The sequence below is a fragment of the Rhopilema esculentum genome, chromosome 16 (assembly GCF_057945365.1).
Source record: "Rhopilema esculentum isolate cy_ngs chromosome 16, ASM5794536v1, whole genome shotgun sequence".
In the NCBI taxonomy this organism is placed as follows: Eukaryota; Metazoa; Cnidaria; class Scyphozoa; order Rhizostomeae; family Rhizostomatidae; genus Rhopilema; species Rhopilema esculentum.
Window position 1 is genome coordinate 6,743,778 of NC_142830.1, and position 138,403 is coordinate 6,882,180.

The 138,403-nt window shown below is 35.8% G+C and overlaps 6 protein-coding genes and 1 long non-coding RNA gene across 10 annotated transcripts; 3 read left to right on the forward strand and 4 right to left on the reverse strand.

The window, feature by feature from the left end:
- Window positions 1-762: 762 nt before the first annotated feature.
- On the reverse strand, window positions 763-43,656 carry LOC135681945 (unconventional myosin-X). Its single transcript, XM_089113211.1, has 58 exons — window positions 43,512-43,656; window positions 41,284-41,382; window positions 40,661-40,819; window positions 39,728-39,915; window positions 39,010-39,135; window positions 38,486-38,610; window positions 38,233-38,246; window positions 37,864-37,948; window positions 37,289-37,392; window positions 36,724-36,853; window positions 36,129-36,394; window positions 35,501-35,601; window positions 34,913-34,979; window positions 34,426-34,518; window positions 34,044-34,112; window positions 33,686-33,768; window positions 33,239-33,344; window positions 32,742-32,822; window positions 32,446-32,570; window positions 32,208-32,325; window positions 31,505-31,666; window positions 31,016-31,075; window positions 30,573-30,685; window positions 29,824-29,884; window positions 29,225-29,365; window positions 28,709-28,749; window positions 27,992-28,103; window positions 26,942-27,065; window positions 26,550-26,626; window positions 26,188-26,246; window positions 25,940-26,050; window positions 25,116-25,211; window positions 21,073-21,166; window positions 20,247-20,299; window positions 19,612-19,697; window positions 17,901-17,960; window positions 16,383-16,431; window positions 15,591-15,677; window positions 15,168-15,223; window positions 14,741-14,838; window positions 13,950-14,009; window positions 13,557-13,677; window positions 13,079-13,182; window positions 12,510-12,554; window positions 11,808-11,956; window positions 11,375-11,455; window positions 10,713-10,752; window positions 9,725-9,811; window positions 8,602-8,738; window positions 7,370-7,493; window positions 6,434-6,546; window positions 5,555-5,660; window positions 4,884-4,920; window positions 4,446-4,546; window positions 3,923-4,009; window positions 3,437-3,546; window positions 3,018-3,102; window positions 763-1,975 (listed from the first exon to the last, which is right to left on the reverse strand). Exons 1-58 carry the CDS (start codon window positions 43,527-43,529, stop codon window positions 1,844-1,846), a joined length of 5,616 nt encoding a protein of 1,871 aa, XP_088969337.1. The 5' UTR covers window positions 43,530-43,656; the 3' UTR covers window positions 763-1,843.
- A 2,125-nt stretch (window positions 43,657-45,781) lies between these two features.
- Window positions 45,782-48,463, forward strand: LOC135682613 (vesicular inhibitory amino acid transporter-like). Its single transcript, XM_065197576.2, has one exon. The coding sequence runs from the start codon at window positions 45,998-46,000 to the stop codon at window positions 47,606-47,608; it is 1,611 nt and encodes a 536-aa protein (XP_065053648.1). The 5' UTR covers window positions 45,782-45,997; the 3' UTR covers window positions 47,609-48,463.
- On the reverse strand, window positions 47,411-56,256 carry LOC135681885 (uncharacterized). The gene is made up of 2 exons (XM_065196522.2): window positions 54,404-56,256; window positions 47,411-52,939 (listed from the first exon to the last, which is right to left on the reverse strand). The coding sequence occupies exons 1-2, from the start codon at window positions 54,480-54,482 to the stop codon at window positions 49,746-49,748; spliced, it is 3,273 nt and encodes a 1,090-aa protein (XP_065052594.2). The 5' UTR covers window positions 54,483-56,256; the 3' UTR covers window positions 47,411-49,745.
- A 145-nt stretch (window positions 56,257-56,401) lies between these two features.
- On the reverse strand, window positions 56,402-88,405 carry LOC135681886 (cullin-2). The gene is made up of 26 exons (XM_065196523.2): window positions 88,247-88,405; window positions 83,342-83,561; window positions 82,859-82,961; window positions 82,111-82,205; window positions 76,677-76,779; window positions 75,583-75,665; window positions 70,090-70,148; window positions 69,711-69,748; window positions 68,331-68,441; window positions 67,600-67,762; window positions 66,910-67,034; window positions 66,285-66,392; window positions 65,441-65,503; window positions 64,826-64,909; window positions 64,472-64,516; window positions 63,988-64,074; window positions 63,298-63,444; window positions 62,025-62,102; window positions 61,381-61,447; window positions 60,814-60,919; window positions 59,328-59,424; window positions 58,768-58,869; window positions 58,294-58,347; window positions 57,927-57,989; window positions 57,414-57,464; window positions 56,402-56,596 (listed from the first exon to the last, which is right to left on the reverse strand). Exons 2-26 carry the CDS (start codon window positions 83,482-83,484, stop codon window positions 56,516-56,518), a joined length of 2,256 nt encoding a protein of 751 aa, XP_065052595.1. The 5' UTR covers window positions 83,485-83,561; window positions 88,247-88,405; the 3' UTR covers window positions 56,402-56,515.
- On the forward strand, window positions 78,490-110,622 carry LOC135681887 (beta-lactamase-like protein 2). Of its 4 annotated transcripts, none has more exons than XM_065196527.2 (12): window positions 78,490-78,756; window positions 99,174-99,472; window positions 100,231-100,362; window positions 100,487-100,627; window positions 101,444-101,565; window positions 102,497-102,649; window positions 103,366-103,497; window positions 104,507-104,621; window positions 105,500-105,575; window positions 106,911-107,063; window positions 108,090-108,208; window positions 109,177-110,622. In XM_065196527.2, the coding sequence occupies exons 1-12, from the start codon at window positions 78,735-78,737 to the stop codon at window positions 109,510-109,512; spliced, it is 1,800 nt and encodes a 599-aa protein (XP_065052599.2). In that variant the 5' UTR covers window positions 78,490-78,734; the 3' UTR covers window positions 109,513-110,622. The 4 variants fall into 4 exon arrangements, with proteins under 4 accessions (XP_065052599.2, XP_065052596.2, XP_065052597.2 ...); XM_065196524.2 differs by lacking the exon at window positions 78,490-78,756 and adding an exon at window positions 92,354-92,737; XM_065196525.2 differs by lacking the exon at window positions 78,490-78,756 and adding an exon at window positions 95,764-96,011.
- A 1,909-nt stretch (window positions 110,623-112,531) lies between these two features.
- LOC148958252 (uncharacterized) lies at window positions 112,532-119,043 on the reverse strand. Its single transcript, XR_016144700.1, has 2 exons — window positions 118,450-119,043; window positions 112,532-113,740 (listed from the first exon to the last, which is right to left on the reverse strand). It is a non-coding gene; the product is annotated as an uncharacterized LOC148958252 (long non-coding RNA).
- Window positions 119,044-124,793: 5,750 nt separating this feature from the next.
- LOC135682490 (uncharacterized) lies at window positions 124,794-133,599 on the forward strand. Its single transcript, XM_065197404.2, has 5 exons — window positions 124,794-124,981; window positions 127,877-128,153; window positions 129,327-129,427; window positions 129,746-130,100; window positions 131,273-133,599. Exons 2-5 carry the CDS (start codon window positions 127,896-127,898, stop codon window positions 131,999-132,001), a joined length of 1,443 nt encoding a protein of 480 aa, XP_065053476.2. The 5' UTR covers window positions 124,794-124,981; window positions 127,877-127,895; the 3' UTR covers window positions 132,002-133,599.
- The last annotated feature ends 4,804 nt before the right edge of the window (window positions 133,600-138,403 follow it).

Here is a 138,403-nt window from a genome sequence, read left to right on the forward strand (position 1 = left end):
TATCGAATGATTTCTGGGTTATGAATATATTTCTGATTAATTTTCTGTTGTTAGTTTCTTCTGTTGACAACTGCACTCCTACCAAACCAGGAACCACTCCAACTCTCCTCTCAAGCATTCAATTTTTAGTACAGCATTAAGGTGCTAGATTTGAACAGAGCATGCTTCTTGGCTGCGAGTATCAAACGGCGATTGAATATGAACACTTACTGATTGGGGGTTTTCAGTTCACCTCAACATTGGTGTTGAAACAATATAGATATCCATTCTATAATTTTCGAAGAAAGATTCGTCCCATATTAAAGTTGAAATACAATTTGAGGCTACTCCGGGTTTGACTTATTTAATTTAACACAAATCTAGTAGAATTCAGTTAACTTATCCAAATCAACCATGATTCACTTGTCGATTGAGTAATTCATCAAGGCTCTACCACTCTTCATATCACCAAAAATGAGATCGATTGGAGTGGAAGGGCTTCAAAAATCGTTAAAATCACTGAAAAAAAATTTCTTTCAAATTTAGACTTATCGTTATCAAGGTGCTTAGTCTGTTCAAGCTTGATAAATGTAATTCAATTAACTTGAAGCATTGATTTTCAGGAAAATGAACAAAACAAAAAATATGGTTATAGTCAATTGTAACAGGCAAGTGTCATTCAAAACGTTATTCCATTGATCTAAACAAGCTGCAGAACAGAAAGGTCGATCAAGGGAAAAACTGTAAGTGACGAGGAGATTAATAACAATAAAAAGGTAATGATGGGGAATTTAAGTTTAATTTCTTTAGGTCAAGAAAATACAAAACTACACTCAACATGATACATACTCCACTAGGGAATTTCTATAAAAATAAGCAAAATCCTGATATCAATGAAAATACAATAGAAATATCTTAGAAGTCAAAAGGATCACTAAGGCAACTTTTCTGTTGGTGACTCGAGTATCTTCCAATTTAATCATAAGATACAAAGAAATCTTATACAGTGTGACGACATAATTACTTGGAATCCATTATGTGCACGTGATTGGAAATAAAGGATCTCTGGGGAAAATCTGAATTACAATAAGCACGGAATAAGGAATCTCTTTGTGATACCGTGATATGAAATATATAACTCTTTATGACTATTTTGATCTAGTGAATAAGGATCTTATGGCCACCGGTCTAAGAAAGAGTATCCCGTGCAGCTGCCGATCGTGCAGAGTATCCAGACGAACTATCTCTATAACCAGGGAGTCAAACCTCTACTAAAGAGACTTTATTACCAGGGAACATAAAACAGTTGTAGCAAATTTTTCAACCAGCTTTCACCGCCACAGAAAAACTTAATTTGACAAGAAATTAATCTTTGTTGCCAGTGCAATCTAAAGTCACGCATTCCTAATTTGATCAAGAAAGCTAAGCCTGATAGGTTTGAGATCTTGGAAAATTAATGCCAATGTCATCAAATAGTCTGGTAACGTAACCAAATATTTTCTATAATATCCAACGATAATTTGGGATTCGTAAATAAAAAGTATCCACATATTGACGACCAATATCATACATTAATATATAACATTAATAAACAACTCATATGCTTAATAAAAACACAATTATAAAGTTATCCTGTTTTGCAATTCTAGGCATTACACTAAGGCATTTCGTCATACGTGGAGAATTAAAGGTTTATCACAGTCTGTTTTATCTTTTGGTTATTGATACGGTATTAGTGAATGATTTAGTTCTTTTCTTCAAGTGCGTTTTCTCTTACTCCAAACTAAAAACATGTCACTTGCTCATTTGCTTATCAACGTGATCATGTGATTACTTTCTACCGTGACTCTATTCATAATCATAGTCAAGTAGGACTTTGCGGCGGACTTTCGTCTTTAATCGTTTTAAGGCTCTGTCGTAACACTTGGCTCTTCCGTCGTGCATTTCTCACAATTTCGTTGATATAAGCTTTCATTAGCTTGGCTACCTCTATGACCTATAAAGAAAAAATGCCACTACATTAGTTGCATGAAAACTTTAATGGGAAATACAGATAGATTTATAATAATGTGTGCATATTAGTTAAAATGCATGGAATCACGATTCTAAAGACAACAATATCTATAGACAAATTATTTAGATGCCTACGAATGATAAATCTCTGAAAATGGCAAAGTCGGGCAAAGTTGGGTGCTTTAGCGGGGAGCTACAGCCAGAGCCGCAGAGAGGATTTATGGGCCCCGGGTTGGGTTGAAAGATGAATAGTAAAGCACGCCCAAAGAAGATCCTTCTAGGGGAATGCTCCTCTAGAATTTTAAAAAGGATTGTGGCTAAAATTACTTCTGTTTGCTATTTTATATAATTTGATCATAATTGAAATCTTACCATCAAAATGCATAAAAATGAAAATTTCTTAGAAATTCTTAAATTCTTAAAACGGAAAACGTATAATTTGTTAACAAAACTCGACATGTTGTTGTAAATAGATTCGCTTGCCATTATGTAAATCTGTATGACGTACAATACCAGCAAATTCAGCCATTCCTTATCCCCTCTTAATCAACATTGGTTTACTACAAAAAGGTATAGGGGATTAGAAAGTACGCTTTTTCTGCTAATTCTATAATATTTTTCCAAATTATAAACATTGTTTAGGGGAAAGGGGGTGCGGAAATAGGAATGTTCGCGCTGCTTGATGGTCGCTTTAAGCTTGAAAAACTGAAGAGTTTTAATTCCAAACCGTTATACGTTCTACCTTCCAAAGCGAACACAGCTCTGTCAAAATGGCACCGAAAAATACACTACATCAACCAGTAAAGTAATTTTCATGAGTTGTGAATCTATCGCTAAACCATAATTCTACATTGTTTTAATAGATAGTTCTTAATCATTGCCAATTTATAGTCTCACAAGCAATGGTATCCATTTGATATTAAATAGCAAGACAACGTTTTCAACTTTCAACGCAACACCCTATATTAAGTGACATACAAAAGCAATATTGGAAAAAGAGAAAAAGTTAGTGTAAATGCACCCACCGCCTCTGTTTCAAATACAATGGGGTCTCTGCCTTCCACAACGATTTTGTATCTATTCGGCTGAGGTGCTCCAAAAGATAATATGCTAAAATATGATAACATGATAATATGAATAATTGCATGTTTTAATAATTGCATGAAGAATTTAAAACATTTGGCTCACGAGAAGAATAACAATCACAATAGGCCCCAGGTATCATCAGAACAAATGTTGTTTAAGACATTGGGGTTGGAGGGAGAATGCAAACATTAGCAAGGTTGACAAAATTTATTCATACAGTAAAAAAACAATAAACAACATCATAAATATTACTCAACTAGTTTTAGTGTCAAAAAATAGGAATTCAAAGAGTTTAGTTTAGTTTAGTCTTCGAAGGGGTTACCGAGGTCACTGAAGATATAAACAAAGGCAAACTCACTCTTCATAACTGTATGACGTCATTGGTCTTGAATCACCTCTCTGGTAAATGGAAACATTTCTAAACCCAACAGAGAGCCATAGCTCAGGCGGCAATGTTGGATCTCGTGTCTAAAAACAAAGCGTTATGCAATCAGATGGTTTAAGATTCCGACTCTACATGAAGCACATACACTACTTGCGACTTAAGGACAGGAAAACACGTTTCCTGTTAAGCTAGCGGAAAAGGAAAAAGCCAAGTGATGTAGCGTATGTCGATAAATCTTGATTGGGAAGGTAGCTGCAACAAAGAACAGTGTTGTGGAATTGAGTATGGGCTGTGTTAAAGGTGAAAAAGAAAGCGTAGACCATTACTGGAATGAACCATGAAGATTTGTGAGACTGTTGTAAGAAAATTTTCCAGTAGACGCAGCACATGATGCCGAACAAATAGGCTTAATACAAAACAGAGAATTGAATGCAATGCAAAAATATGTGGCGTACTTACAGTTACATCAAACATCGTGGCACCAAAACCTGCCCAACCTTTGACTATCTGCATGTATTCCTCTTGCGCCTCCTCAGAGCTAAAACCCTGAAAACAGACATTTCACTACTGATAAAAAGGGTTGCGAAAATAAACACGTTATTGTTTGACATGACTTGCAAGAAAATTTATGGCTTCTTCAAATGATCTCAAATTACCTTTGCTACTGCAGGGAAAAATATAGCAAAATTTAAGGGACACAAAAGTAAATATCTTTTTTCCAAATCTATTTTGGAGTGGTGGAGCATGATGATCATATCTCTTTGAATGAGTATCAGAAACATTTATTTTAAAAGAGCTTGACGATCTAAAAACATTTTCCAAAGCGTTTGCAATCGATCCAAAGAGATTTAAAATTGATTTTGAACTTGATATGAGAAGAAAAATCTTTATTCATTACAAAGCTGCACGCATTTATCACAAAGCTGCACGCAATTATCAACTATACCATTCATATCTAATCAGACTTTGAAGTTAGTCTTACGGTAAGTTTTTTCCAGTTATCAACAATTGAGCCTTTGATGGCAGATAATTCTTCCTCTACATTCACTTTCGGCTCTTCGTTTTCATTTTGATCGGTGTCATCTAGGAAAAAGCAATCCACATCATTGTAAGATTACGTGACATATAAGACTGAAAATGTGGGCCTAGTTGAGTAATTTTGGAAGCCAGATATCTAGAATAATGATGGACAGGGTCCTACAACACAGAGGCCTACTGGAGCAAACCCAAGCTTCCCTTGAGAAATGCTAAACTATTTCAATTTTCTTTTGCCATGACTCTTTAGGTTCGCTGATATCATATTTAGTTAATGATGCAAGAATATTCTTTTGACGTGTTGAAGTCCTTTCAGCATCGCTGATGTAATTCCTTCTTTACTTCCAATAACTTCAAAATGATAAGTTCAGTCAAAACGACTTACTTGAAAAGAGTGGAGACATGACTTTTCTGATTGAGCCCTTAAACAGAAAAAAATCATCAAGTACTAGTTGCAAAGAAAGAAACAAAAACGTTTAGTATAACATGTGTGTCATGTGTGATTACCGTAAATGAGCGGGTTATCATTTTAGCTAAGAGAGAAAAACAAAGTTAAAAGCATGTCGATAAGTTATACTATCGCAAAAACTGAAAGCCACGTATAAAGAGATATCACCCGTCAACTTCTTGTTATGACGTTAAGATATAGCCCACATAAAAATGTTTTGAGGAGAGGAATTCATTGAACAAAAGAAAGCAATCGGACTAGAGTAAATAGAACTTAAGGAGAGAAAGTTGCCCTGCATGGAAATCGATTGGTATTAAATGGTGACAATGGCAACGCAAAAGGGGTGTTTCGTAGATCGGTTTACAAAGGCTGGCGGGTAGATTTGTGCGAATGTTCTGAATATTTTGATCAGTAATCTTTTGATGTACTTTGGAGCAGTGAAATTCTTTATCGATTTAATTGGTTTCATTGAAAAACCCAAAAAAGGAAGAGGACATCTTTCGTTGTCGCGAAAAAGACCTTTCCCAAGAAAAATATTTCATGTTTCAACGCTTGATCATAGAATAAAACTGACAAAAAAATTATATGTTAAAACTCCTTCAGCTTACCTTGAAAGAACCCATTGGCTTTTGCTGTTTAAGAAGTGCTTTTGCTGGTAAAATAGGCTTTGCAATTTTCCCAACAGGGTATACACCAGCTATATCTTTGTCATCTCTAAAATTACCAAACCAAAGAAAGAGCTTCAAATAAAAGTAACCAAAGAATGCTTAACAACCAAAATCTTAAAAGAATCATATGCATGAAAATGAACATGGCATTTTACTCTACTGGACCTCTAATGACTACTTCTGCAAGAAATGTCCCATGACGAAACGCTTGTGTAGTGAGAGAGACCTGAACACACCTTCAAAAGGCATCTAAAAACCTGACCGATATAACCCACGTGTGTTCATCCAAAAGGAAAAGAACCTTCGTAATATCTTACTTGGCTTGGACCAGGCATCGCCGGGGGTGTAAAATAGCACAAAAAAATAATAGGGGAGCTGGAAACAAGCTAGGAGTAACGTGGCTTGTGCGCTAAGCTTTTTTTGGGCGCTTAAAGCAACAGCTGCTTCACGATATAGGACTGCCTTTTTGGAATTTTCCTTTTTGCTGTCCATATCAATCAGTGGATGGATTCTGAGATAATTTCCTAGAATTTAAGTATTTCCTTAGCTGTTGCTCAATTACTCTCAACTCATCCCTACAAAAAACAACGAAGAACATATCCTATACAGCTAACAAGCTCTTTTATAAACTGCAATTTAATCTTTACCTTCCTCTTCACTTCTCGCACACAAAAAGTAATCAATACTTAAGTACATTCTGGATAGAATGTTAAGACAAAATCAACGACAAGACACACAAAGCTAGAAAAAACAACAATAGAACAAACAGATTTTAACCGTCGAATGTTTACTGTTACAAAGTAGAGCAATGTCACTTACATCCATTGACCAATTTGGTAGTCACCATTTGTCCACTGCAGTCGCAGAGCTGCCAGTTTGCAAAGCGTTGTTTCTGGTAACGGGTATTTGCCTCGAACCAAGTTTTCATTGGTCTGTTACAAAACAAAGCAATCAGCATCAGTATAATCACTGAATTCGTACAGTATTTGCATTACAAAAACAACACTCTTCCTCACACTATGCGCAAACACAGGTATTGAACTCTCGAGAAAAGAAAGCCCAGACTCTTCGAAAAGTCTTTGACTAAATTAAGTAGTAAGGAAATTCCATCTAGCATTTTTGGAATCGATCTACATACAAACGAAAAAGCCTCCATTGTGTAGACAAAAGGAGTTCGTTTTCTCTCTTGGACTCCAGTGCTAATTTTTCTTTAGACACGCAGCACTGATTGGTCAACTATACCGGCCTTGGGCTTGCGTTTTTCTGATTGGCCTATTTCGATCCACAACTGGGTATAAATTTTTCATCGTGTTCTTTCGGACCCTTATTCTGACGTTTTAGGCTCTGAGGAGTGTCAGACGAAAAAGCTTTTAGCCAACATGTTGTAAAATGTTTGCTTTCTTCAAAGCCATTTTCAAGTTATGTACCGCCAAACAGCTGCTCACATTTTAGTAAGGAAAATATAAAATTGGCTAGAATAATTAAAATGGGATTATCGAGTCCTATCTATTCCCATTCAAAATACATTTTTAATACTTCCTTCCAATTTCGATTACTGTTTAGTTATACTGCTGCGTAGTTAGTTCCGCACCTTGCGAGTAACTATTTCTACCACTTTCTTGTTGTGCCCCACATCCCAGCTTTGAATTCGAAAATGGGATGACCATCCCTAGAAACTTACTGTTAACAAAAATCGCGTGATCAAGATAAAGTTATATAATATAGTCGGTATAAACCAAAGATTAATAACCCAACCTGTTCAAAAAGGAAAGACCCTTCAACTGAATCCTCTGCTACTTTATCCGGATGCAGAAAGCAGAAAATCTTGAAAAACAGCCTCCATTTGTTTTTTCCTTCTTTGATACCAAGAGATCGATATCTACAAATATATAAACGATTTGTTATTGTACAATTGCAAAAAACAAAATCTGATGATCTTTTTGCAAACATGCTACCTTTACAGTTTCGCAAGGTTTTGATTGCTGTGCAGAAGTGTCAAGGATTTCTTCCATTCAGTTTAGGTATCTGTTATATTTAAACTTGGTATAAAGTATATCAGTGGCAGCACAGCGGTCAAATCTTTGATTGGCTGAGAGCTCTGTTCGCTACCATGTTCTAAGCCAATTAGCACACAGGATTCTCACAACTAAATCGCTTCTAGAATCGCAGCTAGAATTAGGCCCATGATTTGATTGCGCGTGGCATTAGTTTTTCTTCCGATGCAGTAGCATATTCATGTTTAACACAAAATCTCGACATGAAGAGTTACCACTCGAATCAAATTCGAAAATGCTCGCTGCAACGCTAAAATATACCCAGGCCTCTAAACGTCTTGAATAAATTGGTGATGCAAACAACATATTTCCTCTCTCCTCTCCTCTCTCTAGAAATAGTTTCTATTTCTTCTTTTCGTTCATTTTGCATCTTTAAATTGTAGTTGATTTAGTTTTATATGTTGACTGTAAATTACCACAGGGTTGCTATTTATTCCCATGCTCCCTGTGGTATCGTCTGGTAAAATTATGTATGTTTTGTACAAATTTTTTGTTAATAAAAAAATCTCGAAAAACATTTTAGCAAATCTAAAGTTGTTAATATTTGTAATATGTTTGCAAATATGTTGTTACCATATTTGCACAACTATGAGAAATATATGTCAAAATAGACAAAATAGGTTCGGACAAAATGCGGGAGAACAATATTGTCATACGATAGAACACTGATATCTCCTAAGTCCGAACGTGACCTGCACTGACATCAATGGGCTTGTTCATAAACTTCGCAGTAGATAAGCTTTTGAAAATCATTTTTCACAAACGATACAGTAACAAATAACATAGGATAGCTTGGCAGGTAATATGACAGTATGATTAACAGGTAAGATTTATGAGAAAACCAAACAAGATTTCTACCATTGTTTAAAAAACAAATGATAAACTCCTACTCACTTGATGCACCATTAAAACCAAAACGAATCCACGACTAACCTTTCAAACTTTGCTAGGACGTCTGCTAAAATACAGCGATCTTCGATATTTTTCTCGATGGTACCACACTGCTCGAACAAGGCAAACACGCAGTGCTCGTTCGACACCCCAAGTCCTTTACAGAGCCTTTTAACAACCTACAAGCAACAGCAACATTAAAAGAAGTTTACCGATACAGTAAGCAAAAGGGCTGTTTCGGCGCATAAAAATGACAATCTCAAGTTTTATAAAGTTTCATTTCTGCTTTATAAACTATTTCAAAAGCTAATAAGAATGACTGTATCAAGCCGATTCTAGTAGAATCAAATATCATCTTCCAGATGTGTATAGCACATAGCAACACCTGAGAAAGTGACACTGTTGAAAACCTGTGAACACTGACAAAGGGATAAAGTCTTATAGGCCCGAAAAAATCTTCAAAGACAAGAAAGATACGAAATTCATCATGATTGATAAAGGTTACGCCATCAGAAAAGATGTGTTTGTGTTTCTAAAATGTGTTTCAGAAAAAAGGATTGTTAAGCTGTTCAAGTACAAAGTTCTTGAAACAAATCTATTAAAAATGTGCGGAATGAGAACATTGTAAAATTTCGGGAACGACATGTAAAATTTCGGGTGTCATAAAAACTAAAATGTCACAGAAAAATGCTCTCTTTAGAAGTGCCAAAATACTAGAAAACGCCCTACCTATCAAATGCTTGCTTCTATTGCCTTAAAGGCAATCGACAGATATATAAATGGCTTAAGCCAATCAACTATTGGCCAATCAATGAACGTGAGGCTGGCATTACGCTTGTTGATTGGCCAATCGTTGATTGACAGATGGCTTGAATCACTTTAGTATTGTACGACTGCCTTGAATGTCATGTGCTCATCTCGGCATATTGCAAGGGCAGTACATAAAACGTAGAAATGCATACACGAAACAACAGAGGAAGTTCCCTTTCACCGTAGAGTGTTTTTCGCAAGGGTCTCCTGGACACATTTCAAGATGTTAACTGTGTTCCATAAGAGTTTTGTTAAAACTTGTTCATTCGTACAGAGAACAATAAAATAGAATAGACTTACACCTAGAGCTTGAAGTTAGATGGAATATACAGCGGGATGCAAGGGAAGCACTTACCTCTCCAGCTGTGGTTGCAGAATTGACCGTTATCTTACAACTGCCTCCACCGTAACAGTGCACAGTAGCAGACAGCTCACGACGGCCCTGAAAATCGAGGAAGGAAACATGGTTGACTGAGAAAGGCTAGTGGTATGTATGTAATCAGTATTCTTGCAACACTTGCCAATTCTTTTCATACGAGAGATGTATGCAAGATCACTATGAGGGTGTGAGGTGGGATGGGGTGGAGTTGGGTTGGGGTAGGGTTGGGTTTGGGTGGGGGTAACGGTAAAAGTCTCAAATTTGAAACAGCACTTTCACAGCGTCTATGGATCCTACTCAGAAGTTTACTAGATGTTCAACGAATTCTTCGTCATTCTACTCAGTATTCATTATGATACCTGTAGCGAAATTTAAAGTTAGATTCGCAGCGTTATGCTCATTCTCAGCGGAAATTCACGTAGGATGTGGTTTTTTTGTTATTATGATGTTATTATGAGAGCAGTAAATGGTACTGGATTCGCATATGTTAGGCTGTTGGAGGTAAACTTTGGACAAGAGGCCAATATTCCCGTTGTAACTAATACTACTGTTCTTTGCACTTGTCTAATGCTATTTAAAATAATTTTAAATCAAGGCTGGATTTTAAAATATTTCCCCAGTGCAGTAATCCTGATGCACCCAGAAATTTTCTCTTCTTCTGCGCGAAACATCCCTCCCCCTTTAAAACCCTCTTGGACTGGCAGTCTTGACTCCACTTGTCAGAGACTTACAGCCCCAAAGCTGAAGTAACTGTCAGTCGCCTTGACTGGATGAGAGAAAAGTAATTCCTTGAAGACACGACAATATATAAGCAAGTATGCTTCTATTACATGAATATAGAGTTAAAAGTTGATCTGACTATAAACTGTTTAATAAAATTAAAGAAATCTCAAAGGTATTTACAAAGTCTTCTAGTTGAATACTTTTAATAAAATTACGAGTAAAAGCAGTAAAAATTTCTCACCAGTAAAGTAATGATTTCTTCACGCGACGGAGGGAATTCTCTGAAATTTTTCAAAAATAAATTACATATGAACATTGATTCCAAACAATAATCATTGATACAGCTAACACTGTATAATTTAGTGTTCAAGCAGCTGAACAAATTTAAAAAAATAATTGAACTGTACTCTGTGCATAGTAAGGCATCGTACAAGATTGCATGGTATTGCATTGCAGTGGACTATATTGTGTTGTATTGTATTGTACTGATTGTATTTAATTGCATTGTATTGCATAGTATTTTTCTAAATCATTATACTGCATTGTGCGGTATTGTATTTTCTGATTATTGCCATGAACATATTTCCTATGAATCAAACTCTCATTCTTGTAAAAGATTTCTGCTTCAAAGACGTTATTTTGCTTATTGAAATGTTTAGCACTGTTCATCTACCTTACTGTAAAGAAGTCATTTCATAAATTTAAATGATTTGCTTTTCATACACCTAATACTACAACCTTGAAAGTTCTTTGTTTCTTTAAACTTTTTTCTGATCCCGTATTTCGATCAAGAATGTTCCTTACCGTATAAGTAGTAATACAAATCGAAGAAAATGCACGACGAAAGTGTGTTGCATATGAAAGGGTGCCAGAAACGAAACAAATGTTCATGATCATTCTTACCTACTTCTGGTTCTTTTCAAGCTATCAAGAGCAAAAACTGCAAACTTCGTAAACTCAGAATCCGGGAACTTTTCTCGACAACTATTGGAAAAAAGAGAACATTATCTAAGGGTACAACTTGGGTATCTAGATTGACCACTATGCATTTAAGTATGAATTTCATTTGCAAGGGTCTATCGGATATAGGCGTTCAAGTACTTAATGGGAAGCTAACTAGAATGTGAGAGGTGCCACCAATAAAAGTTTGGACGAGGGGATAAAGATTGGGGTAAAAGGGAGGTGGCAAAAAATACTTCAAAAAGACGCGAGCATTAGTTTAAAAGATAACATTTGCAAACTCTAGTTATATATAAAGATGGTATAACGTATAGCCATAGAAAAACACCCATAGCGATGTTTACACGTATGATTCGGCAAGAAAGAGGCCACTCACCGTTTCAGATGAAACCTTAGGTATCTCAAATACTTTCTTGATGGCAGGAACGTGCAGCACATGCAGACGAGGACTTGCACATATCGCAGACTGCTAACCGAGTCAGGATCCTCAATTCCCGTAGTTTGCTTGATAAGGTGACAATATATCTGAGAGACAAAAACTTTATAATCAGGACACAGACGAGAAAAATACCGAAATCTAGCAATGAAAGATACAGCTCGAAAACTTGGTCAAACAAATTTCTTGCACAAACCAAACCTTTAATCAACAAAAAGGTGTTATTCTACTTAACTACGCTACAGCTTAACTTTAACTAAAGGAAAAAAGCAAAATTTTGGAATCGGTATTCATTTGAGCAAAAACGGTACTACAACAGTTAAAATTCACACATCCTGACCATAAAACAATCAAAGTTATCAAACAATAAAAAATCGCCAAAAAACCATAAAAAACTCTAATAAAATCCAGCAACTTTATAATTTTGCAACTATGGATACAGCGTTACCAGAGAACAGGCAAGCACGCAAAGATCAACATCTAAACCCCCCTTTCCCCAATTCAATGTGGGAACAAAAGTAAACTAAAAGTACGGATATCAACATTAAACTTGGATGGGAGAAGGGAAGGGAAATCTCAACACGATCTGCCTAGGATTGTAGTCATAAGAAAAACGTGAAAAAGGAGAGCAAATTGCTTTACCTCGTCTCTGAGAGCTTTCATGTCATGGCAGGTTTGTAAAATCCCCTGAAATAAAAATGATTGGAATTAAAATCAAATATTCATTCCTTAAATATAACTGAAATTTGAAGCTGACGATCTGACCAAAAACAAAGGGGACGAGGCTGAACAACCTAAAACTACTAATGCAGTAATACGAGCTTTAAGTGATAGTATTTCCGAGCTGCTACTAGTTAACTTTATAAATCGGTAGCAGGCAAAACTTGTTGCATTCGATTTTACTTCCAATTACGAACTACTCTAAATAGAAACAATAATTCATATTTATTGCCCAATCTGCGTCTCTGCGATTTGTTGTGACCCTCAGGTTAACCAGGTGACAAGAATAATGGAGGTTATTGTTCGCATAGGTCCGAATAATTTTAACATTCCAGGATTGAATCAAACAATGCAACGTAAAAGACCGTTAATGGGAAAGTGGTAGGGAACAGTATGTAACATTTCGTAGCAGCACGTGATATAGCGTGACAAACGATGTAAATGATGTTACCAGAAAAGACTGGGTTCGAACACCTCAAGAATCTACCTACTTGTGTAACAGCAATAGGATCTGCCACATTTTCCAGCTCTTGCAATGACGTAAAGATTCGAACGGCTTCCTCGTAGTAGGTTCCATAATTTTTGCCCTTGGCTCCTAGCGGTAACACAAGTAATTAGCTTGTAACCATCAGGTTGAGAAAGTAACGCATCATCTACGTTATTCATGAAGAGCAAGAATCAATGGTAACGTAATGCTCTCAATTATGACGTCATCAGTTTAGGATTTACTTATTCTTAAAAAGAACTGCCCGGGTAAATGATCTCAAATTGTCAAAATTGGATATCAAAAAATTGGTTAGGCCTTAATACACAAAAAAACATGCCTTTGAGATTTATTACAACCCCGAATTCTTTCAACGTTCTCCTACCGCTTTTTTTACGCTAAACAAACTGCATCACTGGGAATGCAAAGACACAAGGCAGATGATATTCAGAATGAAGTATGTAGGCGATAAGACAGCAACGTACTTTGAGATTGACAATGACCATACGGTAAAGGCAACAGCGGCATCTTCAAGGGAAGCTTTGTATAGCTCAGGATTGGATTCACTCTGTAAATTCTTTCCAGTAACGTGTCACTGTTTGCATTCTGTAGGTTTCAAAATCTCACATTACTACTTCAAAATAAAAATAAACTAAAGATGGCCTCTTATGTATCTAAAAACATGCAGCCCAGCAAAGATTTTGCTAGGCTCATATTACTTCTATTAGAGATTTCCTACCACATTCTAAAGACATTCCATCCCTGCCTAATATTCAGTCAATGTTACAAAGACATATCTTTTACCAATTATACATTAAAAGGCCTAAGAAGGAACATTTATGTCTGAAAGGATGGCAAAAGATTTTAAAATCACGCACCAAAAGATCACTGATCAATTTGCCAAATGGTGTCTCCTTAGAAGGTTTGTTGTCAATCACCTACATCAAATAGGAAAATGTCATTAAATTAAAGCGCAGACAATAATAGAAAATTAGGAATTAATGCTAAGTCCGGCAGGAGTTGGAGGTCTCAAAAAAATACAGCAATTTAACAACTATTTCCACAAAGCCAAATAAACTCTGACTATTTGGTGCATATAATGTCACAATAAAACAAAAAAAACATTATTTGTGCAAAAATTACAAAAATGCCATTGGACTTTGCTTCTAATTCGACATTGCGGCTTATGGTTGGACAAAAGCATGTTTGATGTTTTTTTCAATTACTCTCCCCTTAAATAACACTATTAATTAGAATACAGAATTTACTTTTTGGTCCTTTCTTTGCTTCTGTATTGGTTTTGATTTTACAATCGATATGAAAGAAACTTCTACATAAATAAAAGTCTTTAAATCCTCCAACAATCAAACAGAAGGCAAGAGCAAATATTCTATTTTATGATCAACACGTAACAAAAATGCTCTCTACATATTTGATATCTAAAAAGGAATTGGTTGTCAAAGTTTTTATGAGCATGGACCGAACTTCTCAATATTGTGGAAATGGAATCACCATCGTCTACAAACAAGGATACAGTCACAAATCAAGCTATGAAATGTTTGCCTAACTACTGTTGCCAAGGAAGAGAACGCGTATTGTCCATTGCAATCCAGCAGAAGGCGACCTTAAGCAACAAAACACTATGCAGTTTTTGAGTATCAAATTTTACCTCTTGGATGGCTGAAACCCATCTGATTGCATCGGCATGTGATCCTGCTGTCAAATTATAAGATCGTTTTCTTCCATTCACAACGAAGTCCCATTGCCCTAGGAAAGACATAAAACAATTAACAGGGGTAAAATTCCAGCGGGTTTAATTGGCCAGAAAGTTTAAACTTAGGGTCTAAGGTTCGAGCCCCTCCCATGACCAAATTGCCATTTAGAGAGAAGCAAGTCCCCAGCCCTTTGTAATTTCAGGCGTAGGAATCATGAGGTGTAGTCACATCGAGAGAAATGACCAGGATCTTGCTTGAAAAGCATAGCTTCTCGGTGTCCTTTAAATTGCCTTAAAAACTTTAGATCTCGTAACAATTAGTAAAGGCAATATGAAAAGCAATGGAAACATCATAAATTAAGTCTTTAGTCCTAAAACCTACCGGCTTCTCGCGCTTTTGGATCGTCCGGCATAGGCGGGAGAACGACAGTGCATAAGCTGAAATGAACAGAGAGTAATCAATTGTGGAGTTTAAAATTGGGAAACAAAACCAATAATGCATGAAGCTCTGTGAATGCAACATATTATGTGCATGATGCTCTTGACAAAATCATATCTACGGGAAAACCTGAAAGGTGTTTTTGATCCAAAATGCACTGGATGGGACAATATTTTTTAAATTGCTGTGTAACAAGAATATCGCTTATATTTCCAGAATACTGCAACTCATTATGATAACCTAATAACAGCTTTCAATAACGCCATGGTAAAAAATTGAAGAAATTTAAGAGAGGTGATAATATATTCCCATAAAAACCAGTATTCTGATAAGGGTCTTTTGGTATGCTATAAAGAACGTGCTTACCTGTTTAAAATTATCGAGCTAAGCTTGGCCGAATTCTTCTCAGGTGACTTGTAGATGTCCAAAGAGTTACTTGTGAGTATAAACCATCTGAAAAAAGAGCGGATGGGAAATGACGTCACACTGGAAGCACAGAGATCAATCGAATTTTAAAGATCGATCAATCGAATTTTCAAGATTGATCGATCGAAATTTTAAGATTGATTGATCGAATTTTCAAGATTGATCGATCGAATTTTCAAGATTCAAAATTTTCAAAATTTTCAAGATTCAGAATTTTCAAAATTTTCAAGATCAAAGAGACCAAAGAGTGTGATTATCTTCACGATTCTTGGACTCTTAGGCTCATAGTAAGAGCATTGGAAGCAAAGAGAAACAAGTCAAGAGCTAACACAAGACGAATGGTCATAACAAAAAATGCCCATACTTTGCACAGGGTATCTGGCATGCAGAAGTGATCAAGACCCCTATATCCACTAATTACAGGAAAACTTTTGGGCGGTCACTTATTACGACTAAGGAGGATAATTTCTCATTATTCTGCTAGCAATACGTAATGCTTCTTATATCTATGAGTTTAAATCGTTTCCAAGGCAATGCACCAACCTTTTTACAAAAAAAACCAATCTAACACAATAAGCATTTTGTTCTCAAAAATTGCAAGACTGCGTAAATAAAGCGGAAACTTTTGCAACATACTGACTAGAGGAACTAATTGCTAATGAGAGTCTTAGGAACTATGAACTATGTCTTTCTTTAAAGAATTCTTGGTGATTAACAAACGTTTGAAAATACCTGTTTTTAGGCCGTGCTCCATCTCCTTGTGTTGTTCGTAACAACCAGCCTGTATAAACGAGTTTGAAAAGGTTTCTATTAGTATTGCAGTAAATTCTATTAGTAGTTTGGTGTATATAACAACCAAACAGTACGTACATTATCTACAATATTTGCGAAGCAGAGTGATACTACATAACAGCTGCAATGTTGATTTGGGTACTTCTAAGGTTTGAGCATGCAGTTGCTCGTACCATCAACAAACAAAACAAACAAACAGACTGTACATCTATCTGCAAACAATTCATAGGGGATACAATTAACTATAACAATACTTTCTACAGCATCGCATGGCGCCAAGAGAATACTTTTTACAGAACTGTACAGCATTTGATAATCTATGCAACGAAGTACGACCATGCTCCTTCGTTCTCACTACACTGTTATAGGACATATCAATCATAAGACCCTTATATCAATTTATTGGTCATCGTAGTTTTTTGTTTCCAAATTGTTTTCCGATGAAAAGGAGACACCAAGTTCTCCTTGTTCACACCGATTTGCTTTAGTTATTAGCGAAATGTTTCCACATGCAGAATTGCTTTTGGCAATGTCTCAAAAAAGATCGACTTTGTTACACACATGTACATAAGGTCTTTCACATAACAGAATCGCTTTCTAGTCCTTTTTATAAAATAGCAACTTTGCCGGAATCATGAAACGTTTCAACCGTTTCCACCCATATTAAACGAGGTTTTACAGATGCAAACTTTATGTTTTGGGAAAAATATCACAAAACGGCGACCGTCAGAATTTTTGACTACTGGAAATACGAACACCACAGCTTTAACACAGTTTTTAGAATAGCTGACAATATTTGTACCGTTTTGAGTTTGTACAGTTAGTAGAATATTGTAATGTACTATAAATGAGGACTTTAATTCATAAATAACTTAGAAAGGCATTTTTGATAACACAATATTTGCCCAAGTGAATAAGATACTAAGCCGAGTTACACTTAGGCCCCTTCCACATAAAATGGGATATTTTGAAAAGGGTTTACTTCACGCCGTTTATGACTTTCGTTCACATGTAGAAACCGTTTTCAGTAAAAAAATATGCCAAAACAACCTCCCTTTCAACACTTAATTCATTTCTTCGTGTGGATAAAGGAATTCTAAATCTTCTTTGCGCAGGTATCCAAACATATTCAGATCTTTAGATATTCATGACGTCATCATATAATTTGAGCATGCGTACACCAGACAGAGGTCTTTTCATAAAGCATTAAAGAGCAAATTGAAAGGTTTAAAAAAATCCGCAAAAGTGCAAACTTGACCTTGGATGCTTAGAAAAAATCACGGAAAAGAAATTAATGCGACATAATTTCTAGATGAGGTCTTAAACCAATTTCAGACGTGATCGACGCACACAAAGAACTGGATGACCTTTTAGATTCGATTTTCATTGGACGCTATTTGACAAAAACCCTTCCTTATAAGGAAAACGAATCGTCGAGTTTTGAATCAAGCATGTTACCTTTTTCAATGGCGATAGTTGCACCTTCTTCCTGTTGCCTTTCTTTAGACTCCTCGACAGCTGCAGGTAAACAGAGATTTTCACTGCTAAATTGAATTTCTAAACAAATCTATGTTGATAATATGTTAAAATTACAGATATGATATGACAATGGATGTTATCTATAAGCCTTTCTTCGCGTTTCTCCAGAATGACTTATAAACTGACAAACTCGACATCATCTGCTTCAGTTTCAAAAGGTTTTCTCCTACCTTGGAAAAAACGGAATGACGTCGGATGGGAACAAAAAATGAGATGCAAAAGCTCACTAGGAAACGTTTTTGTTCGACCTTGCGGACAAATGCAGAATGTTTCCAATCATAAACAAAGGGTTAAAAAAGGTATAAAGTGTAAGATTGTAGGAAAGAATCCAATCATCTTTTCGTCCATTATCTACCCTTACGTTCAAAAAGTATTGGGACACACTTCGAAACTTCGAAGACATCTTATGCAACAAATTTGGAAAGGCTTTTTCAAAATCTTTCTCATTAAAAAAGTACGGCAGCTATTTCCATGAAATTTCCACAAGACATTGTTGATATTTTGAAGCCTTTTATGTACGCCAAGAATAAAAAATATCGACCATAAAATTTCTATAGTCCTCGAGACGAAAACATGGAAGCTCTTGAAATTCAAGAACTGAGTTAAGAGAAGCGCTTACAAATTGCTTTCTACTAAAATAAAGCAATTTCGTGATATTGCATCAATTGTCGGTTGCTCATTGGGTGCAGCTTTTCTGGTGTGTAAAAAGTTTTTCCGTACAAGTACAATAAAAATTTTACTAAGGGTTGGCAGACCGAAGAAGTTTACGAAGCCGAGGAACGAAAGGTCCTTTCTGAGGGTTTTGCGTAGTAATAGATTTGAATCCTTACCAGACATCGTGTTGTCATGTAAAAAGAAGCTAAATAATGGAGCATAAGCAAAAACATGGCTATAAAAGTCATGAAAAATACAAATTTTCCAGCGTTAAAAGAAGAAAATGCTCTCTCAAAGCAAAAATTAATCATCGACGATGAGTAAAATGGCTTCTCCTTGAATGTTATGCAATTTTAAAAGTAGCTTGAATAAATGCAATAATTTAATAAAATTGTAGCATTTTCGTCGACGAAGTAAACTTTTTTTTGAAGCTTAAAAGTTTGATTTTATAATTTCTTTTATAATCTTTTTTGTTATGCAAACGTGAAATTAAAAAGTTGTATTTGTTTGGACAGCTCTAAAATTTTTGGAAGGTCATGTGACATTGCCATTGTTAGGCCATACAGCCCTTCTGCATATTTTGCTGTTATAATCAGGAAAATCGAAAGAATCCTGTGTTTTCTTGGTTATTCTTCATAAGTTGAAGCATTTTGTTAACTTTTTATTCCATTTTGGGGAAACGTAGGCCTAGATTATTTGTAGAAAGACTGCCCAAATCTGAAAAAGTTTCCGTTGCAAAACCGAATCCAACGTAACGCCATAATTCGTTTATCTAATTCGTCCCAATACTTTTTGAACGCAAGTGTAGCAATCCACGTTAAGAACGGCTGCCTGTAATAACTATTAAAAGTGGCTTCCTCCAAGTCAGCAGAAAATGGTAGGATAGGTATACCATTCGTTATCTACGAAACAGTACGGGCAAAATATACTGACGTAACATAAAAACAAAGCTACACATAACTCATTGATCAATTACCTTGCACCCAATCACGAGCTTCTTTTGGTGTATCGGCCATAAAACTGTATACTCTGTTAGCTGTTATGATGTTGAAACAGTCTGGTCTAAAAAACAATTGAACGAATCGTTTATCAACCTTCATCAAGTCGATGATAAATACCAAATTAAACACTGTACATAATTTCAGACCAATTCCCTTTTTAAACTGCGGTTTTGTACTATTATCCGAAAACACGCAAAGACCTCGAAAACAGGCTAAGCGATTTGAACTTGATCTTCGACCTTCGCGTTCTTAGTTATCTGTCCCATCATCTTAAAGGTCAACACAACAATGCACTGTGGAATAATATTTTTCATCGGCTTGGATGAATGAAACTCATTCAAAATCTTTCCTGGGGAGCGTAAGATCTTCAAAGAATTACATCGCTCGATAGATAAAGTTTCTGATGATAAAGGACAATTCTATATCAACAAACAAAAAGTATGTTTGTGCAATTTTGATATTTAGTAAAGACAAATTTTAAAGACTTTAATCTAACATTTTAATTTTTATATGTAAATTGTTAATGTAACAGAAAAAAATATAACTTAAAGGGAAAAAGTAGAAAAAAACCAAAGTACGACTTAAGAATAGGAAAATTTATAATACTTACTTATCAGAGATATCACAATTAACTGACTCGATAATGGCAGTGTCAACGGTGCCCTAAAATAGAATCTTTGTTACAACATAAAGCCACAGGCATCAAAACCGAAAAACTTCATGGAACTTGAATTTGAGAACTCAAGGTCAAATCTTTTATATTCAAGGAAATAGGAGAACGCAACTGTTTTCGTGAGTTCCTGAAAAAGCAACCAAATTTACGCATGCAGTTCTGTATAGGCACTGGTTCGGAAATACGTTTATTCTGTCACTTAACAAGACCTCGACCACAAATAAAGACACTTACAACAACAATAGCTGCCACTTTAAAAATAAACTTGCTTATCAGAGACAATAACAATAACAAAAGTTTTGTTGACAATCATGTTTAGTAGATATTTGAAACAGGTTTAAAAACTGCAAATCTTTTATTGAGTGCCCGGGTGCTCATTAAATTTTCCCACCGAAGGGATGCGATCACCAGCTTTCAAATATTTCTCCAAATCGCAGGGTTACTGAAAGATCAGTTCGATCTAAGATATATTTGATCTAGGTTACTGAAAGATCAGTTCGACCTTATTCTCAATATAAAAAGAAAGGGGCAGTCAAGAGTCGCCCCCCCCCCCAAAGGCCGCCGACGGTTTCCAACCCTTACACATGTAGAGATAATCTCAATGTATATATTAAAGACAAGAGAATCTCAAATGGAAAGACAGTTCATATTTGACCAAACATGGTTTGAAGCAAACTTTAAAATTTTACTTCACAGTGACATATTTACTTGATCAATTTGTAATTAACGTTAATCAAAAACAGTTTTTAAGTTTAGAACGTACCACTGCATTTTTGATATTGGCTGATTCTTCCTTCATCTCCTTGAGCTCCGAGTCACTCGCCCGCTGTACTCTGTTCAGCACACTGAACCACTCACTAGAGAACCAAACCAAATCTACTGTTAAAATCGGGTTTGAATCGTTTTTGTATGTCGGAACACTTCAAAGTTGAGTGGTCATTAAATTTTGCGCATAAGCATGAAATTGATCCATTTGAGGATAAGAACCAGAATTTGATTACAAGAGGCAAGCATATAAAAAGATTTGAAATTCCTTAAAGGTCGAGATATAGTTTCCACACTGTAATCCATTTTAATAACCGAGATCAGCTGATTGTGTTTATAGTGGGGATGACAGGGGTGGGGACAATCATGGCAATTCTGAGCGGAATTTGTTGTGCCAGATACTAGTGTTTGGTATATTGAAAATTGGAAGACTATTTTCTAATCTTTTTGACGTATCATGGAAAGTATTTCTAACAATCTTTTAGTGGTATAAAACTTGAAGTTTTCGGTCTATGTTCTGACGTTTAAACTCTGAAGAGTGTCAGACGAAAAGCTTTAGTTTACTAAATGTTTGCTTCTTTCAAAGCCATTTTGAAAGTATTTCTATGAAATCTCTTCGAGTATCATAGTAAGCAAAATGAAACCTTGATTGTATGGCATACACTGACTTCAAACTTTCGAGAAGAATAAAAATACTTCCTGTTCTTAACTTTGTTACGATATATTCATTATACATGGCATAACACAATTCCTTAACTTTGGTATTATACGTTAGAAGATCATTAACAAGCCTCTGGTTTTGACACAACCCTGGCTTTAATGAAGCAGATTGATCATGTTGCCACAAAATGTTTACAAATTCAACTGCATACTCCTTTGAGATGCTTGTCTTAGCTTGGAAATGTCAAAAACAAATCAGGAAAATATGTTCTGTACAAAATTTAACAAAGGAATCCTCATTACGTTTCAAGGAATTAAGCCACCCTTCTCAAAACAGACCCTGTCATTAGACAGCTTGATCTGGTGGATGCACATGCAGACAGAGACTGTAAACCCCGATGCCACGAAACATTACACTTATCAGTGAGGCGCCTTGAGGTGTGAGAATCTTTTTGACTGAAGAACCTTTAATTAGGAAAACGTCTAGAAGTTTAAAAGGACTACCAACCTGTATTTTCATTTTCAAACGGTCACAAAAAACCAAAGATAGTTTTCTCAAAACGAATTATGCCACACAACTTATCGGTCACTGCGCTGTGAAGATGCCACTAACTGTTGTTTGCTCTATACAGATGATCAACAAACACTAGTAACGTATTACCGCAGTATCTACCACTGGAAAACCGTCGCCATTTTAATCAAGGTCGTCGCCATAATCGTACTCAATTAAATGCCCCCACAAAGTTATTCACTATAAAACTCGATGCTGCTACTACGTACCCAAAGTGCAAGGACTTTTTGAGTTGCCTCGATGTAAGAGGCCACCCCGAGTGCCTGGCAATTAACTACTAATTCATAATAGTTTTGACTGTCTCTCATACATCATAGCGGGTTCAACAAGGACGCTAGCAACGTAAAAATTGCTAAATGTTGTACTTTTGTAAAAAACAGTTCACTTAAATACAGTTTAATGAGCCACACCGTAGTTAAGGCCTGATCCACAAATCGTGGAATATCTGGGATAAAATAATAATTTGCGAAACAAAAAGTGACCTACTCGACTTAAATCCAAGACCATACAATTGTGAAAATAAACCAAAAATGAAATTGTGACGCTGTTCTTCAAACCGCAATCTTCAAAAATAACGGCGATAAAGCCGGCCCTGCATAAACCAACTTGCCGAGAATGAAATACAGCGTTTTCGCTAACAGTGAAAAAATTGTATCTCCACAAATAGATTGCACATGAAAATTCTCTTAGCACGATGCAATGCAGGACGAAATGGATTAATGGACGTAGATTGTCCTGGATTTTTCCAGAAAATATTTTGGATCTGAAGAGTAATCATTGGAATCCTCTGGTATTCAAGGGATAAATATTTGAGCTGCAGGATTTCCAAAGTCCAGGGGTAAACATATGGCTTTCGGGAGTAATTGCGTCTTTATTATGGACCAACAAAATGTCCTCTTTGTGAACAAGAATTTATGTTAACAGGTGAAGAGTCCAACTGAATATATTCACTGGAAATTTACACAAGAGACAAACGAGACAACCTTTTGCCACGTATGGATATGTGAACTTGTAAGGACAATTTTGGCGGCGAGCAAAAACATATGAACCTTAAAACACTTTATGTGAACATAAACTGAGATGGAAATTTTAACAATTTCATAAAACCTCCAGATAAATTTTAGCGTTTATTAGGTATTGGCGGCCATACCAAACTCCAGGGACCAAAACTGGGGCCTGAAGCAGTCAAACCTAATGTACCCAAATTTGACTGAAAGGGTTCGACAAACTCACATACCTCACAAGAATTGTTCGACCCCCACGGAAACACTTTGGGGGAGCGCTGTGTAACTGGTCTGTCAAACTTAAACTTATCTAGCTATTAAACGCTAATACCTGGATCCGTATCTCTTAGTTTAGAATACCGATCACTATATGATTGAGATAAGGCATTAAAATGATTGTATCATAGCCTCTGTTCTATGGCCGCCTCCTTTACGATGAATCTGCCTTCATGTTCTACGAAACTATAGTCCATTGCTGAATCTTGTTAGACCTAGCCGTTTTCAACGAAATAGGGACTTGGCTAAACAAATGACATTAGCTCATGTGCACATATGCCATAACCGGGTAAAATACGTGTTTGACACATTGGCCAGAGCAGTCCAGTTTTTCCGTTTTGGATATGCAACAGATTTCTCTGTGATCTTCGACCTGAGCATGCTTACTGCTGTTCGTTTGGAGCTGCATCAACACTGACCTTGCGCTGATTGGATGACTTAGGAAGTTAAGCGGCTTCTGTCTAACGTGCCTGCGCCTGGGTCATTCGCCACGAGGCTTTGGGTCAATTCACGGAACACAAAGGCGATGCGTGGGCTGTGATTATATGATCAAAATGAAATGGAAAACGTTGCTCCTTCTGGAATCCATCTAGATAACACTTCCAATTAAATAAATGTAAATAGGACGCAAAGCCATGCTTTTCTTAGCAAAGAAAAAAAGAGGCAGTGAACAGCAAATTTAGCGGTTTATGTGATGCATCAAGAAAAGCAGCGATGCAGCAGCCTACTCTATCAGTGGTTTTCGAACTTGCTGCACCCTTTAAATCCTATTGGGTAATTGTCATAGAGCCAGGGGCTGCTCTTCCTCCCCCCTGGCAACACTCATGAATACTGCATAAGAAATATGAAAAGGTACTTTCAATGCCTAGAATGTGGCAGTATAGACTCGTATCACGATAACTAGAAAACAAAACACAGTGTGGCAAAAACACATCCGCCATTCAATGGATTTTCTTTCCTTTTTCGGCATATCTCCCTGAACAAGGGGACTTTGTTTCACTTTCTGCTCTATTTTTCTCTTACTTCTTTTTACAAATAAACTAGACTATGATGAAGCTTCGCCTCTTCTTACAGACGAGGCGAAGTTAGATTTGTGTTGTTCTCCACCATTTAAGACAATAATATATAGTAATTCTTTTTCTAGAATAAAATAGTGTTTCGTGGGGCATTGAGCTTCTAGAACAGTGTCAAAATTGCACCCATGATGAAACTGCAACCGAGACGACCTCAGAAATATTTCCTCTACCTCAGAAATATACCGTAATCAATATTGGCGATGTTACATACAGTTCGTAGGAATTAAAAGTCTTTGCTTGGATCTAAGGCTCTAGGCAAGTTTAAACGAATCTGATTTCTGAAGCTGTAGCAGCCATTCACAATGTTTGGCTATTGAATTCAAAAATATTCCAAAAAGCATTTACAACTTAATATTTATAAACTATCTGTTTACTTGGCTTGCTCCTTATCTCATCAAAATGGTGCTGACAGTGGCAATGGCTTCAAAAATTTAATCACTAAAAACAAACTTACTTCCAGTCTTGGGCATTTTCCGATACAATGTGGTATGTTCTGTCTGGCATGACTATGCTAAATGCATTCTCTCTTTGTCCACTGTCCATAATAGTCCTAATGATAAAAATATTTCAATAATTACTACATTTTCGTCTCAAGAAAGCTAAAATATTTTTGTTTGAAAACAGAACTAAGACCAAAAAGACCAAAAACATTCGGTTCTATTTGGGAAATTATTGGTCAGACACTCGCATTTAAAACAAAATCTCTTACTAATCCATCATTTTTCAGGAATTTCATACTCTGAGCAGTGTCAGACGAAGAAACTTTAAAGCAGCATAACTGCGCTGTTCCGGGCAGCCTTGCAGTGTTGTACCACTAGAAACTCGATGAACCGAGATCTTGAACAGGCAAGTATTTAGAATAGAACGTCCCTTCACAGGCAGCGCACACTGGAATAAAACTTGCACTTTTGCAATGATCACTAGCAAGGGATTCTCTTGCCATGGGAGGAAAAGAGGGTTGAAGCTAATTCGTAGGTATAGGGGGCATCTCAGACAGCGAGCTCGCTGAGGAGCTAGTTATAAAGAATACACCTATACAAAAATCCAGTTTTCATTGAAAAGATCACTGTAACCGAGTAGTAGCTATGTTTATATCCATGTATGATAAAGCAATCACAATTGCTTAAGTTTGCTCCTTAGGTATTGTTACGGCCGTGTATTCTTATTAAAACTCTCCATTTCATTAATATTTTACCAAGTTTTTCTCAGTTGCATGCACGTCATAAACTCCAAATAACTACAAAGAACGTTACAAAATCTGGTGAATAAAATTCTCACTTGCAAAGTCGCAGGTCCAATGTCCCCAATGTTTTTGCGCTGTCTTGATCGGAGTCGTGGTATGTGAGCATCGTATCTTTCAAAACAAACCAGCGCTTCTTCCAGTTGCGCCTTGAAAAAAATTTGAATATGCTTTGGGCTAGTATGTCTTATCTTGACCTTGAAGTAAGCTTAAAATATATCTTCAGTGAATGAAGCGATGGAGGTAGGAAGCGATAAAGCAATGTCGAGGATTTGAGGTCACAAACCTTGATAAGGTTCCGGTACCACCGCCTTTTTTGGTCAACCATCCCATTTTTAAGGCTTTCTACAAGATGAAGAGACAACTCACTTATTCCAGAACTCAGTGAAGCTTTTATAAATGCATATATGTTTTTCAATATATGGAAACCTTTAAAGAAGAAGCCAATGAAAAGAGTAGCACGTTTCGCTGAAAGCTGGAAACTCCCAGGCCTGAAGAATACAGAGAATGGTTCTTATTTGATTTAGTAAGTGACTGTTTCATCACAGGCCAATATTGAATTGAACAATCCTTGCTTCTACAAAGCGAAAGGGCACCATTCTAGTTATACTGAGAATACCCCGGACAATCTAGCATCACCGTCTGTACCTGTTTTCCTCTAAACCACATCAATGTATCATCTTTCAGCACACACCAGTGTTTCTTCCATGTACTCATTAAACCACCTTAAATATAACAACAAACATTGATAACATCTATAACTTTAAATTAGCAACAATTTTGGTAGGAAGTTAAAGAAGCAAAAATTGTGCTAAATTTCAAAAGCATACTTCGACCACAGTTCTCTTGCAGGGAATAAAGGAAATAAAAATTTCAAGAAATTACAAGGAGCTATTGATAAATGTTATGAGAACCCTCGTTTACAAATATATACGGGTGTTTTTTTACGTATCGACTAAAAACCGTTGAATGGCATTTGGAATAACAGCGATCCATGTTATCAAAGGGACATATAGGGCATGACGATTCATCTACAATACCTTGCATCATAAGGTAGCCTTCAATAATCAGATTGTCCATCATAGACATATCTTCAGTTGCCTCTACTTTCAGTGCCTCGTCGTCATAATCCTCGTCTTCATCTATATCACGCATGTCCTCCATCTACGATATAGACACATTCAAAGAATTTTTCACATCGATATAATAAAGATTCCAAAGCATAGAATTAGACACATAAAGATTCGAAAATGGCTTTGAAAAAAGCAAACATTTAGTAAACTAAAGCTTTTCGTCTGACACTCTTCAGGGTTTAAAATGTCAGAACATAGATCGAAAACTCTACGCTAGGAAATATATATACCCAGTTGTGGATCGAAATAGGCCAATCAGAAACACGAGCACATGACTGTATAGGTTGACCAGTCAGTGCCGCTTGCCTTGAGAATGTTACCAATGGAGTCCTAAGGTGAAAAAGGACTCCTTTTGTCTACACAGTAGCGGTTTTTTCGTGCTTATGTAGATAGATTCCAAAATTGCTAGGTGGAACAACGATCGGGCTTTACCAATAATCCGAAACATGTCGCCATTACATAAAGATTCCTTAAATATATTCATGATGGATTGAACTTTGAATTAGTGATTCGATGTCAAGCAATGCGCAATTCTCAGTTAAACTTTTTAGGCACCTATCTCGGGGTTATTTACCTTGCAATCTCCTAGTCACGTTTTCTTAAAATGGTCCATCAGCGTACTTTTACAATTTACAGATCATTTCCTTTCAATGTCTTTGTAGTCCACAAGCATAAACCATTCAATGAGGGTTGGCAAAAAAACATGATGAGAACACCAATAAAAATCTTTTCTAACATCATCATAAAACTTCAAATTATTGTAAAAACCCCCAAAAACAAATTTGGTTAAACAAAAACATTCTTATTCAGAATTCGACCAATATAAAAAAACCCTACAAAATTCTCTATATATGGTTAGTTCGAAATAAATAGAAACGCAATGAAATATATTGAGCCCACAAAAATTCTAGCTATATCAAATATTTTCTTGATGAATAAAAATAAAGGTGATGAAACCTTGAGTTGTTCGTCTAATTCAGCCATTTCCGCTATAGCAGCTTCTTCAGCCTCCTTTTCAAGCCTTTCAGCCTCTGCTTGGTGTAGCCTTTCAAGTTCTTCTTCCTTAAGTCTAAGGAAACAACAAGAACATAAAAATAAAGTAAAAAAATCAAAGGCAAGTGAAAGGTTCTAGATTAAATTACGTGCGGTTAGAAATGTTTTGTATAAATATTTACCCTAAACAATTTCGTGGAAATTGTTTTCTACACAACTTGGTGGCAACCAACAAAAGATCACAAAATTTTTTTCCTATTGAGAAGTTACTACAAAAAAACTACTAATGTTTACACGGTAATAAGGATTACACGAAAAAAACGTTCTTAGATCTTTGAAATGTTTTACGATAATAAAAATAATAATAATCTCTTTATTTACAGTTGGTTTGAGCGATAGTTAATATACATAGATAATTATGTAAAACTTATAAATACCAACTATTTATATACATAAAAAGAAAAAAGGTACAATATTAATCTACCTATTTACATATTTTACAGCTACATTTATCTCCATTCCAGGCATGAATGCTTTTTAAATTTGGATACGTTTTCCACATTTTTTATCGTATCAGGCAAGAGACGATTCAAAATGCTATCAAGAGTCGTACTGTCCTTGAGAAAAATTGGAGAAAAAAAACATTCAAAATCTGTGAAAAACAGAGACAAGTGAACTAACCTGATTTCTTCCTCTGCCTGTCGGATCCGCTCCTCCTCCAACTGCAAGGCAACATAACATAAATGAAATAAAATAACAGGGGTTATTCTTATGTTATTTTTGGGGATAAAATTCTTTCATTTTTCTTAAATTTCTGCATGTACTTCCCTAAAGACAATTAGTAATACCTACATGACAAAAGCGATCCAAATTGTGAATCAAAAATTTAAATATATATTTCCACATGTTTCAGTTTACTAAAACTCAATAACTGAGACAACTAGTTTAGAAAACGAAATCAATAAGGCATAAAAAACCCTCCTTTCTACAAAGTATAGTTCTGTTTACAGCTGAAAATTTGAGGGTCAATAAATTACTCTATACAATCAATTGGCATCAGCACAACGTGGATTGATGGAAGGTAATGCGCTCATTAGGAGGAACTCGAGTAAGCTATTACTTAAAAGAGCGTGGAGGACTTCAATATACAATTAGCTGCTTTTGCATCATTAACTAAGAAATCTATCAACAATATACCTGGCGCATATGTTCTTTTTCATCCAGTCTTCTCTGCTCTTCCAGCTCCCTTGCTTTTGCAAGTGCAGCCAGCCTCTCCTCTTCCTCCAAACGACGTCTAGCTTCTTCAGCTTCTTTCTTCTCGCGCTCTTCTTCCTCTTGCTAAGAAACAAAGAAGGAGCTCATGATAATCAACATAATTTGTACAGACCTGGAGATAGGGCCTCTCCATTAATGGCCTAAAGCGATTATTTTGAGCAAACTAGGAATGAGTAGATGCCCATTAAAACCTGGGCACAGTAAGGATGCACCCCTTTGGCATCAAACACGATGTTCTCAGATTTAATGAAATAGCTTCTAAGTGAAAATACTGAAATCATTTCAAAATTATCGAAAAAGCTATTTTCTCTGTTTTATCATAACAGCGTTTTGAGTATATTCATAAACATCAACATGTATATAATGCCAAAAATCCTTTGAAAATTTACTTTGTTGCTGCTACGACAATGTTTTTTGTTTACAAAACATTTTCTATGAAGCAAGATTCACCATTGTTTGATTCAAAAAATCTTGGACACATTATCAACGCCCTATGCATTAGTAAGCCACAAACAACTTACTTTCTGTCTTAGTTCCTCCAGTTCTTTCATCTTAGCTTCCTGCTCAAGTCGTTCCATTTCCCTAAGGATAAAAGTAAAATTTGTTCAACTGCCTTTCACTTTCGAGCAAAATCGAGTCAATGTTCTGCAGCTAAGATGATAACACTGTTTTAATACTGATCCTTATCGATATCATACATTCAAATGTTATTGTAAATTTCAAATAACACATAGAGCGTTTAATTGAGTTAATCGTCTTTTTTCTAAGTGAATTGTAGCATCTACGTCAGGTCTCTCTCCTTATAATAAAGTTTTTGTAAAGTAATAACTTAAATTCTGCGAAAAATGCATTTATTATTCAAGGTCTCGCAGACAAAAAAAATGAAAACTCGCCAAATTCAGTACTGATACCATTTGAATACAATACAATAAAATACATTAAAATACAATACAATACAATACAATACAATACAATACAATACAATAAAAGAAAGAATAATAAAATTTAAAAAATGAAAAAAGGAAAATAAAAACATTAAAAATATGAGATAAAAGAAATATATATAGAGAAGAATGAAAAAAAACAAATTCAATAAATAAATAGAATAATAAAAATAATGAAATAAATAAAATGCATAGAAATGCAACGAAATAAAGAAGGACTTTGACCATCTTTTGACCCTGAAATAATCTTCATCTTCCAGATTGCCTTCCCAATCACCTCAATAAATACCCGAATATCACCTTTTATAAATACCAACATTACTTACTTTCTACGCTCTTCTTCCTTTCTTTTTTCCTCTTCGCGCCTCCGTTCTTCTTCAAGTCGCTTCTCCTCCAACATTTTCCGATATAGCACCCTAGATTTACGTCCCCGTTCATACTATGAAAAAGGAAATTATACATCGAATGAAGATTACCAACAAAAAGACGACGGTTCAACGAAGTGATAACAAACTGAAGAGGAAAAAGCAAACTTGAACTTGCATTCATTGTTTATAAATCAGATGCCAGGGTAATCTGAACATCGCATATTGCCAATGGTTCACTTTTTGGCCATTAGCATACCCCTTTCAAACAAGTCGTTGAACGAAGATCAAGGGCAGCGTTAGTAAGCATACACAAATCCAACAGATGTTTGGTGTCTAGGCCCTCTGTTGTACTGCACTGTTATAGCTTCTAAATCACCAGTAAAGCTTGCAATGTTTTTTACCTTTTGTATGACAATCGCTGCCTTGCGTTTCTTGATGAATCTTGCACGATACAGATGGCACTAGAATTAAAAGAAAGCATCGCCTGCTAAAGATTTGTCGAATGGAAAAGATTTGTCGAATGGAAAAGACTTTGCATAAAATTGAACAAAAAACTGCAACCAAAATGATGGGACATTTGGCAAAAAGAAAATCAGCGAATACAACGTTGACACTAATCTGGCAAACAAAGTAGCACTGATTCTTATGCAACTTGAATCGAGGGACATCGTTCTAAAAATTGTCTAATCATGACTAATTGGGAAGCTGTTATAGTTTAATAACATGCAAGAAAGAAAAAAAATGTACCTTGAACTTTGAAAGATGGAGAAACACTAGACATGGTAAATGCCTGCTTATCTTAATGGGAAGTAGATTAAATATTCTATTCTGCCCCACAATAAAGTACTCATACATTCTTCGTACACTTAACTAAATACGAAAGCACTTACTTTGTAAACCTTCTGAATCGTTATTATTGCTGCCCTGATTCTCAAATACTTTTTGCGAATGCAATAACTCCATATTCGATTGTTAATAACTTCTGCGACTACTTTCATGCACTTGGTCCTCTCTAACTCAAGCTGACATTCTAGCTGGTCTTTCAAGAAAACCTAAGGAAATAATTTCAATACAAATAAATGTATTAATACAAATCAGTGGCGGCTAGCAGCGGTACTAGTGGTATCGGTCTAGTACCATTTATTTTGGAAGCTCGAAACACCCCTGCGCCACCCTGCCTCTAGCTCGTTCGCTCTGCCATATTTTTTTTTGCTTTACTGGTACCATCTTATTTTCGTGCCAGCCGCCACTGATACAAATACAAATATAATTCAGGGTAGTTGAGATGGGAGGCTTTTAAACAAAAATTTTAATAACATCGAGCCATACTCCAAGCTTGTTACCGCGTGCATCCCCAGTTTGTCGATATTTTGAATCTATTAAGGGCAGTGAGGTCTATAATAACTTAAAGTATGCAGGGGGTTTACAACCCTGAAGGAGTTAGTTATATAATAATACATAATCACGTGCTAAAATTGCTAGTCTTGCCCATGCTACATGCCCGGAATCTTATTTTTCGCATTTATGAAAATGAAATATTTAGCAGCATGTCATTCTAATAATATCATAATTATTAATATTAGAAATTTCAACCTTCGTCTTTCCAAGTTTATGAAGCTCAGCCTTCAAGTCCATCTGTTTAAGAACAAAAATACAAATCTCTTTTGGATCCTGATCAGCTGCAGTTTTCTTGAAGTACAGCGACTTGTACCTATACATAAATAATTGATTTTTAAATAATTTCCATCAACATCAGATTGTTTCCGTAACATTAGGAAAATATATGTTGTAACTGACAGTTGAGTATGAAAAAGTATAAATTGGTACTGGCCTTTTGCTGAAGTCTTGGTATGTTCTTCGAACCGGGAATCCGGCTTTTCTTATTTTCACTGTTTCCAGCATACCGCTATATTTGAGCTGATTTAGGACAAGCTCTGGCTCAAACCGGTTCATCACCTGCAACATTGGAATGTAATCATATTGTGAGTAGAAGAGCGAAACATCAGGATTTCCACAACCCTATGCTACCTAACGTTTGTTTGCTATGAACGGACACTGTGATTTCTGCATTATTCTAGTGCACTTTGGCTATTCACATGAACAAATTATAGTTGACATTTAAAATACCTTTTCACTGTTTGGTTTGATGCATCGAACAAAATAGGGATTCGCTGCATTTAATGACGTCATCAGTGAAAACAAAGAATCCTGAAAAAAAAAACAAAAAATGTCCGTGACGACACATGGAAAAACAAGAAACGCCGGAGATACTTGCAATCAAAATTCATAATAAAGACAAAAGGTTCTTTGAATTAAGAAACGGACTTGTACTATTCGAAAATTGAAACAGATTGCTTTCAACTAAACTTTCACTTTGGGTAACGTCTAAGCAAAAATTGAAGTAGTGTTCACTGGTTGCCCAACCCTTAAAATAAATGCACATAAACAGACAGTGCATTGATATTTGCTGAAAACAGATTAGGTTTCGTAAAGTTTTACAGAACCACAACTGCGTTTGGTCGTTCTCTGACAAAAAATTTGCACCTACTTTTCTAATAAAAATACACGTTCAAAAGCAAGAACTTAACAGACAATTATGAAATAGTAATGAAGTGGAATGTTACCTTAAATTGAGAACTGACAGTTGCTTTTTTTCTTCCCTTTGATCTTGTTCCACCTTCACCTCCAATTACTTTCAATGGCTCGAGGATGTCATAAACAAAATCGGACCTACAAAGACATAACTCAAAGATGAAAATGCATCATTGCACATCAAAAACATTAATTCGTTCATTTAGTAACCCTATTTATCATTCAGCTCAAAGGAATGTTGTGCATACAAGCTACAACTCCGAAATTCACGCTTAATGCAAACATCAGGTAACTAGCTTAAAGTTGTAGTTTTCTCCTTGTCCTCAGCTAACTATCGCCAATTATAGCAAAATAACGTAAACAATTAATGGTTGCGAATACTAATCAGAAAACCAAATTTGTCAGAGAGGCATAAACAACCTTAATTTGAAAAAATTGTCTCATAACAGCTAAAAAACAGGAAGAAAAATTGAATTTACCTGCTTTCTTTAAAAGTGTTCAGCAAATCGTCTCGTAAAGTATCCCGGTTTTTTAAAAGGAAACCCGTGACTTCGTAGAATACCTACAACAGAAATACAGGCACCATTCAAAATAAATTTGACCTTACTTGATAACAGCTACTGCAATAAAGTGCGTAGAACTGTGCGTCCTTTGATGGGAAATCTTTTACAAAACGAATTTGTTTGAAATTTCTCAACTTCTTCGCTATAGCCAAAATCGTAATTCGGGGTTTTTTGAAGAGAAAGTGGTCTTATTACAATAAACTTGATGTCTCTAAATTTAAGTTTTTATCAAAACGTGTAGTGAACTCTTTAGATAGTCCTCAACTCAACGCACCTCTCCAGCATAATGTCTGATTCCAAATCGTCCGTTCATAACACGAGGCTTCACATAGAACAGATTGTCCTAAAAAGAAACTCTGCAGTTTTACACTGACATCTCACACAAATATCAGATTAAATATTGTAACACCATGGTACCAAAAGTCATGTTGTGTAGGGTTTATGATAAGTGGAGTTACCTCTGATGAAGAAGTGTACGAAAAGAAGCACTTTAAATATCATGATAAATATACAGGGAATCAGAGAGCTGCAACGAAACAAACGCAACGAAAGTGATGCAACCAAATTCATCGAAAGAAATACAACTATGGAAACGCAAAAGATGTTTTTCTTCACTAAAACAATGAATAAATAAGACACTGTAAAGAGAAACTCACAGCATGGTTATCGTGAAGCTTACTAAGGAGCGATTTGTCAGTTCCTTTTGGGAAATGACTTTCTTCGTCGATCAAAGACAAAATGCCAAGTTTCTGAAAGAAAAGACAGATAACCATAATTACTTGATATACAAGCTCCATCCAGGTCGATGAAAAAATCAGTAAGATTCTAGTTCCGCGTTTCCTTGCTTGTTAATATACCAGTGTGTAAAGCTGTTTTATAAAGCGATGTTCATTTTGAAAATTTCTGCAGTAAGTCAAAACCTTTCGAAAAATGTGCATCAGATGAAGTGACTGCAAAGAGGAATGATGAGACAAGATATTCTGGGATAAAGCCAACTTAATTTAAAGCATGCTGAACAAATATCAGGTATATTTTATATATTCCCGACACTGATCCTTGAAAAACGATCCCTGAAGTTTCCTTTGCCTACATTAAGTTGGCAAATTATTGCATGTTTCATGAGACCACGTCAATAAAACTTACTCTTTCAACAAGATCAAGGCATTCGCCATTATCATTCCAATCAATATCCACCCATTCTAGTCCTTCGCTAAAATGGGAAAAAGGCATCATATAGTAGACATGAGCGTCGCTTGAAATCATTAATAAAATAACCACAAAATATCTAAAACTTAAAAAAACATTTCGATTAAAAGACTAACTATGGCTAATGCTAATCTCTTAGAAAAAACAGTGGTTTAGGTCCTTACGAATATAAAGTTGAAACGTGGCCTGCATTCAAATTTTCCATTTACAAGGGGGAATTGAGTTACATATTTCACTTAAGGAACCTTTAAAGTTGACGAAAGCAAGGAGAACTTGAGCGAAGTCTTAAAAACAATGCTATTGAAATATCTTAGGATTTCTTTTGATCAAAGGCCCTTAGTTATCGAGCAAATGTGCCTTAAACTGTGTTACACCACTGGAAAAAGGTCATATTTGAAAGTTATGTATTTTAACAAACATTAGGTAATTTCATCCTAATATCTTTCTTTACTGGGTCAAAAATATTCACAGTACATTAAGTCAGCTTGTAAAGACGCCTTCATCTAAAACTGATTTAAAGCATACCGATTATACTCCAGCTGTTCCAAGGAAAATATGTGCTTGTTGAAGTATTCTTGTAGCTTTTCGTTTGCAAAGTTGATGTTGAACTGCTCGAAACGGTTGATCTAGAAAAGTCAACAACAGTCTTAAAGGTCTTTCAAACCTTTAACCAAATAATGACCGCCAGTTACAGAAATCACCCAACGGGTTTACCATGTAGAGCCTTGTTGTCCTTGGACGTTTAACGGATCCAGGTTCGCGGTTCAAACCTTGATCAAACATGTTATAAACACTTGCATGAAATGGGTTGCATCGAATCTATGACAGCAGCCATTAAGGTTGAGCGTTATACCAGCGAATGCTTATGATTAATCACATGCTATACATTTATCACAAATGCTTATGAACGATTCTGTTTAGCGCATCAAACTTAGCGCTCATCAAGTATAATTAATCAACCAAGTATTAGGGTACCTCCTTAAAACAAGTGTAATGTCCTAATATACGATATTTTTGTAGGCTTTGATTATGCTGAATACAGTCTAATGTAGCATTTATGAGGGAAGCATTCGCTGATGAAAACCTAAAAGCTTTCTCGCAGATGGCAGAACTTTACTCAATTTGTAGATTTTAGATGTAGCTACAAACCAACCTTGAAATTTTCGAATCCAAAAATATCAAGCACGCCAATAAAGAGATGATCACTTGTCCCCTTAATGCTCTTGTTTATCATTTTCAACAAATACTTGAAAAGCGCTGAATACAGAGACATGGCGGCCGAATCTCTCGAGTCTGCTGCTTGCTCCACCGTCAAAGGACTGAGGATCTCTTCACCCCTGAGAATCATCGACTTCTGCGTCAAGGAATCGTTGAGTTGGTACGAATCTAGCTGCAGTAGATTAGCTGCATTCTCCAAAACTATTGCGAAAATATTAAGTACTTAAATACCACACGTTTCAGCAAATAAAAGTTTCAAGCATCACTTTTCCTATCTGTTACGCTTAAAATGTAATTACAACTCAAGGCTGTAGATTTGCACATAACGTGCAAGAATATATTGTATAAACTAAATCTGGAAGCCAAGGAACCAATGAATCACCTAATGGATTATCAGTCGTTTAACAACATCTAAAGATGGTGTTTCTTATGAGCAGCATGCTCCTTTGCTATTACTTTAAGGCCGCTTCGTAGCCATGAGCAGCCTGTTTTGGACTTTAAGTGAGTTGAACAAAACGTCAGTGACCTACCACTTTTGTCTCTGACTTGAGCTCCACCCGTTGAAACGAACTCGATATTTCCAAGCATCAAAATTCCAGCAAGCACGTGTAGAACGTCGTTGATGGAAGAATCTGACAATCCAACAGTCCGCATTGCATTCTAAACAAAGCAATTGACTTTTTTAATTTTTCGTATACTAAAAAATATTCTTAAACAGTCATCAGGGATATAAAATCTAACTTTGAAATATCTTTAACAGTTTTGCTATCTTTAAAACTTCAATGGCTAAGTACCAACAATATTTATGACATTTATCTATGATATTTATGATATATATTTATGACGTGTGTTTTGTGAATCAATTTGTGATTGAAATATTCTGCAAGTCAGTTTTAGTAACAGCCATGTGACAATCTCAAATTTTCAACTGAATGATAACGAAGAAATCGAATTTCACAAATATATTTATCCCAAGTTAAAGAGATAACAGAGAATACAAGAACTTTCAACCAATCAGAAAATATTTAAAACTCTTCAAATCGTTACACTCGATGAGAAACTACTTTTCAAAATATCAGGGTCAAAAATACAAACCATAACATTAAGGAAGTCCTGCTTATCGTCGATTGTTGGGTCGCTGGTGCAACCACTTTGTTTGAGGTAATAGTAGCCATTTGCATTATAAAGGCACATGTCGGCTACAAAAAATAAAAACAATTTAAAGCAAAAAACTGAAACTCTTTTTAAATGAACACAGTTCGACATGCAAATTGATAAAGGAAACCCTAATTTAAGTGCAAGGCAGGAATCAAATTTGTCTCATCGTTGATAAAATGAAAACACCTTGCTGTGATGGGAAAAAATTTCCATTAAGAATTCCATTTGCTTTTAGAGGCTAAAATAAGTCATTTTTCAAATGCTATTTTTTATGGAAAATAGAGAATGAAGATCCTGTTTTGAAATTACTGGTATTTTTGGCAAAGAAAGTCTTGTAGATTACATAATTGAAAGAGTGAATCATTAAATACATGAAATAAAAGAAGCGACGATAAAAATGGGTAGCGGGGGTTAAAAAAGCATTTGTTGAGGTAGATTAAAACGAATACTTGACAGGCAGTCTGTTTTATTGCGAGTTATAAACCTGTGATAAGAAGATCGAAAAGTCTAACCTCTTTGCTCTGCACTTGCCCCCGCTAACAAAGCATAAAAAATGTGGAAGTTCCTCTCGTCAGGGTTTTGTCGAACAACTCTGTTCTGAAAAGAGAAGTTATTCGAGATAAGCAATGATATAGAAAGCATAATATACCAACAACAAATAAAATGGTTTCCGCAAATGAATTTTTGCTTGACACGATTCTAAAAATCCTACGAGATCTTTACAGTCATTTTGCTGTTGTTTACTGCCATTCAGTTGCAATGTCTCAAGCTCAAATGACATTTATATCAAAACACTAGAATGCATTCATACACTTATTGTAATGTTACAAAAGAGAATGAAGTAGGTGTAAAGGAAAAACTCTTGGAACAATGGCACTTACCTTCTCGAGCAAATCTGTTTATGAAGTTTATTAAGGGAAAAATGACTTTGTGAGCAGGTGATCCTGAACGCCAGTACATTTGAAATTTTCGATTCATTTACCGATAGATTCAAAGAGACGATATATCAAAAATAGGACTCACTAGTGCATACAATACATGGAATTGAATTTTACAGTCAAAATGTGATAAGAACACTGGGCAAAGCAAACAAGCGATAAATAATACTAAAAGTAATTGTGTAAGAAATGATACAATCAACAACTTGTCCTCCTTGGATATTTCCTTTGGTTGTGAAATTCAGCTTAATAAACTTTCCAAATCTACTGGAATTGTTATTGTAAATGGTTTTTGCATTACCAAATGCTTCCAAAATGGGGCTAAAATTGAACAAAAAAGGGCGATTATACTTCTATTTTTATCTACCAGTGTCCAGCAATCATTACCCTTTATTCATGGGTGATGCATAAAAATTGATACACTTTTCTGGAGTAGAGGTTAAAACAGGTAAAACCATCTTTAACAAAAGCCATCTTTAACAAGTTCAGGAATCTTACAAGAAAAAACAACAAACAAAATAAAAAATCTCACATGTTGCTTTTGGTATACTAACAGTCTATTTTCTTCACGTCACAATTTCACGTCTATTTTCTTTTCACTTAAAAGTGGCAGATCAATAGAAACATACCACTGCAAAAAACAGTACCAAAAAGCACTTCCTATAAAAGTACAAATATGAAAAATACTTTGTATGTCATTTTTTCGACCTTTTTACTTACCTACTTTGAAGAATTGCTTCCTCGACATTGAGACCCCCTTCACACCCTCCTGCATTTTTGCTCATATCAGATAAATACTGTAGAATATGTTTCGTTGACTCTGTTTTTCCGGCACCACTCTCACCACTGAAATGAAATAATTTGCAACGAATAATTACAGGACTATGCTTTGTAATGATACACTTGACAATTATACTTATTAGAATAGATAATGGCTACAAAGGAATTGAAGCATAGAAATAAATGTAAATGCATGGCCTTTGAAGGAACTTAAGCATAACGCTGATGCAAAGGTCGCTTTTAATATTCAAAAAATTCAAAATAAGAGCAGAAGAATATTATAGGCAGAAGAACAAATTGAAGTAATTCTAAGCCAGTTAAGCCAATTCTGCCTTCTTGTAGTCTATATGGACAAGGGAGGGAGAGTAATAGGTAGAGGATAAGTAAACGGTTCTCTTCTAAGCTAATCTTGATCTGCCACAGCACGCTAAATACCTCTGCCTTCACATTCTGAGTTCACTACTAATGCACAGAACCTTTTCAACATTTTCAAGCTACTTCAGTCATTTGTCAATTGCAGACCAAATTTCAACAAAATTTTATAATGTATATGCAATTCAAGTTTTGAAAAAGACAAGTTTAGCGATTATAATTATGAACATAGAAGCTCATGCAAAAAATTTCCATATGAATAAAATGCTTATAGAAACAACTTTACCTGATGAGAACACACTGGTTGCCTCCTTTTCTCCACAAAGAGTAATAGGCCTCATTTGCAATTGCATAAATGTGAGGTGGTCGATCACCAAGGTAGGTATTATTGTAAGATTTCATATGAGCATAGTCATAAATGCCTGGAATGATCTTATATGGATTAACAGCCACCATGATTGAACCAATAAATGTCTAAAATAGATAATATATTGATGAAATAAAATAAAATGAATATGGAGTTTGTGGTGAGTGGGATTGCGATGAGTTCATTTTGAATTTGTATTTTATTCCAGAGTAAGAAAATTAGCTTAAAATAATAGACTGCTTAGAAAATCATAAATTCTAGGTTTACTGTTGTTCTGCTGATAGGCCCCACACATCTAATAAGTACCTCCCATGTTTTTGTAACATTGCAGAATAAATTTATTTTCTCTTATAAAGCCTATTATAATAAAAGGGGAGGCTTCATCTGAGACAACCATCATATTTGTTTATATTCTTGCTTCTAGCATTAAACTCATTCTGTTTTACAGGAAACCATCTATTAGACACAGCCTTTAGATGACAAAAGAATTAAGAAACTACAGCACTAAAATGTGGTGGAAATGATTCTTTTTAATGATTAGGCACCTATCAAATTGACATAGAAAGATAGAGTGATAAAAAGAAATAAAAGCCCCTTTTGACTAACCAGGTGCTATATTTCATCATATAATCTGATGTTATATGCTTCTAAAAAGTAATTCCTATGGCATATGGTAGAGATGGTATTTATGCAACCTTTCATAAACTTTTGGCACCAAAATAAACAAAGAAAATTTGAAGCTGGGTGCTAATCCTGAGCTTTGTTTCTTATAAAAACACAAATGTAACCAAACAAGGAATACTTTTAATTCTTATTTCATTTATTTTCAAGTAAAAGGCAATTAAAACTTACATATATTGTTTCCTTCTGGTATCTTTTGGATAAATTGTAAAGTATCGAAGCTTCATGAAGATCTCCTAGCCTAGCCATATCATCAACACCTTCAACACTTGTGCTATGCATTGCTGCAACTTGGTCTCTGCCAAGGGCTGACTTTGAAAAGCTGTATTCCTAGGGAATGAAAAGAGATCATAATATTTGCAGAAAAATGGTCTCTCAATGCAAATGCTCTGTGCTTGATTCCCCCTTAGTGGATTACTATCACAATGTATTAAATTTTTATTACATATAATATGCAATTTCAATGAAAATTAATGTTTAATGGTTTGCCAAGGATTGCTTGGTACCATGTATGGTTATACATGCATTTGTGTATAGAACAGGATGGTTATAAATGGAATAATAAGCAAAAATCAAGCACAAAGAGGAATTTCCTGGTGAAGTGAAGTTCAGGTAATTGAATCTTTGGGCAAATTTCTGAAAAAGTGCTTGCAACATTTCATTCTCCTGGTTGATTAAGAACATGAAAAAAACATGCCACAAAATATTTGGAATGGTGCACACTTTCAATGCCTTTTCTGATAATTCCCCTGACAAGTATTTGCAAAAACTATTAACAAACTAATAATTCATACCTTGCCATAATCGCTCAGAAATTTTATTTCTTTTGCCTGGATATCTTTTATTACAGCAGGGACCCAATCATCATCTCCACAAAGCCACACCCTTGTACCCTTGAAGTATAGAACAAATGCATAAAGCCAAGGTCAAATAGTGTGAAGATTTCACCAAACAAAAATGTTGAAAGATATGCATATTTTCAACAGTTTGGGGAGTAGGTGGTCAAACCTATGCAATGACAATGAAATCATTGTATAGATACAATGATAGGGTTGGCATATACATTGAGAATCTTGAATAATTTTGACTGCAAAACTTTACAAAAACAGGGTATATACAAGGTTTTTGCATTGAACTTCAAGTTGAGCCTTTATTACTGAACTTCAAGTTGAGCCTTTTGAAGTTTCCCAGTTCTTCTAAAAAAGAATTGATCAAAAGGACTTCACTAGTTTTATGAACAGCAAAATCATACTGAGCTCCACACAAGGTCAGTTCATTGTAGCATTTTTAGATAACCTATTTGAAAACACTTGTAAATAGAAAGTACAAAAGAAAGACAAGGAATCAATAAAATAACATTTTAATATTTTGGAAGCTTTTCAATACTTTTAGAGGTTTTTAAGAATTTATTATTGGAATACTTTTTTGATAAATGTCATGCTTTTTATGTAGCCATGTGGATTTTCTGTGCAACAGTGTCTTGCAACCAAAGAGCAAGAATGCAACAAAATAATCAAAGATCACACTGCTATTTGCAAACATAAACAATGCAATAGAAAACATTTTGGCCATTACGATTATGATTAATTTTCCATAAAAAGAACTCCTTCCAAAAATAATGTTGTATTTTTTGATAGAATAATATGAAAGTGCAAACTTCTGAAAAAAGTTTATCTATAACTTAAACAGACACCTTGCTTGGTAACTTAATTCACTTATAATTATCAGGCACTTTTCCATCCATGTGTATTTATATTTGGAGAAGTAACACCGTAGAACAGTGTTATAAGGCCTTTTAACATACTAACTGGGGGCATGTTACTACCCAACAACAATGATTTTTCATTGTTTTAAAAAATTGGCTATTATACTCATCTTTCTATAAACAAAGGCTTGCCCCCAAGCCAATTTACCCTTTGAAAAGTATATGCATATAAACATATATTTTGAGACATCTTTGTTGCATTAAAAAAAACTCTTCCCCATTCAAGAATTTAGATAAACAGTGATAACTGTTCCTGAATCCTTCCTTAATGCAAGGTCATCAATCTTATAGCCAAATATTTCATCTTTATGTGGAAATAACTGTGAAAATACTCAATAAAATTCTACTGAAATTCGTTCAAGTATTGATCAGACAAGCTAAATTGGAATTACTTTTGTGGTGTGACCTTATCAGAATAATTAATCTTTAGCAGATGGTGTACAAGTTAAACAAAAGGCAACATAGTTTCATATGCTATGCACATGGCTTAACGTAATGGTTGACTGTTAAGCCATTACAGCTGAAAATGACGTCCAATAAAATCTTTTAAAAGCCTCTGCCTTACCATACCTGGCAAGGAAGGAACATTAAAAATGCCTATACTTCTGCTATACAATGCCTGGTAATCCAATTCATCACTTTGAATGAAATGTAACACCGTAGAACAACATTTTAATTTGCAAATTTTGTCATTAACCTAAGTTTTTAGGAATTCTACGTTAATTTGCTAAACATAATTTTTCTGCTTTACTTGCTATTTCCTGGTGTCAAATCTGAAACTCAAGACTGATCAAAGCCCATAAAATACAAAATCGTCGCAGGGCAAGCATCTGTCTAAATGTTAATTCTAAATTTTCTTATTTTGATTCAATTCTAATTTCATTCTTATTTTGATTCAAAACTCTGTAATCGGGAGGCCAGTATGTTATCGTGACTACCTTGTGACGAAAATAATTTTTTATTTACAATAAAATGACTACCAAAGGTGAGGGAAAAGGGTGCAAAAATACATTTTAAAAACAAGCAGTTTCTATCAGACTGTTGTCCAGTACAATACAAGCATCTGTTTAGGGTTCATGAATCCCTGTGTTTGCATAATTGGCAAAAAATCAAATGAGCTTAGTTGAGACCTCGGGCCTAACATCAGCAGACTGATCAGACATGCATCAACAGCAAACAGTCCTGACAAAAAGTGTCCTCGTTGGCATGAAGAAAACAATTCATGTAAATAAACGCAAAGTTATTTGTTTTGCTCACCACATGTAGTCCTTCCATGATTTCTTTTCTCACCTAGTCATGATTTGGAAATTCCAATACAGAAGAGTTCCGCCGATTGCAACTGACGACAACATGCGGAAGGGAACAGCCCAAATAATGGCCTTATGCAAATGAGCAGCCCATTTGGCAAATCATGCATCACGTGACCATGCTCGAAATTTGAGTACATGTGTGGGTCTGTTTTTCATCGAAAATAATGCAAAAATACAACCTTAATCCTCTGAAAAAGGAACAGAACATCGTTACAGAATAGGAAAATTAGGCAGAAGGGGAATTCCTGCCTATCAGGTGACTCCGATGAAGCCCTGTATGCCGGGGAGAAATATTAGTATATTCCTTAAATTTAATTTATTTTGAAAATTTTATCTCGTGATATTGGATTCTCGTCGTCGTATTGCTTTGTTCCTGTATATCGATCAGGTGAAGCCTGAAAAACTTGCGCATGTGTTAACTTATACGAGACTTAACATGTATCTGTCGGGGAAATTTTAAAAAAGAGTGAAAGTAGACAACTTTATATGAGACGAAATGCCCCATGATAGTGAAAAAATTCAATTATGTATCATAATTCGTTTATATCTGATTAATGAATGATAATTTGTAATGGCTAAGTTCGTCTAATGAAATCGAGGTTGAAGGGACCGACAAGAGTTACCCTTGTGCCTATTTCATATTCTGTGACATCGTCCAAGGGCAAACTTTCATTGAGCAGCCAATATTTAAAAATAAAGTGATTATCTAGTTCAATCAGTCACGGTGAAGGTAAATGATGGCTAGAACGTAAAACAATGAATTTTCTAATGTCTCAAAATTGTCTTATTGTCAAAATTGTCTAAAATTGTCTCAAAAAGGACAAAAATTAATTGGATGGAAGTTGATGTTTTGTTAACATTCACTTCAAGTGCGTCTTTCTTCCTCTCACGTTGTTTTCGATCCACACCTGGATATAAATTTTCTGCCTACTTTAGGTAATTGTCCAACGTTTATATTCTGAAGAGTGTCGGACTAAAAGTGCTTCAGTATATGAGTTGCCTACAGAATTATTTATTTTTCTAAATAGTCTCTTCGTTTTCGTAATTTCATTATTTCTAAAAAAAAGCTTGATGTCTACTTTTGTCGACCATTACTGTGAAAATCACCTCATGTGTGGTTAACTTCAATGCTTTGATGACATGCATCTTTGAATTTTTGAGTTTGGAAAGAGGCAAATTTTGCCTCTATGAAATCTGAAGACTTCTGAAAGTCCGTGTTGTCCTTGTGATAAATTTTAATATAAATTTCCCTGAAAACGCTTGTTAGTTTTATATCCAAATTGAGAGAACCTTTATTTATTGTAAGAGAGATTGTAAAATAGGGAATGATTTTAAAGCTTTAATTTCAAGATTCTGATTGTAAGTAACTCCTTTTTAAAGTTTAGGTTTTTCTAATATTGTATATGTTTAAAACATTAAAGTTAATGATAACAGCACCTTTTTTGCTGAAAAGGCAACCCTGTATAAATAATTATAATTATATTATTATATTTGACCAAAAGTTAACCAAATGTCAAGCCTGAAACGCCAGAAAATCTTTGAATTGAATTGTCAGTCAGATTAAAAGGTGGGGTTTAAATTTGAAAATTTTTTGGAATCTCTATCTCGTTTTGCTTTTCAGTACTCCACCAGCAACAGCCTCATTCTCCAAGGTTACGAAACCTCTCAGTAGCTCTGGTTCAGCCACTCTCGTAGCTTTTAACGCAGCAGAGCCTAGACTTTGAAGCAGCTTATCCAGGAACGACAGAGAAGCATGAAAATTTTATACAAAAATGCCCTTTTAATTTTGAAATATGTGATAAACACTTGCCGAATAAAATGACCCTTTCGCAAGAATATTATCACCCCTGAGAAAATTAAAAATCGGCACCTTTGCTTGTTACCCTTTAAAGTTAATCTTAATCAAATGATTAATTGAAACAGTTTGCCTCTGGAAGCCCAATTTCGTTCAGGCACTCGTTCAAGAAAATACATATATTATTGATTTTTATTGAATTAGGTTCTCAAAGAACAGTAAATTTGTGGAACAAATATATATCAATAACTTTTCACTTAAACAAAGTGATGATTAAAAAAGTTATGAATGTAAATGTGTGTTTCTAATTGTGGTTTAACTCAATAAAGGTACCAAGTTACCTAATCTCGCCAAGTCATTGACTCAAAATTCCACTGACCGAAAACATAAAAAATAGAAGTTGTTTTGTCAGTCTCGTTTTGATGCTGATGCTGCGTACAAAACCAGAGCATGGACCTGTACATAAAAGAAACCTTGCTCTTCAGAGTTGGTAGACTGCTTTTTTGATGTAGTTCCTTTTTTAAAGCATTTATTTACGAAGTATCTTGGTCTGCAGCCTATCACTTTAACTTAAAAGTTGGCATCAACTTCTCAGCTAGGAAAACTTGGATGTTCTCTCAAAAACTCAGCAAAACAAAATGATGGACGCCGATGACCTAGATTTTCCTAGCGATTTTTGCTCGGATGAAAATTGTGGTACGGCTGTAGTCCAAAATACATTGCTATTTAGCGCTTCACAAGATGCAGAACCGTCTATAGTTGCAGGTGGGTTATATACATATGAGCACAACTCGGTTTATCCGAAGTTTTACGACACTGAGACGTCCGTTGAAGAACCAGAGGAGAGTGAAAAGGAAAGGACTGTGGTTCTGTCAACGACCCAACCACTTAGGCCCTTCTATAACCCAATCAACTATGGAATCCACAAGCCATGGGCAATGTCAGATAACGAGTATCTGTCAGGTGGTGGTGGTGGTGACACTGGGTATACTAGTGCTGGGAGCATTTTGAGAAAGCCAAGGCGGCCTGTTGGCAAAGTTTCAACTGTTCTAGTCGGATGGAATGTTGTAAACATGATGATGAATCTGAGTATTCTTGCAATCCCATACAGCATTGCATCAGGAGGTCTTATCTCAGTTGCACTCATACCAATTATAGCAATAATGTGTGGATACACTGGGAAATTGCTTATTGATTGCATGTATGAGCATTCTGTTCGAAGGAGAAGGTATAAAACACGGGTGCGCCTAGACTACATTGAGATTGGACAAGATTATTCAAATTCTGATACAGGAGGAAGAATCATCCACGTCTTGCAAGTTATTGACATGCTATGTGTCTGTATTTTAAACATAAATGTGCTTGGAGCTTTATGTTTTGAAATTTTCCATAGTCACTTAAGTATAGAGGTTTGTACAGCTATTGGGGTCACCATTGCTCTTCCAACATTCTTCATAAGTAGACTAGGTTTAATAGCCTGGATGCATTTAGTTGGTGTTGCATCATTGGTTATTGGGCTCATTCTTGTAGAAGGATATTGTGTGGCAAACTTTAAATATTGGAGTATCAGAGACATTCCAATCTACAATTTAGAGAAATTACCAATATCAATTGGCATTATAGTGTGCTCGTTTGGAATTCATTCTGCTTTGCCTGGAATAGAACAGCAGATGAGCAAACCGAAGCAATACCGCCCAATGCTTGCTATTACTTTTTCATCTGCAGTGGTTGCTAAGATGCTGGTTGGCTTCACAAATGCATTATTATACGGGACCAAAACAGATGAAGTCATAACTGTAGACCTTCAGTATCATTTTGGCCTAGGCATTGCCTCAGCTGTCTTTATTTTCATTTCAGTGCTTTGCCTTTTTTCGTTACCAACGTTTGTCATCATGGAGAGTATAGACAGTACCATTGCAGAGATGTTTCCTTTTTTTCAAAGGGCTGAAAATGGATACAGTATTTGGCTGTCAGTTTGTAACCGCTTCATGATAATTGCCCTATCACTGACAGTGGCTATATTGGTTCCTCATTTTGCGTTGCTGATGGCATTCATTGGCAATACAATAAACACATTGCTGTCATTAACCATACCTTGCATTTTTCATTTGAGAATGAAAAAATCTCGTTTGCGATGGTATCACCATATTTTCAATCGGCTGATCATTGGCCTTAGCATAATATCAATGCTTACCGGAGTTTTCTTTACTGGAAGAGAGCTACACAGAAGCATGACAAAACAGAAATAGACAATAGTGAAAATAAAAGAAAGTGGAGCAAGAAAAACAAAAGTGAAAATATTCCGTATCTAACATTGTGTAGAACCAATGTGTTTGCTTACAGCATACCAGCTGTGTTTTGTTAAGACCAATAAAGTAATTACAAATTTTTAGTTGAATCATTCTATATGTTCCTTAACAATTGTATACTTGCAGAAAAAGATTGTAGACTTGCAGAAATAAGGTTACTGAGAATGTTGCTTGATTATGGTAAATAATTAAACAAGATTATAGAAAACATTAAATTAAAAATAGATTTTCAGTGGTACAGTTTGTAGCACCTAATGCAAAATGCAAGTCAGGCCAAAAACATTTTTCCATTTCTTGTAACAGATAGATTAATATATTTTTAATATCTCTTCTGAGACACTTTGTTTCTAAGATCAGTATATTATAAACAGAAAGAACTGTGATGGCACCAATTTGGCCAGTTTATTACAATGTTTAGTTCATATTTAGTTGTAAAACTTATTAAACAAAATCACTCATGCTTGTAAAATTTTAGCTTTTATTAATATATTCGCCTTTTAAAGAAACCTTTAGGTAACCTTAAGCCCATTTTTATATTTTATTATAAAACATTTCTTAAGTTATTGGTTTTTATAATACCTTTTTGTCATATTTTTATTGCTTACTTGCTGTAATTATTTGTACTTCTTTAGTTAAATATAATATTGTACACTGATAGAGATTTGCAAGAGATTTGATAGAGATTAGCCTCCCTCCCTTTGATAGAGATTTGCAAGAGATCAAACATCTCTACGCTATTATGCATATAGAAACTGATATTGTTATGTACTCTTTTCAATCGTTTTGTTAAGATAATTACTCTTCCTTTTTTGCCATTTCTTCAACTCGAAGGTTTCGTTTATTACTCCTAACAATTTATAAAGATTGTGTCTGTGCGTCCCTCATTATGGACGTCCCTTAAAAGCTCTGTTTTTAATGGGCAGCCCCCTGGGGAGGGTCTAGAAAGGTTGAGAAAAGTAGGGGGTCTAAAAAAGCCCCCAGCCCTTTCTTCGCGCTGTCTTAAAAAGCTAGTTTTCTTCAAGCCCATCACGAGATGATCAACAGGAACCATATACCTTTTAGTGGACAATGCATTTTGCTGAATTTCTAAAAAGCACATTTTGCTCTTAGGCAACGTTTTGACGAACCCTATCATTAATAACTGTTCAATAAACAGTTCTAATTCATGTTTACAATGAAAAGAGTACAGATCTCATGATGTGCCTAAAAATTTTGTTCGTGGAATTTTTAGGTGGGAATTGAACGCGATAATTTGGTGCTAAACATACTAACATATACTACGATTTAATTTGTTGGTATGCCCCCCCTCCCCCCTGTGTATTCGAGAACTTTATTGCCAAGGTTAGTTTTCGAAATATTCAACTGAAGCCCCTGTACAATGCTGTTTCCAAATAAACAATTCATTGTCAAACAATTTGGCTACGGGCATATCATCTAAATTTGAGGGTGTAGAAGGGGGAATACTGCTAGTCAGGTGATAAAGGTTAGTCACTAGTCAGGATTTTTGGCCCCAGTTAGTCAAAATCTCTTTTTAGTAAAAAACTGTTGGTTTTAACATTGTTTCATAGTTTCATATTAAAAAAGCAAAATTCTTATGAGTTTTTAAGCAAATTGCGACAAAATACAGCCTGACACAGGACGTTTAGCAATGATTTCAACATCTAGATCCGTCGCAGATCAGTCATGTGACTATTTTTGCATCCAAAGCGCTTGCGCAACACAAAATCTGACCGATCCGCGGATCATTTTCTGGAGTGTGTTTTCGGCTTTACACATAATTAGTCATTAGTCGGTTGGTAAAACAGTCTGTTGGTCACTTAGTCAAAACCCCTTCTACACCCTCAAATTGGCTTACGTCATTTATCAATCAACTATGGACAAATGCCTCCGGAGTGTTATTATATTTGCCTGAGCCACGTAAGTATTTTCGATTGTCTTTCAGATGGAACTAAATGGTTTACTCAAAAATTGACTATCTAAGAAAGCAAAATCCCAAGAATAACTACCTTGCGACTGTCAATAGAAGTCTTTTAAGGTCAATGTCTTGACAAAATAACCATGTTTCGACGAAGTGTTGTTAATCATGCATAACCTGAGCTTGTTCGGCTTGATTACATCCTTCATTCGCTCTTTCTCCTTCGTTTATCTGCTCGTAGCCTCCTTCTCTCTGGCCTAATCTTTTCAAAAAACACATAATGAGAACAAAGGAAAAAATGGCGTTGATGATAATCACGCTCCAGAGCAAGTTTTGGTCTTCACTGTTTGTTTGTATCGATGTCTGCGCGGCTATAAACGAAAAAAGCAACACAGACAACATTGTTATCTCGATGATATTTTCCATCCCAAAACCCCAGCAGCCATCGTTACCGTCAGCTGTACGAAACGGCTTTGCATGTGTCTCCAGTATCAAAGATATAAAAAATACCGCAGATACCAATGTTGTTTTGACTGTGACGTTTTCATCAATGAACGTTATGAGAAAAGCAAGAAACGTTCTTCGCAGCATCAAGAAAAACTCCATGAGCACACGATAGTTAGGTTTATATGGAATATACAGTGAGCCTAGCCATTTCGATGTAGTCAGGTGCCCTTCAACTATGTGCTCTCTCTGCCATCGAAGCAAGGAAAGGAACAGTACAGGAACTCCTATCACATACAAGACAATACAAAACAGCGCTACGAAGTATAGCAGTTTGTATTCACTGCTGTTGCAGTCGATCCAAACGTAGTTTGGCATGTACGAAATACCTTCAACTTGTTTGCAAGGAACCAAAACTGAAAAGGTGGCTTTTACTAAAGGAAAGTAGGATAAGTTCAAGAAAAGAATCGACAAATGGGCGCACTTGTATTTGAACTTTTCGTACGTATCAGGCAACTTATGTCGAGCCGTCATGCGAAAAAGAAAAGATGCTGTTGCTAGAACCATGCATAAACAGAGTGGCAGCAACATTAGAAGAAAAAGTTTGCCTTGAGGTGTAAATATTTTGGGAAGTCGACAGCCTAGCACAGAGAATCGTAGGTTTACAAGACTGCTTATGAGGTCTGAAAAGAAATAAACAGCTGTTGGCCAAATATGAGTCGAAGCCACAAGAGCATCAATAATTTGCACGTAAAAGACTGCAGTTTTCAACAAACCTTTGCCAAATTTACCAAAGCCACCAATGGCTAGTAAAAAAATGAGTATATTGATATCTGCTAGCCAACTTGGTATTATTCCCATAATTGCTAGAATCAACACGGCAACAGCTTCAAATATTGCAAGCAGGGCAGCAAATATGCGCCGGTTACGGACGTGCAGCAACATACTTAGGCCTAGCAGAGTGATCATAACAGCAGCCAGTACAATTGTTATAATGCTTTCCTTATCCTTACTATCAAGGCATTTATGACAATGCTGTCCAGTGCTGTAATAGCCCTGCTTACAACGGCTGCACAAACGTCCATAAGAGCCTTCAGCACATACATGCTCATCAGACCCACAAACCGTTATCACCTGTCCAGATACTTTTTTGGCGTAACAACGAACCAGTCCGGAGGGGTTACAGACTTCCTTTCCAGGCAGTGTCCAACGGCACTTAACCAGCTTGGTCACGTTCTTCATTGTCGGAAATGGCCAATAGCCTCTTGCCGGTTTCATAGAAGTGACAGTTAAGTTTTTGCTATATTTGCCTCTAGAGTCATTTCTGACTATACTCATCCTATTTACGAGGCCATCACAAACGCCACCAGTCATGCAAGACCGGCAAGTGCCGCCGTGACCGTAAAAACCAGGATTACACTGGCAATATCTCCTTTCATAGTAAGCAGAATCCATCCCGACTAAACAATTGTTATGCTTCAGTCGTATCACAGGGCATTTGAAATTATCTTCGACATTTTCTGCGATCATTTCTGTATCATCAACCAACATGTATTTTTCTTCAATCTCGCCTTTCATCAGTGGGTTCTTCCGGATGTCTATTTCTTGCAATAATTTCAATTTGATTAAATATGACACAGGTAATGCATCCGACATATTTGTGCACGATGCGTTGAAAAAAACGATTAGGCCAAGACTACTGATTGGGTCTGGAATGCTTCCGCTGAGATGCTTGTTGCCACCCAAATTCAAAAAAACCAACTTTGAGAACCTGAATATACCACTCTTAAGGTTAGAATCGTCATTTACTTTGTCGAATCTGCCATAAATGTCACAATCTTGTACATCCAACTGATTCAAGGACATGCCACTTTTTCCAAGAGCACCAACAAGACTGTAAATAGACTCTGAAAATTTGTTGTTCCGTTTTGCAACAAATGAACTCAATTTTTTACTTCCAAGAACAAGGCCTTTCTCAAAGCCTTCAATTTGCGTATTCGATATGTCGAATATTTCTAAACTTTTTAGATTTGAAAAAGAAAGTGGGATTCGTCCAGTAAGTCGCTTGTTTTCAGATAATTGAAGCAGAGACAACCCGCTAAAATTACCCAGAGACGAAGGCAGATCTCCACTTAAATCATTGCCTTGAAGGAGAAGCTCAAAGAGGTCTGGAAACCAGTTTCCAAAGTCTTTAGGGAACTCACCTTCTAGTTGATTCAACATCAAATGTATGAATCGTAGTTTCGAAAGCCCTTTTAAACATCCAAGATCTCCTTTTAACGACAAAGCCTCCAGGTCAAGAAAGTACAAATTTGAAAGATTGGCTATTCTTTTTGGAACCCACCCAGAAATGCCAGTTTCCCCTAAGCTAAGAGCCTGTAAGTCTTTCAACAAATAAATGTTTTCTGGTATTGTTCCATATATTGCTTTATTTCCTGAGATCTGAATCTTGCCAAGATGTGGCCAAGCTGTAGCTATGTTTTGTGGGAACTCACCATGTATATCGTTATTTGCAAAATCAAATCTGATAAAGAAGCTCTTCAGTGTCCCAAGCAAGTCGCTTACGTCACCTTGTAGTCTGCTTCCACCCATGTCTACACCAAGGAGGTAGGGAAGGCGTCCTAGAGTAGTTCCGACAAAGCCCTGCATTCCATTGTTGCCTTGGAGATCGATGGCTATGATGTGAAATGTCCTGTTGTAACATAAAATACCCTCCCAGTCGCAATAGAAAACATCCGTATTCCAGTTCCTCCGTTTAACCCATTTAGGACCGCAAGTGCTTTCGTAAAAGCTAACAAGGCTGGACCTCTGCAAAGCACTACAGCTTTGGTTGCAAATAGGCATTTGCTTCAACAATGACTGTGGAATGCGCAAGCCATAGAGTGTAGGCACACCACGATCAAATGTTTCTCCTAAAAAAGACGAAACAAGTAAAAAAGATGGATAAATTATGTCTCTAATGTTTTAATGGAGGTTTTTAACCAAGTAGACACAGAAACATCTTTTCGAGCGCTTGCAGCAAAAACGTGATTTGTTCTGGTTTACTTGCACAGCTTTTAGGTAATGCGACAAGACAACATTTCAGGGCCATTTTTCACAGACTACGAAGGGGAGTGGTAATGACCCCTCCAACCCAAGGATTTTTATTGTTTTAAACAATAGGCTATTGTCCTTCTCTTTATATAAACAAAGGCTTGTCCCCAGCTAACTTGATTTCGAAAGGCTACGCAACACTGTTGTTTTGCAAGCACACAGTAAAATGCTTCGTGTCCCCGGAACTTCATGAAAAAATTCGCTTAAAATATCAAATATTTAATTTACCTGATACATTTTATCTTCTATGTACTCTTTTTCACCAAACCAGTTACTTTTTATATGTCTTAGCTTAGCTTACACTTTTCACCTCGTTTAAGCATCCAACAAATTCATTTATTTTATGCGGATATCGGTACGAAGTAAAGAAAAGCAAAAACATTTTATCCGCAATTTACATACTTTTAACACTACTTTGGCAAATAGATGATTTTTTAAAGCAAATACTTCCATTCAACGCACTCTCCTTTGCCTAAAATGCTTTTTGGAAAACCCTACTTCACGTGCAAAATATCTCATAAAATATGAGCACTCTCCTTTTTTGGAACTCCGTGGGGTGCGATTTGTTTCAGGCCAAATTTATGAAGTATTTTGTTGGGGCTGCACCACGTGGTCCCTGCAACTCTCGCATGCAATTCTTGTAGAGCGATTTTGGCTAAATGGTGATCACTCTCCACATCAGAGGAGGACAACAAGGAAATAATTTGCAATAAATATGCAATACTAATGATTTAACATCAAAAATAGATATATAATAAATATTAATAAACATCAAAAGATTTTAACCCTTTGCACGTACGTCGAGAGGAGGATTCGTGTCGTTAACTCTATTAATGCCGTTCTTGGGCTTTGTTTGAGTTTGAGCTTTGTGAAGAACTAGTGTAACTTAAATAAGACGGGGCCCGGGCCTTTACACTCATAAACATACCTGGCCATTTCGAAGGCCAAACACAACTATAAATGCCTCTGCTACTTTCATTACGAACAAAGATAGTTTCATTTTCTAGGCTAGTCTACGGTTCGCCCTTCAATGCATCGACCTAAATGCATTGAACAACCAACAGCTGTTACAAGCAATAAAACTAGCTACATGAACCTCTCAGGCAGCGATTCTATTAACATTGCCACCCAACAGATCTGCCTGATACGAGCAGTTTATCAACTCATCCCTTTATGGAAATTTTGCAGTGACAATCTACTAACAATCGTTATTGATCATGATTATTTGTAATGGTTACAAATTGAATATGACCATACATAGGCAGAGACTAAGTTTTACCAACCTGTTTCGGTCCAGTTCCAATACAGGGAATGTGCTCCAAAAAGAAAATTGAACAAGATCAAGACTTTAAAAATCGCCATCAGTCTTTTCACGCGCGGAGTTGAAAGTTAACTAGTAGGATGAACAAGGCCCATGGAAAACGTGGCTGTGTAAACAGAGATAATGCTTTCAATTTCGTTACTGAGTTCCTGGAAGGATGTTTCCTAAAGGATGACGCAATACCCTCATTGTGTTTGCAAGAAAATAAGCATACGGATGTTGGTTAAATGGATTACTAAAGGCCTAAGGTTCACTCTGAATATTTCGCATTGATATTGCAATCAAATACACGAAAAGGAAAGTGAATAAAAATACTGATATCATGCGGGGAAGAACTGAGATTCTTTGCTTTCCGAGGTTCCTTATCAGTATCAGAAAAGTGTTACTTATAGACCATTAAATTTTTTCGAGACGACATTCGAGAAAACGGTTACGCCAAAATAGTACTGCACAGCGGCATACGCAGCGAATTAGAACGTGGCATGTCAGCAATAGAATTTGAGATTGGAACACGCGTTTATGAAAAAAGGGAATTCGTTTTGGATAAAAATTAAAGTTTTGTTGATATAATACAGTATTTTATCTTTCCAAATCCTGCATAGCCCGGTCCACGGAAGAAAGTTTATAATAAAATTGTTTCCTACCTGCAGGAGCAAATAAAAAACAGAAACAAGTCCCTAGGAATCGACAAAGCTTTCTAAAACAATATTTTGGTTATTCATTGTCATTTTTTAGAAATACTAAAAAAAATTTAGGAATGCGCAGTACAGAGGCATTATTACCGAAAAATTCTTAGTTTGATAACCCTCAAATTATGAAACGTAAGAATCATGGCAAAGTTTCAAATATGTATGCTGAGACCAAGGTGTAGCTGAAAAATACAACAAAAATACAACTGAGTATTGTTTGAGACAGCCATTTATTGCAAACAATGTAAGTGACTGAAATGCACCGCTGGTTATATGAGTAACCGCAAAGGAGACCTTCATCTGTGTCACTGGTTTTTTGGCTTTTATAAAAAGAGATTCTAAAATGTCCATGAATGCTTGGAGGCTTTATCGTATGCACTGTCTAACTATTGATCGGGAACGGAGAGTCAGACGCGGCGCCTTGAGATTCAAAGCAGGGAGGCCATAGGGCAGAAAAATTGGGTTATCAACTATTTACAGAATATTGTACTGAAAAATAAAAGATCCATGACCCCTTGCCCCCTCCCTACCTTGGGACAGCTTCTGGGGGCAGAGAATTGAGTCAAAAAATGATGACGTCATAAAATTGTGCTTTTTGTTTCCTTCGAAATTGGAACATACTGTGTACTAAAACAACACTACAGAAGGCAACATATGCAAAATCGGTTAAATCTGTTCCAAATTGGCTGAGATATAGCTTAAAGACATTGAAAGACCTTATCTTTTAAAGGATTACGCAAATAGCACTATTGAGATTCAAATCAATACCAATTTACTCAGAGAAAGTGAAAGAGTTCTTAGGGCAATATCTCAGCGAATTTTGGTAGGATAAGACTGTTTTCATGGTATGTCGAAAATATCAAAAATATCAAAAATTGAACTATTTCATGATATTCTTTGAGATTAAATGATCAAAATCGAAAAATTCTAACAATATACGTTTATGACGTCATCACATCGTAACTCGGTAGTCAGTTGTTCTTTTATCCACACCAAGGAAGAAAATTTGGTATTTCGCTCTCGACTTTACTCTTAAGTTACAAACTGAAATATTTAAGACGAAAAAAGACTTAGAAATAGCATCAACATTAAGTTCCATTCTGAAATTTTATATTAAAGAGACAGATGAAGAAATTATATCTACGTCCTTTGTTTAGCGGTGAACACAATTTAGGCCATAATGGTTCACCAGAAGTATTTTTTTCCAACTTCGTTGCCCGAAGTGGATTTAGAATTATTCAGGAAAGGCTGCATTATAGAAGAAACATAAAAAAGGAAGAAGCTGAGTCAATTAATGAAAATAAGTACAAATTATCGTTGCATTTGACACTACATAAATGTTTTTACAAGGCAGACAAGGAAGTTCTATTAAAATTGCACGCTCTTTAAGGCAAATACGTGTACTCATCTTTGGTTCCTTGTGACCTTTCAATGTATTGCTTGTCAATTAAGGTTTCGATGCATTTCTAAAAGAAGATTAAAAAGTAATTATTTTCAAGTCTGACAAAGCCAGCAAATTGGCACACCCTCAAAATCTTGAGAATCCTGAATAACATACGTAATTAAATACAATGTTGATTTACAAACAATTTTTAGGGGTGCACAAATTTCAACATGGCTCAGAAAAAAGCAAACATTTTTAAAACCTACTAAAGCTTTTCGTCCGACACTTTTCAGAGTATAAAACATCAGAACATAAGTCTAGTCTAGGCTATGAAATGTATATACTCAGTTGTGGGTCAAGAAGGGCCAATCGGAAACGCGAAACATAAGTCCAATGGAGTCCTAAGGTGAAAACGAACTCCTTCTTTATAAACAAAGGCGGCTTTTCATTATACTTGTTCTTGCAACAGACTCATATCAAACTCTACCAAAAAACGTCTAAAGAAAAAATGCGCTGCTGAAATCCGCTATTGGCTAGTTTAAATTCAACCAACGAATTTGATGGGTCATAACTAATTGCTCTACTTCTGTGGTCCCTTTTCTAGAATTTATCGACCAAATGATGATGAAGAGTTTGCTAGATCATTCGTTTAGTGTCGATAGATGAAAAATAAAAACAGGAGGACTAAATTCCTAGGCGATAAAAAGAATAAAAACGGGTAATTTATAAAATGCTACTTTTCTACATAAAATTTCATCACGTGCAATAAGGTTCTCATGAAAAGTTGAGATGTTCAATTCTCGCCCAAGACTCCCCTTCAGAAATCTGGGCCATTCAGAAAACAAGTTTGTTACCAACACAATATAAAAAACAAACCGTTTTGTTCTGCAAATACACACCTTTATCATAACAACACTCGAGGAGAATCTTGGCTTGACTTGTCGAACAACCTGAGAACAATTCATTCGTTTAAGTGGAAGAAATAATAACATGCATATCGAACTATATGCAACAAATAAAGAACAAATAAGAAATAAGATAAAGATTAAAAAGTTAAAAACTTATGCTGGTGTCACAGTATGCTGCTAGGGGATGATGCATCATGTTGTGCTAAGGCAACAGGTTTAGAGGAAGTTGCCAAGAGGCACTTAACTGTGCACTTGCAGTCAAAAAAGAGCATATGATATTTGCAGCTATTGCAGCGACAAAGATACAGAATTAAATTATAGTTGATATAAAACTGCTCTTGCTTTTGGAAAATAATTGGTTTTGGAGGCTTCAAGCCATTATAAGAAGAATACTTGCGGCAGATGGGTAGAGTTATCAACAAAAGAAATTCTTTGCTATGTAAAGTGCTAGAAGGGTTCGTTGGTAGAGAATTATATGGTAAGGTCCAAAGTGAATGAAAATACCTCTTGCATAAGGTCATTGTGTTTCAATAGCTTGTGATGTTTCATTATTCGAACAATCGTTGCCTGTTATAAAAGAACAAAAAATATGTTTAAAGAATTTCTGAGGACACATGAAGTAGATTCTTGCTCAATAAGGCATCTACGGCAGCATGAAGACCCGTCGAAGAGTTTTCACGAAGTATAAAGGGAAAATTGCAAATGATTTCGTCATGTGTATGGTCTCTCATAAAAGCAAAAATCATTAACTATGGTATATTGAAATACTTTTTATAATGAATGTTTGCTGCTTGTTCAACAAACTCGACGTGAAAAATTTTGCTGAATGTTGTGCCAGCAATAAAACGAAGAGCTTCCAAGCAATTCTAACCTGTATGTACATTTTTCGGTCTTCATCAACAGCTGAATGTGTTTGCTCCTCTTCCTGTGAAAATTCGAATCGCAAGAATATGGACTGGGCTATTGATTTGTTAGTTACAAAAAATCAAAAATTTTGAAAACCTCTTTTAACCTCTATACTGCCATACACAATGACTAACTTTGGCTCGATTACCTGGCTACGCTTGCAAAATTGAGCAACTACAGTATATAGGCTTGCGAAATTGGCAAACTCATAGGCTTTCTTCTGTCAAATTGTTTTAAAATATATTGCCTCAAATGCAGACAATCTAAGTAGCCCCTAAAGCTAGCATAATAAAAAAAATGTTGTTTCAGTTCAGCTTTATCAACCAAATAAGAGTACAAATTAACTGGAAGTGAAAACTCTGACCATAGAGTTAATTGTCCTTCAAAGTACATATTCATAGGTACTAAATTCAATATGATCTTGATTTTGTTGACTTACCTGCTTAGATTCTTTTTGCACTGCCGTGGTGATTTTGAATTTTGTCCTCTTGTTTGAAAATTCTTCATTAAAAGTTAACGTGCAGTCAGAAAACTCGGCTGCCTATAAACAATGTCAAAAAAATTTGTTTTTGCACTTGGATAGACGATTTCAGTATATAAATATGCCAAGATCACGGTAACAAAACATTAATCAGTATAAGCACATTAGCAATCCTCTGAAAGCTAGTTCTACAAATCTATTCAATCTCAGGAAGAAAACACAAGAGTGAAATCTTGGACTTAAAGTAACTGGTTCTTTAAAAAAAGACAACCATCTACTGGTGCAGTTTCTTTAAACTATATTAGAACTGGAGAATTTCTCGTCATCTGTAAATATATCAAAAGATTTTCCCATAAAGTGAATCTTTAGACTCTCATATCAAATTAAATTTGGCTGTTCTTTTTTCATCACAAGTTTGCACATAATAATTATAAATTTCTTCCAAAGCTTAAAAATCAAATTCACTGAGAAGATGTTTTTTTTCTGTCTGTAGAAAACATTTTTCGCATCAAAAATACCTTTTTCGGATTTTTGCATAAAATTTTAACATCCACAAGAGACTGCAAAGTTCTTGTGAGCTCTTTCTCTGCTAACTGACTCTGATTCCTCAGGTCTCTATAAAAAAGAATAAGAGCCCGTTTACACTGCAGAAAGAAGAACGGAACTCTTGGTTCCGTTTTTGTTTGGGCACGATACCACTTTTTCATCGTATTTACACTGAAGCAAAAAGGAAAGGAACCCCTTTACGCTTAAGTAAAAAGAACGCAATTTTCATGCAAAGCATGCGCAGTGGCGCGGCAATGGCGTCTGAAATTCTCAGAAAGCCTCGCCCCAACCCTAGATTAAGCCCCATTTTCAATAGTAACCTAAAAGTTTCGTTCAAAGAGTTTCGCATTTTAGCGAAACCAAAGAAGACCGGAACCTTTCCCAAACTAGCACAGAACCAAGATACCCAGTGTAAACGCAAGGCCTATCGTCGCTTTTTCAGGCCCGGAACCAAAGTGTTCCGTTCTTTTTTTTGTAGTGTGAACGGGGTCTAAGACTGAAATTTTCACTGCTTGCAACTTTGTATTGGCCTGGTCTACATCGAACAAAGTACAAAAATACTGATAATTTGGAATGAACTGAAAATTTTGAAACCATTCTCTGACAAAATTGCTAAATTGCAACTAAATTGTCGAGGAACTGATAAAAAGCGAATAACATGGTGGTGGCACGAACTGTAATACTTAGGCCCTAGAAAAGATTCACTACTACCTACTTAGAAAATAACAAAGGATGCAGCAACAGATTTGCTTAGTCTAATACAAAGAAGAGCAACTATACAAAAGCGCTTATAAGGTCAGTTCTTCTCGTCACCATTACTAAGTGCAAGTCATTTAAGAGTACGCTAATTTTCCTTGTAAGAAAACAAGATATTGGTTTGTCTTAGTTAGGTACTTCAAAGACGATAACTTCTTGCCATAATTTTTGTCTCAAGTAATGTTTTTAAATGGAATATCATAAAGGAGATTCGACTCTCGCGACAAATGTCTTAAAAACGACAGCAAAAAGTAAAGAGCTAGCTACCTTTTTGCATTTACATGGTGGGGATTAACCACTACATCCTTTATATAGCGATACATTATACACGATGCTCATCTTTGCATTGTCTATTGGCTGATTCGTGTATTTTGAAGTAAGCAAAGTAGAATCGCAACAGGATTATTCATACCAGCATAAAGCCCCGTTTATTGTACTACATCTTTCTCGGAATCAATAAGAGTTTATTCAACACCAGCCTATTAATTTTGCCAGTCTAATCAATTAATTCCATATTAAATGCGTTAGTTAATGTAGGATTGGTATATATTTCAGATAAATGAAAATGCTGGGATTGACTGGCTTTGTTGCGACACATACGTTTGCAAAAAGATAATCACTCATAATAGGGCTCCCTTAGATTAGTCTAAGATACAACGTTGTGATCATGTGTTGAATAAGTTAAATTGATAACAAACTTACGCAAATGATAAGTTGTCACCAGCATTGAACAGCAACAAGATTGCCATTTGATACGTTGTAACTGTGATAATGTAAGTCTTTTTCTGTACATTCATCTTTATCTCGCCTGTCGTTAACAAAAATCGTTAAAGCAGTGTAAGACACAGCACATTCTAACTTATGGCTTATAGTTCTAGAAGGCAGTTGCTTGGTTGACCAATTTATTGATTTGTTTGATTGTGTGATTAATAAGAGTGATTTATTGATTATAACGATCGAATTATCTTCTATATTCTTTTATATACGCAAATATTTTTATGTTACTTGAATAAGACTAATGGATAGATGATTCAGTAAGGAAATATCCAAAGCAACAAAAGCTGCCAACACAGTTAGCAACTAACTTTCATGGGTTTAATCATTCGATCAACTTATTACCAAAAATAATCAATATTCTAGATATGTACAGTAGGTGGCCGCAGCGATTTGGTTATGGCTGGAAATGATATTAACTAGTTCAATTGCTATAATTATATCATTTAAGCATGTAAATGAATGAAACAGAAAATAGTTGAATGTCTCGCTTACCATTTGACAAATGTGTTAGCCAAGTCAATTTCCTTCCATTAAAGACGGAGTTATAGTATGTTTCAAACTGGAAAAGAGGAAATAATCCCATGATTGTTTCTGTTTCTTTATACACATAAGGGAAATCGAAAGGTTAGTATCAAACTAAATCGTAGGAGTTAAATTGAAAGTTTGTCAGTAAAAACTTCATACATGGCAAAGGAAGATCAAAATCGATGATATCGAAATGCATTATTTCTAAGACAGGTGCCAATTTAATGAGGGTGTAATTCGCTAAAGCACCTTAATAAGGGACGTTCCTCGACAGTGTCTACAGCGAACTGGTAAACCTGACGTAAAGGCAATAGACAGATACCAAAGTTGCTTAAACCACCTGCCAATCAACTATCGTAATATCACGTGTCAGTGAAATTACGCTTATTGATTGGCCAAATCTAGTTGACAGATGGCTTAAACCACTTTAGCATCTGTCGATTGCCTTAAAGTTACAAGTGTACGATAATTGTAACACTTTAAAAAATACATTGCTGTTAGTAATGGCCAGTTGAAAACGTTGATTGTCAAGCAAGATATGTGAATCGCTCGGCGAGGGCACAAGAGTGACGTCAGGGCAATGATAATCTAAAGAGGAATCAGCAAATTACCATTTGGAGGCTTTTTACAAGTTCACTTGGCAATGCGAAACTAGATACACCAGTTTGACTGAGGGGCCAAGCACCAGACTAGAAAAGAATGCATGTCAGTCTAAGCGGTGTCTATCAAGAAGGAATTGAAAAGGTTTTGAGCAAGAGATTACTGAATGATTATTAAAAGAACCTTAAAGAAAACAGGAAATTAATGCAAATACATTTCCATTGCATTCCTTTTACAAACAGGAAAATAAATAAATTATCTACTTCGAGAGAGATTGATTGGATACGTCCTTTACAATGCCTGCCAAAAGTACTTGGAACACCCACCAATTTACGCTGCATTTGATATCTTTCATTCCTTTCATGAAAAAAAATTGCTACTTCCGCCCCCTTCCCCCTCAAACAATGTTAATGATTTAGAGAAATATCATAAAAGAAGCGCAAAAGAAAGTGCTTCCTAAAATCCTAACCCGTTTGATAGTAAACCAACATTGTTCCGTGGGGGAGAGGGGGATAATTGGTTTTGACCTTGGAAATTGATGTCAGTGTTCCAAGACTTTTGGCAGGCATTGTAGATAAACTTTAAGGATATCATTTTACCTAATAACAGTTTTCCATCTTCAGATTTTGTTGCCATACTATCTTTCTATTTTCTTACTTTTGACTTTCAACGTCAGGGTTTGTATCAAAACAGCATTTTAATGTACTCATGAGCTAGCCAGGTGAATGATCTTATCATTATCACCATCAAGTAACAAGAAAACTAAGAAATATTACAGTGGCAGTACAGCAAACAGCTGATGGTTTCCTACTTCCAAGGAATTGACATCAACACAGCAGTTTCAAAATGACGATCGTATTATGACATTTGGTATCAGTTCTCACAAACGGTGCACAAGGGGAATTGTGTCCAGCTCTTTCACAACAAACAATTCTTTTATTTCACAAAACGTGGTCATATGATTCTTATGTTTTACAAATTTTGACTCCTGAGTATGGCATTGGAAACCACACCACATTGAAACAATTCCTGATGTCCAAAAACCAATTCTCTTTATACAAGCAGCAAACACCCAAAAACTAAAATGTTTACTTGTACAAAATTGACAATGGTTTTCATACACAATCAGTTAAACTAAACGAAACTAGGCACGGCTTGTCACACCGAAACTGCAAACATTTGCATTCCTAATGAAAAATTGCTATCAAAATTCAAATTCTGTTTTCCAACACTTCTGTCAATGCATGATGTTGAACGACCAGAAAGGAAATGAACATATCTTACCTGTAGAACGAGCAATGAAAAATTGATGCCAACATCGTATTCGTTCTCTTCCAGGAAATGAAAGAACTTGTTGTTCAAATCTTCGCTGACTTTCATATCAGTGAACATTCGATGAAGCTTGGTTGTGTACTCATAGCCACAAGCAACCTTTAAGGGTAACAAAACCTTATTCAGTTTCCTTGAACAAATAAACACGGAAATAAGACATTTCGCACTTAATAGTTTACAAGGCGAACAATAATCTTAGTTTCTCATTGTAGTGTAAATTAGCAGAAACAAAATCAGACACAGTATCAAGTTTTTTTATTTTCAAGACAGTTTCTTATATTGTAAACACAGTCCCTTTGCCAGGTTTTTGCTGAAAGGATTACATTTGAAGGGATCAGTTCTCACAGGAAAGTTGATAGGTAAAGAATGTGTTCCATCCGAGTGGCAATTAACGCATTTGGGGTGCAGCATTCAGGAAAATAAATCTTTTGTCTCCTAAAATATGTTCTAGAGAAAGTGGGAATCGAATTGAGGAAGAGCATTTAAAACAAAATTCAAGATACAACACCAGGAGCACTCTGGAATTTCGTGAGAAATTTTTGATCATTTTGGAAAACGACGATGTCAGTTTTGTTTTGTAATAAGCGACATCCATGTAAAGAAAATAGATGTCATTGATAACAGCATCAGCAAAAGACATACTTTCAGGCGATTTATCATGTTTTCTTCTGAATCCATTGACACTGACATGTTATGCACTAGTCGTTTGGCCAGTAGCTTCGAGTAAAACTAAAAACGAGGAAAATCAACAGTGGAAACCCAACCGATTATCGAACTAACAAAAACATTGGAAATGATACAGAAATACTCAATAGTTAGTAACGGTGTTTTCAATTGCCTCACGACCCTCTCATGCAGCACAACATGATATTGTAACGTTAATCAATTCCAAATGCGAAGAAAATATTGACATTGAAATATTGCCGAAAAGATTTTTAATTAAAAGGCCAAACCATGGATGAATAAGCGTAAAATTCGATTAAGAATTCAACTGTTCACTAATTAACAAGAAAAGTTTATACAAAATGTAGAACATATAATTTTGATGGAAAAGTTCTGCAGAAGATTCCATTCGGAGTTGCATAAATTGTAACAATAAGAATTTTTCTATCAAGATGATTTCTACCTTTTGGAATATATCTTTATCGTTTATGTATTTGAATATAACAATCTAGAAAAGACAATAATCACATTAGTTTAAATATCAGCGCACTCAGAATGGAAATTATTAAATATATAACTAAGTTTTGGAATAACAACAATTGTGAAATGCATAAACAAGAAGCAACTGGGAAAGAATGTAAGACATTAAGTTATATATGTAGCACGCAAGCCGTAACAAATCTATGTTCCCTATATTTTCCCCAAAATATATAAATATAAATATAAATATATCAATGAATAACCTGCTGACAGTTGGCATGGATATTTTGATGAGATAAATTTTATGCAAAACTTATACGGAAGTTAAATATCATACCACATTGTTTAGCTTTCCATCGATTTCTCGCTCGCTAAGCAGCTTCGTGTTTTTCTTCAGTAAAGAATCACAATACTTTGCGAGCTAAAGTTGGAGCGAATATAAAACTTAAATTTTTAGGTCCAACGAGCAATGCTTGAGAACATAATTCGACCAGAGACACACTAATTATCTCTTAAGAATGTGGTGGGAACCAGGCTAAAGTGGCTTAAGTTCCCCTTTGCATGAAGGAAAAAGCTCATTTTCAACAACATAAGACAGACAAATCGAAAAATCTTGTACGAACTTCCTTACTGCTTAACTGATTTTGCTATATCTAAACTGAGTCTTGAATCATACGGGTCTACTTGAGAGTACAATGCAGTTGTACTAGCAATAATTCTGTTTATATCACGATTTCTACCGCAAAGATTAGAAAGTCATATATTTAAGCGTTGTACATCATAACCAAAGTCAATGGTCATAGCCTGAAAACTTAATCAGAATTGATGACATCACAATGAAGAGTTTATATTTGCTACATGTAAACAATAAACTGTCATATTTCCGTAAAAACCTGTTGTCGGACAAGAATTATAATTATGATAACAGAGATTGCGAATAAATGTAGCTCACCATTTCTGGAGATCTGCAATGCTTTTGCGAGCTTATCCTGTAGTTTACAATCTTTGTACAAGCCTGAATATGCAAGAAAGTGTTAATATTTTCTCTATCTCTCAATCAGCAACGCAATGACATGCTGTGAGGACAGGGTCTATTCATTAACAAAAAAATATAATGCTGCTTATTGATTCTAAAATTTCCTAGGCTAACGTTACCAGGTACAAGCAGAGAGTTTAAAGACAGTCTTTAAAAAGAAGATTTATATTGAAAGATAACATATCAATGGCTCTAAGTAAATATAAGAAGCACTTCGCTAAGATAAAGATAAAGTTATCCATATTTGATCAGTTTCACAATGAGTAGTTCCCGAAGGACATTACTTTGCTCGACAAAATAGCAGCATGTAGTGCAAGAGAAATTGTCATTACCATGAATATCAAAAAGAGCAAAAGGTAGACTCTGTCTGCTGCACAAAAATACCTTATCAGCGAAAGTTCAGGGAAAATGACTAAATTTTTTATAAGTGACCAAATAGTTCCCTGGCGTTTCTTTCCTCGAATAGCACTTTCCCCCAATATTTCTATACCTTTTCCACCCTTTGGACTTCATGGTTGTTGTATACATATAAAATAATATTATGGTGTTAACCTAATACCGAATTTGAAAAACTGTATACAAACACTATTACATACTTGAAACTAGAGTCGGGGAAAAGCAACTAATTCGAAAATTTGCCGGGGAATGGGTCTAAATTTTTGTCTAAGCTTCCGAAAGTTACTAGATTTTCCCCCGAAATTTTTTAATTCCGATATTTTATTCCCCAACAATGTATCCAAGTGTAAAAGAAAAGTCTCACTTTGTCCCGGGCGCCAAGGAATGACTGGTCGTTGCTGAATGTCTTTTCGATCATATCAGAATATTCCTTGTGAATTTCTATCAATGCATCAACGAATTGTCCAGTTCCCTGGAATCGTTATAGAATATGTAAGTGTTGAGAGAAGTCAAAGAACGAATTACAGTTGTTTTATTTGAAATTCATTCAAACTCTTAAAAAAGCATAAGAAAGAAATCACTGAATATTATAGCATTCATATTAAAGCTTTCCAGGAAAAGGGGATGCCTAACAAAATGTGGCTGGCAAAAGATTTTTTGCCTTGTAATTAGCATGTTAGCGATACTAACAATGATTGATGACAGAAAGGCATTTCCAAATTTATATCTCTGAATCGAAGCTGCTTCAAGGTTGCTTCAAGGCCGCTCCGAGGTTGCTTCGGGGTTGCTTCGAGGCTGCTTCGAGGTTGCTTCGAGGCAGTATGCCTTCGTGCCGGTTTGATAGCTTGTTCACGCCACTCAAGGTTTCAGATATTTATTGTACCCAGCTAAGATCACACATTCCTCATTTTAGAATTTTTCTTTCTTTTAGTTACAATGCTTAACAAATAAAGATTTCATTGCGAATTCACAGTTAAAAGTACACGTACGTTTTCAGTATAGAACGCTTTCACTTTCGCTAGACCAGTATCAGCAATGTATTCTTCAAATTCTTTCAACATTAAATCTAAACCTTTCTGTATTGGCTTCAGAAGCTTATACATTCGGCGTAGATCTGAAAAAAACACATTTTCCACATAAGCACATCTGGTGGATAGGGGTGGATAGATTATGAGGACCTGCACATTGTAAGTTGGAAGGGGTGGATAGATCTTGAGGACCTGCTCTGTAACAAGTTATGATCAGGCAAATTTTCATCGAAAATTCTGAATACTAAATCACAACTTAATCTGTTTAGATAAGTATGGATTGAAACACAAAGTGCTTGAAGGGTCAGTAACCAAACATTTGAAATCAAGACGGTCAATTGTGATACAAAAATTGTACTGCTTGTAAAAATACTCATGTGACAAATGGTTAAAAACAGCGAAACTTGTTTAACATTGTAATTTAAGCATTATATTGCCTAGCCTTCAAAATACTTCAGTGAAAAAACTAATAGGCAGCTTTCAAACCAAAACTCATCTGGTTAGCATTTATTAATTTGCCTATATAAAAGAAAATAAGCTTCTGAACTAAGATCTTGGTGTATTCTTAGGGGTTCCATAGAAGTTTTAAGCTATGGAGAGGGGCGGACGTTTTCTACCATGAGCAAGTGGCAAACAGTGAGCTGCATTTACCTGATAACTTTTTGCTGTGTATCATATCACGGCAGTCACTCTGCAGCAAATGCAACTGCGACTCAACAAGTTTATCTTGACACACTTTCATAACTTTCTCGAACGACGACACGTGTAGATATTTCTGAGCTCTCAGCCTTTCTTCCTCTAGTCTTGCATCCACCTGATTGATAAAAGCAATCAAAATTAGCCCCATTCAGATTTTGTTTTACAATCTGAAAATACGGCCTGTTTTCAATGGCATACTATTTCAATTCGCCTAATATAATATAATTAAATATTTGATGCCGTTTTTATAATTACCCAGGAGTATGCAGGAGGGGGAGGGGTGACCTAGACGTAAACAAATAAACCTGTAGGTGAATGAACGATGCTTTTAGCAAGCAAGACACAACAAGACCTATAACAGTGGCGTAACCGCATACTTTTAATTAGGGCTTGTAAAGTTTTTTCATAGTTTCAAACCTTGTTTGCTTCTGAAAAAAGTGTCAAGTCAAGTTACATGGTCGAATTTTTGGAGGGTGTGTCCATTGGAATTTTAAAAGTGGTAATTAAAAATTAAGAGTGGTAAGCTATGATGATACGAAACTTCTGACTGGGCTTTCATTCCCAATGAGATGAGACATGGTCTCCCTTGTTTTCTTCTTCGTATAATATGTTTTGAGCCTTTAAGTCTATGAAATAGGTTTCAAGTAAGGATCTGTGAAGATTGTTAAAATCTCAGTTCCAACCTTTTCCATGAATTGTGAAGAATCGCAGAATTGCAAAAGCCGAGCTGCTTCCTGTTGGTAATAATCACTGGTTTCGCTCAACAATGGGACTTCAAAGATATCTTGGTATAACTGCAATGGAAGAGGCATACGCTGTAAAAAACATAACTAAAGAAATAAATTAAAGTGAACTTTGCAAAAAAATTACTTCCTAACAGAAAATATGACCCAGATTTTCAACAATACATGATTTGAAAAAATCAACTTTTTCGGCTTGCTTTGACTTGCGTGGGCAAGTTACTCATTGCAACTTGTGAAAACGAAACAGTGAAATGAGTTTGTTGTCGTTCCCGTTGTTCAAAAGTCCTATAAAATTTTTCATGAGGAGTATCCTTGTCTTCATTTGTAGCTCCGATCAACGAACAAACAGTAGTACATATAATACCGCGCAAAGGGGGAGAAAACATCTCTAGAAGTTAAAGCAAGGGTGTGGAGTTTAGAGGCTCAGGGGAGCCGAGTCCCCATCTTTAACGCCAAAAATATAGCTCTTTTATTCTTCTTGCTATGCTTTGCTGATAGCCTTTGTGAAGGGGGCTCCTAATTAAAGCGACAAGGGAATAGAGTTCTTAAGTTATAACATCAAAAAAAGAAATTTTTATAAAATTTCAATTCGGATCAAACAGCATGAAAGGGTGTCATGGAATACCTCAAACTATCAAACTATCTGCATTTTAAGGATAATTACATGGTATTCTAAAAATTTAAAATTTCTAAAAACAGATTTTTACGACGTCACGCTTAAAAACTCTATAGACGGACACATTTCTAGTAGCAACTTTCTAGTATAAATTTGGCAAGGATCACTCCAGTTTCAATGGAATGTGTAATACATTGACTTTGAGTATATTAATAATAGAAATTAAAAAAGATGCTACAACAATACTCAGATTGGTCATGAATGCTGAAGACTATTGCCGGATTTCAAGTAAGAGTAAAACGCTATTTAAAGTATTTAATGCATTCGAGAGTCCGTTTAAGATTGCAAGACATTGCAGGTTCAGATACACCACAACAAAATCCCTAACGGTATCCATAACCCTCACCATAACCCAAATTTAGCCATGACCCTTACCCAAACGTTTAGGGCCTAACCCTTACTCTAACCCTTAAATCTAGCCCTAATCCTCACCGTAACACTAACCCCTACCGTAACCCTAACCCTGCCAGAAACCCTAACCCTAACCCTAACCCTTACCCTAACCCTAACCCTAACCCTCTTTCACTGCGCAATCTTATTCATTCTATAAAAAAATCTGAGGTGAGAAGAAAAAAATCGTATTATTGTGAATTTATTTCAGCCGAACAAGGAACATTTATGAGAAAATAACGTAGAAGATTTGCCTTTAACGGGGCTCTGGTCTCGTACTGCTCAACATCAACTGAAAAAGACGTGGAGATGCATATTTAAAGTAAAAGGCAAAAATGTAGACACAGAAAGTATACAAGATAATTCTTAATTTCAACTAAAAATGATGCAGTAATTTGATTGCTTCATTATCAAAGCAAAAAAGTGAAAAACCATCAAAACAACTTTGATTATAGCAGTTATATGTGATTATATCAACTATGAAAAATATGATTAAAGCCATGTTAGAATCTAGAGAAAAGCAGCGATGAGTATTTTACATAGATCCTCAATCTTAAAGCGAAAAACATGTCTATCTGACCTTGTTGAGTCATAACGTTAAAAAGGACAAACTGTGAATTAAATTAAACTCACTAAATGAACGTATAACATTCTTTACATCCGCTCCAGTTACTGTCTCGCCCCCTCTGTCCCTGAAGAAAATTCTACTGTCAACATTGCAACAAAGAGACAGCCAATAAAATGTCTTTTAGAAGTCCTGTCTGGATATTATTAAATAAACATATTAATAACCCTAAAAGAGACATCAAGCATTATGATTCAATGATAGAATAATTAAAATAGCAATAGATAATCACGGATTGCCATTATCTATCAAGAAGTGATTTTAAGAGTGAATCGCCGAAATAAGTTTCAAGATATCTTTTCTGTGTTGGACACAAAAAGGCGTATTCTGTTAACTTCATTGGTTAACACAAATCCAGGTTCCGAGGAGTAGTAAATGCATAGCTACACTCTTATCAATAAGTACCAGCAAAAATTGAAGTTCAGGCTGGCTGTTCTTAAATTTTTCAAATCCTTGAGGCTTGAATGCTCATTATTTGCAGGCACGTAAACAATAGGGGGCGTGGGTGCGTGACGCCCCCCCCCCCCAACGGTTGGAAAATCCAATTGCAGTTGGAAAACTTGAAAATTCACTTGGAAATTTTTCTAACTATTATGACCAAATATGTGAATTTTATAGCTTAGGATTTTGGGATTTTAAATGTAAAAATCTTAGACCTTATTAAAATTCAAACTCTGGAGCAGACACATCTTCTAATCGTTTTTAATTGTGAAGCCCTGTCTCCACTGGATCTCAAATTGCACCATTGCATCGTTTGTTTCCTTTTTGATAGGAGTTAAGTTTGATTAAATTATTCTGAACAGGCAAGGTGAACGTCTGGAAAAGAAGTTTAAATTTTACCATCAGTATTGTTTGAGCCTGAAGTTTTGAGAAATCATTCCTTGTATTGATCAGAACAATTGAAAGTGGGAATTTTTTAAGAAACAACTAGTAGCCGATTCAATTGAAAACATTAAAAATCTTTCATTGCTAGAAATTCTCAACGCTTCTTAACGGGTGTATGCTCAGCTCCCCCTGCACTTTGTAGACCTCCTTGAATCTAATTATAAATTGCTATGATAAAGCTAATGAAAAGCCACAAAACATTGATCAAAGAAGCTGCAGCAGAAGTATTTGATCAAAGAAGAGTGCTCTATCTTACGAATCGGGCATATGCACTTGCCCTCAGATCACCCTTTTCAGTTCCAAAAAACAAAGGACATTTCGTCCTTTGAAAATTGTAAAAATTTTCCTTCGATCAAGAACAAAAGATAAAATGGTCAATTCCTTGATGCTTCTATATAAAACTGATCTGCAGCAATTAGCTTTAAGATGGGCAAAGCAGAAAATGAATAGAATTGCTGTTAACTGACTTGAAAGAATATTACTTTTTATCATTAAACATATCCAAGATCTAGAATGGTATGGCTTTGATGTTGCTTTATATCTTACGAAAAGATTAAATGTTCATGTTACGTTGATCAAAATTTAGAGATTTCCTTTATCTTCTTTAATGATTTTATGATTAAGACTAATTATTTTAAGTAAAATGTTTGAAATTATACAGAACCTAGAAATCTGGAATAAGTCATAAGGCTATCTCCAAATCAATTTGGTAGGTACAGAAGATTAACAGGGAAAGTTGGAATTTTCAACCTTCCACGACCCCCCAAAATTAGCCACTTGTTTACGTCCCTGATTATTTGTTCTTAGATTGTTAGGATGTTAGCAGGAAAATCGCTAGCTATTGCCCTCAATGGGTGTGTTCAGGCCCCATTTGCCAACAAAACGAGTGAATCATATTTCATTTGCCGACGAGATTGTAAATTCGCCGACAAAGCACGCCTAGATGACGAAAACTCCTCGTTTTGAGATATAACTTTTTTAAAGGAGATTCATAATTTTGTTCAAAAATTAGATTTTACGGAACCTTAGCCTCGGCTTGTTAGGGTTAATTAGAAATTTTTTTGGAAAAAATTGCGGTCTGACAAAAATGCATTTAATTAACAAAGAAATGGAAAAAGCGTAGCTGATAAACCTTGCATTGTGATTAGAAGAAAACAGGTTTACGGGACGATTAATAACAGGAAAAAGTTTACAGGATGAGTACACACAGAAAAACATTTCCAGGAAGACTAGTCACAGGAAAAAGGTTTCCAGTATGAGTAATTACTTGAAATAACAAGACGCATTTAAGGGGCTTCCTGTCTAGATCAGAAATTTCTTGCTTAAAAGTATGGACCCTAGGCGACTTCACGGGTTCATTTTTAACTGCTTAGTTGTTACGCCGTTTAGACCATAGTTACGGTACTAATGAAGCCTCGATACTAATCCAGCCTCCTTATGTGCCTTTGTTGAAGTCATGCCTCAAAACTATAAAAGACGTAAGATAGAATGACTGGAAATGCTAATACCAATTTTAAGCTCGAGGGCTCTCCTGTTGTATAATGATTCAAATATGCAAACTACGTTCGATAGCATACGATCTCCACATATTGTGGTTAGACAAGAGTGCTGGTAAATCTGAAAACACCCAGCGTAGTTAAAATCACAAATCAGTTTAATTGTATCGTATACCGCATTCCGTTTCCCTTTTTTTGTCCATACCGCGAAGAGGAAATCCACCTTAACAGGTAATAGATTGGGTGTGGTAAGGGTGTGGTGACGGGTGTAGGCTTTTGAATTTGCCTACAGCACAACCATTTCCCTAACATTTTAGGACGGCACCTCTCTGTCCTAGTAAAAAAGAGGTTTCGAATCCATTCTCTTCAACAGCATACTTATTCAGTAAATTGTTGGCGAGACAAACCAACATTTCTTTGAAGGTCTGTTGCCGTTCAATTTTTGCGTCATAGGGCAATGCGTAGTTTTAATCGACGACATCACTTTATGAAAATGAGGAAGTGTCATCCCACAAGCTATTGTATGGTACGAACATTTGTGCTTTTTATGGCAGTAAGCTACAGTGTACTTAAATCGAAAGACGAAGAAAAATTTTTTCAGAAAAGGTGCCATGAGAAGGAAACTCTGGTTTCTACGATGCAATATTGATATATAATAGTTTCGATTAAATGCCGAAGCGCCATGAAATTGTCATAATTTTCTTAAGTATAGGTAGGCCAATTTGTTAGACACCCGTTAGCCCCAGCATTGTTTAGACCTAGTCATAGGTTACTCATTCTCGACCCTAAACTCGTACAACTGTCCCAAACAGCGAACAAAACTTTTTTGAAAAAAAAATTTCCTACAGAAAAGATCGTACGACATTTCGGTATCTTCGTGGAGTGATATAAGCCTCTGTTCTTGATAGAGGCTGGGGATAAAATGTGGAGGTGTTAGATAAACTAGGGCTGTAGAAAATAGTCCAGTCCTTCTGGAATAGTCAGATTGTATGCCCCATAAAAAAATTACAACATATGATTTTTAAACAACATGTATCGAAAGGATTTTTCCGGTTTCTGAATTCAAACCATTCCATTACATCATGCCTCTCAGCCGCAGCACAAACAGTATCAAAGAATTCATCGCCATTGTTCGAAACAGCACACTTTGTTATGACATGATTCAGCTCACAAAGAAACCCAATGCAAAAAGAAAAAACATCACTCCAAATGAAATCATCGAAACCAGCAGAAGCAGATATTTATCGTTAAGGTGGACACAGGTAACAGACAACGTAGATTCAAGGAAAACTGCCAAGAAGCACAAAGATTCTTGGTAAAACCTTTCAAGTTCAAGTCACTTAGCAATGACAAGTCACACCAATTATACATCCACTAACAAAAGCTCAACTCACTTCACTGCAGCAAACCTGACGTGCTATACATCAATCGCATGGAGAATTTTTTTATTGAATAACCAGCATCTTGCTATCGCTATAGCATTCAGTCTCACAATCTTGCCTGTTGCATTATTCAACGGGGCATTGAGCCTAGCTCTTTACAAAACAGAACAGTGGAAATCGAAAATGAAGTTTCTAATATTTGTTTTGAGTTTATCTGATACTTTCACTGGGCTGGTTCAAATACCAGCAGCCATAATTCTGGCAACAAGCCTGAAATACACACGCTGCTGCTGGTTCGAGATGGCGACTACATTTACCAGTGTAACAAATGTTCATTTCTCGTACTACTTATTGATGGCTATTGCATTTCAAAGATATCTTAAGATAACTGGCACAATCAAAATGCAGCCACAATTAGGTCGCATTTTCCTGTCCAATAAAGGTACCCGAATTACAGCAATGCTCCTGTTTCCTCTTGCAATACTACATGGCCTTGTGGCAACCTATTTCTTCGGTCACACGAAGTCAAACATACCAAACATGACTATGATGTGCCCTCGCATTTTTACCTTTGCCGTAGTGTTTGCAGTTTACTTTCGACTTAACATTACACTCAAAAAAGAGAGAAAGAGGGCACTACAGCATGGCTTTAACAACAGAACACACACAAGAGCTTTCAAAATAATTGTCCTGGTACTCTTCATTTACACGCTGTCCTACCTTCCGGCACTAGCAACTGACACATGGACGGCCTATTACTCTTACTTTCTCAAGTCAGCTGGACCCATCGAAATACGATTTGCACACTTTCTTTCGTTTAGTTTCGCATATTTGAATTGCGCTTTAAATGCTATAATATTTACTTATACAGATAAAACGGCATGTAGATACATATTGGAATTAATTCCAAAGTGTGATCCTGGAGGACAAGATAGCAACCAGCAAGGCAAAACAAATTCTCTCGCAATGGAGTCAACATTTTTTAAAGATCTATCTGAGGTTATTAAGCCCCCGCGGTGCTGAAAAGAAGTTTAAAACAAAACTGCATTTATATTCCCTTCATTTTCCAAGTAGAGTATTGCAGAAGAAAGGCCTCAAGAGGGAAAGATAATATGCAAGCCGTCAATGAAAAGGAGAAACAGTAAAATTCGGTGTTCAGACACAAAGCAACGAACAGTAACAGGCCGACGAGCCGACGAGCCGACGAGCCGACGAGCCGACGAGCCGACGAGCCGACGAATGTACCCTGGGTGTTAGAAGTTTGTCTGTGATCACATCTTAAATAGAAAATATTTATAAGTTAAAATAAAGTAAATATCTGTCAATCTATTTTTTTCATTCTGGTCGATCAACTACAGCCGCTGGTAATTTATTTTTATTTCTAATTAAGTTTAATGATTAACAAGTATATACTTTGTAGTAATGACTTTTAACAGAGAAACATTCTTACATTCCCATTAAGTATTTCTGTTGTCTTAAAAAGGCCTGGAATATTTATCTGTATCTCGTTAAAATTTTATTGTGAAAAAATAATGTTATGTTCACAAACATTTATCTTGATCACTTACTTCTTTGAATTATATTATAGGGCATAATTCAACTTGATTTAATAAGAAAAAAATTAGCAGGTTGCCTTAACAAATTTACTAATGTGGAAAAATGATGTGAGTTTGAGTGGTGTGCTTCTTAGTGCTAAGTTCGAGAAGATCTTGAATGTAATGGAATTGCAAAAACTAACCTCCTTATAAAATCCAATACAGCAGTTATGAGCGAATCCTTTATTCTGCCAATCATGTTTGTCTTCCATGTTTCTAGTGCAAGCTTCAAGAAAAAAAGGAAATTTGCAGTATTTTCACAAGTGCAGATATCAGTCTTGAAATATTGGAAACCACTATGGAACCCAAGCTACAAAAAGAGATGAGAGTGTAAATCCTCCCTTTTAGTCTATCTGGCATCAATTATCTAATGCTGCCAATAAATTCTATAATCAATAATAATAATCAAACCACAATGACGACTTGAAAAACTATACTTTCAAACTTTCATGTTTTATTTAATATGATGTACAATCTCATAAGAACATGGAAAGAAATCAGTCTGTTTTTGGTTCTTATCTTTGGGTGTTATTTTCCACAAAATCAGTCTGTAAGTTCTTATTTTCCTATGTTATTGTTTGCGGGGTTTTACTGTACTCACAGTTTTGGGACAGGTATGGTGCTAAGGACGGAGGACTCAAGAATGAGAGGGAACCGGCAAATGCTGGTTTGGGGAAAAACGGACCAAAGGGAACAGAATCGGGGGCGTATCGGAACCAATTATAGCGTCTCTACAGGGAGAGAGTTAAAAGTGACGTCCTCTTAAGAATATACTTTAAGGAAATTTCCATTTTGTACGTGTCATTGTATTATGTATGATAAAACATTCTAATCTAACCAACACTTGCTGAGATGCTCCCCAATATGTTACTTACTTTCTCTATCAAGTACTTCACTGTAAATTAGTCTTGACTCTAGCCTAGCATTGCAATGAACCAGGCAAAAGTTACAGTAATTATCCTTAACTTCAGATCTTTCAATTGATTTTACCACAGCAAATTTGTAACTCGCATCTTTAGAGGTATTTCTAAGCACTCTATCAGATGACATGCAAGAGATTAAAAAACTAAAAAAAGATTCTACGAACATACTTTCATGACGTCATCACTTTTAAACTCTATTGCGCCTTTACAGAAGTTCAGTAAAAGGCGAAGCAAGAACATGCGGTAAATCCAGCATTTGCTTACGCTGTCTCCAGTTATTTAGAAATGTCACCAATACGAATAAAAATACTCACATGGCCAATTTCGATGTTATCATCCGATTGAGAGTGGGGGTAGATGGTTGGATGTTCGTAGAAGTCCGTCTTCTTTTTCTTACAATAAAGCCCATTTAAATATCTAGGAATGAACAAAAGAAATGGATAAAAAATACGTAAAAACGCAAATCAGAGTCTTAGTTATATAGCACAAGAGCGAATATAAGCTTCTATAACTCGCAAAGTATTGTGCAATTGACTTTTGCAATGCAAAAATGAAACTTCTCATGGTGTTTTTTTTATGTTAACGAAATTCAGCTAGAAATTATAGGAACTGTATCTACTCGAGTTCGATACCTATGCAAGGCGCATGTTTAAACGGGAGAAACTAAAATTTAATTATCAGAGGTGATTTAGTGAGAACAAAATGTTGTCATTAGCATGAAAGAATCAGGAGTGACACATCTTTGAATATCTCTATAGCAAGAGTTATATCTGCAAAGAGCATATGTTTATATCAATCGTGATTACTCCTCGACGCACAACTCTCTTTCTATCAATAGCCTAACGAAACCATGATGTTTGTCCGTACAATGTTAAATGAAAGACTACCACTACAAGATCAACTGATCGGGAGTGAAACTCAATACTCATGGCTGGTTATACATTCGTGAATCACCCATAGAAACACCTTGCACAGTCTGCTCGACCAGAAAGAATAGTCCCTAAACCTTTTTGGACCTCGAAATGGAAACAGTTGTCAAAATTTTATTGTTTGTTTGATAGGTACATTTACAGTCCTATGGAAAGGTTTTGAAAACTGCCATACAAATTACTGGGCAAACATTTGGGATCTGTTGTTAGTCGAGCAAGGCAATTTTTATGCTAAGGGTACCACAACCCTCAAATCTACAGCATAATAATTGAAAACATTTTGCAAAATGTTTCAATTTTTATGTAAATACGGCACAATTTACTTGTGTTCATACTAACATTTCCTTATTTGCTCAACAACACAATTTTCAAAAACCCTGTTGCAGAAACCCAACAACTGCTGCATTTATTTATTGATCTGTTCAAAATAGATTGAGAATTTTTTTAATATCCTTATATTCTTCTTATTATGCAAGGAAGATGTGGCAACGCTTGCTTCAAGACATTAGGAAATGTGTGCCCACAAATGCACCTGAACAAACAAGAAATATTTTTTGGCAGATATTGGCTACAAGATATTCTCCACATCAAGCTTGCTATTCTAGGCAACAAAGGTCTTTTCTAAACTTTAAAACAACCTTATTCCGAAACAATGTTCTAGTTTTTCAAAGCTTCAATGTTTGTCTATACATTATTCAAGCTTGCAAGCTACGTATTTTATGTTAATAAAATCGTACGGTTCTTATGTCTGTGGGTGAAGAACATTACAAAAACAAACTGCAAATTACTTCCCAGGCAAGGCCAATCGAAGCAATCAAGTTACCAAGCAACACTTGACTAGCCGCGGATTACTGCGGAAAGATACATATAAGAAACAAAGACAAGATGGTAAAAAGTTTTAAAGTGTGTATTGGAAAACGTCCTGCTTATTAGCTCTAAATACAATTTGAAACGAAAACAATATTCGGTGTTCTGTACACTGAGAATGGATAATGTGCAAACGAAATCCCAAAATCTTCCCTGATTAGCGATAAGCGCCAAACAAACAAGCAGATACTAGGACCGAATGACGTCAATCAAGTAATGCATGCCCATATATGCAAGTAAACACCATATATGTAACTACTTAAGAAATGGTCCAATTAGCAACAAGGCTAAGAGGAGACAGGAAAAGCAAGACAAGTAACAATTAGAATGGAAAACTATAGTCACTTTGTTATTATTTTCAAACGTAAACCCGTTGCAGCAAGAATGCACGAGACTGGAAATTAGATACACGATGGTAGAAGCAGCTTTGAAATACCATATTGTAATCTGCTAGAATGCAATCTCGCATGTCGTTCATGAAATCGATATATTTGTCAACGACAATCAAATTTAATCAGGCTCCTAAACCACAAAGCAAGCTGCAACCCTCGCTCTAGAATTGTCACATCGATTGGCATGGATTCATATTATCCTTTAGGTGAGTAACTTAGCATTACTCTTTTGCTTATGCAGGTCTCTTGGCCAAAGCTAGTTCTAGATCTAACACTGACATCCTTTTGAAATAGGATCTCGTTTGCACGACACTAAAGCTTAATAATAATCGTCATTGGCCTATGCTTTATTTACAACCTGAATCACAGTAAATCAAGGAAATATTTTGCACGTGGTAACTTAAGCATCAATAAATAAACTCCTTTAAACCCATCAATGCAAGCAAAATCATGTATGAAAATAAATACGAGAATCACCCTCAAAAAGAGAGTTCCATTAACTACCCTATTCTAAGACTGGTGTCAGGGCCGTCGCTAGCTAATGTGCTCAAGGGGTGCTCCAATCCCATTTGCCAACAAAGTTGATGAATCATCTTTAATTTGCCGACAAGTCTGAACATTTGCCAACGAAGCACCCCTATATGGAAGAAAACCCCTCGTTTTTGCAATGGATTTTTTCCAAGAGGGGTGTTACAACCCCACATCCCCACCCTCGTAGCAACGGTCTGAATGGTGTCAAAAAAGCAAATCGAAGCCAAATCAAGGATGATCAGAAGTCACTTGCTTAAATCAACACTGTTTGCCACAGTGGTTTGGTCCTGAGGCTGTCTTCTTTGAACGGAGAGTCAAATTAGCTGCTATTGATTCACGACATCTGGTAAACATGTTTTCCATCAGAAACCGTCTATATGAAACCAACCCTAAAAATGCCAAAAATTGAGAAACCATAGAACTGAACACCCCCATCCCCCCACTTCAAATCCCCCTCCCCATTTTAAGAAACTGTTCGAAAATGATTCATTGAAAGATGGGATGAGAATGACTTTTTTAAACCGTTACTAACGAATTTGTGGATAAATCAAACAGAAAAAAACTTTTAGGCGCCTGACTAGCTAATCTAATTATGTTGAGATGTCGTTAACCTGCAAATTAATGTGCTATTTTTCTATCTATAAAGTAGTTTTTTGGCACTTTTGGTGAAAAAAGAGAGTCCTTAAGAAACTGAACATTAATCCTGAGCTTATGCTGATCCCGAGCCCGCGTCATGAATCGCTTTATTAACCGAGAAAAGACTAAATTGTCATTGTTTACCATGTAAAATGTTGATTTATTTACTCAATAACTTCGCACAATTTCTAGTGACGAAATGCTTACCACCAAAATACTGAAAATGAGCTACATTTTAAAGGGATTAAATAATTTTGGCGATCAAACTTGGTTTTGTAAGCGGTGATGAAACTTTCAGAGACCGCACCACGTAATTGAACCTGGGGGCTAAGAATCAAAATTAGCGCAATAAAATGTTTGAAATCAAGCCTTCTATACTGTGCAGAATTCGACGATCCTCAGAAAAACATTGATTATCGATTTTTAGGAAAAATTTGAGACAGGAGGAGTCGTGCTAAAACTCTAGTGACAGACGTTGGTGAAAGAAATAAAGGGTGACCTTTGGTTTAAAGTGCACATTGATGTGAATAGCAAGAGGCTGTTGTATTTATTTAGAAAATTTTACTTCCTGAACAGAAATGTGCAACTTCTTTGACTCGAGTATTATCAGTAGGCCATGTTACCACATCCAAAATGCAGACATTGCAATAATACAGAAAGGTATCTACTAAATCGATGCAAATAATGGATAAATAATAGAAATATACCTAAATAAGTTAGTAAATAGATCGAACAAAATCAAGCAGAATAGAAACAGATTGTTCTCTTTTTATTTCATCCTCTGTTTTAAAAAATAATAAAAAAGACGGTCAAATTTTTTTTTTATCTCTGAGAAGTGGTGGGGGGCTTCAGACGTGTCTGACTTTCTGCATTATTCAACCTAAGTTTAAAACCAAATAATTTCGATCATTAGGAAAACTGCAAAGTGTGACCAAGCCAAATGAATTTTGGGTCCTGTTTACGATCACTCTTTCTAGAACCTGCATGTGAGAGAGGGCACTTATCATGAGAAGACAATATGAGGGGGCAGGATAGTCAGTTTTATATTTCGCATTCTTTAACCTCCCCAGTTTTGGCACCAGCTAGTCCCTGTGATGCAGCCTGAACACACTGAGTCAAATCTGTATTCGAACACACAGCATTCAACACCGAAGCAAAGCGTGAACAACTTGGTCATTTTTCCACTTCCAAACCATTTATCTTCCAACTTCACGCTGATTAGTTGCCTGATGGTTGATTGCATTAAGCGTAAAACTCGGAGTAGCAACTTAGAACCTTCCTGTTCTATGCACCAATAGCATTAAGCGTAAAACTCGGAGTAGCAACTTAGAACCTTCCTGTTCTATGCACCAAATAGCATTAAGCGTAAAACTCGGAGTAGCAACTTAGAACCTTCCTGTTCTATGCACCAATAGCATTAAGCGTAAAACTCGGAGTAGCAACTTAGAACCTTCCTGTTCTATGCACCAAATAGCGTTTACAGGTCTGCATATACGGTGTCGTGCATCTCATGACCAACCGGTAAAAAGTAATTTTCATTATCTCCCAGCATCAGACCATAGACGCATGTATATCACTGAGAGAGATTATGCTTGCCAATTTATCTTGTTTAGCGTGTAGAGAGGTTTTTCAAAGATACCAGGCAATGCTGCATGGAAATGTTGCTTCGTTGTTCAAGAAGTGAATATTTTGGAGGTTTCCAGTTTATAGCAACTTTGCTACATGGCAATAAACCCTATATGTAAACCAGGCAAACTCAAAAGCATTCCGAATACCACCTTCGAATGTTCCGTTTTAACATGTTTTGAGATAAAGAAAATGCATCGTCAGTTACTATTACCGTAATATACTAATTTTGTGCTTTGGCTGTGGCAAAAATGCTTGCATTACCTAATTTTACACGACTGAAAATACATACAAAATTACTGAATAGCATTGAAGAGGGGTGACACGAGCCCCACAACCCCCCTCCGCCACTCCCCCGCTAAACTGAGCTATGGCTGCAGAGGCTACAATTGTAGGGCAAACAAAATATTCAAGGCTACCGTTCTAGCCCTGGAAATGCAACTCAACAGGCTGCGGAGTATTGGTAAAAACTATTGCTTTATAATATTCAAAATTATTGTATTCGGCGTCTACGAATTTTTTATCGTTGTTTGGTCTTATCCTACAATTTAGTTACACCGCCACAATCTGACCTCAAAATGCTACGAGAATGACGTTGATGTTTTCTTTATCTTCCAAGTAAATAGCGATTATTTGGTTCTGTTCTTTTCAGGGTACGATAAATTACCATGCTTCTTAACATGGCCGCAGCTTGCATGACCATTACCGATACTAAAATTACCATTACCGATACTAAAATATGAAACATAAATCGATTTGCATCATACCGAAAAAGCGAGTTAATGTGTTGAGATCCTCTACTGAACTGGTCCCAGTGATATTCATAATTTGTCAGCATATCAGAAGATCGAGAAATCTCTTCCTGCAAAAAAGACGTCGAAATACCGTAAAATTTCAAATAGCCATCCCGTGGGCTTAACCGAAGATAGAGAGGGTGCCTAATAAATGTTACAGAGGGGACTCTGCCATTGATCGAGGGGGCGCTTGATCCAAATGGGGGCTTATTCGCCATTTTTCAAAACTTGATGCTAAAAAGAAGATGCTTATTCAAGAATGATACTCACTTGAGATGTGGCTTTATACTACGATATGCTATTGATTACTGAAGCTTATAAGAGCAATATTCTCGATGACGTAGTACAAAAAAATTTGCCTAGGTTTGAATCCAACTTTCGCAATATGATACAACCAATCAAGGTTCTAGTTTGTAGGATTTATTATGTAAAAGAAGCAAGACTTCGAATGAAAATGTGTCTTAGTCTTATGTGCATGATAATCAACAGAATTCTGGCATGCCGCTATGCATTGCAATAAACCGATGGCGGGTATTTAAAAGGTTTCTAGCGACTGATATGGAAGCATTAGATTCCTCAAAAGGACTATGCTAATAACTATAAATAACTAAACTAACTATAACTACCCTTTGGTTTCAACATTAAATGATGACTGTCCCATCAATGTTGGGTTGCTGAAAACAGAATTTGAACAGCCATAGATATAGCATAAAATAATTACCTCATATAACTTTTCCACATAGTCCTTGAAAAAGTTCATTGTCTTTTCGTAAACTTTTGCTGTGTAAGGCTCAGGGCTTGCAACACATAGTGCATAAATATCACTGCAGTGTTAAGGGGCTTAAAAATATTAAGATTCAAAAGAGAGATGCTATAGTGCTTCAAAAAAGATTTAATCACAGGTTCATTTTGAGCATGCATATTGCAAATGATGTTATTTGAGCATTAGAAATCTTATCAAGCAATAACATAGTTACACAATCACACTGAAGAACAAATCTAATAAAGACTTCTAGGTTGTCTCCAAAGCCATACTAAAATATGAGAAAATAAAGAAGAGAAAAATTGTGTACCCAAATCACATCTGCAGAAATTTTTGAGTTTTTATTCGAACTGATCTTAAAATCATGTTATATTTGCAGAATTTGCTACAATTAAAGGTACCTGTGATTTTTAAAAATTTTTATTAATTGAGTAAGGATACGAGAATCTGTCATTCCAGTCAGCTCTTTTTTGCACCTTTTCATTCTCAGATGAACTACTCCCATAAGTTATTACAGTGTTCAATGTCTTTTTGATTCTCATCCATGATTCTTCAAAATTTACTGTTTTCGGCTTCAGGGACATTACAATATTTCCATTCAATTCCACATAAGAAATTGGACACCAAGTTAAAGCCAAGTTGCCTGCTAGTATAAACAAGTCTGCAAAACAAAAGAAAAATTACTTTAAGCAATAAATTGCAAAATTATAAAGAGAGCACTGTAAACGCTCTATTAAGCCCCGGGGGAGGGGCTTATTTACTTTTTGAGTCATGGAGGGGAGCTTAAGAGAGAAGGGGAGCTTATAAATAATTCAAAATAAAAATGTTAAAAAAGGCCTCTTGCACTTTTTTGTTAAACATATGTCATACAAATGTCCCCAAAAACTTTGCTAGCAGCTTCGAAAGTTAATTGAATTTAATCAATTATGATGTTCTCATCTTCATCAGGGTCACCAGGATCAATTGATAATCCTGGGACATCTTCTGAACAAATTTCCACTGACATCTAAGGCTCACAAGTAAAGCTTTACATTTAGCTGTATTCAATGCACATGATCTTATCATCATAACACTCAATGCACATGTTTTTCTTGTTTGACATCAGAAGCAAAAGAGGGGGCTTTATAAAGAGACGGCTTATAAGACAGGGAGGACTTAATATAGCTTTTATGGTATATTCCGACAAAGTGAATGTCCCCTGACATGAAGTTTGGGAAACAGTACATTAGCAAAATCAAAGGCTTGCAGATGATAACCAGCCTGATAAGACCTACCAATATGAGAGTATGACAGAATCAAGATAAAATTGAGTGCAATGCAAGTTTAAATGTGCCTCCACAGTAATGAACCTGATTCAGGTCAAGCAAGACAAATTACATGTAAAAGTGGGTATTAAAGGTCATGAACCATAAACAGCTTTGCTACTAAGATATATAAATTGAAAATGACAAATGATTTCCAAATACATATGTTCCTAACAAAAAGCAGCCTGAAATCCCAAATAAGGTAAGATTGATCTTTGAAGTAGCTAAATTTGATTTATTGTCTTGCACCATAACTCAACTTTCTAAATTTGCCAGTGAATGGCATTTGCTTTGAATTTCCTGCAAAACATCACTTAATGGATTCACCAGTACAAAACACTAAACCCAGCCTCACTAAAGATATGTAGACAGGCCCAAACCAACCAGAAGAAAACATGTGACACCACCTGACCTTCAATCTGAACCATGTCACAGTCTTATATTTTGGCATTCTATCTACAAGATGATGCCTCGTGGCAAATATGTACTTTAGGTATTCAGTCAATTCCAATTCTAGCAAGAAAAGGTAAGGTGCTATATTTTCAAGGTCATGTTAAACTTCATACTTTTTAGCAGTGTCCACAACGCATTAGCATTGGTTATCATCCAGTTTGTTCTTCTCTGATGGGAGTTGCATGCAAATTGTTAATCTACTTTTTTGTGTCCTCCTGAAGGTCTGCCATACATTTGCTTAGAATTTCAGAAAAATCTTTTCAAAAAGTGCCTAAAATCACAGGCAATTTATTAATTTTTCATTAGCTATTCTGCATTCATAACATTCAAGCTAGTACCTGCATTGATTGTAGGCAGTTTGATCTTAATAAACCAAGCATTATATTAAATGCTTTAATGTGTAGAGGTGAACAATTTTAAACAGCTTAAGACTATCTTGCTCAACACATACAAGTCAGAGGCAAATCCAGCGACAGCAACCTATGCAGAAGCATAAATCAATATATATTAAGAAATATAATTTTTTGGCAATTTCTTCAGCAATGTCCATCCAAGATCTTCCCTGTTGATACCAACAACATGCATAAGACAGAGCATAAATTTTGCCGACTATCTTTTGGCCTCTGCACAAAACAGATAAGTGGAGATTCTGATTATTTATCAGGTCCGTATTTTCTGAATCCAGAAGCTTGTTTGTCCCTTGAGAGCTGATCACCACTTGTTTGACCTATACAAACGTCTTGTAGGCCAATCAATGTGTACTTCACCCCTGCAATCTTTGGCACCAGCATAGGTGAAATTTGATTTATCAAATCAGAAGTTGAGCTTGCCTCTGTAGCAATTCAAGCAACCAATAGGAATCAGTGTTGACCTATGCTATTGTTTACAGTGGATTTATGCAATTGTTTGTTGCAACCAATGAAATGGAAATTGATAATAACTACTTCACCCCTGCTAAGTAACTTCTAGCTGAGTCAGTCAACTTTTGCAGTTGTGCAGTGTTGTGGTAAGGTGACTGGGTTCAGAGTGTGGGTGGCCCCAATTCAAATCCTACTGGGGTTTGGCAACACAGAGAGGCTTTTTCGAGTTGCAGGTAAATTTAGTCTTCTACTCTTTGTGAGTTGTTTCCTAAGATTTCCTTTTTAGAACCCCCTTCAACATCAGTGTTACTGATTATATTCAGGGAGATTTGAGCGTTTCCAACATAAAAGGGCATGGCTTCTCTTTCTGACAACTTTTGTAAAGGTCAGAATTCAGGCTGGATCCGCGCCTACAAGCCAGTATGGATTCCATGGCAGCTACACTCCCAAGAAATTTTTGTAAAATTACTAGTGCACTCTTGCAATAATGGGCGTTATTTGGGTTTGGGTGTGGCTCAAATGAAAACATTTTCCAAATGAGGCAAAATGACTTTGTTAATTTGTTCCCAACTGAGATTGGAAAAAAGTGTGCCATCAGGGGCAGATCTTGGTCAAATATTGAAGGGGCAAGCCCATTGCTTAATAAGATGATTGCACATTTCCCATTGTTTTGGAACAAAAGACCATTGTCAGGGGCGGATCTAGAAATTATTCTGAGGGGTTCTAAAACGTAAGGCTTGGTAACCCAGGGTGTTGCTATGCACAAACTCCGTACCCCTGCTAATAAGCCATAATGAAATGTAAGTCTTCCATAAACTAAAAAGCCTGGATGCCTTGATTTATATAGTAATTTTTGGTTTCAGCTTTTATGCCAATTGAACGCAATTTGCAGCTCGCCCTTCTTATATTCACTTAGGGTACAAAAGTATAGAAACTGTAGTCAAATATGATATGATGGCCCGCAGTGGCAAAAGGCCCGAGCCCAAAAATTTTCAAAGCAAAATTTAATTTTTGACTCTTTGCAGCCATTTATTAGAACTTGATCAGCTTGACCAAAAAAATAACGTGGCTGGTGGAATGAAGCCCTTGAAGTGCAGTGCAAAAGTTGAACACAGGGATTCAAACACAGCATGCATCGACATATGAAGCCAAACCAAACAAAGAAGGCCCTGAACGTTTCGCTATGGGCCTGGCGTTTTGAGTATTTTTATGTATTTGAAATTCTTAGAGAAAAAAGTATTCGCAGGAATATAAGTAGGTATAGAAAGGAAACCCCTTTTGGTCAATAATAGTAAGGGCAAGTTTTTGAGATGTTTTTTATGTAGTTCTTGAATGATTAAAAAAAGAATAACAAGGGCTCGGGCAAGCTTTATCCTCTGAATATAAATCATACCTCATGGTCTATGAATAAGACGTGAAACACGGAGTTGAAACTTGAAACCGTTCTGTTATATAAACCACAGCGTTTACAAGTTCTGCCGTTACAGCATCGAGCATCAGGTAAAGATCGTCAAAAGATCCACGAAAACATATTGCAAATTTGCGCCTAAGCATTCGTCGCGTGCTATATCATAATTCAACCTCAACTCCCCCTGTTCAAGCTCAACTCCCCCTGGTCATAAAACCACTTATGCATTTGACTGTAGATTGAAGCGAAGAAACTCCCCCTGGTTTGTCGGTATTCTTTGATGTTTTGGATTTTTGAAATCCATGGGTTCTCGCGCCAAAGTTTAGAACCCCTCGACCTGGCACCGTGATTGGCTAGATTCACTTCCACGGGTGCAGAAACTCGTATAATTTACAGGCCACGGGTTCCTTAAGTGGCTGGATATAAGAGGAGACAATGCTTTCCGAGTCTGTAGAATGCTATACAGGACAACCAGGGGGAGTTTCATAACACTTCAATGCATGGACTGAAATAACAATGTTGAACAGTTGTGAGACGGGGCATTGAAGCGGAAATAACAATTTCAGGAGATGTGCATACTTCCCGGTATTATTTAAATGGTTTAAATAATAATAAACAAAATTGCGGTAGAATAAGCTTTAATCCCCAAAAAGTTTTTTCTCAAATCTGAGGGGTGCTCGAGCCCCCTTCGCACCCCACTGGATCCGCCCCTGATTGTCCTCTAAAGTATTGGGAGGTGGTCTTGATGCACACTTATCACAAGTGCACTCTTGGACTCCCAGGTAATACCTTGCACTCCCAATATCTTGTCAAAGACCGCCATGAAATCCAGACCAGCCTGCAAGTCTATATAAGCATGCAGGCATTTTATGAAAGACATGTACCGAAACAGTAAATTTCAAGACAGAATAAATAGTTTGAGGCACTGAGTTGGTAAACATATGCATGAAGCTTTATTTTTGGCTTTTCTTGTAAGCTTTTTCAACAAGGAAATTAGGAAAACCTTAGACATACAATTTCAATGAAAATGTACATTGCATAAATTTTATGAAATTTCTCTCTACCAATCGCATTATTATAGAACTTGAATATTCCAATCATCAATGAGATAAAAATGGTTAAGATTCAATAAACCAAATTTATGGGAAACTGGCGCACAACTTGGAAGTTCGTGACTCTTGATTGTTTATAAATGAGCTTTAAAAGAACATAACATTGTCTCAAGGAAGAAATTGAGGACGGGCTGGCAACATAACAATGACTTTGAAATTATCGAAAGATTACTCCACCGTGTAATAGTAAAATATGAAATAGTACTTACTTGGTGCTTTATACTGCAAAGTTGTCGTCAGTCTGCTTGATGTGTTTGTGATTTAGCTTTTTGCTTATAATAATTTCTTCCACAGAACCGAAATGCAAGATGGATGACAAAACCAGTTTGGCACTCCTGCCTCACTTTCGTTTTGGCATAGCCCCTGCGCTGCTCTTGAGGGTCAGCTGAGAGGCGCAATGTTTTCCTTGGCTAGTTCTGGGTGTGGCTATAGTTCCTACTTTTTCCCAAAAAAAATTAAATTCTATCCTTGTTATCAGAAAGAAACCTCCCTTTTCAAATAATATTGCCCTTTCTTCAGATGATGTACTTTCGTTTGTGACTTTTTTGGTCAGGGACGCCGGAGAAAATTTAGACGAGTTTGCAAACTATTATGGTAGTGTGCCACCATTATCTTTGATGCCACAACCTTAATAGCATAGCCCCCCCCCCCCCCCCGGCATCGGCGGGTAAGTCTTTTACAGACGTTTAAAGGCATGCAACACTATTGTCAAAGAGCTACTCCTTGCAAGTAAATTGTGGGAAAATATGGCAAAAACATAATCAAATATTTTTTCACTGAGCTTGTTAGATCAAGAAAATGTCCCAGTAGTTCTTACTCTTGCCGAAATTTTCAGTCAACAGTTGTGCAAAGAATCTCAGACAAACCCTGGCAGCCACTTTGTAGATTGAAATGTTTCATAATATGTTGAATATTTTCAGAACGCAAAAATGTCCATAGACTTCAAAATGTAACAACAAAATCGTTGTTCAAAAATCTACAGCCAAGGGTAAATAGGAATTATTTTTAAATATGAAAAATAATAGCCCATATGAAGATCTTCCAGTTTTTAAATAAAAATAGTTGATTTTCTTATTTTTACTTTGTTGTTCATTCTACACATCATTCTTGCTGTGATATTTTAAAAAATCCTAGTTTCTCTAGATTTCTTCTTTCCATTGATCAGTTTTATTAAACTTTCACGATACCTCCTTATTAGAGAAGCTTGGGCTCAATGACTAGCTCATGCTTCAAGATGGACCCACTGATCTCAAAAAAAGACTGGACCGAGCTTCTCCAGCCCAGCGTTGAATCCACATAGCAGCGTCCATCTTGAGATCTTGCCGTGTTGTATGAGACTAGAGTGCAATCATTTTGGTTTTAGTTCAACTTGCTTTTCCATAAAAAAATTAGAATTAACCATTGAAACAAAGACTTTCAGCATTCGTAATTGATGTTAAACATTTTTGCCGTGATATTAAGCTTATGCAACGGAGAATCCATTGTTCACTTATTTTCCTAGGCCTGTTGTCTCTTAGAATATTTAAGAATTTAATGATTAATGCACAACTCTAGACTCGAGAGGTCTCAAGATGGAGAGATTCAATCGCTTCCTTGTGCTGATCCAGGAGAACAATAGGTTGTTCGATCCAGTCTTTTTTTGAGATCAGTGAATGGACCCCACTCACTGTACGCTTATCAGTACTTCCATTTTGAGCCAATCAAAAAGATCTCTGCACTTTGTCTCAAAACTTATCGATTAGATTAGAAAATTGGTGTCGCCAAGAAATGAATGAGTATTTTCCTGAACATATATACAACTTAATGCTACACTTCGAGGTCTCTGCCGCAGAATCTGCCTTTCTCTGCCATAAGAGTGTAAAATGATCTGCACATGTTGCAATGGCTATTGCTTTTGCCATCTGTTCAAGGAATCTGAAGAAGTAGTAATATTCCAAGGGACAGAAAAAGACCACCCGTGATTTAATCATTGAATAATATTGAAAAGTCTTTTCGTCTGAGCAAAAATACACATCATTTCAATGCTTTCGTCTGCTTTGACTGAAGGAACAAAGGGAGGGTGTACAAGTAAATATTTTGGATATTTAGTGGCTTTTTACTCATTTTGTACAGTGAAATTTGGTTATCAACTTTTTTATTCAATTTGTCAGAAAAGAAGTAGCAAATTAGATCAAAGTATCTATTTTTGAAGCAGCTAACTTGAACTTTAGTAACAAAACATTCAAGACACGACAGAAAATTTCTCATGGTCAGTTACCTGATCTTAAGTGATGACGAAAACAGTGGGCATAATATTTTTCTACAACATTTTGATGTATTTCTCTCTTATAGTTGATATATGAAGCTTTATATAGCTTATTATCCATGGAAAAGCAACCCCGATGCAAATTTGATACCTTGGTTTTAATGGCGTCAACAAAATAGCAGCAAACAGGCAAGAAACAAGCAATCAATGCATATGTATGCATTTGCGAGGATTCATATGACCGTTTAACTCCTTTTCCCCCTTACCCTTCTGTCTAGGCAATGGAGGTTGGAAAGTAGTAGCTACAGTGGCATGAGGTTCTCCCCCGTCTTATCTAGTACGCTTAAAGTAAATTTTGGGGTCAACTTAAAGCTCGTGTGTATCAACAGCATGATTCAGATTTCCGTCCTACTTCATTTTTTGGACTTTTAAGTTGCATATTCTATCAATAGAGTAGTCCGGGCATCAATTTACTGCACTTCAGTATCTGTTTCATATCTTCAATCAGTCACGCCAAGACCCCATAAAAGGAACCAGGCACATGGTAAACTTTTGCCGGAAATACAAAGCGTATATGCCTCTTTCGAGCCTCGCGGCAGCCCTGAATCTTAATCAAGGTCCGATTTTACAACTCTCTCTATCTTCTAGTTTGTTTCCTAATTCATTCTTGCCGTCTTCTAGTGATTTCAATACACATTCCTAAGAATGTTCGTCGTCAAATATAGACCATTTGACTTCATTCACAACCACATTACTTAATCAATAAATCTTATCAAATTTCTATCACTTGGAAACCCCAGCTAATTAGCTATGAAATTTCAAGATCGTAACCACAATTAGCGAAGCTGATACAGAGGAACCCCACACGAAAACAGCCGGTGCCAAAATATCCAGGAACTTTTATTGATAGAACCTAGAAACAAGCTGCAAAATATGGACTGGGTTCAGGTTTTTAATTAAACAAGTAGAACCAGAAACATGTCGTCATTTGGTCGTTTCCTATCATGGTTAACACATATTGGCGTAGCGAATGCAAAATGGTTATGGGGGGGGGGGGGGATTGCGTGGATCTTGTTCAAATACCATTGCCCGGCTGAGATAAAACTGCTCGAAAGGATCCCAAAATGCAATAAATGTTGCCTGATAATGGGGGGCTGTAGCTCCCCTACCCCCTATGTCTCCTATCCCTATGTTTATAGACATAATTAGAATGCAAAGTGAAACGTTCCTTGAGAACTGATGTATAGACACTTTTTAGCTTCGAATTAAATTATCCATGCGTTTGGTGCTCATATAGCTTATTAGCCTCCTTTTGCACGTTATACTAGAGCAAAAACGTTTCCACCCCGAGACTTCTCGGGCATAAGTAAAGAGCCCATTTCAGATAAAGGCAATATATCTTCAAAACCAGTGGCGTAGCTTGACCTTCCATATTAGGGGGTGGAGGGTCGTGAGCAGTATATTACACCAAAGAAGACATCGATAAAGACAAATTTAGGAAAGAAGACAAAGATAAAGAGTAACTATTATACCTACCGATAGACGATTTTACTGACAAACCAGCACCAACAAATAATTTACTTACAAACTCATGAAGATTTGGGGGTGCCACACCCCCTTAACCCCCCGCTAGCTACGCCCCTGGTCATGACCAACATCTACTGGCATTTCTGAACATTCTTAGTTAAATCTTATTAAAGGATATTAAAAACACCATATGATAGACAGGTAAACGTTAATTTCATCTATATCCTAGAATATGAAAACATGTTTTTATTAGATTGAAAAGGATGCAAAAATGAGAAAATGTCTCTGTTTTCTTAATTGAGATTTTTCGATATTAGCCTTGAAGCAACTTTCACATCCTTTTATTTTTTATCTAGATTGTATACTCAACAGTTGCATTAATTAAAGCTACAAATGCAACTTTCATGAATGTATGAGGATGGTTTGTTTCAAAATACGTGTTGCTGCGCCGTTTCATCCAATTCACTTTACTTTTTCATAGTCTTCTAACTTGGAAAACATCATTTAAAACCTCATTGTCGCCAACTTCAGATTGTTTACATCTTCCTATGTCATTGATTTAATCTTTCTTAATAGTATTCGTCTTATCATCTAGTTGAAATTTACCTTTAATTGGATAAAGAGATAAATCTGTAAGTGAATAACTAATTGCAAGTAAATTGGTGCAGAAACGACCATTAATTTTATTAACCTTTGGTTATCTTTGTTACGCAAGAAAGGTTTTCGCATGTCATAAGAGAAGTTGTAACTTTCGAGAGCTTTCAAGAGTTTGAATCTCACAAAAGCGCAACAGTGCTGAATTTTCTTTAAGTTGCTGGGTTCTCTTGTGAACAAAAAAACAGAATGAGCAGGGAGGAAGAAAAACTCTCACATGGAATGAAATCAAGTACAGTTGTTTTGGTTGAAGATTTTATTTTTGTGAGGCTAGGTATGTTGGTGGTATGAAACTGTTGATTTCTCTTGCCTTCCTCTGATTCGCAGTTTTGAATTTATATCTATAAGCATTATAAATCAATTTCTAAGACGTGAATGAGCTCTTTAGAATCCAATATGCAGAATTTATAAGAAGCAATTTTTGCAGCATGAAAAATGAACAATTAATAGAAGGTTAGAAAGCACATATCGAGCAGGACACTTACGACGTTGTGGAGCGTTCCTGTTTGACGTCATGAACAAAACTGAATGCTCCTTCTTAAAAATGTTCAGGCCCTATTCTATGATATTATTCACTATTAGATGTTAAGATTGAAGAGATTGAGGTCGTTGCTCAAATCATCGTTTTCAGTACAGCTTATGATTTATATTTTGTGAATAACTCTTTATTTGTACAATCCAAAGAACATTGTATGTACTATAGTTAAAGCTTTTTATAGGTAGCTATGTCTATATTAAATGAAACCTGCGATCGTGGGAAATACGAAGTTTTTGTAGGCATCAAAGTAAAGTCCTAAGACCAGCCTAGCAAAATTTGTACAACATGATGCTGATTTCTGGAGGATATACTAAGAAATCGTTTGACGGAAGCAATTCTGCCTTATCTTTCAGCTAGCATCATTCGTCGGCTACTTTTTTCAGGCCAAAAAACCTTTATGGTTTTTACGTCTAACGCTAAAAAAACTTCTGTTCCAAATAACACCAAAGGAATGGTCTGCTCTACCAACACCGTAGTTCACAGGTTCAACAAGCTGAAGATACAACAAATTAAAATCTATCCTTAACGTTTTGCTAAACTCTTTCTTCCTTCTCACCGTTTGTCAATTAGACTGTTAATAACCTCTTTGCTTACAAAATTTAGTCTACATATACAAACGTAATCAGTGACGGCTGTTCAGCCCCTGAAGAGCTTCCTCAAAGGTGTTTTCTGAAGATTTTTGGCGATTCCTTCATTGCGTGCCAGTCTTTGCCGTAAAACACACAAACGGTTTGCCAATGTCCCCAATGATTTTATTTTCTCTAGTTTAGGTCTCTTTTTTTTTTCGACAATTCTTAGCATATGTTTTTAATTAAAAGCTCTTACTGCAAAGGCAGCTTGCATTGAAGGTAACCCGAGGGGCAATTTACTCTGGCAAACACCGTACGGATTTCCATTAAAACAGAATCAAATCGACAAATTTTCTGATAAAACAATAGGACCTCCAACAAAGGTGTACAAGATTTCCATAGATTACCCCCCGAGGAAACCTACTGTTCTATAAAGGATTTTATGGATGCTTCGAAAACTGATCAATCGGATACTTCATAAGAGGTACTAGCATCAACTTACAAATTTTGCTTTTCAATGTTACTTAAACCTGCTTTAATCTCGTAAGCAGTTTTCTTGAACTAAATGAAGAATGCATCAAAAACCAACTCATTGCGATGTATAAAAAATAATCGACATGGGCCATTCCATTTCAAGTACGTATGAATCATGCTAGGAAAGGATCGTTTAAAATTTAAGACATTGAAGCAAAACTGAACTATGAATCAAAAAGAAAGGTGATAGTCGTAATTCTTGTGGTACTCCGTGTTTTATGTTCTTGTGGCACTCCTCCTCAATGTAAATGCTAGAGATACCAGTTTTGCTATAAGAAGATTGCTATAAGAAACAAGGACTGGACAACCAGAAACCTCAAAGGTCAAAGGAAAATATAAGGAAACAAATAAATTAGAACAATTGGCAGAATTCGGACATTTCATAATTTGTGATGAATGTCTCATCATCCATAATATTTTCTCACATGAGAAAGAGACTATTCTCAGCATGAAAAATTTAGGAGACAATCTGTCAAAATAGATAACGCCAACATTAAGAAACACTCAAGAAAAATGACTGCAGGCGTTTGCCGCAGGATTTACAGTACTAAATTTCATCTTGAATTCTGACATAAAATGGGTGTTTTTTGTCAGGATGATCTGGGGATAGGCATATAACATTCGAGCTGTTTTAACCTATTATAAATCTATAAATGCGTATAGGCCATTTTTACGATAAACAAGTTAACGGTAATTACTGCTTGCAAGGTAATATGTTAATAGCGGCTACGCCAATCAAGAAACTTCGCTTATCTGTTTTTATTAGTGCAAATGTTTAAGTGTAGGAATGCTATATTTGAGACTGTTGTTGAGCCATTTTCCGGGGGTGCATTGAAAATTGTTACTTGCTTTAATAGTTAGGACCTTACTAAACGTCATGCACCCGACTTCCGTTTTTGTGCGAGCCCGTGGGTTGGGGGTCTTACTTAGGAATACTTCGTTACTTCAGGAGCAAGGGCAACCAAAGTCAAGAGTTCCAGAAATCAACAAGGAATGTTCTTCGAAAAGTTTAATTTCCCTTGCAAACTGATGCTGCTCTTTTTATATTTTGAATATATTTTTCGTAACTATGTATCAATCATTTTTCAAGACTTCAGATGTATGGGCTAAGGGATCGTACGGCCAAATCTCGAGAGTAGAAATCAATCTTGCGGACCGCAAGTTGCGGTCACAATAGAGTGATGGTCGCGCGACCAAATGCAACGCGCGAAACATATTTCTGACCGGCGCCTCCTGAAAAAATCCTAGCATGCTAGTCTTGCTTCTAACGACTAAATATGAAATGAAGAAAGATACGAAAACTGATAATCTATCAACAGAAAAGTTCATTAATTGTCATTAAGGGCCCTTGAGGCCCCAAAGTTATGAAGAATTTGTTGGAGGTGACGCTAAGCACGGAAGCACAGGGGGGAGGACGATGTCCCTTGCCTTTACAAACCTAGGCAATTTTCTTTATTTTGCTATTGTTTTGCCCTTTATCTTGCGCTTCGTCCCCTTCTCCTGCTGTGCAACTCTTCCTGTGTTTCTGGACCATTCTTTGCTCCTTTTATTGGTTAGAAACAAAGTTATAAATTTTGGTGACAATACTGTCTTCATTGACAGAAACCAAATCAGTTTTCCTGGCAGGTTTGAACCCCCCGTGTGCAGGTTATCTTTTTTCTGTTTGTCCTATAAGGGCTCGATGACACAGGCGCTGGATTAGGAAGGGATTCTGCTGTGTATGTCAATGGCTTTCACTTACTATTGTTGTATTGATCTTCCTATTTCGGATTGACCTAAAGAGAGCACTTCAATGCCATAACACTAATTCTAAATACAGTTTAATAACAAAAAAGCAGCTTGTGAGAACGGTCAAAACACCGCACTTTTTAAGGGTGCCATGCTGGCAACAATAGATTTCCAAAACGGTGAGTATTGTGCTCTTCTCAATTTTCGATACTTGTCAATCTGATACATTTTGATTCTGCTTAGACCTGCAAAATGTTTAGACTTTTGTATTACGATAAGAATACACACGCTATGCATCATAGCTTCAAAGTCTCAGACACAAGACATCATTTTGACATAAAAACATATATTAGCGATTTCTAGATAGTGTCAGCTCCTTTCCGACGCGGAAACGGAGAAAGTAGATGAATTGGCACAACAGTGTAGATGAAAAATTTAGATAGCCTAGTCGCGATTGCTGATGGGCAGAGGCGAAGTAATTTATAGGTAAAGATTTTTGGCTGCACACTGATTAATGCTTTGGAAATTGTTTGAGTAATTACCTTACAATACTGCATGTATTAGTAGTCCTGAATTTAACCTGATCTAAAAAGCAATTGATTTTAGCACAAAGACGTTTGCAAAAGTTCTTTAAGATGTTGCCGGAGGTTGCAATCCATTCATCTTTTCACTGGCTGTTTAAGGATTGGGTTTAAATATCGTGATTTGATTGAAGGTTTTCACCATCACATTCATGATTCGGAAAAGTTTCAAATCGGTAGGCCTATGGGCTGGCAAGAACAATGGGCTAGAGAGTAAAGACACATCGTGAGATTCTTTATTTACTTAAAAGAAATTCTTCAAAAGACCCTTAAAAGTTTTCTATTTACAGTTGTCTCCATACGAAGGTAAAAAGTGTAGACTGTATGTTTCGCAACAGCTGGTTTACGGGTAGATAAAAGTTTCGACTTTTATAATACATGTAACCAGTGGTGGGAATTGAAAAGTTAAGGGGACTTTGTATACCATGGTTCATGGTTGATACCATCAAAACTTGTGGAAGAACCACAGATTTTGCTCATAATGTTAATGTTGACAGGTTGCTCTGTATTTTTTGAAGAATTTTGACCGTTAGATCGTGAGCATGATCTACTGAGACTGTTAAATTGTGTTATATTGTTTTAGACGATCTCATAAGACGGAAGCCAGAATTCATAATCACACCAGAACATTGCTAACTTGTGAAAGCATCGCAATGAAAGATGTGAAAAGCAGAATTTATTTGAGACTTTAAAAGAGCAAAAAGCCAACTTTGTACAAAAGTGACATGAGAAGATGAAGATATTTTATCGGTGAAACGAGGCATATTTGTACAAAAACGTAACAATTTTTTCTTGCTTGCCATTCTTATTGAAAAGGACGATGAAAGGCATATGCTGTGGCTCGATATATTTTCGACAACAAATATAAAACAATCTCTTTTCAGTTTATGCTCGTCCCTGTAATCTTTAAGCCTGCAAAAAAATTAGCAATTTAGTCAAACACATAGTTATTAATATGTTTTGCCGTATTCTTCCAACTGTGATGAGTATAATCTTCAATGTTGAACCTTTAAATATGGTCATTATCTCTGATGTATCAAAAAAACCCCGAAAAAAGATTGATGCTTCAAAATGCTGCAAAAATACATAAAATGTTTACAAAACACAAATCATATCTTCTGCCATTGTGAATTATTGTGAAATAAACCATTTGAAATAAAAACCTCATTTGGGAAATAAGCGCGTTGAATTGATAACGGTCCTACGAGTATACATGGAGTACCTTAGAATCCCCTGGCTATCCAATGCACACAAAGATGCTCCGTTTGTTTCATGAATGGGGAAAGAAAGAAGAAATAGAGGCAGAAGCAAACATTTGGTTTGCAATATACACATCACCTAAGCGACGAGTCATGTTTGTTTGTGATCGCCAAGTTTAGAAACTTGAATTGCCCAAGTAAAAATCACTTCAGACAAACTTAAGCAGACGATTACTAAGAGGTCCTTTTGAAAATGTTTTCAAACAAATAGATACTTAATTCTTTGTGTGTAACTTGTAAGGGCATTTCGCATTTACCTGACACTAACACAACACCCAAAAATGATGATGATGAAATTTTGTGTTTAATATTCAAATACAGAAAGATTGCGTGGTGTATTGTTTGACATCAAAAACAGCTTTCGTCCATGCTTACAAGGATAAGCAGAGCATTTCATTAAAAGCAATCCTCTTAAATCATGCAAAGTGCCACACCCAAACTGTTGATGTTGATTCCAATATAGATGCTATAAACCGACACAAAACTGACTATGAATTCCATTGATAAGCAGATTAAAACAATGCTTATGCCATTTCAGATCACATTGTACATAGCAGCTAATAATACTCATACCCCAACAGGTTAAAATCTATGAATTAATAGACTCACTCGCATCTTTCTCTAACAACTCCTTGCCATAAAGTCGAAGCAAGCATTTTTTCTTTTCTTTTTTAGTAGATCTACCACGAACCCTTCAAAACAATGATAAGGAGTTTTCTTATCCTCACAAGAAGCGTTTATCTATCTGCTTCCCAATCATAAACCATCTAATCCTTAAATTGAAAAATTGGTTTTCATCTGAACATTTAACGGGCTATTACTTAACACATCAGTGCCTCGACGTTTCATAAACCTGATTCGTACTATCTCGTGCTGTTAGCTCATTTGGCTATTACAACCCAGTAGCTAATGGCGAGCAACTGACAGAGAGATTACAGCTGTATTTCAGCTGGGGATGAAGCAGTGACAAAAACCTTTGTTTAATGTGTAAAGCATATATGCTGATCTGCAGCGAAATATATCAAATCATCTATGTTCTAAAATGTGTCTTTTACCTGGACTAAAACGTTTTAAATTAAAATATTTTAAGAATACACCCCCTCACCCCTATGATTTTGCCTTGAACCCTGTTTATTCCACCAGATCTCTACTGACTTTTCTTTCAATACTAATGGAAAGTTACATCATAGCAGTAAGTGAAATTAAAATGTTTCTTAACAGACATACTTTAATAAAATGTTTAAAAGTCTGTCCAGCAATGGCGAGCGGTGCACAAATCAAAGGACAAGCAAAGGAGGATAATGCATGCTTTTTGACTAATTATTGAAAATGATTGATATTACCACTTGAACAGATTTCTGACTTAATATCCAAATCTGACCAAGCAATATCAGATTTATATCTTAAACCGAGATATTCCATACAAAATCACTGTTGATATCGTGAATTAGTCAACAGGCCCTTGGAAGGCATCATGTAATCTTTGGTAATCTCATTACAGCGTCAATTGATAATCAGGCCATGAAGGATGAGATGAAGGAATCCAATTCAACTTACACAAGGAATAAAATGCTTGTACGTATGGAGTCAGCTGTTAGCAGTGTTACCAGCACCCAAGAATTAGTTGAGGCTTCAAAGACTACGAAAGCTGGTAAACTCAGGGCAATGATAACAAACTGCTCAAGACGAATGCTATTGGCAATAATATGCCTGCTCTCTATTGGGATTCTAACGTTTGGCACACTATACGTATTGGAGTATCATAAAGAAAAGGTGAATCGGCTGAATGGCACAGGCATGGTAGGTACTCTTTGAAGACCTAGTATATATTGGCTTGGTTAAAAAATGATATTTTTGTGGTACAGAATTTAAAAATGACTTTGAAAAAAGCAAACATTTTGAAACATATTAAAGCTTTTTGTCTGACACTCTTCAGAGTATAAAATCAGGCCATGAAAGAATGTTTTGACGTTTTCCACTCTTGTATGTTTCAGACGCAGTTCTGACGTAGTATGTTTCAAAATGTTTCAGAGCACTTTTTAAAAAGCGATTCTTTGTAGACAACACGTTTACATAAAAGTTTCTCAATGGTGATGGAAAGGAGACTTTTTAAGGTGCTTCTAGAGTAATTTTATGGATGAATATAGTCAGTTCCTCTTTTAAGTGCTTCCTTTCAAGATTTATCTGCATTTTCCGTTACTCATAACACAGAACACGTGCAACCTTATGCTATAGTTGCTTTGTTTTGTACCTCGTTCAGTTTTACTCTTGAAAATTATGAAGCCTTTCCTCTAAGCATGGTAGAGTGGAAGCTATTTATGCCAAAAGCACCATTCTCCTTCAATTAATTAAATTCAAGTCAACCACACATTCCCTTGAAACATTGTAGGTAGAAGAATTTCAAAAGACATTCGACACAAAAATTTCTGCCTAAAAACTGCACTTAAAAATGTTCAGAAAAAGCGCGTTTTCCCGAGTTTCATGTCATGTCTTTTCTTTTTGCTTGATGCTTCAAGGTTAACTTTGGGAATGTTATAATTTGATCTTGATTTTTCTAGAAAAGTGATGCAAGAAATTGCTACGAGTATCCTTCTGACGCAGTTTTAGATCAAATGCCTGCTGAAGTCAAAGAGTTGCTGCCCACACTGGAATCTGACATCACGACAAGAGCCCAGCTGTCTGGAATAAAGGTAAAGATAAATTAGTGATGACTGTTATGGATGAAGAAAAAAATTATTTCAATGATGCTTTCTATGAAAATTTTACTTTGAAACATATAGTGCTGGATAATTCATGCAATTTTTCATATTGCAGGCTGCATCTTTTGGAATTGCATACAAGGGAAAATTTTGGTGGAAATTCAATTTTGGTCGATTAAACTTCTCGAATCCCAATTCGCCTGCACCCGATAGCAATACTCCGTATCCTGTCGCAAGTATCTCAAAGATCGTAACAGTAAGAATTCTCTTTGTATCGTGAGCTTGAGAAAACTTCACCGTAGATTCAGTAAAAACACCTCCAGACTGATTACCACATAAGCATTCAATATAAGAACCACAATGTAAAATTGTATTACAAGTAACGGATATTCTAAAAAAACAGACAGTGTTGTCTTAAATTATTTTTCTTCACCCAAATAGCGGACACACCTCTCCAACGGACAGCAACTCTTATACTAAGTTTGTCCATTTTATCAAAATTTCACAAGTTTCAGGAATGCAACAATGCAGTAAAAGGCGCCTTATTCTTAGACACAGTTCATTTACGCATGTTTTATAGATACTTTGGATTGCTTGAATCATACCCTCGATTTTGCTTACGTACTTGAATTTTACTGCTTTTACCTTCAGCAACATTAAGCTGCAGTAGAAGTTACAATTTGTTTGATTTTCTTGAAGATTTCGAATTTTCCTTTCAATATTATGATGATACATTACCACCTTAAAATTACCCTTTTCGTGAAATTTTTTTCCTCTTTAAGCTTTTATTTTGCTTCAACTTTGATAAATGTACAGGGCCGTAAAAGGGCCGTCACTAGCTATTGTGCTCAAGGGGGCTTCAATCTCATTTGCTGACAAAGTTGGTAACCATCCTTTATTTGCCGAGAAATCTAAAAATGTTCGACGGAGCACCCCTAGATGGTAGCAAACTCCCGTTTTTACAATGGAATTTTTTCTACGGGGTTGCCACACATCCCCACCCCTTCTTATCGACGGCCCTGTAAATGTATTTTGATAATGTCTATATTTTGACCATGGTTTTATTCCTTAGGCTGTTATGCTACTGAAGTTACTAGAAAAAGGTGTCATAAAGAATATTGATGACCCTGTAAGAATGTACGATCCGCAATTCAATGTGATAAATCCTTTTAACAAGGAGCAGATAACATTCAGGTATAACACGTATTTATGTGTGTATATACAAATTTGGCCTATTGTGCTATGTGTCGTATAGTGTTGTGACGTTTTGATTTGTAAAACTGGACGCTTCCAATTCGCAGCACTGAGTTTCACGCTTAACGCGATCATGAAAGACGTGTTGCCTGATTTCGGTGGAGGTGGCATTTTTTAAAGACTTTTTATCTGATTTTCCTGTAGTTGATAACGACACATTAAAATTGGTGCGAAATAGAGAAATCTAGATCCCAGGCCCCGGTTGAAAAAGCAACAAACTTTTTATTTGTTCTCTCTGTGCGCAAGAATAAATTCCTTTCTTTTTGTAATGTATTACATTCCTTTCGTATAATTTTGATTATAAGAATATCTCATCAAGCTCTTTTTCATTGGTACAAAGATTTCACTGTCTTTATACTGCGACATTACGGTTTTTATTATTTTTTACGCTTATCATATTTTGGATACTCGAAAACATTTTCTCAATTAGGAAATTAAGTGACTTTGTCCTTACAGTTCATTTAGTTGTAAAAGCCTACATCTTCTGAAATATACCCGTTCCATGATAACTCGCGGCATTTTAAGCGTTTCTCAATTGGTAACAACGAAACGATATCAAGTCAATGTATAGTCTTAATTTGTTCTTAATCATATATGACCTCTCATAAAGTAGAATAATTACTAATGAAAAAAGTTAATAAACTTTTATATCTACGCTTGGATTAATGAAAAACCACACTTTTGACGAACCTTTACTAAGGAAATCATTTTTGATATATTCTTGAGTTTAAGCAGTTTTAAGCCTCAATATCCTTATAAACTATATTCTTATAAAATGATCTCAAGATCCTGAGAAAAAGAAATAACAAAGTTTGTATAACTTAAACAGCTAAAAATAATTAATCCCATTCATCAATTGGATGTTTTTCAGGCAGCTTCAATGCATGGCCAGTGGTCTTCGCCGTGAGGCTCCATGTAATCCTCCGTTGTCTCACAATTTTTGTCCATATAACACAACTGAGATGTGGAAGCGTATTTCACACTTGCCGTTGGAGCTCAGACCAAACCTTACACCCGTGTACAGGTGAGAAAAAGCTTGTGTTTGTCGATGAAATCAATAGACCAAATGACAAATTAAAGAGAGACCATTTTCAATAACTATGAGCATGTTTTTGTTCCCGTGTTTTAATGTCTATCAAATTGTAAGTAGCTACATTATCCAATATCTGGAGTTTAATCAAACTATGAGGGTTCGAAATGCAGCGTTTATGGAAAGTAAAATTAATGAGCGACGAATTTACATTAATTCAGGGAAGACGTTAGATGGTCATGTTTATTGTGTCAGATCGTGTCATAATCCAAACTTTCACTAACAAGATAATATACTTGAACTTAGAGAAAATAATTTTAGTTTTTTAAAACAAGAAGAGCTTTTTGTGAGGTTCTATTAGCTGATAATTAATATGAATTGACTTTGATGAAGACATTGTCAAACCGAAGTCCTTTTCTCGATGCAAAATGAGCTTGAGAAATGGTAGGCAGCTCAAAGACGTTTAGCCCCACAACTTTTTTTCACACTTATGATACCTTGGACAAGATAATACTAGCCTGTGCTCTACACCCCTTACTTGACTGGAACGCAGGCTTGATGGTAGTAACTAAAAGATATGATCAAGGCAATGCAAATTGTGGTACTGGTTTTGGGGCTATACCACGAAATGATGTCACAGTTATTCAGATTCAAATTCTAAGCTCTATAGCATAATTAGGAATTCAAATACAACTTCTTATTTTCTACAGCAACTTAGGCTATGCAATTCTGGGCCGTCTTATGGAAAGAATTTTGAATGGAACAACCTATGAAGAGTGGGTGCAAAAAGAAATATTTGACAAGCTTGATTTGAAGAATGCAGGATTTAACATAAAAGATAAGTAAGTGGAATGGAAGCTTTATTATATTAACATTTTAGTGCAATTTTTGACTGTACATTTCGACTTTTAGCTGAAAAAAGGGAAGTGGTATCCTTTTAGTAGTTAAAAGCACGATCATTTTGGCTGCTCACGTAATTTAATAATCATTACTGGAATCGATTCTCAACTCTCTTGTAGATTAAAAGTCTTTGAAGATGACACCAATATGCTTTATGATTCATCCAGAATTAATAAAAAGATTTCCCACTAGATCAAGCTCTTTGTTCTTTGCGAGCCTCTTAACGACGCCCCGGGCGAGCAGCTGCCTAGACAGCTCTTTTTTGAGGTGTAAATAATTGTATTTGCCCCGCTCAAGGAGATAGCCCTTAGATTATGAAACTTGGCAAGTTTTTAGAACAGGGATCAGAAACTTATAACTTTCTGGATATGTATAATTTTGTAAAAGATTTCTGTTAGATGTTTGAGAGGGAATTTAGCTTTTATTTATTTGGTGAGCTATTTAATTGTTTGCTCTCGTTCCCTGAATGCTTGCTAGGCTATAGCCCTCTTTTCTTCCATGCTGTTTCACATAACTAGATGAAAAGACCAGTGTGTAAAGATCAGTATGCAAAGACCAGTGTTTAAAGGCTAGATGTAAATGCTGGTCTTATTGTGAATAGCTATTTGCTTCTTTGCATGTTAAGCAATGTTACAATCACTGCCAAAAGGCTTGGAACACCAACATCAGTTTTCGAAGGCAAATTCAGCCACTCCCTCACCTTCTAACACCAATGTTGATTTTCTATAGAAGAAAGAAAGGTGTTATGGAGTACGTTTTTTCTTGTGACTTGTAAGATATTTTTCTAATTTTTCAACATTATTCTGAGGGGAGAGGGGGACGGAAGAAGTAGTATTCGGGAAAGCAAATGAAAAATAGAAAAGCACAGCGCAAAGTGTTGGATGTTCCAAGTAATTTTGGCAGTGATTTTAACTGACACATGGCTTTCATTGCATTTAAATTCAAACACAGGTTCAACGAAATTCCTGTTTCGTCTGGAAAAGACGGTAAAATTTCAAGAATCATCGATTGGGGTTGGCTGCGACCGGCTGGTGGACTATACATGTCACTTGATAGTTTGAACAAGGTAAAATTACATATCCAAGTAACTGTTCCATTATGTAGATTAAAATATATCTTTGGAAGTATTCAAGAAGTAAAAATTATTCATTAGAAAGTATATCACTTAAGCACTTCACAACAAAGAATTTGACGTACAATGAAATGGTTACTTTGTAACCAATGCAATAAAATATGCAGGACAGCTTAGTAGGATTCACTCAACAGTCATAAATAATACAAGCAATGAATTCAAAATACAAGCAATTTTAGAATGTGCACACTCCTAAGCATGAAATCTTCCAATATCACACAATCACACGTCCACTTCAAGGCATTAACAACGCCCTCCTCCTTCTGTGTAGTTTAACAAAATTTGTTGAATAATAGCAAGAAATTGGAAACATAGCATATCAACTAGGATTTTATTCAAAAGGCTTTATGCAAAATATTTCCAAAAAAAAGAGTAGGGGGTTTTTTAAAGTCACTATAACTAATATGGCTAGCAATGCTGACTAAGATGATAGCGTAATATTTTAAAATCTCAACCAAAATATTGATTAAGAGTTGTCAAGTGATGACGTCACAAAAATCTATTTTTAGAATTTTCAAACTTTGTTCCCATAACTTGAAAGAGCATCATGAAATTTCTCTAGCTAACCCGATTTTTGACAAATTTAACCGGTTTTGCATATATGGGAGTATTTCACGGTGTTCTTTTATGTCATGCGGTCGAAATTCGAAAATTCTAAAAATATTTGTTTGTGACGTCAGACTTGAGAATTCTATTAGACAATCCTAAAAAAGCTGAATTAGAGTTTTCTTAATTTTTTCTTTATTTTTTGTTCATTCATTTATGATTGTGCATGCATATGAAATTAAATCTATTGTTTTTTATTTTTCAAGTTAACGAGCATCTTATTGGAGGGTTTAAACACAACATTCATAAACAAGTCTTCGAAACGACGCCTGTTTACGCACAGTACGTTTTATTTTTTGTGTTATGTCATTGCAGTAATATCCGCTTTTCCTCATCACTAGATTTTGTCGTTTAGTCCGTAGAAGTGCTGTACTTGAATCAAAAGCACCCAGTCAGTTATTAAGGTGGGCAATACAATGTTAAGTGGTCTGCTGGAAAGATGTAAAAGTTCAATTTGTAAAAATATGTTTATTTCCGTTATAAATAGTTGTTTTTAAGTGGAAAATTCAATAAAAGGCAAATTATATAGTTGTTGTGACGTGTCTCCTGGTCCGAATTGTTTTCAAAACAAAAAGTGAGCATTGCGCAGCATGTGTATTTAATAAAAAATGAGAAAAACATTTTGATCATGAGCTTTTAGTGCTCCTGCTATTCATTTCAGCTGAGAGGCAAAGAAAGTACCGATAGTTTATTTTCAATCAGCATGCCGACAGAAAGAAGTTCTTAAATTCTAAACAGGAGTTTTTCGATGTCACGTAGGAAAAGTGAGATTGTCTCGAGGAATGGCGAAAAACATTCCCTGCATGCTAATCTTCTACATTCGGCAACCGTTGAAAATTACCACAAGACTGAAACCACACCCAAAACAATTTCACTACAGTCCTTCAAAATTGATGATCCGTGCCTGGTAATCAAATACACCAGAGAGAACAGTAATAAAACACTAAGCTAAATGAGAACCAGAGTTTAATGTCTTTTCATAAATTTAGAAGATCAATATAACCTAACAAGATTCTCCTCATGATACAAAAAGCGTAACCTATTATAATTTATGCGAAATATGTACTTTATTAATTATAACATTATACCAAGGAAAATTATTTTTCAATCCATCGTGGCTTGTAGACACTATTGATTTTAATGAGAACTGTCAGAATAACTAAAACTTACAAATTGGCAACTGATAAAACAATCCCACAATTTTTTAAAATTACAGATTTCACAGCTTTGTGTAACTCGAAATTCATTTGGAAGGCATGGTAGGGTATCTTGGGTCATGATTCAAACATAGGCTTTAGGCTTTGGAGAAATGAAGAAAAACTTTAGTGGTTATCTTGCTGGTGGAATTCACTTCCAATAAGAAAAATTGAAAGTGCAATCCGTGAATGGAAATAGCCATGGCAAGCCAATCAGTTCTAGGCAGCATTTGGGCCTAGTCGAATTTAGTTTATAACTTCACAACAAAACCAAATTCACTTTCGATCTGCTTATATGGATGTCCTCATTCATCGAAGGTATAATTGTATGATAATAAAAGCCACCATACCATTACGTATATATGCATACCTTGGTTTTGATTTAGAACATATTTTAAGACATGCCTTAATTGTTTTTTAGATTACGAAAGCGATCTTGGCTGTCCCTTTGCACTTGCGAAGTACAAAATAGAAGTTACAGAAAAAGAGACGAAATATCAAAAATTCTTCAAGTTTAACGGACTGACTGTAGGATACTTTGCAGATATTCATGTTTCTCCTGAGAATACTGTTGGTAATGAAACTTTTCATTTGTTATACTTACCTGTTTCTTCCATCTTGGAGAAAAATTGTTTTAGGAGGTGGATATGTTCTTGCGTGCATTCACTAGAGTACGGGTCAATAAACATGTTCCATTGAAGGTTTTAACCATATGTACAGACAGTTTTTTAAAGGACTTGCTCATCCCCCTTCTCTCCTTCCCTTGAAAACTCCCTTCTCTCAAAGTATGTTGAGATTTTTCATTGTTTTTGTTTATGAACGTTTATTGTTGATCCTATCCTGTATAGTATGAACAAACAAGCTTTCTAGTACATTCACCACTTCATTTCGTTCCAATTGTGTACCGAGGTGATGATGCCACAAAAATCTATTTCAAGAATTCTTCAGTTTTTCCTATATAATCCAAAAAGCATTATAAACTACCTCTTAATGTGCAAAATCAGTCGAATGTGTTACAAATTGGCTGAGATATGGCTTCATTAGCATAGGCTCTTTCCCCGCAACTTTACGAACCATCCCAAAATAACAGTAAACCATTGGCTAACCTTAAACTCTTCATTGGCTATATCACACCCTATTTAGAGAACATTTAACTTAATTTGTGTATTGAGAGCTATTTTATGATGTTCTTTCAGATTATGTGGTCAATAATGAAAAATTCCAAAAATAGATTTTTGATGAAGTCACAATACTTATACACAATACTTATCCGAACGCTGCCATAAAAAAGTCCCGTGATCTTCAAAATTTCAACAATTATATTTAAAAAAAACCATATTTCAAAAATCTTAAACAGCTAATAACCATCGTAAGCTTAATTTACTTTCTTAAAAATTTCAAAGTTTACTCATGTCAATTAAAGTTTAATTTTATCATCTTCATGGGCTGTAAGGACGTGGCCTGGCCTAGCGAATATTCAGGGTACCACTGTAATCAACAAAGCAAGGTTTCCAATTTCCAGAACAAAATTGTTCCCTGTTTTTTAAAAGTGGAGAATAACTTTATAATGCAGTGATTGCTTTATACTATAAAATTCCAGCGGTGTATGCGCTTTTTGCTCACGGAGGAGAGTACAGCGACGCTATGAAAATCTCTGGGATTATTGGAGGAAAGGTGCTCACCACGGTCTCACAGGTTTTGCAAAGAAGAAAAAGTAAGGTTAGTGTGAATCACATGCGATCTGTTTTTATTGTGTTGTATTTGTCATCGGGAATGCAAGCACAATGCTGACAATTGTTGATATACCATCGCCGGATTCTGTTATATAATACTGATTTTTATAGATTCAAAATCCAAGAATAAGAGCTTGCCGCGCAAAATGTTTATTGTGACTGCTTGCAATAATTATCATTTGATGATTCGAGTTAAGATGCATGCCTCTTTAAGGTTAAAGTCATAGACGTGCAACATGCTGAGATATTGTAAGAGGGGCTTTTGACTTTCTCTGGAGAAAAGCAAGATAAAATAAAGAGGCAAAGGAAAAATGAGAATTACGAGAAATGAAGGGGCAATGGTCCCTCAATACTTCTTTAATAGCAACTGTTGGTCCTTTTAATTTCAGCAGTTTATTTGAACTTCATTTATCAGGCACGGTGGAGCTGGGAAGCTGGGGCTGGGGCTGGGGCTGGGGCTGGGGGCTGGGGATGGCGGTACTGGGGGCTGGGTGGGCTGTAGCCTTTCCTCCCTTTTTGCTTAAGTGTAATATTAGGGTTTTGTCGTCAAATATAATGGTGGCAATCTATGTTAGGAGCCCCCCCCCCCACTTTTCTATAGCCCCTCACTCTTAAATGTGTTCCGGTGCCCCTGTTTATATCCATTATGTTCGTTTTGCACTCCCTCTGTGACCCTCTTCCCATCGTACATGTATATCAAGAATCAAATATATTTTGAACATAAATTATTTGATTTCTGGAATGCTAAATGGCCTTTCGCAGTAGTTTATTTCTACACAAGTAGCAAATCGTGGGGGGGTGATCATTTTTTCAAATAGCTTTAAAATGTTTTTTGGCTTTGAAAGTGACTTTTACAAAAGTGTGTTGGTATTTCAGGTGGCTCCAGCCTAAAGTTTATTCGTATCGAACATTTAGTAAATTTTTCATTGATCCATTACATATTTTTTTCTACAGTACCAAGCACCACAGAATATGGAAGCTTATAAGGGTACATATAAGCTGGCAAGTTACTGGCCAATGATATCCAAAAATGTCGTTATTCGGGAAATTGATGGCAGGTTGAATCTTCAAGTGGAATGGTTAAGCACTGATCTTACGTATGTCAGCCCTTGGACGTTGAAATCGGTACCTCCTGGAGATAGGAGATATTGCAAAGATAGCTATACAATCACTGGGCTTATGAACAATATATTCTACTTTACAGCACCTCCAAAAGGATCGAATAAAAGTCCTGGTTTCTATGTACCTTCTTACAGTTCGTTTGGATATGCTTCGTTTTCCAGGGTGTGATGACGTCATCGAGACCACTTTTTAATATTAAATGCTGCTCTAGTAAACCTGCATGGTATGAGAACATAATGTTGATCAGAATTATCATGTGGTATCTGAAAGTTTGATATGGACGGGAGAATGAGAAGACATCAAGGACCAACTCAGTGAGCGTGGCTTTGAAAAGCTGATGCCTTTAAATGTATTGACTTTTGTTTCACCTCGCCACCTGTAACACACTGCCACTGAATCCAAGGAACGCAGAGTATGTTTCAGACTGAGGGGGCGAAAACTTTTCGAGGGGGGAGCTAAATATGCTAAAAACCAAGAGTAGGGTGAATTTTTGTATTGCTTTAAGTATATTTAGGAAAAATTTTGGTGGGCTAGAGCCCCCGTAGACCCCCTTCCAAATTCCGCGGTCCCTGACTGAATCATTCAACATAGGTATAGATATAGAGCTTCGAGGCTTTTTTTAGATAATTGGATCCAACCAACATAAGTAGTTTTGCCCACCAACAAGCTAGCCGGAAAATTTGGGATTCCCAGGTGTTTGCAGTACCTTTGAAATGTTTGCGGTAAAAACCATTTAATTTCAGCAACAGTTTAAAGCTAATATCTCTCGATCTCAGGAAGAAAAGTCAGAGCAACAATGATAAATTTTGATTTCACGCTTATTCACTGTACAAACCAGAGATTTATACTTGAAAAATTTCAACTTTCTTATATGTATTCCATATTCTTATAACTAGATGTGAATTTTCATCAGGATTTTTCCTTGTTACGTCTACAGATAACTGTAATTATGTTCTGTTGCTTGTTAGTTTTGCAAATGAAAGGGGCATTTACTTTTAAGGGGTACCAAGGCTCCCAAGTTTTCTCGACCAGTTTCCGAATGAAGAACTGTTTAGGACGTGAAGATCTCAACCAGACAAATAGATCAGCCATGATGCCCCTTTGAAAGTTATAAAAGAGGAAGTATTTTTTGCAAAATGACGTATTCGTTTATCATTATGTATATGTTTTCGAATTTTATTTTAATGCCAACGTCTGTTTTGGACACGTTTATATTTTATTGCTGCACATTCTTCGGAATAGTAACCTACCAATGTACAAGAAAAGAATTTAAACCTATTGCTTGTTGTTCTTCTTGAATTATATTCCTCAAAAAAATCTAAAATGAAAACCAAATTTCTTGGTTTTTATGCTTTCGATGAAATAGTTTAGGCCCTTGCTTGACTTTTTAGAGCTGTAGAAGTAGAAGAATGGATTTAAAGTAGATTTGAAACTCTGCTGGTAGAGAGCAAGTACGGGTTGATGACTTGCTTAATTGAATTAAAGAATACCTTTAAAGATCCGAGGAAAGAATTGGAAATTTAACTAAGCTATGCTCGCCAAGTAGTATGACTCAAAAAGTAAATTTTCCAAGACCCAGTAGTTTTGAAATTTCTGCTGTGATCTGCTGTGATTGAATTTTCTTGATTAGCAATCAGAATCGAAAGAATTGTGATAATTTTAGGGTCGTTGGCTAAAGACAGATCTAAATCTTCATATTGGAGCCTTATTAGATATAAATTTATGATCCTTATGAAAGGCCTGTGTTTTCAACGAATGAGGTAAAATCTTTTGCATCAAGACCAGCAGAGCAACTTTTTCAACATACACGCTTTCTCGTCTGCAGGGATGCATGCTTTCATCAACTCTTTTAACATATATGCAGAAAATTTTATGGCGAGAAGCTATTGTTGAGAGCAGCTGATGAAGGGTAATGGGTATTCAATGGACATGAAATAACTTGAGATATGGACTGATGTAGTTCTATTGCAGACGTCAAAACTGTATTTAAGAACGTCCGTATAGGTTATGTAGGAGCTTAGCGAAAAAGATGAATTTGAAAATATATCTTGCCGAGATATCAAAGAAACTAAGATTAATTAGAAACTTGTAAACAAAGTAGAAATCAAGAAGCGCTACAGTGTTGTATCATGTGTTGTAGGTTGCTGAATAAAGCTTGAAAAATAGCAAATTAAAGCGACTTATGATATGAAGCAAGTAAATATAGCAACATTTTAGCCATAGGAAGCACCATAGTTTCAAAGAAAGCATACACGAACAGCATCAAAGACTACAATCCTTGCCAAAATTGTTGGAACACTTGCGCAAAGCTGAAGCTTTTTTTGAAACATCTCCCCTACCCCCCATTACAATGTTGTTCAATTAGGCTGTTTTGATCCTGAAGGTAAAAATTTCTTCACTGAAAGCTGTATGAAGGTATTGAGATAATAAATCAACATTGTATGGGGGGAGGGAGTTGAAATTTTTGAAGCGGCAGTGATATTTGGGTAGGGTAGTTTTAGACTTGCTTTGTTTATTTGCATGCTGCAATTGGAAGGCGTTCCAGTTATTTTTGACAAAGAATGGAAAAGAGGTGGCAGAAAGGTGAAAAGTGGCAAAAAGAATAGCAAAAGAATAAAAAATATCGTCAGGCCTATTGGAAATGAGAGTTTCGTGTTTAGAAAGAATTCAAACTGCATTTTTTGGGACTGCTTGGTGTCTATTCATGGCACGCCGTAGTGGACAGAAGGTTATTGAGAAAAAATTTGTACAGGTTGAGCTTCATGTCTGATGTCTGAAGTATTGTATTTCGTGTCCGGGATTCGAATTTGTTGTTCGAGATTTAAATTTGTTGGTCAAGATTTGTATTTAGTGTCCGAGATCTAAATTTGTTGTCCGAGATTTAAATTTGTTGGTCAAGATTTGTATTTAGTGTCCGAGATCTAAATTTGTTGTCCGAGATTTAAATTTGTTGGTCGAGATTTGTATTTAGTGTCCGAGGTCTAAATTTGTTGTCCGAGATTTAAATTTGTTGCTCGAGATTTGTATTTAGTGTCCGAGATCTAAATTTGTTGTCCGAGATTTAAATTTGTTGCTCGAGATTTGTATTTAGTGTCCGAGATCTAAATTTTTTGTCCGAGATTTAAATTTGTTGCTCGAGATTTGTATTTAGAGTCTGAGATCTAAATTTTTTGTCCGAGATTTAAATTTGTTGTCCATTATAATGCATTTTGTCGTATAATTCATCGTTGTTATCTACATAGGAATGCAGATGTAGCGTGAGCCCCTTCTTTGGCACATAAAAACATTCAAAAGTGATGACGGTGCCAAATCTATTTTTAGAAGTTTTGAATTTGAGCTGCGTATCCTGAATTAGAACGTATTCGGTACCCCTTCATGTGCAAAAACATAGCTCCTGACTTATGACCCTATTTCCATAAACCCTTTCCCTATTTTTACAGTTATCTTGGTCTTGACTCCGAGGTCTAAGGGCCAGGCAAAACCAAAAGAAATCCATTAACAAACTCAGATCTTTTATTTGCGAATTCTCAGACAATTTCCGACAGATTTTTAGTGGTTTTTCTCAGCTTTTTCTATGCTAGGCCTCCATAATGTACTGCAGATATTACTTTGTAAAGGCAATGCAATGAATTAAGACAATTAAAAATATGGGGTCCTTATACGGATGCAGTCGTAGTTTTTTTTATTGAGGTTGAAAGTGTTAAGTGCCTTTTTTCTTTGAAAATTAGCATGATCACCATGTTCCGTCGCATTTACTCCTATAAAGTACATTATAAACCTCTTCTAAGAATTCTTTTACAGCGACTGTTTCAAGGACCGAGGAGCATATTACGGATTGAGGGGGGCAAACATCCTGAACACTAAGAGCAAGACGATATTTTGTTTGGTTTTAAGTACATTTGGAAATTGTTTTAGGGAATTAACTAAGCCCCCACGCTTTCGCAGACACTGCTTCTTTTGTTACTAACCTGTTTGCAGCGTTTAATTCGTTATTCCGTACGGCTCTGGTTTAAGAACAAATCAAACCACTTCTGCAGATGACAGCATACTGTATTAAAAACATTGGAACTAATCATCTTAGACAAACAATACAACTTTATATTTTGGAAGTTCAGCAGAGGCAAAAAGCTTTTAAGAGCGTAATTTTTCATTTCATTTTACAAATCATAAGCTTGAAATTAAAGTGAACCGCTTAGACATCACAAACTTTAGTCAATAAAATTTCATCTCCAAAGCTCCCACACAGCAGGAGAAAAAAGAGTCAATTCCCTTGAAACCACGTTTTATCATTGAAGTCGTGTTCTTGCATTCACGTACCGCTCCAGATCCCGGAGGCGTTTCAATAACAATGAGTCTTCAAGTCGAAGTCGAGCACCTTTGCTATCGGTTTCGTATCCTAGAAGCAAAATGAAAAGCAAAGTTAGCCTAGCAGAGTTGATTGCATCAAAACAGGACAAAATTTGGCAAGACCAATTAAGGAGCATTTGAGTATGTATTGAATAACTTCTCATAATCAATGAAATGTCACGATGAAAAATATGAATAAGGCTCATTTTAAAGAAAATATTTGGCTTAAGTGTTATGAAGCCAACCAAACCCAATAGGATTTTCAGCCTGAGAAATAGACGAAAGTTTTGAGAAACTATAGATACACCTGGGGTTTTCGGCGAGACATGCATTTGATATAGGCCTGGGATTCCAAGTTGGTCGCCAATTACAGCTAAATTTTTGGCTAAACCTTAAAAGAAGCAACTCATCCGCAATGTAAGCATGCTTCTTGATGTCTAGCAGTGAGATGCACTTCTAAAAACAGTCACCTAGTATCAAGACCAATTTACAGGTGACCAGAAACCTTAAGTTGGCTATTTATGTAATCAGTGTCGAGCAAACAAATTTACAAATGCTATTAATATTACAACCAATTCTGTCTCTCACGTCGCTGCCAATTAAAGAAAGGTGCAAAATTAAGAAATTTTCGAGTAAGACTTGTCAAATTTAAGGCAAGTAACAAAATAAGGATGCAAAGGAATAGAAAGTTGTGTCTAAAGATTCTATATTACTCATTTGAACACAGAAACAACTGAGTAGCGACAGCTAACAAGACTATGACGTCAAAACGTTTAAGTTGCCGATTTTCCTTGGACAAGTAACCAAGAATCACACACTCGTCGTAAACCTTGACAGTCTAATGGTCTTTAGTTGTAAACATAATTCAATATTTTCATATACATTGCTAAAACATATTTAAGATAGAGGGTTCCTATTTTTTCCCTATTCCTCGTATTTAATGTTAATCTTTGTAATCCCTATTTGACTTAAAGGGCAGTTTTCAAAAGCTTACAGCAGAAAATTGAAGAATACTGCACTTTAAGGATCAAGTGGATATTCAGGGCTCTCACAAAACAATCTTACTCGCTTTGAGTTGTCATTGTTGACAGGCTGTAAGTTGGCTTTTGGTGCAATTGCCACAACTCTTATGGTGCCTAAAGTCAATGAGTCTTTGTGAACAGAATTTTCTTGCTTTTTACTTTGGGTGTAGGGGCTTGTTGCATTAGCTGGGATTGTAGATGCGAGTAGATGTTGCTACAAAGAAGTGTCAAGAGTGTCATGGAACAGGCCAACGGTACTCTGGCTCTGTCTGAAAGAGGCTGGTAAAAGATGGAAGAAAGTTTCCAAAAATCGAAATTTTTTATTCCCTTGCGTTGGAATTTTTTTCGATTGAATTGCTGAATTATGTTCCGTCGCATACAGCAAAACCTCTCGTTTATTTTCCTTCGGGTCAATGTTTGTTTTCGCAAAAAAAACAAGATTGCAATTCATGGCGACGAAAAATCGCCAGTGTTCGCTAGGCTTAAAAAACAACAACAAATTAAGAAAAACGTCTGAATCAAAAATGTCAAGCAGATCACGATGAAAACAAATGCACTGCTCTTTGTGAATTGTTCATGAAGCGTTGTCTTGACGTTGCAATTCTCACAGAATGCAGCATATTTCAGGTGCTGTGGGTAAATTTGTGTAGCTAATGGTTACGGAAACCGCAAATAGAATCTACAAGGGATGACACCCTCGCAAAAGCGTCGGCTCTAACAATGTCTTGAATTCAAGACAGCCCAGTTCATAGTTAATATTAAATGGTTGTAGGCGGATCGATTGTCAGGGTCATTTTTGCATTGACTTTGTTCTATTGCAACTTGGTTTCGCTAATTCTGCACATATTTAAGGTCTTCATATTGCAAGACGGCAGTAAAGGACTAAAGAAACTGCCTTTGTTGATTATCATGCATAAATAAGGAATTTGGGTTTTAACCAATTTGTGATCGCCTCAAGATATTACGTAATACCAGATTAACATTGGCAATTTTACGTCGTTGCTTATTTTGCAAGTTAAAACAGTAATCAACATTTGCGTATCCCCGGGCTTCTGTATTGTAAAAAGGTTTTCAAGCATGCTAGCATTGCTAATTAGAACCTATCTGTGACTCCTTCCTTGATAGTAATTTACTCAAATTCAAAACATGTACAATATTCAAAAATTGTTTGCTGTCTCTTGTAGTTATGTAATAATAGAGCAGTTATGTAAAAAAATTTACCTTTCACTACTCTGTATCAAGAAAACAACTATTATACAGTATTATACACCTTTATGTGTATGTGTTTATGTGTATGGACAATATATAAAAGATAATTCTTTACTTAATCTTATCTTTCGGGACAGAAAAACTACACTGGTATGGGAAACGAGCCCGCAAACTTTCTGCAGTATTTCAGCAACAGTTGTTTTGGCTTTTTTCATCATTTTTGATCTGCCAGGCAGTGAATTTGTTATATATTTCGTATATGACTAGCCACGCGGCTTTTTTTGTATCATCGGTATAATGATTGCTATGCAGCACACCTCCTAGATTGTCATTCACAGTAACATCGAAGGTTGAAGTGATTTACAGTGTCAACATTCATCCTTACTCGAATCACTAAATAGTGTATTTTCTCTTGAAAACGTAACACAGGCATCGTTTTAAGCATCGTTTATGGTTCAATGTTGACGGGTCTGTCATCCGATAGCCTCTCTATTCTACATGTGTATTTTCTTTAGAATCATTTTTTCTGCTCAAAATACCATCTTCTGTTATTTAAGAAATAAAATAAAGGACAAGCTCTTTTGGATTAAGATTATAAGATGTACCTCTTGACTATTTATAGCTAGTTTCATGTTTTGATGTTCTCCCTATCTTGCAGACAGAATACAAAACAAAAGTTAAAGGTATCCTTCCAACTATCAAAATAACAAACTCTTCTAACATTAACCCCTTGTAAATATTTTGTACGCTGATGTAAGAAAAATAGAAAGTCAAAACAAACTTTTTTGGAGCTTCTACTGATGAATTATGGAGGGACCGCGCGTATCCAGTGACCAACTTTGGCATCTAGATAACTGTGAAATATCGACTTTTCTTCTCAAGTAATCTTTTTTTTCTCTTGTAACCCTTCTATTTTTATGCTTGTCTTCTATTTGTACGTCTTTACAAGTTAACATCGTTTACACATTTCTCTATGTTTTAGTCATGGAGTGATTAGGGTCTTCTGCTCCTTTTGGTATTGTTCTAGTTATGTTAGTAGAGTATTTCGTAGTTGTTGTCTCTAGTAATTTCGTTCATGTGAATTTTTATATTGAGCTTGAAAAATGTTAAAAACTATCGCTTAAAATTGATCAATATGGACAACATTGTTCTTCATTAAAACTTCATTCCTAAACCCATTGTTTTTTTTCAACGGGATTTCTTTAGAGAAAAAGAAGCCCGTGCTCATAGAGATTAATCAAAAAGAGAATTCTTGCTGTTGCTTCAAAAAACTGAATACAGCGACCAAAGTTATTTCATGACATTGTCATTTGAGATTTTACCGACGTTAATAAGTTAGTTACCAAATCGTATAGTAGCTAATGTAGAATCTTCATTTGCGAGACTTTATGTTCAATGGTCAACCTTAACAGATGCAATTTCCCAGAGTCAAATAAACAGTTACGTCATACCTGGTCCGCTTGCTCAAATGTTTTCTTTCGACGCTTATATAAATATTTCATTATTTCTGACTGTAAATACCGTTTGGTTTCGTTAAGACTATTGCCGTTGTCCTTTTGTGATCATGGAACAAAAGACTTTGCATTTGCTAGAATTTTACAACTCATCATTTGCCTATCATTTATTCATATCGTGTTCTTTTTATCAGTGTTTACAGGCCCATTCTTACTTTCCTCGCGTACAGTACTTCATCATAAAACTCATCGGCAAGTAACTTTCGTCAAAATATTTTTACTGGAAATGAATTTTTGCTGGTCTCCTTACTTAATTATTTTCTTTAACGTGAACTTTTTGAAGTATCAAATGGAATTGCAATCACCAAAATCTGACTTAAGAAAAATCAAATTGTTGACACTTTACGAAAAAGCATTGACGGAAAGATTGTTTGCCATTTTCCGTTTTTCTTCTATAAAACAGGAAAACCCGCAAATCTAAGTAATGTAAATAACAAGTAAATAACAGCCAAAGAGAAGCGTAATTTGAAGTAGAAGTTAACCGCGCTCACGAATCGTGTTATATAACAATAGATAGCCTCATATTTTGAAATTTTTAGGTGTTACAGATTGTTGTTACAACTTATCTGATCAAAAACATAGTTTCTCTTTATGTTGAATTTTGCAACATACTTAATGTAAAGATATAAAAACATGCGTCGAAAAAAGTTCTCATAAAAGAATATTCTAATGCGCTTTTTGAATGGTTACAAAAAAGACAAAATTTTAATAGCGAAAATGCCTTCAGGAGAAGAGAAAACAGCATATTAAGGAAATTCTTCTGCATTTATTCTTCAGCTGTGTAAAGAAATTAAGTGATTGCTTTGAGTTTGATAGTGAGCAAACTGCTTTCGGCTAAGCTTATTGAGCCAAGGTAAGAAAACATAGGATTTAAAGCAAGAAATATATTAAGCGCAACCAAAGAGAACATGCAAATGCGTAGTTTAGAAGCAAAGAAATATCATAAAGTAGACAATTATAAGAATGTAAACAGCAAAGAGGTATTTGCGATGAAAATTGTATCAAATTATCACCTCTGGTGAGTCTTCTTTTTGCCGCTCTAAAGGATCGAATGTCTTGGCTTAGACAGCCCCGCCATCTCTTGCTTTTGCATTTGCCCCTTAGAAAGCCATCAGTCTTGGTTTTGGAGCATTCAGATAGCAGTAGCATGATCATAACACAGGTGGATGTCAGGAGTACTAGCTTCATCTTGTAGTTGGTTACTTGTGCGCACACGCTCGTCTTTCCACTTCTTCTAAGATCTTCAATTCAGATCTACTTTTATAGAGAGCTCCAATGACTAGCTTAGTATGCTATTGGCGGGAACAGTTGGTGGCAACTGATTTCTTTGACAGCAAACCGCACCTACATTTTCGGGATCGATCAATTGTTCTCTGTTCATTAAACACGTTAATTCATTTCCAACACATGTTTTTTCAAAAATCGCACAAAAACTCAACTTTTTAAAGTCCAAAAATACAGTGAATTAACGACATGTCACAATGTCCACGATAGGAAATGAGAGTATGAAGGAAAGCATGCGAAACTCTTTCCTGCGTGAAGAAATCATATATCAGATCATCTTCTTTTCATTTTAACAATCACCTGCCCAGTTTTTTTGCTGTCGAACTGTCTTGGAACTTCTTCCAAAAAACGTAGGGTATGATGCGATTATGGAGAAACCTGATTTGATGTATTGATTATTCCCGTACTCAGTGCCTATTTTAAAGAACATCTCCTTGATCACAGAAAAATAAACGAAGATGTATGATTGGAAACAGAACGAATTATTTTGTTCACGGTGTTCTTTTTGCAGTTAATAAACTGCGTTAGCCAATTTTTGTAATTGCTTCATGTTATTCTGAACTAGTGTTTTACCACTATTGTAACCATCTTCAAACCATCATTCTTTAGAATCATAGTTTAGTACTAGAAAAGGCATTGCCATATTGATTCCTTTTCCTACTATTTGCATGCAGTATTGACTAGATTCTCATTATTTGACTGGTGAAAAATTATGTTAACAAAAGTCAAGTACAAAAAGCATATTCTTCACAAACTTTGTAACGTCTACTGTTTTATCGTCTGCTACAGTGTGATTTCAGGTTTCTGTGGAAACATCCAGTTATCAAAAATAGCTGCTTAAGTGCAAAAGTACATCGACGTTCATCCTTCACTGTTCATCTAATGCTGGAAATTATTTTGGGCGTAACGGTAACGAATAAAGATCCTAGCTAACTCTTAAAGCAGTATTTCGGAAAAGACCTTACCTTTGTGTATTTTTTTGCATTGCTCTTCTAAGTATTTATAAACTTTTGGCTAGAGTGGTCCGTGCTTATCTAAGACACGAAGCCATTTAAACAATTCTTGTCTCAATGTGGTGACAAATATGCAGTTATTTTTCCTCTTACCATTTGGCTACAGCCTATTGCTAAGATGCCTGAAAAAATTGCAAAACCTTCCAATTTATATAATTTTAGATCTTGTTTTCTTCGATCTTGCTGATAGAGCCTGTTTCACCAGTAATTATAAGTTCGTTCGCATATCAAGAACAGTTATTCTGCCTACATGATTATGCAAGATAATCTTTCCAGCTGTGTTAAGTTGCTCATTGAAAGCTTTAGCGAAGACACTATGTGTTTTCATGCTTCTATACCTGAAGCGAATTTTATGTTGCTGATTAATTGAAAGAGCAGTGTCACTGCTATAGAAGAAGGAATATGGAAAAGACGTATTTATTGTCCGCAAAATGTGCTATGTTCCACTCTAATTCTAATTCTAAAAATAGACAAAAAGTTAATGGGGCTAGAAATTGGTGCTTCACCAAGTGTAAGGCTGATACATAAGAGAATGACCTGTTACATCACTGGCCTCCCTTGACCCGCCCTTCACTCCATTGTGGCATTAAAAAAACTACCTAGATACTCGTGAAATTTGTAAATGTTGTTAATTTGAATTTCAAGCTACTGTCACTGCATTTTTCGCATTATTTCTAATCATTTCTCTTGTTAAGGCGAGCAAATTTTACAGTATGCTCCGGTACAAGTGAAGGGACAAAGTAAAGATAAACAGATAAACTGCTATGCATGACACTGAGATGCATGACAAAGCTGTCAAAGAAAGAAAAGTTAAAGTCATTGGCAAGGAAAACGTTTTATTTTTAACTGGAATATTGTTACACGTCTACAGGATAGGTTTAAATACGGTCTAATGGCATTTAGTTTTAGATTGAAGGTAACAGCATGCAATCAAAATTGAAAATTTGTAAAATTTGCCTGCCTCTGATAATATAAGAAACTTTACTTGTGATTTTATTGAAATGTCATTTATGCATATTGTCACAACCTATCCTTGAGATGTGACAAAAATTTGAGTTGGTTGTTCCCCAGTAAAGGTCCAGTGACGTGAAATACTAGAGTGACTTTATAATCAAAAACAAATTTTACCGTTCTAGCTGGAATAGCTTCATTTGAAAATGTTGCAACTGACATTTTCATCAATCTTCTGACACTATGTTTTAAGAGAAACGGCACACCTCTGACATAACTTCAGAAATTCCCACCTTTAGAGCTCATTACTTGAAAACGTCTTTTGAAATTTCGCTCGGCCAAGTGGGAGAAACGTCACTTGCGTGTGACACAGCTGAGTTTTTATCATTCATGTTTGCAAAATACATGCTTTGCGGAGTCTACGTAGTATTTTGATTGTCGCAGATTTGGGAAATTGAACTTAAAACAGCATGAATTTCTTGTCCTTGTTCCCAGACTCCTACCTTCAAACTTGAACTTTTCGTTTGTTAAAAATGTAGTCCTTCGTGGTGGCATCTAAGTATACTCGGTGGGAAAAGTATGCTTTGGTCCGTATCTTGTTTACAAGAACACCCTCCCCCCTGAAGAAACATTAGCATGCTCCAAAGAAAAAGCCAAAATAATTTTTATTTTAACCAGAAGTAGATATGAAGCTAGAAGACTGACCATTTTGAGTAAAAGTTGCTTTTTTATCTCATTGTTGTTTTGCTCAATCACATCTAATCTGTGACACATGCCCTTTTCTTAATGGTGAGAAAGCGAAAAGGAGACAAGCGACCAACAAGAAGGGCAAAAAACACATGCAAGTCATGCAGATGGCTTAAAAAGCACATGTAAGTCAACACATGAAAGCAGGGGCGTACTAAAACCCCAAATATGGCGGGGGGGGGGGTTAAAATTTTTTGCTTGAATTTTTCCGTCTTCCATGGATTGCTCAAAAGTGTTATTAATAGGGATTTGAGTGAAAAACATAAGATAGTAATGTAAAATAATATAAATTTCAGCATACTATTTGTTCACTGTCTGAAGTTTATGCTCTGAGGAGTGTAAGACGAAAAGTGCTTTAGTATGTTATGTTTTACCCTGAGTACCGGCTCACTCTATACATCGTTTCGCTTTTTCGAGCTTTTTCAAAGAATTCTATCAAAAAAGTAAAAAGTTCAAACGAACAGTTTTAATTAGTAATTATATTTTAAAAATACTCAGTAATACAGGATCACTAGTGAATGCTTAGCTCTCTCGAGTGAAGAAATTATAGATATTAAGAAGAAGAAGAAGAAGTAGCAACTAAAAAAGACGTGTCCCACCACCATAACCTCCTTTTTTGGAGAACAAACGCACAAAGATTTTACAAAAAGAATAGTGCCCGTGGAGGGGGAGAGGGGGGGATCAGCCTCCCTTGTTAGAATTAAGACTTTTGGGGACTCTTTTCTTCCTTAACAAACCAGTATATGTCTAGGTTGGACAAATTCCTTACTTGGCAACAAGGTATTATTTTTCTCGTGACAGGAAATCATAGATAAAACTTTTTTCTCACATGAAATTTTCAACTATGAATTAGCAGTTAAACAATTTTATACACTTCACGCAAGTTAGGTAGTTTGGAAGGAATATAAATGCCCACAAGAAAATAGTCTCATTACAACAAAACTATTTTTAACACATTTTTATTATGCTAGGGAAACTGAAGAGGACCAGCTTCCGTAACAAAAAGTAGCAAATGTTTTCTTATTGGTATGTGTGTTTGAGGTGCTTTTGCGTGCACCTCTGGTCCTGTTCTTTTTGTAGCTCTAAACCCATGGGTGAACGAAATTGTTTTCATTTTCCACATTTCAGAAATGATGCTCAATGCTTCCCAATTTGTTTCCTTTGTTATGAAATACTGTTTAGTTTTGTTATGAAATACTATTTAGACCCTCAACTAGAAAACAAACTAGTGATTGTAAAACAATTTCTACCCTGACTCCATATTCTAGCAGTTGCCCTCTCTTCTCAACAGGAAGGAAAAGAATTTCTGTTAGATATTATCCCCTCCTCTGTGATTTAAATAGATTTTTCTTCTGCACTTTTCTGCATCAGTTCAATTCACAGTCCTCCTATCATCCATACGAAAGCAACCGCTGTTACGTGTTGTTTCATACATCCCACTAATTGGGCAACTTTTATTCAATTGTTTTGCCATGTGACAAACATGCCTTTTTCCGAGTTGCTTCTTGACAAGAAAACCGGCTTTAACTTTGTACCTGCTGTTTGCACTTCATTTTGCCAAACATGTTCCAATTTCCAGCCACTCTGACTTAAAACAAAGATGGGCCTAACAGGCTATACAGAAAGAAAAAATTTTAAATATGATGTATATTTTAAAAATTTCCTGCTTGCAACTCAATCACAACACCACAGATTCATCTTTTCTATACATAACTGTAGCTTTTGGAATGAACAATTCGTCAAATCGCTTCATTTGTCTTTGTGCCTTATGCTTGATTTAAACAGCGTAATTTTTATTGCCTTTTCGAGATATTCCAGCCAAAGATTCTGGATGATTTTCCCAGAAAATTTTTCCCGAAGATTGCGGTCACAAGATGTCTTTGAAAAACTGACACTTTGCTTGGCAATGTGAATAGTTTGAGTGATCTTATATACACATATAAGTAACAAAGACGCAAGTTTTCAGGGTGTGACCATAGGTGTAGTCTTTCATGTGGGTTTTAGATATTCCCTAGAGCAATGCCCCGTTCCTTACTTTTTAAGACGACAACCCTAAAAATGAATGCGTTAGTTGTACTTGACGAACTACTTCAAGCCGAAATGTAATGAAGAGTAGACTTGATCCCTCGATTTGTTGAATTTTGGCGAATGTTGCAGTTTGGTTGAAATTACAAAGATGATTTTTGATGGATCTCAAGTCATCGTACCCTGGGTGCCAGAGCCTCAGAGAGTCAAAGGATGAAGAACGGGGAAAGGAATTGCGAAGGAGAATGGTCCCCGTTGTTCATCCTTTGACTCTCTGAGGCTCTGGTACCCAGGGTAAAGTCATCGAAACCTCAATAAGTCGAATAAAGTGGGGTCTAATTTCCACAAAAGCAAGCAATTTGCCGACGAAAGACATAATTTTGCCGACAAATCCGACAATTTGGCAAAACCTGGGGGCGGTTGCCCCCCACACCCCCGCGATTTCCGCCACTGAGGGGAAGAGATGAAAGTTTTATCAGAATTAACAGCCAGCCAGGCAACAAGCTCGGCGAGAAACGAGGAAATATTTTAGAAATGCAGTAGGCCAATACCCTTACTTGCATGTCCTGTATAGGAAAGCACATTCCGTTCCTTGACCTGACATGATGTTCTTTTAGAATTTGAATGGACCAAATTCATACCCCTACCACAGGCGATTTCCATGGGCACCCTTTCTAATAAACCAGTTAAAACTAATGAATTCTCATAAACTTGTCATAAACATAAACTACACTCTTTTTTTATAAAACAATTTCATAAGAACACGAGCCTCAAAATGGGTCAAAATTTAAGAACAAATTAAGAACAAGCTGAGGCTGAGCTACTGTAAAATGAAATTTGAACAACGTTTTATCTCAAAAATGAGGATTTTCAGCCATGTGTGGGTGCTTTTTCGGTGAATATTAAAACATGGCGGCAAATTAAGTTTGTCTCTACGCACTTTGTTGGCAAAAGAGGCCTGAACACCTCCCTAGAACGAAAAGCTAGAAATCGCACTGCTTATACCCCATACATTTAAGAACAAATTAAGAACAATCCAGCCTCAGATTTTCGGAAAAACTAAGAACAATCAGCCTGAACTCAAATTTACTGGTTCTTATAAAAAAAGTGTAGGCTATATTATTCAGCAATACGATAATTTTCAAATGAATTTGGAGGTCAATATAACATGGCTTAAGAGTTTTCAAATAAAGTTTCAAGTCCAGGACCTTTTTGACAAAATTCAACCTTTTTTGTTGTTGAAAGGGGATAATCTTTGGTGACCATAGTACTAACAAACTAACAAACACTTTCGTATATCTTTCACTGCCCTGCGGTGGAGTAGGATCCTGCCTATCCTAACAATGAATTTTTCAGATGCCATTTCATGACCAACTACCGCGTTTAGTCATAAAAGAAAGCTGAAAAAAATTGGCGAAAAGTTTTTAAAAGTAATTGATCAGGCGATATAAAGAAAGGATATTGATGGATGGTTATTAGGCTGTTTCGTTCATCCATTAGCCTGCACACCAAAGAAATGATAAAGGTAAGGTTAGGACAACGAGTTGAAACTTTGGGGTTAAAAATGGTTTAAACTAAACTTAGGCCACTTGAAAAAGGGACATCGAAGTGGAAATTTCAAGACGAAACTGTTTCCCCAAAACTTTGTTTGTGATATTTTAGCTAATGAACAATTTTTAAGAACACAGTGAACAAAAGCCTAGCTACTGGTTTATCGTTCGCATAGTTTAGTTTTGCAACAATATCGATATCATTCATAACAAGCTTATCTAAAAACCTTCGGCACCGCTCATCTTCAGTATTTGTGCCACCAGCACCCGAGTGAGAATATTGACCTACAGCATGCCTACAGTGTATACTGACTGGCAAATGGCAACAAAGCCGTTTTTCTATAACAAATAATATACGATAAAAATAGCATTTTGGTAGTGATGAGTCCAATTATGAAGTCTGGACGGTTTACAATATTTTTAGAATCTTAATTCTTCGTTAATCAACCTTAATGAATCAACAGAAATTGTACTTTAACGGGCACAGTGGTAATGTCTAATCATTGTCTGAAGTTCCAAGTCACATGGCAAAATATAATTGGTTCTCTAATTATTACGTTTTTAGACACAAGTTAAAAATAGATAACCAAAATTAAACCACCAGTTATTATCATTAGAAAATATGACCCAATAGATGTCTTTTTGCACCAGGAAGTCCTTTAATTGGCACAAATTTGCAGTAATTACTGATAAGATAAGATTTACTTGTTGGATGAAATTCATGGTTGAAGCAAGTTTAAAGCTCTAGTTGGAGGCTTTTACTTGGATTAATCATTCTGTAGACATGTAAAAACTTGGAGTTGGAATGTTTTGTGGATGGTGTTATTGTAAAAGTGTGACAATTGAGTAAAGTGCGACAAAAGTACCGTGAGTCTCTTGCACTTATCAACTTATTTTTTCACATGTATTCCCAGTTTCTGTAACTTTAGAAAGTTTTTTTTGTGAAAATTGTTTTGATAATCCTTGAGATAAACATATTTACAAGTATGATTGATGTTCCCTGCAAACTTATTTCACAAAAATTGGGTGCAGCCATTGCTTTTGTATTGAAACTTTGTTTTTGGTCACTTTTTCTCTTGAGCATGATTTTATGCAAGTAACCTCAATGAAATTGGTTATTTGTTAAAACTCTGAAGCCTTCTTTTAAGGTTCCCGTTAGTCATGGGACGGTTCTTTGTTCACATTACAGAGAGACGTAGCACGAGTCCAATAGCCTATTGTTTGGTTTCCGTAAATGAGAAAAGAAATTGTTTGGTGGTCAGTGACATTTCTTTAAAAGGGATGTAATTAATGCTAATTTTTATAAATGCAATTTCGGGGAGTTTAGAGATTCACAATGAGCGTGAAGAAATTATGCATGCATTGTTTTTGGAAAGGTATTGGATGATATGTTTTTGTTTGGAGTTCACCTGTGAATGCAAATGCCTATGAATGCAAATGCGTTCCATTACATTATCCTTTAAGAAGGTGATAGGTGTGGCATGATATTTGTCCAAAGGGAGTTAACCAGCTTCCAATGGAAGTTGGTTGAAGTTGTTTACGGTCAATGTTTTCATTCTTGGTAACGCTGCTCCAAGCTTCATTTTTTGGCTGTTCTTCCCTGCAATGTGACTTTGCAGTTGTTTTGCTTTCTTCGCTTGGCCTTATTGGCAGTTGCAAATAAAAGTATTGTCATCAAGCACAAAACACGACAAGGCGTCAAAGCAGAAAATTGTAGTTATGTTATTACTGATGAAGGGTGTTTGTAATTTTGTATGACACTCATTACAAATTAGTTGATGATGGAACAGAGAAAGTGAAACAGGTAAACTTTCATGACAAAACTTTTTTATCAAGAGGCTGGCCAACACCTTGACTTTCTTAAAAGCAAATGACAGCTGATAATGTTTTTGCAGTTAATATTTTTTTTTCATTCATTCGCAAAAGTTTTATATGTTGATAGTACTGGTAATGTAAAATTTTAGAGAAAGAGATTGATAGGAAAATAATTCAGTATCATGTTGAAGAAACTGTAGAACTAATTGGTAGTCACAATAGAGATAACCCAGAGTCTGCCAAAGACTTTCAGTGATAACCTTTTTAAACATTTGGTTATTTTGTTGAGAAGCCCAGTTTTGAATGTTTTGTGATCAATATTTTAACTAGATAGCTAATAAAGCTGCTTTTCAGATAGTAACTCATGTAAGATGTTTGGTCCCTCCTTGTAGTCTCTAACATACTTTTGCTGTTCATTTTGTTCACCCACAATGTCATAATGAACCTTATTAAAATAATTTATGTTTGCATTTTGGCTATTATATGCAATCTGTTTACTAGAAGATCAAACTTGTATAGTATTTTTCAATGTGTTAAATATTAAAGATTCATAGATTGGGTTTACCAAAAGTTAAACACATCTTATAAGTTGCTAAAAAAGCTAAAAATGTGTGATATAGTTTTAAATTTTTTTGCCAGCTTTCTGTTCTGTTGTCCAGAAAAGCATTTTTGCCCAATCTATTTTCAAAAATTAAAAATTGTCATTGAGTAATGGTTAAAGCTTTATAGGGTCAAGGCAACTTAGGAGATTCTTTCTTGGCTTAAGAAATTAAGAGTGACAATTTATTTAGATATTTTTATTTTTATTTAAATGATTTTTATTCAGAAAATTGATTTAGTGTAAGTCATCAAATTTTGCATTTTCCAATAATGTCAAATTTATGTACATAATTTTGAGTTTTAAACAACTTTGTAATGGTTAAAAAATGTGTGCTAAAATTTGGATATTTATGTGATATCTCAAGCTGCTTCATCAAGAATCTAGTTTCATCATCCAAGTTTATTTTCTAAAGTAATCATTCAAGTATGTCAACACAGCATGCATTTTGTTTCAGGTTTACATTTGATACCATAATGGTGAATGGAGACCAAACAGTGGCTCTGTCAGCGAGCATCCTTGCGTTACTTGCCTTGATTTCAGTTTCCATGTTTGTTTGTATGTTTCTCGTATATTGGAGATACCGTTCAAATGAGAAGAGGAAAACAAGATGGACAGGTTCTCCGAGCGAATTAAGAACTGGGTGGTTGGCAACCGATCGCAAAATCCTTGTTCCTGGACAGTTTTCTGCTAAAATTGTGCAGCCACAAATTCCAGACACCAGCGACACTTCGGTAGGTCTATCGAAATATATTATTTATTTGCCAGCCAAAAGAGTATTCTTTGTATACCAAGAAGCTTTTGTGCACGATTCCACTAAATATTCTGATCTCCTTTCTGCCCTTCATCTTTTCTTAAGTTTTAGAATTAAGACGATGACGACAGAGCATTCTGTTTTTCTAACAAGTTTAACTAAAACTGATGAATCAACCGAATATTTAATTGCTGGTATAAAGAAAATGTAAAAGGCAATAGCTTTTTATACGAGTTTTTGTAAATATGTGAGCATGTTAGTGGCAAGAGAAAAAACGACAGTGAATAAATTTTTGACCTCTTTTTTAGATATTTCACAGATTCAAATCTTGTTCTTTGCTTTGCTTACTTTTGCTTACACAACAGAACCTCAATTAAAGGTTCTTTGTACGTTTTCTCATAATTGCACGAGACAGCATTACGCAACACATTTTACTGCGTTTTGAAACATAGGTTTTATCATTAAATATATTATGTGTCAGATAGATGACGATTTCTATTAACTAGTTTTTTGCATAGTACTCGATCCTGTGTAGACAGTTTCAAGACCGTTTTTAATTTGATAAGATCATAAGTTTTTGATGACCGATTATGCTCCCAAAAATATTTGGCATTGAATAAACTCTGTTTGGATTAAGTTATTTGATTAATACATGCTAAGAAGTTACGTTTTTTCTGCCCTTTATATATATACTAGGCTGTTGTAAACAAACCATGTCAACTATTGCCCAAAAAACCATGCCTTGCTTTCATTGCTTTAAGGAATGTTTTCAAAGCTTTGGCTTATCATGAGTAGGGAAGATACACTGGACTTATCGGCCCTTGCCAGAATTTTCTATAGGTTTTCTGCTTAGCCAAAAAATTCAATTTTCATTTATTTTCCTAGACAGTGGTGATGCAATTTTACTGCTTTGTGGTGTGCTCAATTATTAGGTCAAATTGAATGAGGGTCATCTGCACCCTGTATCCACACTTCCCATGGCATAACACATTGATAATTTAAAGGAAGTATCGTACTGTATGCCTACTGCATATTTTCCTATTTCTAGTTATTTCTGCCAGGTATTTCTAAATCTCAACCAACGCAATCCAAAGTTTCTGTTGTGTTAAGCATAAACAATTTCCGGTATGAATTTTATTTTTATTTTATCCAGGAGGACCTTATCACAGAAAGCACTGACAGCCAAAAAAGTAGCTTGGATGAGTGGGGTTCTTGTGGGAAGATATTTTTCATCCTGAGGTATTTAGTAGAGAGGTATGTTAATAGAATTTTAGCCGTTTGTTTTTTCCTAATTCTATTTGTTTAAAATCCATGAAAATATATGCAACAAAAGGCTATTACTGAAAACTGAATTGTTTTTAAAAGATCTTTCACTCTGTGTGTATTTAATAGCAAGACTTTTTTTCGGGTTTTCTGAGAACTTTTTCTACCAAATTTTTGCCATTTTGATATGAATGTATGTGAACGTTCCTCTACTGTCTATTAACATTTGAGGTAACCCTACATTCCGTTATCTTACTTTTTAAATATTTGGCTAGACAAATAAACATGTTAATGCCAAAATATTTACAGGGAAGAACTTATGGTGCGACTGGTTCAGCTGGAAGGTTTTCAGAACGCTGACGATATCTACAGTGCTGATAGTGCTTATGTTGACGTCCAGTTGAGGCATATTGGCTCAGACGACGACAAGGAAGGAATCAATCCTCCAAAACTTGATATAGCTTTGCAGCAAGTCTACTACTTTATTATATCGCAAGATCAACTCTTTTCCTATAAATTGGTTTTCAAAGTTAATACTTTCGATGATGCATTTCGTCGAACCGTATCTGGAGAAGTGGAGGTGGACCTTTTCGAAGAGCTCAAGAGACACATGTTTACTGGTACAGAAGTGATTCTATCGAAAGACATTCGACCGTGTTTAAAGGTAAACAGGACTTAGCAATCAGTGTGGCCGTTATGTTTAATGTTATGTTCGTCTTAAAGTCTTTGAAAATTTCCCTGCTGTCCTGTTATCTTCACTGTTTTCCATTCACAGCCCCCAAATTTGTTTCGAAGTATTTGTTCCTTTGGTCTTAGCAGGACAACTGTAACTTTACTTGGTATAATACTTAGATGTGGGTGAAGCCAAATTGTTTTACCTTGTTTTTTACGCAAGTTTTTAAACCAGACCAGAAATATTATTGCTCTCAGCTAAGCTCTTGGAAAGGAGTAGCAAACGTTTGTCTTATTACAAGAAAGTTCACATAGTACGCTACCTAACCATTTTTGGGAATCCCAAAATTTATCAAATGTGATTTTATCTGAATGGTTTGCATCCATGGAAATGCAAGTTGCTTAACTATATTACCTTATCAGGTAGAGCTTAAGTTTTTTTATCAACTATAAATTGGTATCAGTATAAGAAAATAATCCTAAAAGAAGTTACTTTCAGTCTGAAAAGGAAACACCTGCTAACAAATGTCCGGTCTATGTAGCAAAAAATTAGATGACTTCTTTGAAAATGCTCAAGTAAAAAGTTGATGCCCACGAAAGGTAATGAGTAATTTCTGTTACGTCACTCATGCTAGCACCGATTTACCAATTTGAAAAATTAATTTCTAAAATTCCCAGCCTAAAACCCCGAGAAGTTGAATACTATACATTCAAATCCTTTTTTTTAAGATTACATTTATAACAGAATAATAAGAATTACCTGTGGTACAGGAATAAGAGATTATCATTACAAAGTTGTGCCAAATTTATTGGTTAATGCTTTTATCAGTGGTGGGTATCGGGCATGGCAACCATTGTTCTATAACAACTGCTTCTTTCCTAATCTATTTAACAGGTGTTTGGCTTATTGTTTTGATTTTCAAAAATATACTCTGTTTTTTAGTTTTATTGGTAAATCACCCAAAGTTAGTTGCACAAAAAGTTCCTAAAATCCTTATTTTTGATCCAAGAATAAAAAGTCAGAGCCCTGGCCCCTGGTCACTATACCGAGTAATTACTACACCGGTAGGGTAACAGAGGCCTTTTTACCAGTGGTTGTTTTCTATCTGTTATGTTTTCCCTGAAAATTAAGTCACGAAAGGATCATATGTATTCTCCTTGCAGAGCCAGAGTAACTGTGGGAGTGGTAAAGAAAACGTTCATAATCAGGCCGACGGCCCCGTAAAAGACGAAAACGAAGCTAACGAGTTGCAAAGATCTCCAATTGCATCGCCCCTTTCTTGGGATGACCAATGCGACGTTTCAAGTAAAAGCAGTGGCCTTGTTCCTTATGAAGATTTATCATCAAATGGAGTGCAATGGCACCGTCTCTCTGGTGATAGCTGGGAAGAAAACGTGTCAATGAACTGGCCGAAACTATCCGATTCCGTTGTATCGGTTCCAAACTCTTTCCAATTCAACCGTACCGTAGTGGATATTGACCTTGAAGATGGAATGTCTGATGATGGATTAAACGTTGAGACTGATTTTCGATTAACTAGGCGTTCTATTTCAGAGAGTTATATTCCACACTACGGAAGGCTGTCGCCGCCCCCTAAGAACTTCTACCATTTGGTACCTTCCCTTGTTACCAAACAGAGATTTGGGAATGAAAGTCCGTTCTTTACGAACAAGAAAATTGATCCTTGCAAAACAAGTCCGAATCGCTTAGAGACTTCGTTTACATTTGACCGTACAGAACGCCCCAAGGTCGAAAGAAAGAGGTCCAGGTCTCTCCCTTCTCTATCCGACCCGAGGGCTAAGGATGATTCAAGCACTGTGTACCATGACTCTGTGACCCAGACCTCTCAAGCGCGGAAACGAGCAAAGGCAACTGCAAGCCATCGCGAGTGAAGTTTCTACAAGACGAAAATAAGGCATAAGGAACAGCACATCGGTTTTTTGGGAACATTTCTTAAAAGGTGACAATCATCATTGCATTGTGTATTCAAAAGACTTAATATTTAGCGAAAATTTCATTTGAACATCATATCACAAAATTGTATGTGAGGTATCGTGTCTTTAGAATGAATAGCTGGAGGCGATATGTGATTTTATATGATATATGTCATTTTCGTCGAATGATTCATTAAGTAGCTGCTGGATTCTTTTTAAGGATCGTTTTTCGAAACTTATATTCCGTTATTTACTGGCTGGTTAGATCGTTATTAGCACAAGGTAACCTCTTCAAACGTACCTCGTCTTATTTGATTGTTACAAGTCATAAAAACCCCTGCTGAAACTAGACAGAGGATAGAAATTTGAAGAAACCACTCATTTATTTAATAATAAAAACAAGCTTCTTTTCTGTCAAAAAACATAACTTAGTTTATCTCTTGGTGGGGTAGGAGTTGGGTGACTGCCATCCGAAATCTGGGGAAGTTACATCTCGATTTATCTGCACCCGGGTTGAAATTACATTCATCGTCCTCTTAGTATTTTTTAATGGCAGGAAAGTTGTGGGTGGAAATCATCGAATTTTAGAGGACAACAACTTCGAAATAGCTTAATGAATTAATACAAGGTCCTTTTGGTTTGGTTTCAGGGCTTTATTGGTTTATGGAGTTGACAATAAAATATTTAATTATTTATGTAGAATTCCCCGCCATCCCCAGACCACTGCCGTCCATCGCATTGTGAGTTGCTTATACCATAGAATGCATTCCCCTTTCAAGACAGCATGCGAAACGTTTCAGGGCAATTGGATTATAAGGGGATTTTTCTTGACAATAAAATGATTTTTTCCAAAGGCGAACGAGCACATATTTAGTCGGTCATAGATAATCGTTTTATATGCATTTCACATAGAGATATTGACCAGGGCTGTAGAAGAAGGGGGCTCGGGGGAGCTCAGCCCCCCTTCCACTTTTCGAAGGGTGGCTGCTCTCCTTCTTGTTTTTTCGGTGTAGTTCTAAAATTTCATGGTTAATTTTTGCCGGGATCAAATCTTTGATTGATCCGATATTGCTTTTTGATATTTGCATTCATGTGTGATCTTAGTAGCCCTCTTGATTGATAACTGAAAACATAATAAATGCTGGCAAAATTTTACTACTTTAAATTCCTTATTTTTAAGATGTTTCTACTCACGCAACGGGTAGACATTGGAAGATTCTTTACCCCTAGAAAAAATGGAAAGAAATTGATATTGAGGAGGCATGCAAACGAAAGAAATTGAAACATTCATTTTGTATACAATATAGAGGATGCGCTATATCTCCTCTCCCTGTACATTTTTGGCACTACTTTACAGAGGACCTTTATTCATTACATAATAAATCAATTTTTAGTGCAATTTCAATGTAGTTTAAAGTAGACCTGTATAAAGAAAATGGACTTTAGCAGTAAAATTTTATCTTATAAAGATGTTATATTTAAAATTTTTCGTTTTACTGCACGTTTGTAAAGTATCGTTTATTTAATTCATTCGCGGTATAACGTTTATAATCCTTTGTTTTTTGTATTTTTTGGGCAACTCTTTTTTGTCAGATGTTAAGCTCAAATGTACACTCATGGTGCTTAAGTTTTTATTCCCAGGACAAAGGAAGCAGTTATAACTTTTTGGGAGGGGTGGTCAGAAATCACCAAAAAATTCTGACACAGAGCACTGTGACAGTAAAAATTCAACTACCTAAAAGGGGACTTGAAAATCTTTGGATTTGGCACAGGGCGCCTCTTTCTAGCCAGTTCCTTCGTTCCTGATCTATTTTACATAAATAACGACGAAGGGTGAGTTAAAAATTTGGATTTTAAAAAATGATAGCTATCCAAAGTTTGCTTTTTGTTAAGTTCTTTTACGTAAAGGACTACACGTGACGTCGCCATTGTAGATGTCAAAATCTGAAATTTTATGTCAGGTTCTAGGTTGTTTTTAAAAACCAAAAATTATGTCATCCTGGGTAATTTGTTTTCGCTTCTGGATTGAATCAATTTCTAAAACTAGGAAACACCTCTTTTAATAACTTTTTCCGAATCATACTTCGACCTTTTATAGGATCATCATATATAATATCATCATCTTTGCTGTCATTTAAAATCTTATCGCCCCAGAGTTCAGCAAGCTCTTGCTGTCTACATAGATGTTTCTATTAATTAGTTACCATTATGTAGCATACAATTGGCATTGCGCTGAGTGGGGCAATGCCCTGTGTCCTGATCACAGAATAAGAACAACTTTATTCTTATTCTGTGTCCTGATCTTATCTTAACAGTTAATCTTTATATTTCATAAAATTTTTCGAAGGCGTCTTGAAAATTATTTACACAACCAACGAGCGTAAATTGTAATCCGATATATAAAAACAAATTTTTGTTGTTCCATAGTCAAGCTCAACACAAAATTCGAAAAAACTCGAGATAAGGAGAATTTTTCTTTCCAAGGTTGGGGTTGGTCATTGTGAATTTTCGAGATGATCAGCTGTCGAGATAGCAAGAATGACTCGCTATATAAGTGGAATGAATCTCTATATAAGTGGAATGAATCTCTATATAAGTATAGAAAAACATAGTAGATAGCGAACATTCAACAAAGTGAGCAGTCAAGATAATTTGTATATCAAAGAGTATTTATCTGTAGGATTTTAACACCACACGACGATCTGTTGGACTCCAAAAAAGCAATTTTCAAGCTTAAATCCTTGAAAATTTGTTAAAATTGAGCACGAGAATGTTCTACGAAAGTTTTAAATTTATTTAAAGGATGAAAATTCTTTAAAAATCAGCTCCAAAAGTTGTATAAATTCGTTCCGACGGCACTTTAGAATACAGTTTCCAGAAAGAAAGATGTCCAATGGTTATCTTGGCACAGGATTTTTACTATAAGGTTAAAAAATGTTCCAATGAAATCAGCTCACAAGACAGGGCCGGCGAAATGTATTAAAAGTAGATGTGCCATAATGTCAAGACGGTGGAAGGGTGTAAGTCTCTTTCTCAACTGCCATGTTTTGTAGTAGCTGTATTTCTTACGTGAAGAAAAATACTGTAGTTGGTTTTCATCATTTTGAGAACAAAGTTGCAAAGCATGCTGGTTGCACAAGAGCCCATACTACCGGTCACCACTATGACCGGCAGCAAAAAGATGGTTTTCAAGGGATCGCAAGAAACTGCATACCCGGGGCAATATTTGCAAGCTTTCTTTCATTATTATGTCCAATTGCTTTAGCTATTTTAATGTCTACATAGAATAGAAAAAGTCTTGCGAAGTTTTAGAATAAACTTTTTAAATGTGGCGTGTAATCAATGTCTCAGGGTTTTTTTCAAGGAAAATGTAGAGTTGCACATTTTTCTCGGGAGCACTGTGTGGAAGGAATAATTATTGGCATCTATAAGTATAGACAATATGCATGTTTAATTGCCATGCCTATTGGTAATATAATTTAGGAATATACATAGCACTCCATTTCGAGAAATCGTTTGAAGCGTTTTGCTATTTTTCAAGCATCCTTTGTTACATTGACTAAGCCCATTTTTAAAATGGAATTCATTACTTTATGTATATTCCCTTTAGACCTTGAGGCCCTGGGGAAATTTGCCCCTATCTCCCCCTGCTCCTCTCTGCGGCTCTGGATGTTGGTTGAATATCTGTTGATATGCCGTATCCTATATGAACTTGCCCTGCTCTTCTCTGCTCTACCAGAAACGACGCCACAAAAAACTTTCTTGAAACTTAGTCTTCCAAAATGGCTAGAAATGCATCTCCTAGACTAAAATTTAAAAAATTACTATAACGCTGAGAATAAACAATTCGATGATTCTCAGAGATACATATAAATGCCATAGTATTTAGAAAAATTTTGGGAGGGAAGAGGTCATTCTAAAACAGAAGTTGGCGAAAGAGAAAAAGACCTTTGGTTCAGAGTGCACATTAGAGTGCTTCAGGCCAGCAGCCCCTACCCCCCCCCCAGGGGCCCCGTGTCCGTCCACATTTGCAAACCGTAACCTTTATGTCATACCATTCAATTCAATAGCAAAAACTATGGCTCAGGTATAATGTCTTGACATATTCTATAGCATAAAGGTGAATCAGCCACACCAGCTGTCGAACTATTTCAATCAGACGAAATGTGACGAGAAAAAGAGCTAGAAAAGCACAGCAATTCTTCATAATTTTGTCTGGATTTTCCAGCCCCACAGAATTACATTTTCAGCTCCACAATACCAATTCCAGCTCCAAGAAAAGGGCCGAAATCCAGCTTAGAATGAGCTCTATTTTTTAGCATTTGACAACCAATGTGAGTTCTTGGTTATACAGAATCGCAAGAAACCAAACTCTAGTATATAGAATCTTAAAAGACAAAATTGCGTTCGAGGAACGACATTTAATAGCGATGTAATATATAATATTTTAAAAACTTCTATATTGTCTTTTTTTGAGCTATGCCAATTAGATGGACGAAACAGATGACGATAAAGCAAGGTTTTGTTCTAAATTTTCAATGTTCTCTGATTTATGAATTTAAACAGGCTCCTGCTTTGAGACTATCAATTCCAAGCTTCGTGTGTGTGTGACTCAAAACGATAAAACAAGTATTGAGTTTCGTAAAAAATTATATTTCCTCAGCATTGAATGTCTTTCTTTATCTATAAGTTCTTTATCCATATAGGATAGGTGTCTGTTTAATTTCAACGCCATCTTTATTATATTTTTTGTGTTTCATTACTTAAACTTTTGTTTGTTTTCCTCTTCCAAAGATTTCCAGAAATTTTTGTTCATTAGAGAAAAATTTTAGAACTGCACTGATTTTGCTTTAGAACTGCACAGAAAACTTTTAGAACTGCACATTTTGTGTAGAACTGCATGCTAAAAAAGCCCCTGCAATGTCTTTTACATTAAATAAGGAACCAAAATATGACAAATAAGACAAATACACGAAATACAGTTTAGCAAAAAAACATGAACAAAATGACATCAACTAGATCAACTAATGATAAAATATCATGCAATTTTGTAAAGTTAGGGTATTATTTTGTAAAGTTGCATTTATAAAAAGTCCCTCCGACAATGCCCGGAGAGGATTGAAGGGCCTCGGGTCAGGACAAAAGGTGAATAGTAAAGTACGCCTTAGGCAGACTTTTCTAGGGGGTATGGAGAATGCTCCTTCGGGAATTTTCGAAGAGGATGGTTACTTCTGTTTGCTATTTTATATAATATGAGCATAACTGATATCTTAACACTATACTGCATGAAAATGAAATTTTTTTTTAAGTCTTAGATAATGGCAAACGTTTAATTCTTTAACTAAATTCGGACAAAACCAACACACTGTTGCAAATAGATGCTCGTACCATATAATATATTTGTATGTTGTACATATTGCTGTATGTTGCCTTGTTGCAATCACATTTGTTATAGCATTCAGAAGCTTTTCACCTTGTTTAGCCCAAGCCCACAAAGATGAGAAATTCTTAAGAAAAATATCGGTGGCGTTTAACAATCAAGCAGTCAGAGGCGTTTAACACTGCTTCTACCTTACTTTATTCATAGACTTTTCATAGACCTCATAATTTTTCTATAATTGACATTTTGTTATAATGGAGAATCTGGAATATTACTTATGAACTTTTTCACTTGAGCTATTTTCTATGGGCCCCTATAGTGAAGGGCCCCATTTTTGGAAGGACAGTATCATCGATAAAATCAGACTCTGAAACTTCCTTGACGATGCTTTCAAAGAAGAAATCTAACGATTCTTGGTTTTTCATATTCTAAAAAATTTCCTTTATGGCGGTTTCAATTCATTCAAGAGCTGATGTTATCTCTTTCTGAAGGTTTTTGAGCGTTTTTCTGCTAACAAATCTACCTTGCAGGCTTGTGATTCAGGTTTAGGCCATAGAAGAAAGAAAACCCTGTCATTGGAGATTGGCACCATGTTATTTTGGATCGGATCCCAAACATCGTAGAATGATCATCTTTCGGGCTAAACTCTATAATGACGACATGTTTTGGATAATTGGCAGAGCCAGGTCGTCTTTCCATCTAGCAGTTTTGGAATCGATCTACATACAAACGAAAAAGCCGCCATTGTGTAGACAGAAGGAGTTCGTTTTCTCTCTTGGACTCCAGTAGTAATTTTTCTTTAGGCACGCGGCATTGGCCTATTTCGATCCACAACTGGGTATATATTTTTCCTCGTGTTCTTTCGGACCCTTATTCTGATGTTTTATGCTCTGAGGATTGTAAGACGAAAAAGCTTTTTGCCAATATGTCGTAAAATGTTTGCTTTTTTCAAAGCCATTTTCAAGTTCTGTACCGCCAAA

Coding starts and splice junctions, on each gene's coding strand:
- LOC135681885 (XM_065196522.2), bottom strand. CDS start 54,482: ATGGCGATTTTTAAAGTCTTGATCTTGTTCAATTTTCTTTTTGGAGCA. Junction 52,940..54,403: donor TTGGAACTGGACCGAAACAG/GTTGGTAAAACT, acceptor CGTCTTTTTTAG/GAGAAACATTTGATCGTGGT.
- LOC135682613 (XM_065197576.2), top strand. CDS start 45,998: ATGATGGACGCCGATGACCTAGATTTTCCTAGCGATTTTTGCTCGGAT.
- LOC135681886 (XM_065196523.2), bottom strand. CDS start 83,484: ATGTCCCTGAAGCCGAAAACAGTAAATTTTGAAGAATCATGGATGAGA. Junction 69,749..70,089: donor GAATGTTATACGTTCATTTA/GTGAGTTTAATT, acceptor CGTCTTTTTCAG/TTGATGTTGAGCAGTACGAG. Junction 58,870..59,327: donor TATGCAAAAATCCGAAAAAG/GTATTTTTGATG, acceptor CATTGTTTATAG/GCAGCCGAGTTTTCTGACTG.
- LOC135682490 (XM_065197404.2), top strand. CDS start 127,896: ATGGTGAATGGAGACCAAACAGTGGCTCTGTCAGCGAGCATCCTTGCG. Junction 128,154..129,326: donor CAGACACCAGCGACACTTCG/GTAGGTCTATCG, acceptor TATTTTATCCAG/GAGGACCTTATCACAGAAAG. Junction 130,101..131,272: donor ACATTCGACCGTGTTTAAAG/GTAAACAGGACT, acceptor TTCTCCTTGCAG/AGCCAGAGTAACTGTGGGAG.
- LOC135681945 (XM_089113211.1), bottom strand. Junction 39,136..39,727: donor AACCAGTGTGTTCTCATCAG/GTAAAGTTGTTT, acceptor ATTTCATTTCAG/TGGTGAGAGTGGTGCCGGAA. Junction 27,066..27,991: donor AATTAGACGAACAACTCAAG/GTTTCATCACCT, acceptor TCTATATCGTAG/ATGGAGGACATGCGTGATAT.
- LOC135681887 (XM_065196524.2), top strand. CDS start 92,653: ATGAGCAGGGAGGAAGAAAAACTCTCACATGGAATGAAATCAAGTACA. Junction 101,566..102,496: donor AAGGAGCAGATAACATTCAG/GTATAACACGTA, acceptor GATGTTTTTCAG/GCAGCTTCAATGCATGGCCA. Junction 105,576..106,910: donor ACGACGCCTGTTTACGCACA/GTACGTTTTATT, acceptor ATTGTTTTTTAG/ATTACGAAAGCGATCTTGGC.